We start from the raw sequence: 125,465 nt of genomic DNA, 5'->3' as shown, positions 1-125,465 counted from the left end.
TCTTAAAAATTTTAATTTGGAAAAAATGTTATTTGTAGTTCTCCAATAATTTTTCATATAAAGATTGGATCAGTAATTAATAATATGTGATTAAGGATTTGTCTCAACCCTAAATCAAATAAAGTACTTGATTCAAGCTAATGGGTTGTAGTATGTTAGAATATATGTTATAGAATTTAATATTAAATGCAATAAATTTAACTTATGTTATATTTTAGATATTATTTATTTTAGTTTATTGTATATGTAAAAGCTCATTGGATCTTAGGTTCTCTTGTATTTAAACTAGCTTTCATTTCACTTGTAAGAGAATAGTTGAGAAACCCTAATCTAATTATCTAAAGTCAATGTTTATCGAGTATTGTCGAGTATCGTGTACGAGTATATCTTAACGGGTATCAGGCACGGGGAAGGAGGTACCCCAGGTGATAACTTGTAAAAATACAAGTTATCTTTACTCTTAAGTTAGAACAATTAGGGTTTTTAATGATAAACTCTCCTCATTTTTAATAGAAACGCATGGATTTACTTAAACAATAGCAATTTCATGTAAAAGAAGTTTATCACTAAAAATCGCGGCACTAACGCACTACTTTGCAGGATTTCGACGCAAGAACTGACAATAACGCATTAGACAAGTGCCGCAGGAGACGCGCTAACACATGAGCCATGCGTCGGAGGGAATTTAACGCATAGAAGATTCATTGCTCCAGGCTGATTGTGTCACATCACCACTTACAAGCATGGACACCTGCAATAGGCGGCGTCTGAAAAGCTTCAAGAGGTTAGGCGGCCAACCAAGACATGGAGTTTAATGCTGACCAGGGCATGGACTTAAATGCAGCCTATCCTCCAAGTGGATGGGACCAATGCCTATAAATACTTGAAGACCCTCCAAAATTAAGGGTTCAGATAATTAGAAGCTCCATACTCTCTGTAAATTTGTAGACTTAGTTTTAGTTTGTACAAGATGTGCCAAGGTGTAAGACGATCGAAGGAGCTAAGAACCACCACCACCGCCGGCCAGGGAGTGGAGAAAGTTATTCTTGAGAAAGATACTCTGTTCTCGGCTCTTTAAAGTGATTGTACACAACAAGATTGAGCCAAAGAACTACAAGAGATTGTATTCTTTGGCTTGACTCAGTTTCTCTCTTAATATCGTTTTCATTTCATTTTGATTGAATATAGTTCTTTGTAAAGACTCATTGATCTTTTATAAAATTCATATATTTGATCATCACTTTTTCTATTGTTTATCTTCTGTTGAAAGCATTAGTACTTCATGCATAATTCTGTTCCAACGCCTAAACCAACATGACAACTTGGTGAAAGCTTCTTTACTTAGTTGTTCGAAAGAATAGCTAAGCTGCATTAAGTAGAACACCTAGTACAGCTAGAGATAGACTTACTGGTGTTTCTTGCATTCTAAGTTAGATGCATGCACTCTAGAGATAGGCTTGTATGTTATTCGCATTGAGAAGTGTTGAATGATGTCTAACGCATGAACAGAAAGATAAGCAACCCATCCCATTTCATCCACATTACATCAGTTGTGTGCAATTATCTTTAACCGGCGCGTCCACGAGCTTAAATTCCATTTTCACATGATCCTTCATTTTCCACTCAACTCTTTTATATTGTCTTGCACAGGCATAGCATGTTAGTGTAAATAATACATCTTTCACATTTATTTAGGAAAAACCTCCTACTGCAAGTACAACGCATAATCTGTGTTAGTGAAACTGAATCCCTGTGATCGACCCTGGACTTTCCAAGAACCTAGATTAGATTTATACTTGGGATTAATCTAGGAAAAATTGAATGCTATTATAAGGAGTTGTGTGCCTTCTGTGCATAATACTAACGCCCCAACGCGTTTCATTCATTTAAACGCATCAAGGCAGAACGCAACACTTAGACTTTATTCTTCCAATCTGTTTTACTTTATACACTCCTAAAGCATCTCACGATAGCAAGCGAACAAGTTTTTGGCACCGTTGCCGGGGATTCAGCAACAAGAACTAACCAGAAATTCCGTTTGTATTTGTTGTAGGGACACTTCAATTAAGGGAAGTATTACAAGCTACACCTAGGCTTGTGAACATGTATGAACAGGGAGAACACTTCTGAGTTCAGATACGACCTCGAGATTGAACGGACCTTCTGGCATAGGAATCGATCCAACCGTCGTCGAAGGTTGAGGCAACAGTTACTCAAACAACAAGAAAAGGAAAGAGCAATGGCGGAAGAACAACAAAATCAGCAACTAGCTCAGCAATTGGCTCACCCTGCACAGAACCCAATCCTGATGGCAAACAACAACACGCGTCCTATGAGAGAATACGCATCCCCTGTGCCATATGATTTTTCTATAGGAATCATATATCCGACGCCTGATGGAACCAGGTTTGTAATGAAATCTGTTATGCTTCAAATGCTCCAGACTGCTGGGCAATTTGGGGGTAACCATGGCGAAGATCCTCATACCCATATGAGGCATTTCCTGGAAACGTGCTATTCCTTTGTGATTCCTGGAATTATACCAGAGGCAATTAGGCTTTCCTTGTTTCCTTATTCTTTGTGAGACGATGCAAAGCAATGAGTGAGTTCATTAGAGCCTGGGGAAATCACCACATGGGAAAAGTTGGTGGAAAAGTTTATGCAGAAATACTTCCTACCTACCACCAACGCGAGGAGGTGTCGGGAAATCATGAACTTTGAACAGGAAGACACTGAGATCTTGAGCGCTACATGGGAGTGTTTCAAGGGCTTGGTCAAGAACTGCCCGAACTACGGACTACCTTTGACTATTCAGATGGAGACGTTTTATGGCGAACTAAACAGGGCATCACAAATGGCAGCAAATGCAGCAGCAGCCGGAGGACTGATCGAAAAATCCTACACTGAAGCTAAAGAATTATTAGACCGCATTGCCAAACATAACATGGAGTGAGTAGATGAAACATACGATGGAAGAAATGACAGGAGAAGAAGATCTCAGAACATTAACTCTGTTGATGCCAACGCGATAGCCACGCTCTCCGTTCAAGCGGCTACCATGACCAGCTTTCTATAGAACATAACGCTAGGTAATGCACCAAACCAGCAGAAGGTGAATCAAGTGGAGGCGTTTGGGTAACCCATGGTAACTTATATGGGATGCAGAGATTTTCACTCATATGCTAAGTGTTCTCAAAACCCTCAGTCAGTATATTTCATCAAGAATAACCCATTTTCTAATACTTATAACTTGGATGGAGAAACCATCTGAATTTTTCTTGGATAGGAGGAAATCAGCAAGAGCACCACCCAAGCGTGAGCCATCAGCAAAGGAATGGACCGCCACCTGTCTTTCAACAAACACATCAACAAACGCATCAACAACATCAACAATCCTTCAATAGAGGTGGCCACGCATCGAGTTTTGGAACTCCGCTGGAAAACCTATTGAAGGAATACATAGCCCAGAACGACGTAATGCTGAAGAGCCAGACGTCATCAATCAGAAACCTGGAAATCCAGGTGGGGCAGATTGCAAGCGAGTTGAAAAGCAGGCAGCCAGACATTCTACCTAGCAATATAGAGACACCTGGGAATAATAACGGGAAAGAGCAATGTCACGCAGTGACGTTGCGGAGTGGAAGAGCCCTTGCAGAAAGAAAGATGAATCCAAGAAACAATAGTTCTTCGAAAGAACGCATTACATGTTCAACGGATCAAGAAGAGAGAACGCTAGAAAATACAAGCCATTCAGAAACCAACACGTCTAACGTGGGAAAGCAAGAGGTGCCTCTGAACGCACTATTCCTTAAGCGTCTGATGAAGAAGAATGATGAATATCAGTTCAAGCACTTTCTCGAGCTCCTAAAGCAGCTGCACATCAACATTCCACTCATAGAAGCTTTGAAGCAGATGCCAACATACGTGAAGTTTTTGAAGGACATTTTGACGAAAAAGAGAAAAGTCAGTGAGAAAGAAGTAATAGCACTAACGCAGGAATGCAACGCGTTAGTAAGCAACAAGCTACCACAGAAGCAGAAAGACCTAGGGAGCTTCACAGTTCTTTGTTCAATTGAAGGATTAGATGTGAGTCATGCGTTGTGCGACCTAGGAGCAAGCATCAATCTCATGCCTCTTTCAGTTTTTAAGAAATTGAGGATTGATGAGGCACAACCTACTTCTATCATCCTTCAACTTGCTAACAGGATAATTAAGTACCCAGAAGGGAAGATTGAAGATGTTTTGGTGAAGGTTGACAATCTCATATTCTCAGCAGACTTCATTATTCTGGATTATGAAGCAGATAGGGAGGTTCCAATCATCCTTGGACGCCCTTTTTTGGCTACTCAGAAAGTTTTGATTGACGTGCATAAAGGTGAGCTAACCATGCGTATAGATAATGAAGAGGTGAAATTTAATGTGCTCAACACATTAAAATTCCCAGACAGTGATGATTGTTAGCTAAACAATATTGAATTGACTGAAGAAGAGACTCGAGTATGTGAAGTTCTCGCGTTGGAAGGAACCCTGAAGGAATCTGAGCCGCCAAGTCTAAGTGAGCGGCAGACAAAACCAACGCGTCCTTCACTCGAACAACCACCTGAACTCGAATTAAAACAGTTACCCGAACATTTGAAATATGCTTTTCTTAGAACTAATAATACATTGCCTGTTATCATTTCCGTTAATCTCATAAAGCCTAATGAAGATTCACTCTTGCAGATGTTGAAGAAACATAAACGCATAATAGGGTGGACGCTTGTAGATATTCGTGGAATAAGTCCATCCTATTGTATGCACAAAATTAGGCTGGAGGAAGGGAAAACGAGGTCAATCGAGCCTCAAAGAAGGCTTAACTCTATTATGAAAGAAGTGGTAAAAAAGGAGATTCTGAAATGGCTGGACGTGGGAGTTATTTATCCAATATCCGACAGCAGTTGGGTAAGTCCAGTTCAATGCGTTCCCAAGAAAGGGGAACGACCGTGATAGTAAACAGAAACAATGAACTCATTCCTTCAAGAACTGTCACAGAATTTGTATGGATTATCGGAAACTCAACGCAGCAACTAAAAAGGACCACTTTCCTCTTCCTTTCATCGATCAGATGCTTGATAGACTTGCAGGTAAAGAGTTTTATTGTTTTCTCGATGGTTATTTTTGGTTACAACCAGATTTTAATAGATCCGGAAGATCAAGAGAAGACCATGTTCACTTGTCCCTTTGGCACTTTCGCATTCAGACGCATGCCCTTTGGGCTATGCAATGCATCAGGGACATTTCAACGCTGTATGATGGCCATTTTCTCTGACTTCCTGGAGAAGACCTTGGAAGTTTTCATGGATGACTTTTCAGTCTTTGAAGACTCATTCCAGTCATGCCTGGATAACTTAGAAGCCGTCCTCGCTCGGTGCGAGGAAACAAACTTAGTACTGAATTGGGAAAAATATCACTTCATGGTGACAGAAGGAATTTGTTTTGGAGAATAAAGTGTCCAAGGTTGGCTTGGAAGTAGATGGAGCCAAGATTGATGTAATAGCAAAACTTCCACCACCAGCGAATGTCAAAATGCTAAAAAGTTTTTTAGGACATGCCGGCTTCTATAGACGGTTCATCAGAAGCTTTTCTCAGATTACGCGACCTCTGAGCTCATTATTGGAGGCGAACCAACCCTATGTTTTTATCGAAGACTGCACTGACGCGTTCGAAACCTTGAAGTATGCGTTGACAATAGCCCCAATGTTAATAGCACCGAACTAGACGCAGAGTTTCATTCTTATGTGTGACGCGAGTGATGTCGTAGTGAGAACTATTTTAGGGTAGAAGAGGGAAACTTGATACATCCCATCTTCTACGCGTCCAAATCATTAAACGACTCTCAGGAACACTATACAACTATTGAGAAAGAGATGTTGGCTGTAGTATTTGGTATTGAAAAATTTTGTTTTTACTTAGTTGGTGCATCAGTCACCATATATACCGACCACTCAGCCATCAAGTTCCTGATGGAAGAAGAACGCAAAGCCTAGACTGATAAAATGGGTTCTACTACTACAGGAATTTGACATTGACATCCAAGATAGAAAGGGAACAGAAAATCAGGTGGCTGACCACTTGTCCGGGCTTGAAAATCAAGAAATGCAAGTGTAGGAAAACGACATCAATGACGCATTCCCTGATGAGAGCCTGTTTAGAATTGAAGGCAGGGAACCTTGGTATGCTGATATAGTTAATTACTTGACCACCAAGCAGTTCCTTGAAAACTTCAATTCCCAGCAGAAAAACCGGCTAGTCCATGACAGTAAATTTTATTTCTGGGACGAACCGTTTCTATACAAACAAGGCCCAGACTCTATAATGCGTCGATGCGTCCTAGAGGAAGAGATACAACGCATCCTGGCCGAGTGTCATAATTCTCCTTATGGTGGGCATTTTGGTGGGCAAAGGACCACGGCGAAAGTCCTTCAATGCAGTTACTTTTGGCCCACCCTTTTTAAGGACGTATGAGAGTTTGTTCAAAATTGTGACCCCTGCCAACACACAGGGAATATTTCTTCAAGGGATGCAATGCCCTTGAATAATATTCTTGATGTGGAGTTGTTTGATGTCTGGAGCATAGATTTTATGGGCCCGTTCCCTCTGTCTTGTGGTCAGCAATATATCCTATTGGCTATAGACTATGTATCTAAGTGGGTAGAGGCAGTAGCCTGTACCAGAAACAACGCATCTACTGTATCTAAATTTCTTATCAGGAATATTTTCACACGCTATAGAATGCCGAAAGCTCTGATAAGCGATGAAGGTATGCATTTTATCAATCGCATCGTTTCAAAATTACTTGCAAAATATAATGTCAGGAACAAGATTGTTATCGCCTACCACCCTCAAACAAACGATCAGGCAGAAATTTCAAATCGAGAAATCAAATCAATTCTGGAAAAATTCGTCAGCACAACGTAGAAAGATTGGGCGCAAAAGCTGGATGAAGCACTCTGGGCTTACAGGATTGCATACAAAATGCCTATAGGTATGTCTCCTTACTCATTTTTATTTGGTAAAGCATGTTATCTTCCTATAGAGTTGAAGCATAGGCATTTTAGGCAGTAAAGAAGTTGAACATGAATTCGGATGCAGTGGGCGTTTAATGCAAGCTTCAGCTCAACGAGCTCGAAGAATGGCGAATGAACGCATATGAAAATAACAAGATCTACAAGGAAAAGACAAAGCGTTGGCACGACCAACGCATCAGCAAGAAGGTACTTGTTGTTGGTCAGAAAGTTTTATTGTTCAACTCACGCTTGCGTCTGTTTCCAGGGAAATTGAAAGTAGATGGTCCGGGTCCTTCATAATTAAAACGATTTTTCCCTATGGTACTGTGGAATTAATGCGAGAAGATGGCACTGATGCGTTCAAGTAAACGGCCAAAGGGTTAAGCCGTACTTTGAAGACGAAGTGGAATGCCAAAAGTCATCTCTTGCCCTACGCGAGATAAGTTGAAGCTCGTGTCGAGGCATCTCTGCGGTTGTAACGCCACATCTTCCAGGGACGCCTCTCTCAACCTTATTCTTTTACATTCTGTACTTTTAGTTATGTTTGAATTTGTTAGTTTAGTTATTTGAAGGTTTTAAGTTGATTGTTTTTCCTTTAAAAATTTGGGAATTTGATTGTTTTTTCTTTTAGAAAAGTTGTGTATAATTAAAACTGAAACATTGGACGCATTAGACACAAGTCTAATGCAGGGGGCAGTTGAAGGGACGCGTCTCGAAAACAAAAAACACTCGAGTGTTTTGGCTAAACGAGGTGACCCTTCCACTTTGCATTAATTGCAGACGTCAGGCGCCGCTTGACGTTAGCCACGATCATCCTCTCCCCCTACAAAAACCTCACTTGCATCAAACCATTTTTTTCTTCTCCTTCACTGTGCCTACGAACCTCCATTTCTTCAGAAACCCTAGAACCTCAGATCCACCAAACCTCCATTTTCCTCTCTCACTCAGCATCTCTGGTGAACAATGTCGTCCGGATCAGATTCTCAGAACCAAAGCTACAGCCTAGGCAACGATTCATCGGTAAGTTCCTGCTCCTCCTCTTCATTTTCGAGTTCACCACCACCTAGCCCTAGGAAATCAACCTCCATCCCTATCCAATCGAAAGCCTCTTACAGCGGCGTTACCTCTGCTTAGCGTCTGGCCGCCCCTACACCTCCTTCCACCTCCATGAAAGCTTTGGTCAAGAGCTCCAAGAAACCTGTAAACCCTCCGGCCAAAACTTTTTTGCCTAGGGCTAAAACCCCATAAAAACCCAAGTTTGCCCCTAAACCAAGGGTAAAGACACCAGCCAAGACCAGGACGCATCCAAACCTTATACCAAGCCTGCCCCACCACCATTTATCCCGAACATAACCTTGGTGGGTGCAACGTATGAACCCTTTCCTACCTATGCCTATACCGCACCATCTCCAGCGGTGCGTCCACCTCCCCTTTAATCCATTGAACCCTTAGCCACAATTTACCCGGTGGAGTTAGACACTCTAACCAGCCATCACCTTCACCCATCCTAATATCCTTTCCAGGGACGCCTCACACCCCTGTGGGCACCCTGCCATTCACTCCACCTATCTCAGCCTCTGATAGTCCTATGTTAGAGCATAACCTTGAAGACTTGGCAGAGTTAGCAAGACTTGAAGAATGTGAAGCTGAGCCAGAAGCTTTGGCTGAAGAAGCGTAGCCTGCACTTGAATTTTTCCATGACTCACCAATAGCCTAGCCAGAAGGGAGTCCTGAGCAGACGCATCAAGAACCCATATTCATAGATTAGGACCTCTCTCACTTCATTCATTCGTCCTAACAAAGTCCAATCCAAAATTTTGTGCCACCTCCAGTGATCTTTGAGCCAACTGGGTTAGGGTCCAGTAACGCAGTAGCATTTGAAGACCTAGTTGGAAGAGAAGAACCAGTACCCTAACGCAACATAGACTTAGAGGAGTTGAAAACATTCATCAGTAATCAACTCTGACCATTGGCCGCATCAATTGAAGATCTTCAACAACAAAATCGAGTATTAAGGGATTACTTGAGGCAACAGACAAGACGCATGCAAGACCAATTTGTCTACACAACGCAGTATATCAATCAGGTCTTGGTGGTTATGTTTGCCTTGCCTCCGTTACTAGCCCATCTCAGAAATCCCTTGCGCTTCATGGATGAGAACCCCGAAAAAGAACACAGAGATGATGCACCAGCACAGTAGAACCTTGGGGTGTTGGGTTAAAATTATTTTGTAATTTTGGTTTAATTGTCCTTTTGCATCTTTTTGCTGTGTTTATGCAATCTATGTTAAAATATGAAAAATGAATGAGAAGTTATTATCACTTTGATCCTTGTGTTTGTCCTTAACATACTTTATTTTTGTTCTTTGATTGTTTTCTAAGTCTTGTACTTAACTTAACCTCAATGATATCAACTATATGAGCTCATAAGCATAAGATAGGCGTTAGGAAAATAGACAAGGCTTGAACTTCTCTTAAAAAGATTAATTTTACTTTCTAACGCAAGCAAACTTGAAGTATTAAACTCCTTTCAATTTCTCAAAGCCTTTTAAAATTTGTCTCTCTTTTAGCAATGAGGATATAGCTCATCTCCAAATTTGGGGATGAAGGAAATTTGAGCGTAGACGCGTCAATGTATACATCATAAAGAAAAGGGAAACAAAATAAGAAGAATTTTGAACGCAACTCCTCTTTCATTACTTCAAAAGAAAGAAATTTCAAATGACATGAGCTTAATTGGAACAGGCACTTAGCCGTAGTTGGATGCCCGCATGACACCTGTGGGAGTAAGCCAAAACGAAATTAAGTATCCTAGACCAACGCGTCCCATAAAACTCCTCTATCTAGTCTGAAGAAAAAAAAACTATACTTTGAAAAAGGAATGAATATTAAATATGAGTTTAGTTGTAAAGGGTTCTCACCCGTAGTTGGATGCTCGCATGACACCCGTGGGGGCAAGCCAAAATGAAAGTGGGATACCTGGAACAACGCATGGGTAAACAAGTACACAATTGTTTTCTTTTTATCCAACATTTGTTTTTCAAAAGAAATAGCATCTAACGCATTGTTGGTTTAGAAAAGATTGAAATGTTTTGAGAAATGAAAGAAAATTGCGATGAGAAGCCTGCCGCATCGGAAACTAAATATTAGTCTTTTAAGAAAAGCGTCAATCTAAGTTATATTTTCCCATCTCTTATTTCAGCTTTGAGACTAATATGATGAGAGGTGAAATTTGCACATCCAAGGCAGAGGAGATAGCAAAGAATTATTTTAGAATGCTTGAGAACAAGCATTGTTCAAATTTTGGGGTGGTTGATAACTTGTAAAAATACAAGTTATCTTTGCTCTTAAGTTAGAACATTTAGGATTTTTAATGATAAATTCTCCTCATTTTTAATATAAACGTATGGATTTACTTAAACAATAACAATTTCATGTAAAAGAAGTTTATCACTAAAAATCGCGGCGCTAACGCACTACTTTGTAGGATTTCAACGCAAGAACTGACAATAACGCATTAGACAAGTGCCGCAGGAAACGCGCTAACACATGAGCCATGCGTCGGAGGGAATTCAGCGCATAGAAGCATTGCTCCAGGCTGATTGTGTTACATCACCACTTGTAAGCATGGGCACCTGCAACAGGCGGCGTCTGAAAAACTTCTAGCAGCAGGCAGCGTCTGAAAAGCTTCCAGAGGTCAGGCGGCTAACCAGGACATGTAGTTTAATGCTGACCAGGGTATGGACTTAAATGCAGCCCATCCTCCAAGTGGACAAGACCAACGCCTATAAATACTTGAAGACCCTCCAGAATTAAGGGTTCAGACAATTAGAAGCTCCATACTATCTGTAAATTTGTAGACTTAGTTTTAGTTTGTACAAGTTGTGCTAAGGTGTAAGACGATCGAAGGAGCTGAGAACCACCACCACCGTCGGCCAGGGAGTGGAGAAAGTAATTCTTGAGAAAGATACTCTGTCCTCGGGTCTTTAAAGTGATTGTACACAACAAGATTGAGCCAAAGAACTAAAAGAGATTGTAGTTCTTTGGCTTGACTCAGTTTCTCTCTTAATATCGTTTTCATTTCATTTTGATTGAATATAGTTCTTTGTAAAGACTCATTGATCCTTTATAAAATTTATATATTTGATCATCACTTTTGCTATTGTTTATCTTCTGTTGAAAGCATTAGTACTTCATGCATAATTTTGTTCCAACGCCTAAACCAACTTGATAACTTGATGAAAGCTTCTTTACTTAGTTGTTCAAAAGAATAGCTAAGCCACATTAAGTAGAACGCCTAGTACAACTAGAGATAGACTTACTGGTATTTCTTGCATTCTAAGTTAGACACATGCACCCTAGAGATAAGCTTGTATGTTATTCGCGTTGAGAAGTGTTGAATGATGTCTAACGCATGAACAGAAAGATAAGCAACCCATCCCATTTCATCCACATTACATCAATTGTGTGCAATTATCTTTAACCGGCGCGTCCACCTACTTAAATTCAATTTTCACATAATCCTTCATTTTCCACTCAACTCTTTTGTATTGTCTTGCACAGGCATAACATGTTAGTGTAAATAATACATCTTTCACATTTATTTAGGAAAAACCTCCTACTGTAAGTACAACGCATAGTCTGTGTTAGTGAAACTGAATCCCTGTGATCGACCCTAGACTTGCCAGGAACCTAGATTAGATTTATACTTGGGTTTAATATAGGAAAACTTGAACGTTATTATAAGGAGTTGTGTGCCTTCTGTGCATAATACTAACGCCCCAACGCGTTGCATTCATTTAAACGCATCAAGGCAGAACGTAACACTTAGACTTTATTCTTCCAATCTGTTTTACTTTATACACTCCTAAAGTATCTCACGATAGCAAGCGAACACCAGGCCCTAGGGTTGAGTATTGGTATCAGATGGCTGTGTATCGAGTATTTATCAGAACGTGTTTACATTACATCGAGTATATAGTACATGTAAATCAACCATCTATATAGTCAATGTTATCGAGTATAAAATACTTCGCATTTCAAGAAATCGATTTGAAATTCACCATGTATCGAGTGACATAGATAATTCAAAATAATAGAGTATAAAGTGATTAAGCATCGAGTATGACGTTGATATGATCGAATATATACATGTCGATTGCAGCCATATCGATTGATCATGAAGCTGGGTATTGAGTGACCTTCAAACGGGTTTTGAATTCAAAATAATCGAACATAAAGTAATCGAGCATCGAGTATGACGTTGATATGATCGAGTATACACGTGTCGATTATAGTCGTATCAAGTGACCATGAATCTGAGTATTAAGTGACCTTCAAATGGGTTATGAATTCAAAATAATTTATAAAATAATCGAGCATTGAGTATGACGTTGATATGATTTTAGTATACACTTGTCGATTACAGCCGTATCCAGTGACCATGAAGCTAGGTATCGAGTGACTATGCATCGAGGAACATGTGATGAACCATCGAGGAAAATTTTTTTGATGTAAGTAGAAGACCACTTTCCATTACTTTCTCTACAGGAGGTCATTTTTCATTTAAATTTTTTATCCTAGATATTTATAAACTTAAAATAATCTAGTTATATATTAATTATGCTTTTGCAGTTGATTTTCTTTCAGTTATATATAATCATTTCTTTAAGTTGTTTGTTGATTTCTTCCTAAATACTTGTTAGGCTTCATCACATTTTTCTTTTTGTTGATTTACTTTTCATTTAAAACTCAAGATTTGATCATGAGCCTAAAATGAAATCTACTAAAATAAAGACTATTTTATCGATGAAAATTTTAATTTCTGTGTTCATATTCAAAAATAAAATTATCCGACAACATTGTGTGAAATTGGATATGGTTATTGTTGTTGATTAAAAAAAGAAATAATAAGTTGAATATATTTGATAAAAATGCAAACAAAATTTTATAGCTTCATTTGGTAGGGTTGAATATATTTGATAAAAATGCAAACATTTTTTTACTGATAAATTATTAGTAAAGTAACAACTATGAATAAGGATTAAGGTGAACAAATTTAAAAATCCGTAGATAACAATTTAAACTTATTTATTTAAGAAGTAGAAAAGAGAGAAAATAAAAAATATGCATTTTTACTTCAAACTTTCAATTTCACCCAATCATAACATTACACATTAAAAATTATTGCAAGCTACTATCACTACTATTATTAAGCTATATCATACAATTTTGTATGCATTTAAAATTCCATCATAAGTATATTCTTGTTTAGATTAAAAGTACATTAGTTTGGAACTAAAATTATATTTTGTGTAAATTTGAAAAACCACTCATGAATAAATGTTTTAGGAGCCAATTTTCGTAATCTACAGTATAATGAACCCCCAAGAAATAGTAACCATACTAACGGTATTCACAACTACCCAACATCAATTACTGCTAATACTAGAGTTGTTACTTAACGACCATAGGAGGATAGAATAGCTGCCACATCACATTAGACATCATATTAGGCAATTAACATACTTTCGGCTAATCCATGAGTTTGGTTTAAGTTGACGTGAAAGTGCACGAATGGATATAAGATGTTTTGCCATTTTATATACTTTACTAATGACAACTAGCGGAGAGTTTTTTGTCTATTCCAATGGATATGAAATTGGAGTATTGCGAGCTTCTTCTTCTATACAACGTCTGACCAACTATTTTCATCACCTGCTTTTCCATGTTTAATTTGGACATATCTAAATTATTGCTTGTACTTTATAATATTTTTTATGTTTCACTCCGGACTATTTCATGGACATGAATGTGATTTATTTTTCTTTTTACATTAATGTGTTGGGCATGATTAATATCCTTTGAAGAGAATGGAATTGTATTTGTTGCATGCTCACGAAGTTTGATACGTCAATCAAGGTTAAAATTGGTGGAATGAGGACAATGCAACGTTCAACACATTTTATACAAATTAGTGGAACAAACAATTTTATTTAGGTTTGTGAAAATATGATATTTCATTTAAATTTTTTCCTTTTATATACGGAAAAGTAGAATCAATTGTGATATATACTAAGATAACACTGTTATAACCGACTATTATAATAATATGCACTTCGAACACATATTATTATAACACAGACTATAATAAGCTGCACTCCAAACACAGACTATTATAACACAAATTAAAATAATATGCACCTCAAACACAGACTATTATAACCCATAGACTATAACAAATACGGATTATTATAACCCACTCTTCGCTCCAAACGCCTTCTAAAAGCTTAAAAATAATAAACAACTTAAATCTTAGATCTAACATAGACATCAAATTGAAAATTAAATATAACAATAAATTTAAGAAACTTAGAAATTGAAATTTAATGAAGGAAAACTTCAAATCTCAACCATTTTAGTTGTTTTTCTATATTTTTACTTACTTTTATTTCGAAATCAACGACCAACCTAATCAATTCATAATGGCCTCATTGGTTACAAATTTAAAGGTCTTTACTTGTGAAATTTGAAACTCGTACGTTATTTCCCATGGGATTCAATACATGGACTCTGTTCATTTTAATACTACTTATTGGGAGTATATATTTGTACTCGGGGACTGTTCTGAGATGTTTCAACAACGTTGTATCAACAATGTTCAAATCAATTGTTTGTTCTAAGATTTATCAGCAAAATTGTTGTTGTGACATTTATCAACAACGTTCAGAACAGCGACCGACTAATGTAATCAACAACTCTATAAAAAAGAGAAAGGTGTTTGGAATGGAAACAAAAATAACCCACACTATAATCATCCTGGGCTAACAAGGTCAATATTAAAATTTAATTATGTGTTCAGAAAAATGAAAAAAAAATCTATTTATTATTAAAAAAATAGTAAAATGTAATTTTTTAAATATAAAATTGAAGTCACTAACGGTCTAAAATACTCCAAATCATAAGTGATGGACTGACCGATATAGTTATGGAGTTATTAATTTAAATATAAGATTTAAATAAAGGTAAAACATAACAAAAATCCAGGAATTATTATGGGGTATCTTTGACACATTTTAAAATAAAAATGGAATGAAATCAATGGATAAATACTCCATTTAAATTGTTGTAGATATAAAATCTAACCTAATAAAAAGATAATTGTTTTTTTTTTTAGTACCGATAAATGTTTATTGTTGATAGATAATGATAGACGACTATCACTGATATACAATAATATAAGAACTACTATCACCGTCTATTTGTGATAGTGATGAAGAAGAAGGTCTATTTGTGATAGTGAAGAGGAGGAGGAAGACGAGGAGGAAGAAGAAGAGGACGATGAAGAAGAAAAGGAGGAGGAAGAAGAAGAGGACGACGACGAAGAAAAGGAAGAGGAAGAGGAAGAAGAAGATGATGACAAAGAAGACTAAAAAGAAGAAGATAAAGGAGAAGACTATTTATCACTAATAGACAAAGATATAATTCTATCATTAATCATCAGCGATAGACAGTGATAAATTTATCATTGATAGATAGTGATAGAAGTTCAATCAGTATCTATAAGTGATAGACACTGATAGAGGTCTATCACTAATAGACAGTGATAAACTACTACCATTATCTATCTGTGATAGTGAATAAGAAGAAGAAGAAATCGATAAAAGAAATGAGGAAATGAAGAACTGGAAGAACTGTTCATTGATGGAGGAAGAAATTTTGTACTGATTGTGGATTAGATGAACGATTCAGGTCGCACGTTTTTTCTCGAGTTGGGCGCACATGTTCTTTCGATTCAAGTCGAGTCATGCTAAAGTGAAATCAGACGAAAGAGAAAAATCGTCAGACGAACGAGAAATCGAAGATGAGCTTTCGAAAATGTTGTGCTTCAAGGGTGTTTTGGACCTTTTAAATTGGTTGGACAGGGGTCAGGGAATTTTTTTTTCCATTTTGTTATATTTGTAAATAGGTTGACTCATTTTGCTATATATAAAAAAAATCCTAACAAAAAAAAATCTTATTTGAATTTTAATACAAATCCAACATTGGAGGACCAAAAATAAATAACTAGAAAACAAATCCCATACAAATGACAAAAAGCGATTGAATTGCAAAATATTTAAAATATAACGAAAAACTTAGATGCTGTAAGTTATTTTTAGTTATCCAATAAAAAATATTTAAACAAATTTCTTACTTAAAAAAGAGTTAATGTGCCTACAAATTATGAGTTTCAACAATATTTATTTATTTATTTATTCGAGTCTAAATGCACCGACCCACTCCAAGTGATTTATAACTAAATTGGTTCAATTATCTATTTCACTCCTATAAATTATTTACTTATTTCTAAGTACCACTAAAATTTTGATGAACAAATATTGGTTATCTCATCATTTACCAAACCACCTCTTCAAATATTTAGAAGGGAAATGTCTCGTTGTTAAATCAACAATATATAAGTGAATATTATACACTAAAATATTGTCGAACAAAAATATGAGTGAACTCATCCATCTTGTAAAGCTATCTTATTTTCTTTTGATTTGTGTTCATAGTTATCCAGCTTTTCAAAACAAACAATTATTTTCTATTTAAACTGATAAGATCGTGAATAATGATTCCAATTTGTATAAATCATCTCGTAACAAAGTTTAAAAAAAAAAGGTTATGAAAATAGAAATAGAAAGCTATCCTGAAATTTTCAAGACATTAAATCCTTTTTAACTTTCCTTTGCCCCCTCCAAAACATTCTTGGCTTCTAACACACACAATTAATGAACATTGAAGTAGAGAATATATACCATAGCTAGTCAACATTGTTCTTTGCAAAATATAAATCTTGCAGTTCGAATATTTAACATGTCATCTTAATCAAAAAAACGTAAGCCAAAAGAATGACAACCACACAAAGAAAAAATCCCCATAGAAATAAAATATATTATATATATATAAAAAAAACTAGCTGCGTAGTTATGATGTCACGCTTAAACATTAATCCATGATTAATTAATTTTCTTTGGACATATAAGATTCATCCATATGGGTTTTCATGGATAACCAATCAGAATGTGTATTTATTTTTAAGTATTGAAAATTAGGAAAGATATAGAACATTCGAAAAAAAATCTCAAAAGCTAAAACAAATAAAAAAAGGCATATATAATTTTTTTTTAAAAATTATCAAAGAGAATAACTTAATATATATTTAGGCAAATATAATATTTGTGTGAAAAACGCTGTGTGAACAAGAATATATAAATCTAATTAATTTTGCAAATAATCATATATTTTTTTTTTCTTGAAGAAAACTTTATGAAAGAGAATAATGTGAAAAACAAAACATGGAGAGCATTTTATGGAGATATTCATATACAGATACAGCCAATGGAGTTGTGTTTGAGATAATAAAATAATGCAAGTCTATAATGTTGGTGACGGCTCTACTTTTTATTGATTAAACTTTATTTTTATGTTCTTTAATCAATATACCTAATGAAAGCCATATCAACTCTACCTAGCTAGGCTTTTCAAAATAATAAATAAATAAATATAAAGTAAAAAACTCTAGCTAAGCTAGGAGGAATTCTCACTAGTGGCATGTTGAATGTGGTAATATCTATCCATTTAAATACCTCTTGAGATTAGGGTTTGATTATAAAGCTGAAGAAAGGGGAAGGTGTAGCTATCAAATCCTTAATGTAGATTGAAATTCTCATTCTTCTTGCATTTGTTTTATTTTATCTTTTTTCTAATGAATAAAGCCAAAGAGAATATATATTTTTTAATCAAACTATCGTAACGATTTTTATACCTCTGACATATATTAAAGATTTTTCACACCATTAAAAAGTGAGATCTAATAAGATAGTTCTTTAATTAAAGAATTTTCCTATTTGAATGCAAGGGAATGGAGGACTACGAATCTAAGAATCTATTGACGATGTTGAATGTAGATTGATTTAGAAATTAAATAGGATTGAGAACTTATACGAACTTGCATCTAAAAACATTGATGTTGATTCAAATATTGTAGGGTTATACAGGTTGTCCTGTGAAATTAGTCGAGATGTACGTAACAAACTGGTCTAACACCTACAAATAAAAAAAGAAATCGTTGATGTTGATTCCATTGGGAAAAAAACAAGCTCATAATAGATATTACTCATAATCACTCGCAAACAATTCTTTTCCCATACCCATATTCCTTTATGTGATTAATAATCTTTAGGGCAAGGTTAAATACATAAGGATAACTTAAATTATGATGTTGAATGCAAGTATAGGAATGATAAAAGCGTACTCTATTTACTAAACCCCATATCAATAGAAATTTAAAAATTTTAGTTGTATCCTAACATCCTTTTGACTCGATTTGGCTCTAGAACTCTACACTTTTATTCCTCCAATAACCTTGAGCAAAAAAGTCAAAATAAATGGACAATTCATACCTATAATTGATGTGAAACTTTATTAAAATTCTAACGTCTTAGCTTGATATGACTCTACAACCCAACATTTGTTTTCTCTATTAAAAGTTTAGATAATGCCAATTTATTCACGTTTATCTAAACATCACCTTCTCCAAATTTTGCTATCAGATTTCTTGTAATAACCATGTTTTAGTTTTTTGTCTTTGAAGACATGTCTGTGAAACAAAGTTGGTGACAGAGACCCCAATGTACCAAAATTTCAAACGAAATTCTCTTTTCCCCTAAACAGAAATGTTTTTCACCACTCAGCCTTAATTTGAACAAACTTATCTGAATTTAAAGTTTTTCAAAACTACTGAAAGCAAACCTGGTTTTTTCCGATCAACTTTATGGATATTGCTGAATTCTCGTTATCTGCAATGGCATGAGAACTTTGTTATCTAGAGAAGATAAATTTAGTTTTTAAAAAAACAAAACAAAAGGAAGAGAGAGAGATATGGCAAAACGATGATGAAGGCCACAAAGCAGCCACATGCTTCAGCAGTCAGCTTGAAACATGCTCTCAAGGCATGCTCTCTTTCTCTTTTGCCATATCCACCAATAATTGGCGAAAGGAAACCATATATTATATGAAGAGTACTGTCAAGTTTCTACAAAGAATGAAGCACGTAAAGTCAATAGCTTTTCAAAATTAAGTTATAATTTAATCATTCAAAACCAGACTATGAAGTAGGAGGCTACATTTCATATGTAACTCAAATTTCTAACATCAACTTCCCAAACTAGCCACTTTTATGAATCATAAACTCAAACCAAGCATAAACAGGAGAAAACTTGAACTTCCAACTCCATGCTACATGAATTCAGATTATGATCTAAACATTCCTTAAGAATTTTAAAAATTGAAAAGTGCTATTGTGGGGTATAACAAGATAACTTCATTCAAGGACAAGTATTCTTGTACAAAAACAGTTAGAATATTTACCATGTCATGACCCACATGACATTATTTCATCCATGGAACATATCAAGTTAATTTGAGATTCTGTATTTAATATTTATAGTGGACCACTCCAGACAATTTGAATGAATCCCATTCACTTATCTCACCAATCGTCCTTTCAATCCTGTTTCTTCTGTGGTTCAAACACAAAACGTGACAATAGCCTTTGACATCAACTGCACTTGTACAACACAAGAACCTTAAGATCTAACCACTTAAATAGCTCAAGGACGCATCTTATTAACATGGGTTTCGACACCGCTTCTCATCGAGATTGAACCAAAATCAAAACTGAACCTGGACTAGATTGAGCTGATCAGTAGAAGAGCTAAAAGATTATAGCTTTTGATCATGATTGGCATCACCATCACCATCACCATCACCATCATGAAGGTCTCATCATAGCCACCAGTGACTTTAAAATATAAATGCGAGGTACTTTTTCTAGTATCTTTCTTTTTTATAACCTTATATTCTTGTTGAATATAAAGGTGCTTTGCTTATGAGTAGCTAATGAAACAATAATTGAAGAAATAATTAAATCCACCTGGTTAATCATAGTCATTAGGAAAAACATTATTAATCAATCCATCTTAAAGCTATGATTAATAGGCTTAAGTGGGAAAACGTGGATTAAGGTGAGGCACTACATAAGTGAGACCCACTTAATTAGAGTTTCTAAAATGGTGTATAAATATGGGAGATGGTGGGGTTGAAGCTCCAAACACAATCCTAAGAGGGTTCTTAGTAGAGGTTTTCTCTGTTCAAAGCTATGGTGCTGAAGATAGCTGATGAATATAGGCTACAAGTTGAGTCAAACACAGAGGAAAATAGTAATTCGGTTTTAGTGAGAGAATATTGTGAAGAGAGCGATAAGGTGTCAGTGGAGAAGATGGAGAGGCAGTGTGATGTTGGACAGAAAGGGAAGCCTTCTATTTTCACTGATCTTCTGGGTGATCCTATTTGCCGCGTTCGTCACTTCCCTTTGCACGTCATGCTGGTAAATACAATATACATATGCCATCAACTAGTGAAAATGATGCATTTATTTGTATGTATTTAAAATGGTACGTCTTAAATATAATATACATTTATATAAGAAGGTTTCTCTTGGGATACTATAATTTCTCATTTGGTGTTTTTCGGGAATTGTGTGACAGGTTGCAGAGTATGGAAAAGCAAGAGAAATCATAGGAGTTATAAGAGGATGTATCAAACATGTGACAACAGGTCATTCTCATCATGTTCTAAAGCTGGCATATATTTTGGGCTTAAGGGTCTCTACAACTCACAGGTCTTTCTCTTTCTCTAATATACTTCCTTCAATCCTAACAGAAGAGTTTAATCTCTCTACCAAAAAGTTTTCTCAGTTGGCTATTTGACATGAACAATGTCTCTTTTATCATTTCAGCAAAAGTTTATCCCATCTAAACGTTCAGATGGTTAGTAACTTGAAAATGATTTTCCAAGAATGGAGAAACGATGTTCCAAGTAACATAAAATTATATTTGAAGCTCTTAAAAGTTAGAAATGAGTTTGATCCCTTCAACAGTAAAGCAGATAAAGTACTCTGTTCCCACAACATAAAATGGAGAAACAAAAAACGAGAGAAATAAATAAATAAATGGATCAGGTTCCACCATAAAGTAAAGCAAATGTCTTGGTATCTAAGAAAAATAAGAGCCAAAGCTTTTTATGTGGCCAACTATTTGGCTTGTTATTGGACACTTGTATAGAGGGGACTGCCTTACCATTCAATAAAAAATAAGACAACATGTTTGTTCTCTTTGTTCCTTCATAATACAAAAAAATATTCCTTCAGCTTTAAACACACTTTGGTCCACAAGAATTTGCTTAAGCCTGACAGGTTTGGTCCACAAGAATCTACTTTCTTTTCTTCTCTCTCTCTCTCTCTCTCTCTCTCTCTCTCAATGTTTCTTACATCACATTACCTATGCTAGTCAAAGAAGGAAATATGATAAAACCTAAAAAAGCAAAATGTTGCTAGGAATACCCAGAAATCCTAAACATTGTTAAACGCTCGTGCAATGCAGGAGGCTTGGAGTTGGCACAAAACTTGTTCAACATTTAGAGGAATGGTGCAAGCAAAAAGGTGCAGACTATGCATATATAGCAACAGACTGCGCCAATCAGCCGTGCATCAGCTTGTTTACGCAGAAGTTTTCATACACAAAATTCAGATCCCCCACAGTGCTGGTTCAGCCTGTCCACGCCCATTACAAGCCAATAGGCTCAGCGATCGCCATTGTCCGCATTCCTCCGCACATTGCTGTTAAAATTTATCGCCATCTCTTTGCAAATGCCGAGTTCTTCGCCACGGACATTGACGCCATTCTTTACAACAAGCTTAACTTGGGCACTTTCATGGCAGTTCCCAAGAAGCTGCTCCCTAAGTGGGACCCTGAAACAGGGATCCTCCCTCAGAGCTTTGCAATCTTGAGCGTGTGGAACACTAAAGAAGTTTTCAAGTTGCAGGTGAAAGGAGTGTCTAAGCTAACTTATGCGTGTTGCATGGGAAGTAGATTGCTGGATTCATGGCTACCATGGCTGAGAGTACCTTCATTTCCAGATGTATTCAGCCAGTTTGGGGTGTATTTTTTATACGGACTAACCATGAGAGGAACTAATGGTTCACGCCTCATGAAATCTCTATGCACATTCGTGCATAACATGGCCAAGGACGATGTGGGGTGTGGGGCAGTGGTAACAGAGGTAGGCCAACAGGATCCTGTAAGAGTGGCCATCCCCCATTGGAGGAGACTTTCATGGAATGAAGATCTATGGTGCATCAAGAAGCTGACAGATTTGCAAGGGGATAACTGTGAAAGATCTAAAACGTCTGATTGGATCAAATCTCCACCATCTTCAGCAGGGATATTTGTTGACCCTCGAGACATCTAAGTATCTTCCTTTCTTCTTCTTCTTTTCTTTTTCCTTTTCTTCTTTCTCAAATCAGTACAGAAAATGACAAAATCCTGCTGTGTACTGTCTTACAGTACAAAAGGAATGTTCATAAAACTCTAGCCTAGTCTTCTTTTTTTTTTTTTTTTTTTTCTCCCCAATGCTCTTCAGTAGTCAATGCCAACTGAAAGAAGTTAAGCTTACACTTTTTAAGTCGCATTTCAATCATTGGTCTTGAACAAGTTCTAGAAGTCAGTTGAGGGCTAATGTGACAGGTGGGTGGAAAATTGCAAAACATCATTGGAATTTCGGGTATTTATTAAATTTTCCACAATTAAATTAATTATACTTGTACAAGTATACAACTCTAGTTTTCAACTAAAGGTCAACATTATAAATGAAAATCCTTCATCTCAACATGGTACACACTCCTATAATTTGGAGATTTTTGTTTTTTATATCAGTAAGAAAATCCTCTCCAAGTTAGAGATAGGAAAAGGAGAAATATGATGGCTGGAGGAGGCTATTGAATAGGATTAATTCTTTTAAAGAAAAAGAAAATAATAGTAAAAGATACAGTTGGTCCATGCACTCAAGCCCCCTTCTGAACCATTCTTTCCAACTTTCTTCCCTCCCGGCTCCCCTTTTTCTCATCTGTTACTGAACTGACTCCATCTCTCTCCAATAACACTAGGAGTCATCATAGAAAGATGAATGCTGCAAATCATCTCTTCTCCTATGACCATTAGCCGTCATAAAAGAAGATGGATACTGAAAAATTTTACAGTAATTCCATGAGATTGCCACTAATATTTAATCACATAATTAGCATTTAAAGTAATATCAACTTGTAAATGGACAAAAGTCTTACTCAGTCATATCAGGTTATCTGAAATCAGGAAGGGTTTGAGAGCTTAGACACATTTTTACAGTACCTACTAAGGAAACTCCAACATTCAAAATCATGTATGAGACTTTAGTAATTCATGTTTGACGCATTTATAGTGTTTTAGCCGCAATGGATAACTATGATCGTGCAAGGTGTTGTAATGGTAAACGTGAGGCAAAGACTGTCCATTTATGTCTAAATTCAGATATCCCAAGATGAACTTCAGTTAGGTGCTTCCATTAAAATAGAAAAGTTGCTTTCATCTTGAATGGTTAAGACGAACGCGTAGTTTTGAAATTTTAAATCCACAAAATACCTATTACTAATTTGACAAAACAAATGGTGACCTAGTCAGCTTATAACACACTAATACGTACTTGTACTACAAAATAGTTATGATGATCATTAGAGCCAGTTCACATTAGGAACATTAATGGAAAAGTGGGAGATAACACTTAAATACTTATGAGTTATTTATGACTACGGATGTGTACGGGTTTTTATTATTCTCTATAGGTTTAAAGAAAACAGTTTTAAACAAGTTTCTCTATCTACCAAGATTAGAAACCCCAATTACACATACCATAAGTTACATTATTATACCCTCTTTCAGTTTTCTTCTCTTACTTTTCTTTAGATTTCCCCCTTTATTGAGAAACGACACAGAAAAATATATAAATACTGAGTTAACTTTTATCTAAGATCCTAATAACCTGATTGAGACATAAATTTCAAGCATGCACTTTTAGATAAGATCAGATCATTGTTACTTTGTTGATAAACCTACATCTTAAGAGTTTTAAATACACTAACAAGGGAAAACATTATGTGAATGAAGTAAATCCATAAAAAATAAAGAAAAAATAAAGATATTGCAGGCTAGATTGTAACGACCGGGAATTTATACATCAAGACAAGCTCTCTAGAACCCTAATTTTCGAAGTTTCTCTCTATTGAGATACATGGCATGAGAAGCCTTTATTGTGAGTCACGTTATACTGCCAAATATATATTGAATTTATTTGTAAGGATGTAGATGAGCCACCTTTTATTCGGCCTCACCCCAAAATAAAATGCCTTTGCATCTTTGTGGATGGACAGTAATGAACTTGGTGAATACAACATTAACAGAACTAGAGACAACAGTGGTACATAGGAGCATCTATTGACAAAAGGATCACTCCAAACTAATCATTAAATGAACATTGAAAACCAAACAAAACAGAGATATACGTTTCAATCTTTCTGACCACTAAAAAGAAAATGAATATACTCCTAATGGAACATACATCATACATATTATCCCAACCTCTGAGTCAGCCACCAACGCTGACCGAGTTTAATTCATTAGAAACATGATTTTTTTTTTTTTTTTTAGAAAATTGAATCTCTAACTTCAAAGGAAGAAGTACATGTCAATTAAAGTTGACCTATGTTCACTTTGACAATAACATTATTTTTTTTAATCCATTGATAGGTGATAAGAAATTCTAGTGATTTCTTTCCTCCATTATTGTTTTTGTTATTTTTCCTGTTGGGTTTGACATCCCTTTTTCAATTCTCATATTTTGGTTAGGACATCTCATCCCACCTTTTAGCTCTTGCCTTCTCAACTTGGGAAGAGAAATGTGCTTACTTCATATAGTTCCTCCCAGGAACATATTTTCAAGCGATCTCTGATAAATGATCGAACTCTTTGTTGTGTAGATGCAGAATCTATCGAATGCCTGTGATAGGTTGACATTAGACAAAAGTGGCCGAGTCAAGATGTGGTTGTTCAATTTTTTAATTTCCTACAGTTCCAAGTTAATTCTGTTTGGCATTTCTATGAATAGCTAGCTCTATGAATAAAAGGAACTGTCTTTTCCTCTTTTTCCAGATATCACAAGATGGGCCTCATTTGTCCACAAAGGTTAACGGAAAAGCTCAAGAGCAATTAAATTACATGACAGCGATGATGTTGCCCCCTTTTGTCGTCCCCAAGCTTTCTTGTTTCTAGATTTCACATTAAATAAATGCATAATTAGGACCTTAAAAACACTTCGTGCTTCAAATCAAATCTATAGTATGTTTGGAAATGATTCTAAAATGGTTAAAATCATTCTTATCATTTTAAAATCACTACGAAAATGCGTATAATCATTCAAAATCAATTTTAATAGTATAAAAACTACGTTATTGAATTGATTTTGAGTGATCAAAAGTATGTTTCAAAGTGATTCTGAAAATAATAGAAGTGATATTAACCTCATAATCACTCCCAAATATACAATTACTACTATTTCTTCGTTCAAATAAAGCTAGAAAGAATGTCTCCAAGTTCAATTAAGAAAGTGTTTCTCCTTAAATTATTTTTTAAAAAATAATAAAGAAAAGGAGACATCAGAAAACTTCCGGCGGGAAGGGATGACAGATAAATCCTCTATGGTCATGAAGGTGAAACACAAATTGTCCAGAGGGAATGGGGGAAAAAAGGCAATTCACATATAGTAAGTTAAATCATCATAAGACCCAAATATTTTGGGATAAGGTAAGTTTAATTATTTACTATATTCTCAACATTTCTCCTTGTGGACTCAGTTATTAATTTGTTAAGGTGAGAACTAACATGTAAATTATTAGTATGAAATAAGAAAACAAAATTTAGGAGAATTGAATATAAGATTTCCTTGTTTGATACTATGCTAAACCCCCACTAATCCAAAATCTTAAGCTATTTGACTAAGATAATTTAATCATTTAATACGTTCACTAAACTTCTTGAAACATATGCATGCATATCTTCTCAACATAATTAATACCACAAAAACATATTCTCCAGAACTTCATTATGAGCCCCATTACTCATCTATCAAAAGGAGCGAGCAATCTAAAGGGCATGATACTTAGAAATACTTCCCTCACCCTTCCAACTAGAAGATCCAAAGAGACCTCCCCTCCAACGATGTCTCTCACGAAGCTAGAGAGAGAGGAAAAAAAAAAAAAAAAAAACTCCGATGTTCTCAACAAGTTTATTGAAAATATACACAATAGAAGTATAAAATGTACTCGAGTACTTTCTAATGGCTCCATGTAAAGTTAATATAAAATGTAACTTAATTAAAAAACAACAAAGAAGTATCATCTATGTCTGAGATGACAGTTGCAATTTGATTTTGGATAACATACATAATCTGGAGACGCCATCTAAATCCGGAAAAGTACACAGTCACTTGTATAAACATTTTAATGAGGACCCACTCTCTTTAATTGGTATCGCAGATTAGCAATGAGTCACCAAGTAGCTAAGCTCTATTTAAAAAGCATTAATTTCTTAAGGTTCTTGCAATAGAATCGATTACCCTTCACTTCTAAGTGCCCCCACAAAGAACAATTTGAAAAGGTGGCTCAAGACCCACTAAGCTGATTAACCGAACCAAAACAGGGGGAATTGGCAAGTGGCAATTATCCAGGCAGGCAAACGAAACAAAAAATGGACCATAAGCCGGACTCATCAGAAAAAAGTGACAGAATCAGAAGCTTATTACAACCTACAGAATAGGCTTTATAGTACAGGCATCCTTCAGTAATTGACTGCTATAAACATGCAAATAATAGGAATCAGTGTGCGGTTGGTCCCCTCCACAAAACACACAAAATCCAGTTACGTATATATACTTGGGGAACAATATCTCATACCCGATCTACTGCATCATGATGTAAAAACTAATTTAAATGCCTCCTCCAGGAATGGACCAATAACAACAATAGCATAGAATCCTATAATGACTTTAGGTCTAACATTAATGCCTTACCTTACAAATGTCACTGCTTTCTGCCTTCGAACCTCAGAGAGTAGGACCACCTTTGCACAGACTCCTCCACACCAACAGTTCAATCATATCGAATTAACAGAATAGCCGACTATAAGAAATCTAAGAAACAAAATGGAACAAAATGGTATCGGAAAACTGAGTTCAAGTTATGCTGAGAAATATTTTTGTCTCAGTACCAAAAAAAAAAAAAAAAAAAAAAAAAAAAAAAAAAAAAAAAAAAGTCTTTCCAAGAGAAACAAAGCATCGGAAAATATCAACAGATCAAGTCTATACCTCAAATTAGTGGGTTTTAGTTTGCTCTTAATCAGGATAGATTCAATGATATTGAACATGGAGTTTGTTTCATTACTCATAGTAAAAAATCTTCACAAAAGTTTTATCTTTAACCGTATTTTACTGACCTACCAAATTACATGAAGTTGTGTGGGTTAAGACAATAACTCCTGCTTCACCATTAGACCATAGCAATCTCACAATATCATGATAGTGCACTCTTATTGTAACTGGAAATTCGTAATATGGTAAAACATAATTTGAAAGTTTTTGAAAACTTGGAACATTTTGTTAGAAGCAAACTTTCTGCTGCAACTGAATCTGGCAAAGCAAGTTCCAGGTTATTAGAAGATGAAACTCTGAATAAGAATCATTGACAGAAAAAATTGCATATATATGATGGTAAGTTGGCAAATAAGTTGTAATATCTTCAATACTTGATACGCAGAAGCGGACAGAAAAATAAGAGATCGATCATAAAAGCTCCAAAGCGTCATACATTAAGCTCTAAGATGACTAGAGATCTAGCAAATGGTCTTTGCATTTAATAATTGCCAGCATGCTGGCGATTAACATGCATGGTTAAATTAAAACGAACAGTTGGCAGGAGTGCTCCTTCGACGTTCAGGAAAGCATGATCCAGGCATATATAAAGCAGAACTTGTTCAACAGTCACATCTTAGATGCCTTAACAAAGTTTGAAAATTTGGAGGACTCGTTTTCCAGGAGATCCTGGGGGCTTCCTTGTTCCACCTGTCAAAAAGAAGGAAAAGATCAGTTACAAACGAGCAAAAGCTCGAAACTCAGTTAATAATTGTAAAACTCTTAGGTTTGAGAAAGAATCAGAATACTCTATTCATTCACCAAAGATATGAATATATACAAGTGTACAAAACATAGAAAAGGAAAATATCATAAAATATTTACAAGAATGGAAAACCCTAACTATAGAATTATAACAATAACATCAAATTTTAACTATATTCTGTAGATGATTAGTTATAATATAACAAAATATATATTAGAGAAGAAACAATCCAAGCCATTTTCAAGCTTTTCGGTGCAAGACATCTATTTAAATTGGAGTGCTTTCATCTTCCTACATTAGAGTCATCTTTATATATTATTTGATTCATGATTTGAGTTTGTACTTTATTATGTATCTTCTTATGTTGAGTGTTGAAATTAGGATTTTAGCCCTGAGGGCAGTCTTGTCTTTTTACTATACCCTAGAGTTTCCCTTTTTTCTATTTAAGCATGTAGTCTCTGTGTATCTTGTGTATCAAAAATTATAATAAGAAAAACTCTATATCGTGGTTTTTTCTCCCTGTCTTAGGGTTTTACACGTATACCTGTGTGTACTTTTCTTCTTCCTTCTTTTTTTACTTTTCATCATTGAGAATTGTCTCTTTAAATTAGGGGTATTAATGGGTTGAGTTGAGTTGGGTTGAAAGACTTTTTAGACACAGCGCAATTATTCGAGTTGTAAATTTCTTCAACCCAAATAACCCTTATTAAAAAATGAACCCAGCCCAACCCAACCATGATATTTGGGTTGGGTTGGTTCGGGTTAATCGAGTCATTTATTTAAAATTTTGTTCTAAAAAGAAACAAAATGTAAATATGTAAAAATTTAATTTAATTATTTTCATAGAATTAAGATTAGCTACTCAATTTCAATTTATATTGTGAAAATTTTCTTTTAAGTGCAAAGAAACTACTTTTAAGATTTGTTGAAGAATAAAATATTCAAAAAATATTGAAATAAATAAAATTAAAATCAATATATGTATAAATAATTGTGTTATAAGTAACAAAAATATATATTTTAAAGTCAATAATAAATTTGGGTTGGTTCGGGTTAGTTTGGGTTATATTAAGTGAACCCATGAACTAACCCAACCCATAAAAATTTCATTTATTTGAACCCAACCCAACCCAAATGAGTTGATAACCCAACCCAAACCGCATGGGTTGGGTTGGGTTGGTTTGATCGGTTTTTTCGAGTCATCGGGTTTTTTGAACACCTCTACTTTAAATTACTTCAACATTGGAATATGATGATGACGCTAAAGATGTGTCAACCTAGTTGAGATATCCAATACGTTTGTTGGTCCCCTCGTCTGCTAATTTGAGTGAACTATTATGTCTCTTTGTACTTCGAACATTAGCTTCTTTTCAATATATCAATTAAAAGTATTGTCACCTTTAAATAAATAAATAAATAAATAAATAAATAAATAAATATATATATATATATTCACCTTAAATGAGTTAAGATCCATTAGGTTAATTTATAAATTGTTCAAAAAACAAATTTCAAAAAATTTTGTAAAATGATTATTAATTTAGTGCACAACATGCTATTAAATATCCAGATTATTAATAGTATCAATATATATTTTTGTGTGTTAACTTGACAATAAGAGATTTATTTAAGGCTAGACAATCAAATATCCAGATTTCTTTTATTCAACAATAAACTTTATTTTTATTTTTTCTTAAAAAATGCACATGTTTCGAATTAGCCCATTATACACACATATTTTCAAAATAATAATCATAATAATAAAATTATACACATAAAATCTAAGAAAAAGAAGAAAATTTTTTCCTTTGAAAGTAAATGATAAACAATGTGGATGAAAATGAGTTGCTGCACATGGCTGGAAAACTAAATTGCATGGCTGAATTTTTGCCTTTTCTATACCTCAGTTTACCTTTGGATCGGTACCCAAAACAAGCTTCCTTTTGGCAACCAGTGATTGATAAAGTTCAAAAAGAAAAAAAAAAAAGACTAGACCAATAGGAGAAGATTTAATTTGTCTAGAGGAGGGAGAGTTGCTTTGTGCAATTCTGTACTATCAAACCTTCCTACATATTATGTCCTTGTTTGCAATTTCTGACGGTTATTCTTTCATTAGAAAATTATGCGAAACTTCTTATGGGAAGAGCATAAGGAAAGCAGAATAAACCATTTGGTGAAATGAGACCTTGTTACACGATCACAGATAGATGGAGGTCTTGGTTAGGGTAGCCTCAAAGCTAAGAATATGGCTTTACTAGCTAAATGGAGTTGGCGGTACATGGAGGAAGAAGATTCATTATGGAGACAGGTCATTAGAAGCATATATGGAAAAGACTCCTTGAATAGTTGAATTGGCACACGGTCGGGAAAAATGGTAATCGCTTGAGAAGCCCTTAGATTAGCATTTCTAGAACTTGGTTGAAAGTGGAAGTTTTGGCTCCTTTTAAACTTGGAAACGGTGCTAGAATTGCTTTTTGGACTGACTCGTGGGTTGATGTCCTTCCTTTAAACCTCCATTATCCAAGATTGTTTAAGATTGCTTTATTACCAAAGGGCTCCATAGCAGCTCATTGGGATCACTTGTTGTCTTCATGGTCTATTATTTTTCGTCGGTTGCTTTAAAGATGATGAGATAATAGATTTTCAAGATTTGCTTGCTCAAATTTCAAATCGGTGGGTTTCGGAGAATTTTGATAAAAGAACATGATCCCTAGAAGTATCCAACAATTTTTCTGTAAAATCCCTTACTGCTCACTTCTCCCATTCATCCCCATTGGACAAATGTCTCTATAAGACATTATGGAAGTCTAAAAGCCCGAGGCGAGTAAATATCCCGGTATGGATAATGATATTCAGTTTTCTAAACTGCTCCTCAATCATGCAAAGAAAGTTCCCTTTGAGTTGTTTGTCTCCTTCTATTTGCCCCTTGTGTAAGAAGGAAGGTGAAGACTTGCGGCTTTGATTGCACATATTCAGCCAACTGTTGGTGGAGATACTTTTAGAAACAATGTTCAGCAGATTTTTATGGCCCTTCCCTAAGGAAGTGCCTAGGTTAATTTGGGTCAATATGGCTAAGGTTTTACTTGCTGAATTATGGTTAGAAAGAAACCAAAGGATGTTACATGTTTATTTCTTATTAATCTAGAAATAGGAAACAAGAACATTATCAAATGAATCCTAAGTATATTTAAAATTCCAAGAAGCAACAATCAGGAACAAAAAGACATGCATATTCATTCAAAGATATACACATGCAAAATTATTATTTCAGGTCATGCCATACTCCTTCAGAGATATTAACAGGCGGGTTTGCATACCAGGATCCCATGGTCAAGAATCAGAATATCATCCATGTTTAAAACTGTGGAAATACGATGGGCAATCGTGACCACTGTCATCCCTCTGCATTCGTTGGATATGGTGTTTTGCAGCAATGCTGCTGTCTGAGTATCAACGTTTGCTGTGCACTCATCCAAACACAGCACCTGAAAAGATTTGGGTCAGTTCAGCATCCACACACACAAGCACAAAAGTAACTCCATTACATTTCTCAAATTTAAACTCAAAGAAATTATAGCACTTGAACTAAAAGTGAATGTAGTTATAGGCCATGATTTAGAGGAAAGAAAAATTCCAAAAACAAGGAAATAGGTTGATTATTTCCTTTATTGTGAAATTTTATATTGTATTTATTGTATTATATTTACTATTTTATTCTTTCCTTATTTATAATTGAGTATTTCTTCTACTTAAGAAATTCTTTTCTCCTAAGAGAAATAATAGAAAAAATAATGTTTTTCAGCATGATATCAGAGCCTTAAAGATTCTGAAACCCTAAAAACCCGAAAAAAAGACACCTTAATTTTTTTAAATCCTAAAAACAAAAAAGATTTTGAAACCCTATAAACCTTCTGTCGCCATCGCCGATCAGTCTCTGTTTGTTTGCTGCCGTGGTCGGTCACCTGAAGCCTCATTGCTGAACGTCACATCTCCACCGGACGTCTGCCAAGAGTCGCATCTCTGCCGAACGTTTGCCAAAAGTCGCATCTCTGCCGAACGTTTTCTTTTTTCTTCGAACATTTGTTGGTCGCATTTTTAGGTCGCGATTTTCTAGTCTTCGCCGTTCGACCTTGTCTGTGTTGCCGACCGCCATTTCTGCTGCTCAGCATCGCCCATCGCCGACGTTCGCCAGCTATAATTTTCTTCATTGCTAGTTTTTTTAAGCCTCTGTTTGGTGTTTCTTTTTTTCAGATCTATTGGTTTTATATTTTGGGTCTTTGTTTCTTCAACGATATGTTGGACACTACGGCACGCATCACTCGAGTTTGCGACGATTGTCTCCATTCAACTGGTCCCATTGTCCAAATAATTACCATTCGACTTATGGGGATAATTTTCTTTGTTGGTCCCTAAGTGTTCGGATGTATATTCGTGGATAAGGGAAGATTGGTTACATCACGAGAGAAAAAATTGTCCCTAGTCCAAATGACCCTTCATTCGCTGGGTGGGATGCTGAAAATTCCATGGTTATGACTTGGCTTGTCAATTCCATGGCTGAAGATATCGGTTGTAACTAGATGTGTTACTCTACTGCCAAGGATTTATGGGATAGTGTAACTCAAATGTATTCTGATTTGGGCAACCAGTCACAAGTATTTGAGTTGAATTTGAAATGGAGTGATATACGACAAGGAGCTAACTTAATTACACAATACTTTCACTCCTTAAAAAGGATTTGGCAAGACCTTGACCTCTTTGATACGTAGGAGTGGAAGTATACATAGGACTAAAAGCACTATAGGAAAACTGTTGAAGATGGTCGTATTTACAAATTTCTTGCCAGCCTCAATATTGAGTTTGATGAGGTTAGAGGTAGAATACATGGAAAAACTACTCTTTCAACTATTAATGATGTTTTTTCTGAAGTTCGCAGGAAGTTGCATAAATGTTATGATTTGCAAAAAAACCTATTGATTCAGTTGAGTGCTCTATGTTGGTGACTGAAAATACTACAATGAAGGCTTCTGATCAATCCAACAAGCCACATGAAAAACCTCGTGTCTGGTGTGACCATTGCAATAAACCTTGACATACACATGAAACTTGTTGGAAACTTCATGGAAAACTTGTGAATTGGAAAAGTTCTAAGCAAGGTGAGCACAATTCCCATCAACATACCTCTAATGCTAATGTTGTTGACTCCAACCCGTTTAATAAAGAGCAAATTGATCAAATTCTAAAGATGCTAAAGAACAAATCATCATATTGTAATCCTAGTGTTCCTTGGCACAATCAGGTACTTGTCCTCAGCTCTCACTTGCCTTAATTCATCTCCGTGGATTATATAGACTTTGGAGCCCTTGATCATATGACCAATTCCTCTTGTTAATTTGAATCATATTCTCCTGTGTATTGCAATGAAAAAAATTGCATTGCCGATGGTAGCTTCACCTCTATTGCAGGAAAAGGAACTATTCCTTTGACTAAAAAACTTATGATACGTTCTGTCCTTTATGTTCCAAAATTAGCTTGTAATTTGTTGTCTGTTAGTAAAATTTCTAAGGATGCTAATTGTCATGTTATCTTTTGTGAAACTCATTGTATCTTTCAGGATTAGGACTCGGGAGGTACGATTGGACGTGCTAGGATGATTGATGGTCTCTATTATTTTGATGAAATTTCTGTTAGTCAAAAAAAAGTCCAGGACTTGAGTAGTGTCTGTTCTCCTTCTGTTAAAGAAACTATAATGCTTTGACATTGTAGATTAAGGCATCCAAATTTCTTTTATTTAAAGTATCTGTTTCTCGATTTATTTAAAGGATTTGATTGTTCAGTTTTTCAATGTGAAAGTTGAATTTTTGCCAAACATCATCGATCCACCTATTTGCCTAAACCATGCAAGGCTTCAACGCCTTTTTCCTTAATTAATACCGATGTTTGGGGTCCGTCTAAAGTCTTAACTCATAGTGGTAAGTGTTGGTTTGTTACCTTTATAGATGACCACACTCGTTTAACTTGACTTTGTTAACAAAAAAGTCCGAAGTAAAAGAGGTTTTTGTTTGGTTTTATAATATGATTGAGACTGAATTTCAAACTAAAATTCGAATTCTTCACTCTGATAACGACACTGAATATTTCAATGAACAATTAACAAATTTTTTGCAAGATAAGGGTATTTTTCATCAAGCTACGTGTCGTGACACGTCTCAGCAGAATGACATTGCTGAGCGAAAGAATAGACACTCACTTAAAGTTGCTCGTGCCCTTATATTCTCTATGAATGTTCCAAAATATTTGTGGGGCAATGTTCTTACAACTACATATCTGATCAATCGAATGCCATCTAAGGTTTTGAATTTTAAAACTCCTCTGAATCACTTCAATGAGTTTTTTTTCCTAATAATTGACTGTTTTCTGATTTACCAATTAAATTGTTTGGGTGTACTGCTTATGCCCATACTTCTCCCCTTACTCGAACTAAGCTTGATCCTCGAACCACTAAATGCATATTTGTAGGCTATGTCCCTCATAGGAAGACTTACAAATGTTTTTATCCTTTGACCCACAGATATTTTGAGAGTATGTATGTGTCTTTTTTTGGAAAATCAACCGTTTTTAAGTCCAAATTCTCTTCAGGGGGAGACATCTAATCTTGAAAGAGAATTTTTGGGACACTTCATCTCTCCCAAACTGTTGAAAATAGGGTGTTAGCCCTAGGGACAATTTTTTCTTTTCACTGTACTCTAGGGTTTCCCATTTTTCTATTTAAGCATGTAGCCTCTGTGTATCTGGTGTATCAAATTATAATAAGAAAAACTCTATATCGTGGTTTTCCCTCCTTGTGTTAGGGTTTTCCACATATCCCTGTGTGCGCCTTCTCTTCCTTTTCTTTCTATTTTTCATCATGGTATCGGAGCAAAGAGATGAAACCCTGGCCACCATTGAGGAAAATCAAACAGGAGAATCACAAGTGCCATCTGGCACCACAACCACAGATATTGCAGTTGTCGTACAAATAGCCATACAACGATACTTCCAGACGATCTTACCTCATCTTCATTAGTCAATTGGAGCAGCCCAACCCGAAGGACAGGTAGCCGACAGGGTAAAAAATCAACAGACCCAACCGGCTGATTGGATCGGCCACCAGACGGCAGCCATAAAGGCGACAGCGCGCCAGACGGGATCACAGCTTCACGCCGACCATTCCACGAGCAGCAGTCAGCCGATCGCACAACCTCGCACCGATCCTTCCACGAGCGGCAACCATTCGATCGAAGACGCCCACCTAGTCGGAGCTTTCTGGACTGGCTTCAGCTGTTCGTTCATCCCCAATCGCTGCTCGGTTCCAGTGCAGACGTCAGCACGCAGGCTCAGGCATTCGGCTCCAGCTCTACCATCCCAGCCAGCTGCAATGCTTCAGACTCGAGCCGTCCTCTTTGCCCAGCCGCACCAGTAGATTTCCCTATTCCAACCGCGATGCCTTCCCTCCAGCTAAGAGTGAATAGTGGTTTCAGCCAAGGAATTCCCGTGGGTGGCAGATTGGAGATGAGTGAATCGTCTTTGTCATATATGGAACAGAAATTTGATTATATCCAGGAACAGCTCGCTCAACTTCAACTCCAAATTAAATAGCAGAATGAGTCAGTTCAGCAACAGATGGCTACCCTCAGAGAGGTTCGTGGGGCTACCTCTAATGGCCAATCAGAACTACCCTCCAATCTACCAACTTACTCAGGAAGCCCAGTAACCTCTTTCCCTGCTTTGTCTACAGCAAATTTATTTTCTTGTGCAATAGGAAATTCTACTAGTTGTATTGTAGGGGAGAAATTAAATGGTCATAATTATTTTTCTTGGTCCCAATCCATAAAAATGGCCCTCGAGGGTCGGCATAAATTCGGATATCTGACAAGAGAGATACCGAAACCGAGACCGGGTGACCCTAAAAAACGTATATGGAAGGGAGAAGACTCCCTACTACGATCTATTCTAGTAGGGAGTATGGAGCCTCAAATTGGCCAAGTTTACCCCCCAGGCTCAGAAATGTGTCTTTGTGGGATATCCTCTACATCAACGTGGGTATAAATGTTACCATCCTGTTTCTCGAAAATATTTTGTCTCCATGGATGTCACCTTCTTCGAAGATCACCCCCTCTTTCCCCTTAGTCCTCTTCAGAGAAAGAGTATTAGTGAAAAGACTAATTGGGGTCCGAGTCTGCTAGTCTTACTCGAACCGATTCCTAACATAAGTATCAACGAACCCATTTTGCCTACCGAACAAGTCCTATGGATCACGTACTATAGGAGGAATATCAAAAAGGAAATAGCGCCGCCTGTTACTTCTCCGGCTCCAGTCCATGAGTCAGAACGGGTGTCAGTTCCAGGTACTAGTAATCCTATACCTGATACTGATAACATTTATGTTGACAATGATGCTTGTGTTGAAAATAATGTGAGTAAAGACAGAGAAGACAATAACAGCACCGAATGTGATTGATACAAGTGATGGTAGCTGTGAAGAACCTGTTCCAGCAGAGAACATTGTTGACATTGGAGGAGATCCCCTTAGAAGATAAGACACATGAGTAGGAGGCTGAATGTAGTAGCGAGTCAGAGGAGAAGAAAGACCATGATGCCCCTCTTGACCTCCCTATTGCCTTAAGGAAAGGTACGAGATCTTGCACGAAGTATCCTTTGCAGAGTTACTTGTCTTATAGCAACTTGTCTTCCCTGTTCAAAGCCCTCACTACAAGCCTAGACACAATTACAATACCTAGCAATATACATGCAGCAATGGAGATTCCCGAATGGAGAGCTGCAGTCATGGAGGAAATGGAGGCACTTGAGAAAAACAACACGTGGGACCAGGTTACTCTTCCTAAGGGACACAAAGCAGTTGGGTGCAAGTGGGTGTTTACTGTTAAATATAGACCTGATGGAACGATTGATAGGTACAAGGCCCGATTAGTTGCCAGAGGCTTCACTCAGACCTTCGAAATAGATTATTCCGAGACTTTCTCCCTAGTAGCAAATTTAAACATAGTTCGTGTTCTTCTCTCAGTTGCGGTTAATAAAGACTAGCCTCTCCACCAATTTGATGTGAAGAATGCCTTCCTTAATGGAGAATTAGAAGAAGAAGTTTACATGAGTCCACCCTCAGGGTTCGAGAAACAGTTCAATCACCGGGTATGTAAACTGAGGAAGTCCTTGTATGGGTTGAAACAGTCTCTGAGAGCCTAGTTTGGCAAATTCACTACCTTTGTGAAGTCACAAGGGTACAGTCAGGAACACTCAGATCACACCCTCTTTACAAAGAGATCAGTATCCGGGAAAATTGCAATTTTGATTGTGTATGTAGATGACATTGTTATTTTCAGGTGATGATGCTTCAAAAATTGACAGATTGAAGAGGAAAATAGCTAAGGAATTTGATATTAAAGATCTCGAAAAATTGAGATACTTTCTTGGAATGGAAGTGGCTCGATCGAAAGAAGACATTTCGGTTTCTCAACGAAAATATACTCTGGATTTACTTAAGGAGACAGGTATGACAGACTATAAACCAGTGGACACTCCTATGGAAGCTAATGCTAAACTCAGTAACTTGAGTAACAGTGCTCCGGTTAACAAGGAAAGATATCAGCGGCTTATTGGGAAGCTAATCTATCTCTCCCATACCAGACCAAATATTGCATATGCGGTCAGTGTAGTTAGTCAATTCATATAGTCTCCTTACGAAGAACATATGAGAGCAGTGGAGCGCATCCTGAGGTATTTAAAAACCCCTCCAGACAGAGGGTTGATGTTCAAGAAGTCCGACAGACGGTGCATCAAGGCATACACGGATGCTGACTAGGCAGACTCTGTGGTAGACAAAAAGTCGACATCTGGATACTGTACCTTCGTGTGGGGTAACCTTGTGACATGGAGTAAGAAACAAGGAGTTGTTGCCACAAGTAGTGTCAAAACTGAATACAAGGCCATGAGTCTGGGGATATGTGAGAAAATTTGGCTAGAAAAGGTCCCAAGTGATTTTGATCAAGGTCATGACGATTCGATGAAACTCTACTGTGATAACAAAGCCGCGATAAGTATCGCAAATAAACCCAGTACAACATGACAGAACGAAGCATGTGGAGATTGATAGGCATTTTATCAATAAGAGATTTAACAATGGCAACATTTGTGTTCCCTATATTCCTTCCAGTCAGCAGATTGCAAATGTCTTACGAAGGGGCTTCCCAGACAATTCTTTGACTCATGTATTAGCAAGTTGGGCCTCATTGATATTTATGCCCCAACTTGAGGGGGAGTGTTGAAAATAGGGTGTTAGCCCTAGGGGAAATTTCATCTTTTCACTGTACTCTAGGATTTCCCTTTTTCCTATTTAAGCATGTAGCCTCTATGTATCTGGTGTATCAAATTATAATAAGAAAAACTCTATATCGTGGTTTTTTCTCCCTGTGTTAGGGTTTTCCACATATCCCCATGTGTGTCCTCTCTTCCTTCTCTTTCTATTTTTCATCATAAACATCAGTGGTCCTAAAATTATGAGTTCTAGTCCTTCGATGCCAAGTATGGAGAATTCTTCTTCAGGGGGAGAAACACTACAAAATGACTCTACAAGTTGAAATCCTGAACTTCAAGTTTATACTAGAAGAAACTTGACTAAAAAAGTTCGAGATCAGACAGTTGACTTGTCAAAGGACCAATCAAATACTCCCATGAATGATCCTGAAGATCCAGGTATTAGATACTCTACTCCTATTTCTCTTAGTTCTTCATCTCCTTCTAATCCTTTAACTGATGTCTCTGATCCTGATATTCCAATTTCCCATAGGAAAGGTATTTGTAAATGCACCAAATATCTCATTGAAAACTATCTTTCTTATCCTAGATTGTCTGACCGTCATAAAGCCTTCACATCCAAAATAACCAACCTATTTGTTCCAAACGGAGTGATAATGCTAAGGAATATTTCTCTCATACACTCAAGTCTTATTTAGATGCCCATGACATTCTTCATCAATCTTCTTGTGTTGATACTCCATCTCAAAATGGGGTTGCAGAACGAAAGAATCGTCATCTCCTTGAGACAGCCAAAGCTTTGATGTTTCAGATGCATGTTCCAAAATCCTTTTGGGCTGATGCTATTTCCACAGCTTGTTTCTTAATAAATCGCATGCCTTCTTCCATTCTTAAGGGTGAGATACCTTTTCGAACTTTATGCCCCAAGCAACATTTGTTTCTCATTCAACCCAGAATATTTGGTTGTACCTGCTTTGTTCGGGATGTTCGGCCTCAGCATACCAAGCTGGATCCAAAGTCCTTAAAATGTATTTTCCTTGGTTATTCCCATGTCCAAAAGGGGTATCGGTGTTATTGTCCTAGTCTAAATAAATATTTAGTCTCTCCTGATATCACGTTTTTTGAACATACCCCATTTTTTTCATCATCGTCTTTCTCTTCGAATAAGAGTCAGGGGGAGCATAAGGAATTAGAGGATGATTTCCTTGTCTACACCGTTATTTCTCTTTCCGATCCTCTTCCTGATTCATCTCTACCTGTGGCTATCTCTACTCTTCCTCCCATCGTTAAGGTCTATACTCGACGACAACCTCCTCCAGTTCCATGCCCTGTACCAGAGTCTTCTTCGTCATTGGATCCAGAAATGGGTGATGATTTTCCTATTGCACTTCGTAAAGGTAAACGTACTTGTGCTCATCCTATTTCCTTTTTTGTTTCATATAACCATTTGTCACCGTCCAAATGTTCATTCATTGCATCCTTAGATTCTGTATCCATTTCGAAAACTGTTCATGAGGCTATGTCTCATCCTGGTTGGTGTGTCGTAATGGTGGAGGAGATGACTGCCTTAGATGATAATTGTACTTGGGATTTAGTTTCTCTCCCTGCAGGAAAGAAGGCTATCGGTTGCAAATGGGTGTTTGCAGTTAAAGTCAATCCTAATGGTTCTGTTGCTCGGTTAAAAGCACGCCTCGTAGCGAAAGACTACGCACAAACTTATGGCGTTGACTATGCTGATACTTTTTCTCTTGTAGCAACAATGGCATCTGTGAGGTTGTTTATTTCATTAGCTTCAATCAATCATTGGCCTTTACATCAGCTTGATATTAAAAATGCATTTCTTCATGGTGATCTTCAAGAAGAGGTGTATATGGAGCAACCACCAGGGTTTGTTGCTCAGGGGGAAAATGGAACGATGTGTCACCTTCGTAAATCCTTGTATGGATTAAAGCAGAGCCCACGAGCTGGGTTTGGTAAATTCAGTCAGGTGATTGAAAGCTTTGGAATGCGGAAGAGCAGGTCAGATCATTCAGTCTTTTTTAAAAGATCTGAGGGTGGTGTCATCTTGTTAGTCGTATATGTGGATGATATTATGATTACTGGTGATGATGCCTTAAAGACCTTTCTTTATAGTCAATTCCATACAAAAGATTTGGACATGTTGAAATACTTCTTAGGAATTGAGGTGATAAGAAGCAAGAAAGAAATTCTATTATCACAGAGAAAATATGTCTTGACTTGTTGACTGAAACAGGAAAGCTAGGGGCTAAGCCATGTAGTACCCCAATGATGCCCAACCTACAGCTCACAAAAGATGGAGAATTGGTAAAAGATCCTGAAAGATATAGGAGGCTAGTGGGACAACTTAATTATCTTATAGTGACTCGACCCAACATAGCCTATTCAGTAAGTATTGTGAGTCAGTACATGTCATGCCCTACAGTTGATCATTGGGCTGCATTGGAAGAAGATCAACCTCAGGGTATTGTGTTTTTGTTAGTGGTAATTTGATTTCTTGGAAGAGTAAGAAGCAAAATGTGGTGTCATGTTCAAGTGCAGAATCAGAATATAGAGCAATGGCACAATCTGTGTGTGAATTGATTTGGATATATGAACTTCTTGTTGTGTTGGGATTTGAAATCACCACACTGACAAAGTTGTGGTGTGATAATCAAGCAGCACTTCATATTGCTTCTAATCCAGTTTTTCATGAAAGGACTAAACATATTGAAGTTGAATGCCATTTTGTACGTGTGAAAATTTAACAAGGGTTGGTATCTACAGGATATGTGAAGACTGGAGAACAATTAGGAGATATCTTCACGAAAGCATTGGATGGAAGACGTATAGATTATCTATGTAACAAGTTGGGCATGATTAACATATATGCTCCAACTTGAGGGGAGTGTTATAATTCTATAATTAAGATTTTCCATTCTTGTAAATATTTTGTGATATTTTCCTTTTCTATGCTTTGTATTCTTGTATATATTCATATCTTTGGTGAATGAATAAAGCATTTTGATTATTTCTCAAACCTAAGAGTTTTACGGATATGAATATTAAAATGATGCCGGCAACATCACATATCACAGAAAAAACAGAAAGAAGATTTATTTTATCACACTACTATATGATTAAAAAAAAACTGATTTTGCCTCCTCACCTTAGAGGACTTGAGAAGTGCACGTGCAAGGCAAAGAAGCTGCCGTTGCCCAACAGAAAATGATAGCCCAGATTCCTTAACATGAAAATCTAATCCTCCAGCTGCTTCAATTTCCCTCCGGATATAACATCTTTCAAGAACTTCCAAAATCTTTTGATCGTCATACCAATGGAATGGATCCAGATTTTCCCTGTGCATTAGTAAAAGATATAAAGGCAACTGAACTAAATAATTTTGAAAATTTCAGGGTTGAAGATTAAATAAACAGAAACTTCCAACAAAAATTTTCAAACTATTTCAGATAGGAATAATTGATTCCTATGTTAAATTGAAGAAATAAACATAAACAATATTTTGGAAGAAAGCATTTCATTCAAGCACCTTAATGATCCTTCAAACAAAAATGGAGTTTGAGGAACTACAGCAAAGTGCATGCGTAGATCTCTAACAGGGACTTCAGCAATATCTATCCCATCCACCAATATACGCCCGGCACATATTGGTGTAAGGCAGAATAGGGAATTGAGGATACTAGATTTTCCAGCACCCGTTCTACCAATTATGCCTACCTATTAGAAAATGAAGAGATGATGTCAATAAACATGAACAAAACTGGGGACCTGCTTTCGTGCGGCCCCTTCCAAATCTCCAGTTTCAATAAACATGAATGAAACACGATGTCATACTGTAAGAATATAAACAAGGCAGCAAGGAAGCAGTAGGAGTGAAACATAAAAGTAGATAGAAAACAGAAGCATCCATCCTTTCAACGGTCTTTATTTTTTCACACACCTGTGCTCCTCCCAAGATTGTAAAAGAAATATCACGAAGAGCTGCTGGCAAAGATGGTTTGTATCTCAAAGTAACATTTTGAAATTCAATTTTTCCTTGATATGGCCACTTTGAATCTAAGGATCGGCACCCATGCAAATCTTCTTGAGGAATGTCCATATACTAAAAAAGTGAACATAAATAAAAACATAAATAACTGAAATAATTTTCTTGAATTTGAACAAAATAGAAGTTTTTCATTCATACCTGAAGAGCTCTTTCCATAGAAACCATCTCTTTCTCTGTTTCAGTAAAACTTGTCAAAAAGTTTCCCAACAAAGAAACGATTGGAGCAGCATATGACAGTGCCAGCCCAACCTATCCAGCAAACAATGTAAGGTCTAATTAATCACTCTATGTCATAACATTGAAAATTTCCATTTCTTATTGAAAATAGAATTGTACGGTTGACAAGAAATTAGAATTGTGCAGTAAAATCACCAATGCAAATGTTTAAGCTAAATTGATAAGGAAAATTTTAATTGCTATATCAACACTTTAACACTCCCAACCACTTGTGAGTCGGAAATTATCACAAAGCCTAACAAGTGGTTATCAGTATTAATTGGGAAGAGGTGATATTACAAAGGCTTGAATGCTTTAATACCATGTTAAATCATTATTGAACTCAAAAGTTGATGGGTTCCGGAAAATGAAATCTTCTATCAATATTTTAACATAAACCAAAATGAGATATATTAAAAAAGAAAAATGAGAGATGCACAATCTTATCCGTATCTGCCCCAACCACTTAACTAGATGGGCCTCATTATTGACTCCCAAGTTGTGTATGCCCAAAGCAAGCAACGCAATCGGTCACAAGTGCAATACAACGTCCCACTTAACTAGATCAAGATGGGAACCCCCCCTCTCCCTTCAAAATTCTTATCCCTATTAATCTTAAGCCTGGAAACAACCTGCTCAGCCCTCAAGATTGAATTAGACACTTGACACTGCACTACAAGTCAATGACTCAACATCACATTGTCCATCTATCAAATTTCGGGAGCATTTAGCAGCATCTTTAATAAATAAGAAAGTCAGATCATACCAGCCCTGGAGTACCAATGTTTAGTGGGAGATTTCCAAGAGATCCAATAACAGCCATCACCGCAATAAAAGAAATTATCAAACCTGCTAATAACTGAAAGTAAAAGCTAATTACAACAATAAAAAAAGATCCCTATTACTTTCATCCACACTGGTCAAATACATAGGCTAAAATTAAAAAAAGAAAAACTGAAATCAACGATAAAGAAAATGCAAGTAAAAAATATCTAAATGTACAGAAAGGATGTGTAGTTCAGAAGCTTGGATTCCATATTTCCATATATGCCTATTACTTTATTTTAGGCATTTAATTTGATTAATTAATAACTTATTTTGTTTTGGGCTCAGAATTTCCGTGCCAGGTTGACTGTTAACCAGTTTTACGGGTTCCCTTTCTACCTGATAGTATTTACAAACTGTATTTAAGTTGTTAATTCAGTTTTTCACATCAATAATAATAGTGATAATAATAATAAAGAGTGATTTTTACATCAGTTGTTAAGGAGAAGAGGATTATACTGCAATACAAATGTTGCACATTGGCAACAACAAATTTAGTTATACACGCAATTGATTGATCGTGTGTTTGAAAAAGATATTAGGTCATAAACACAACACTTTCCTTTAAATATACCTGAAGTCGGAGGGATAGCCACAAACTTGCTGTAATTTCTGAGTAACTGGTTTGTTGATACAATATGATATGCTTTGTGAATCTTGTGAAAAAGAAATCCTGTATTCGTCAAATTCTATAAGTAGAAAAATACTAAAGCGAATAGCAATTATTTGCAAACATTACTTGATCAAAGAACAGCCATCAAGACAAAATAGCATCAATGGCCAATGAAATTATGAGGCATTGAGCACCTTATAAATTTTAACTGGAAATATCTTTATTGAATAATGAGATTGCAAATAACTTCTACCCAAAACTATTTATTTTACACATATTCAACTTTTAAGTGAATGTGACCCCTACCAATACTATATTTCATTTGTAATATGTATAAGATCCTACAAGTGGAAATCAATATTAATTGGGAGGAAATAACATTCCAGGGATTGTTTTACTTTTTTCTCTAGAGTTCAGTCTTTATGATGTAATTTGGTCCTAGCCTTGTATTGGATGCTTGAAGTTTTTTCTTCGTTTCCTCTTATGTACTTTGAGCATTAGACTCTTTCATTATATAAATGAATAGTCTCATTTCTATTTTTTTTAAAAAAAAAAACATAGGACATCTTTGGACCACCTACTCTAATACCATCTTAAATCACTGATTAACCCAAAAGTTTAAGCTGATTTAAGATGGTATTAGAGCAAATGTTCCAAGGACGTCTTATGTTCAAACTCCCTGGAATGTTATTTCCTCCCAATTAATATTGATTTCCACTCATTAGTTGAGTCTTTATATTTCAAGCCCACAAGTGAGGGGGTGTGTTAAATGATATAATATTAAATTTGTCTTCACCTATCAACTTATTTTTTGGGTCAAATGTGATTTAAGAATATCATCTAACAATTTGAATAACTATTCTTCTTAGAAACTGCTAAAAAAACATTATTTTTTTCTCTTATTAATCTTAGGAGGAAAGAGTTTCTTAAATAGAAGAAATACCCAATTACAAATAAGGAAAGAATAAAATACAGCAAATATAATACAATAAGTACAATATAAAATTTCACAATAAAGGAAATAATCAACAGAAACTTTATAACAAATACAAGACACAAAATAACACCTCACACTTGAACGCTCTAATCGTTGCAGACCCATCAAGAGTCTCAGTGAAGGAGGAATATATGGGAGACCGTGAAACACTATCAAGCCGTCTCAACTCTCGAGCTGTGGCCCTATAAAAGAACTGCAAAGTTTTTTATTATGCAAGCAGAGGTGAAATTATCTCCCTCCCTTGTACAATATCTAGAACATAAAGTGCAGAGTTCCACTAGCACTATTCTAGAAGAAATTTCGATATATGATCGTTGTTCAAATAATCATTTTGGAACTCTACAGAAGAACAATATATTTGTGTATATATATATTATCTTGAATTATCAGCAGCGTCCGGTGCAATTACGTAAAGGTATTTAGTGAAGAATGGATTCCAGACAATGCCCACCACAAACTCACATGTATACCCTGTAACAGAACACTTAATTGAAACCAATGAATGTGTATGTGGAAGAGCTAACAAAGATAAAGATGTAAAGAGTTTAAGGAACAAGACCTTGTCCTTATGTTGGAAATTTCTATCTTATGGGCCACATGTGTATCATTTAATGTGTTTTCTATTTTAAGTAAAGCAAAGGACGTCACCTAATAATGAAAAAGAGAATAGAAGCGAAATAAATGGACAAAATGTGAAGATACCGTTACTTTATTTCTGATTTGAGGGGATAAAGTAGAAGTAACTTATACTTAAGAAAGTTGGATCATACGAGTCCTGGAGTATCAGTACTCATATCAAGTATATCACGTATATCCTTGGTCTATCAACACTCATAATTAGGTATACCTATCACCTATGTTATTGATTCCTTCAATAATAATATAAGGAATGAGGCATTATCAATGATATATCACCATTCATATCGGATATGAGGGACAAACATTTAGGTACATCAAGACAGGCATTTCATCTAAAATCTGTAGAAAACCCAACACCATTTAGTACGAGAAACTGAACACAATAAAGAGAAGTAAAGAGAAGTAATATATCACGATCATCGTTCATAGCAGGTATATCGTTGGTATATCTACACTCATTATTAGGTACATCAATGATATATCAAATTGTACCAGGTATATAATCGTTTGGGCTCAGTTTTTTTCAACACGGGTTGTGCCACTAAATTTTACTATTTTTGCAAAATTGAAGGGGTTGTTACATTTGCAAATTTCTAGTAACGTTTAGCTACTTTTGCAAGTGCCTTTAAAATATAGAGATCATAAATTCCAATAAGCATTCCATTTGATTTTTCTTCCCTTCAACCATTGTACTTAACAATTACAAAAATCCGTGTCAACCAATCGATTTTGATTTCTAATTCTCTAGTCTTTTTAACCTCTCTTATGCATTTCTTAACTCGATATTGAAATTTAACAGCAATACTTATTCTCTCTCGCACTATTTTAACAGTAATACTTATTCTCTCTCACACTATTATTTCAGAAGATTCCTTCTATAATAAAAAAATTAAAATTAAAATTAATAATATAAATAAATAAAACCTAGATTTATCATATTTGCCCTCCTTGATGAATAAAATGTTTCTCTTACCAAATTTAAATGGATTATAGTATGTGGACCTAAAGAGCCTTTGAAGGTTAGCCCCTTTTGTAAGTCTCTCTTTATTAACCATCATCCTACTTTTTGTTCATTTGCAAGATTTGGAAGGCCAAATCCCCAAGAGGATTAGATTTCTCTCTTAACTAGTCAGTCAAGGTAGTTTGGACCACATGGACATTGTCCAAAGACCGTTGCCCATGGTTTTGGGTCCCCATGGTAAGAAAACGTGGGAAGATTCAATTTGACATGAAATTTTGGGGTAGTCTTCTCCAATTCCAACTCAAGTTGAAATGGTTGAGAAATAATGCAGTGAAAGCTTTGCTCGTTGAACTTTAGTTTGAAAGACATTGCTAAAAAAACATTATTTTTTCTCTTATTAATCTTAGGAGGAAAGAGTTTCTTAAATAGAAGAAATACCCAATTACAAATAAGGAAAGAATAAAATAATTACAAATAAGGAAAGAATAAAATACAGGAAATATAATACAATAAGTACAATATAAAATTTCACAATAAAGGAAATAATCAACGCTCCCCCTCAAGCTGGTTTGAAGATATCATTCATAGCCAGCTTGTCAATCAACTTGTTGAATTGTCACTTTAGAAGACCTTTGGTTAACACATCTGCGATTTGTTCTGCTGTCGGGAGAAAGGGAATGCATATTATTCATGCATCAATCTTTTTCTTTATGAAGTGTTTATCAACTTCAATATGTTTGGTTCTATCATGAAGGACTGGATTGTGGGCAATGGAAATTGCTGACTTGTTATCACAATAGATGCGTATGGGCATTGTCTGAGAGAAATTCAATTCTTTCAATAGTCTTCTTATCCATATGCCCACATAAATACCATGGGCTAATACCCTAAATTCTGCTTCAGCACTACTTCTAGCAACCACACTTTGTTTTTTACTTCGCCAAGTAACAAGATTTCCTCCAACAAAAGAGCAATACCCCGAAGTAGATCTTCTATCAGTCATGCTTCCTGCCCAATCAACATCAGTGTAAACCTCAATGTTTAGATGGTCATGCTTCGTGAATAATATACGATCTTCTATCAGTCGTGCTTCCTGCCCAATCAACATCAGTGTAAACCTCAATGTTTAGGTGGTCATGCTTCGTGAATAATATACCTTTTCCTGGAGTACCTTTCAAATATCTCAAAATTCTATAAACTGCTTCAAAGTGAACTGACCCGGGAGCATGCATGAACTAACTTACTACACTAACTGCGAAAGCAATGTCAGGACGAGAGATATATGAGTCTCCCTACAAGCCTCTGGTACTTTTCCTTTTCTTTTACTTTTTTTTCAGTTGCAGCAACCAATTTTAAATTTTGCTCAATAGGAGTTTCTGTTATCTTGCAACCAAGTAAACCTGTCTCATTCAGTAGGTCAAGAATATACTTCCTCTGGTTGACAAGAATGCCATTTTTAGATCTGGCAAACTCCATTCCTAGGAAATACTTTAAGGTTCCCAGGTCTTTGATTTGAAAATCATTAGCAAGGTTTTTCTTAAACATATTCAGTCCTGTCTCATCATTACCTGTAAGAATGATATCATCAACATACACCATCAAAGCGACCAACTTACCACTTCTAGTATGTTTATAGAACATAGTATGGTCAACTTGACTTTGACTGAATCCATAGCTTGTGACTGCCTTTCCAAACCGTTCAAACCATGCTCTGGGAGATTGTTTAAGCCCATATAATGATTTCTTTAACTTGCACACTTTGTTAATCCCGAGATCCACCTCAAAACCAGGTGACAAGTCCATAAAAACCTCTTCTTCAAGATCTCCATTGAGAAAGGCATTCTTCACCTCAAGTTGATAAAGAGGCCAACCAAAATTAACTGCCACAGACAACAAGATTCTAATGGAATTAATTTTAGCTACTGGAGCAAATGTTTCTTGATAATCAATGCCATAGGTCTGAGTGAACCCCTTAGCAACTAATCTAGCCTTGTACCTTTCAATACTACCACCAGCTTTACATTTTACAGTGAACACCCATTTGCATCCCACCGTTTGTTTATCTTTTGGTAGTTCGACTACGTCCCATGTGAAATTTTGTTTCAGTGCATTGAACTCTTCCATCACTGCTAATTTCCAATTCAAATCATTTAGGGCTTCCTGTATATTCCTTGGAACAAATAGGTTGGTTATTTTGGATGTGAAGGCTTTATGACAGTTAGACAATCTATGATAAGAAAGATAGTTTTCAATGGGATATTTGGTGCATTTATGAGTACCTTTCCTATGGGCAATTGGAATATCAAGATCAGAGATATCAGGTAAAGGATTAGAAGGAGATGAAGAACTAGGAGAAATAGGAGTAGAGTGTCTAATACCTAGATCTTCAGGATCATTCATCGGAGTATTTGATTGGTCCTGTAATAAGTCAATTGTCTGATCTCAGACTCTTTGAGTCAAGTTTCTTCTAGTATAAACCTGAAGTTAAGGATTTCGACTTGTAGAGTCATTTTGTAGTGTTTCTGTCCCTGAAGAAGAACTCTCCATACTTGGTATCGAAGGACTAGAGCTCATAATTGCAGGACCACTGATGTTTGGGAGAGATAAAGTATCCCAAAAATTATTTTCAAGGTTAGATATCTCCCCCTGAAGAAAATTTGGGCAAAAAAAAGGTTGATTTTCAAAAAAAGACATCCATACTCTCAAAATACTTGTGGGTCAAAGGATCAAAACATTTGTAAGCTTTCTTATGAGAAACATAGCCTACAAAAATGCATTTAGTGGCTCGAGGATCAAGCTTAGTTCGAGAAAGAGGAGAAGTATGGACATAAACAGTACACCCAAACAATTTAATTGGTAAATCAGAAGACAGGCGATTATTAGGAAAAAACTGATTGAAGTGATTAAGAGGAGTTTTAAAATTCAAAACCTTAGATGGCATTCGATTGATCAGATATGCAGCTGTAAGAACGGCATCACCCCACAAATATTTTGGAACATTCATAGAGAACATAAGGGTACGAGCAACTTCAAGTAAGTGTCTATTCTTTCACTCAGCAATGCCATTCTGCTGAAGCGTGTCACGACACGTAGCTTGATGATAAATGCCCTTTTCTTACAAAAAATTGGTTAATTGTTCATTGAAATATTCAGTGCCATTATCAGAGTGAAGAATTCAAATTTTAGTTTGAAATTGAGTCTCTATCATATTGTAAAACCGAACAAAAACCTCTTTTACCTCTGACTTTTTTGTTAACAAATAAAGCCAAGTTAAACGAGTGTGGTCATCTATAAAGGTAACAAACCAACGCTTACCACTATGAGTTAAGACTTTAGACGGACCCCAAACATCAATATGAATTAAGGAAAAAGGTGATGAAGCCTTGTACGGTTTAGGCAAATAGGTGGATCGATAATGTTTGGCAAAAATGCAACTTTCACATTGAAAAACTGAACAATCAAATCCTTTAAATAAATCGGAAAAAAATGCTTTAAATAAAAGAAATTTGGATGCCTTAATCTACGATGCCAAAGCATGATAGTTTCTTTGACAAAAGGAGAACAAACACTACTCAAGCCCTGAACTTTTTTTTTTTACTAGCAGAAACTTCATCAAAGTAATAGAGACCATCAATCATCCTAGCACGTCCAATCGTCCCCCCCGATTCCTGATCCTGAAAGATACAATGAGTTTCACAAAAGATAACACGACAGTTAGCATCCTTAGAGAGTTTACTAACAGACAACAAGTTACAAGCTAATTTTGGAACATGAAGGACAGAACGTAATAAAGTTTTGTAGTCAAAGGAATAGTTCCTTTTCCTGCAATAGAGGTGAAGCTGCCATCGGCAATGCGAATTTTTTCATTACAATACACGGGAGAATATGATTCAAATAAATAAGAGGAACTGGTTATATGATCAGAAGCTCCAGAGTCTATAATCCATGGAGATGAATTACTGCATGAGAATGTCTTAGGATAATTACCTATTTGAGTCAAGGAAATACATGAATTATTAGATGACAAATTGGTAGGCAGCAGTTTTAGGGTTGGATGAATTTGCTCTTGCAACTTGGTAGTAATTAATAATGGGAAATAGTAAATCTACCAAACCAAGTAAGTCGAACCAAACCAGAATTGTTGAACCAACAATGAGTAGTGAACCGAACTAGTGAACAATCCCAAATAGTGAACCAAACCAAGTAATGAGCCGAACCAGCTAAGTCGACCGAGCTGAAAAAAAAAAATCAGACCAGACCGGTTGAAACAAAACCGAACCAGTTTACACTGATTTTATATGGCTTCTACGAACACGAAACAACAGAACTCCACGATGCAAACTTATGAAGAGGAACGTTGAACAAAGAAAAGGGAGTTAGCCGATTCTGTTGAGATTAAGAGGATTCCACCGATGGTTCCATTGGAACAATCACCATTCACCGGATCAATAAAGGTGCGCGAACTCTTTTGAGGTACGCAAGCTCTTCCTAAGGTGAGGTTGAAGCTGCAACACTTAAAAACAAAATCCAAAAGACAGCGACAATGTGATGGCGTGCAACTATGGCTTGCCTCGTCGATTTGTACTTGTTCAAGCCAGATCAGAATCCCCAACTTGAGAAGACGACCTGCGATCGGAAGTAAGGTGTGCTATTTAAGACAGTAGCTAGGGTTTCAACAATGATAGGCTAGGATTTTGGCTATGGCAGCTAGGTTTTTAGGATTTTAGACATAACTATGATATTCCATCTCGGATACCATGCTAAAAAAACATTATCTTTTCTCTTATTAATCTTAGGAGGAAAGGATTTCTTAAATAGAAGAAATACCCAATTACAAATAAGAATAAAATAATTACAAATAAGGAAAGAATAAAATATAGCAAATATAATACAATAAGTACAATATAAAATTTCATAATAAAGGAAATAATCAACAGAAACCAATGAGTGTTCCAAGACAAGGAAACTCCTTGGTTTGCTCGTTTTGAGACTGCTAGGCTTGATGCTTCATTTTGATGCTCTCTTTCTAAAACCTTTTTGCAGCTTACTCATTACAAGAAATAAGTTCAAATTGATGGGCCTTCATACATGAGGATTGACAGAAGTTTGAAGACTTTGGATTCAGATTTACAGCATAATGTGCTCTTGTTTTTGTATGTTTGATCTTCTTTTTTGGATTTTGTTGTAGAAGTTTTGGTTGAAAGCTGTCTTTTTGTATCTGTATCTTTATTGGTTCACTGTAAGGACTGTTTTAGCATTGAACACTTTTCATTCAAATTAACTTGTATGATATGATGAGGACGCTAAGGACTAGTTGAGATGTTCGGGTGCACCTACTGATCCTTAGGTATTAAGCTTTATGCTCTTTGTACATATCTCTTGTACTTTGAGCATTAGTCTCATTTAATTATATTAATATTAATAAAGAGACTTATTTCCTTTTCAAAAAAAAAAAATGTTGAAAAATAATGGATGAAGTGTGTTCTTCGACACCCCTAAGTCCAGCTCAGTACTCTTTCTCTGGCAAGTGCCTTCCTTTGTTATTATTTGAAGAATCTCATTAGAGAAAAATAAGAGGAATTTCAAAGCAGCAGATGAAAGTTGAGAGGAGTGTGGCTCCTGACCACTTCCATAACAAAATTTCTTCACAGCTATCTTTTATCTTATTTATTCTTAACTGGAGCCACTCCCTATCCTGGTTTTCAACTGAGGCTACTGTTCTTTGGCTGTTTCATTTAACATGTGGCCGTATCTCATTACTTTCATTACATATAGCTATTTCTACATCCCCAAAGAAATAACATTATCTGTTTTTACTAATCTGTATACACTTCTTCTATTAAGAAAAATATATATTTAAAAAAGTTAGACAGTCAACAAAATTAATATTTGACTCCTGGTGTACATAGTAATATGAAGCTAAAATAGTATTTGATGCATACCTGAAGCTTACTGTAGATATACCAGAATGGCAGTAGCAACAACACGAAGAATACCTAAACAAATATACATATAAGCATTCAAACAATTTTAACCTAATAATAAATTTTGAATGAAAATAAAAGGTTCACAACCAGCAAGGTATAAGGAATCTAAATTAATTTGAAAGGCACCTGTACATATGACAGGACTACTGCAATTCCCAACAAACCAACAAAATTTGCCAGGAGGATATTGAGGATGAATGGAAGAGAATCGTCAATGGTATAAAGATCAGAAGACAACCTGCAATAAGAAAAAATTATGCAAGCCATGGGGAGAAGGAAGGAGTTCTATGTTTCTCATTGTCCTCAACTAACCTATTCAGGATTCGCCCACCGGGTGTTTGATAAAAAAACTGGATAGGTGCATGAATAAGCTTATTCAATAATGTGTCATGCACCTTAACTGCAGCTTGTAAGCCACCAAATGCAAATGAGAATGCTCTCAGCAAAGTAAAGAATGAATTTATGATGCAAAAGATGCAGAGAGTAACCTGCAAAAATTTTGAAGGCATCGAAAGGAAAAAAAGATAGGTCAAAGGCACACTTTAATATTAAGAGATTCAAAAAATGAAAATGTCGAGTCAGCAAACTTTCATGCTCTCCTACAATAAGATATTTCCTGAAAACATAGAAATATGACCATACATTCTAATCAACTTATATGTAAGCCGTATGTTTTTTTTCTAAAGGAAACATAAGTTTTCATTGATAGACTGAAAAGAGACTAATGCTAAAAATTACCTTATCCTTGAAGAGAATGTAGAAATGGAGAAAAACAAAAGATGAAGAAGTACAAATGAGATACAAAGAGGAGAAGAGATCAAAATGTAACACACTTAAAACCTAACAAACCAACTCCAGAAATGAAGCCATAGCCAACAGAGGACCAATTAGCAGACGAGATGAGAAGTCCAATAAGACCAAAGAGCGAGGTTGAAACCACGAATCAAACCAACTTCAAAACTGATTGAAACAGATAATCAACTTATATGTAAGCATTATTCTTAACTTCAATGAAAAGTTTGTTTCAAAAGAGAAGTTGCGGAATGCTACTCTGAATTTTTTTAAAAAATGCTCTCCCCTCTCTCCTCCCTTTCTCCCTCCCCCCACGCCCTCCTTTCCGACCACCCCACCGGAGCTCATCATGCCCTCCCTAGCCTTCCTTCCCTCTGACCGCCTCCCTCACCCTTTCCCATCTGCTCACCCTTCGGCCCCTTCCCTCCTCCCGACCTTCTTACGTACCCTGTTTCCAGCCATGGCCTTTAAATCATGCCGCATCTTTGACCACACCTTCATTATGGGGCAAGAAGGATCGGACTTCCTTTTAAAAGACTTAAAGAAAGGACAGTCCATTCTTCTATCCTTAACCTCAACTAACTGGCTATTTGAGAGTTTTCGCAGACTTATATATAGTTCCACCTTTGAATTCTTCTTACTAAAGGAAAGAATTGATCAAAGCTTCATAAGGTTGGCCAAATTTCGGGCAAAGGAGAAATGGTTTGTAGAATGTGTTGTCTGGCCAATCACAGGAGGAAGAAAGAATATCCATGTCCCGTTCGGCAATGAAAAAGCAGTGTGAAAAGATTTTAAGGAAATGATCGAAGGCTGCATCCAAAATTCCAGAGCATCCCTTGATTTCCAGGTTAGTTCTCCTTCACTTTGTCCCTCTCCTATACAGAGGCCGGTCGGTAGTAACAGCCCTGCTCTCCCTTCTTGTGGGAATTCCTCTCTCGAACCTTTAGAAGCCTCTAAACACCTACTCCCCGTAATTTCTCCCCTTTCACCCTCCCCTGCTCCACCCTTGAAGAAACAAAGTAACCACACTTTCTGGATGAAGAAGAATGGTGATGTTTTGCCTGAAAATTTTAGTAATTTATGGATTATTTCAAGATTTATGGCATCAAATGGGTGGAAGGAAATTTCCATAGAGCTAAGTAAGTGTCTAGGCACCAACGTTGTCATCAATCCTCTATTTGCAGACAAGGCTCTCATCAAACTCAGCTAAGGAGACCTCACTGAAAAAGTGCCAATTCAGGGCAAATGGATTAAGTATGGCCCCTTTCATCTTCTTTGGGAAAAATGGAACCCTTTTAGTCATGGAAGGCCCTCAGTAATGCAAGGTTATGGGGGATGGATTGCAATAAACAATCTTCCCCTAGATTATTCGTGTAGAAGCACTTTCGAGGCAATTGGGGCTTATTTTGGTGGACTAACTGTAATTACATCAGAAACTCTTAATCTTATCAACTGTTTAGAAGCTAAAATTCAAGTCAGGAAAAATTTATGTGGATTCATGCCAGCCACCATTGAAATTAAGGATGAAATTCGTGGAAGTTTTTACTTAAATTTTGGTGATATTACTTGTTGTCATCCGCCTTCAAAACTACCTTCTAAAGTTCTATTTAAAGACTTCTCCAACCCAATAGATTTAGTTCGATTACAAGAAGTCCTGAAGGATGAAGATGTCAGTTCCCAAATTGATTTAATTGATTTATCCAATTGGTCTTTCCTATTGTCAACCAAGTCCAAGCCTAAGTTCTCAAGAAGTCCAAGAGCAAGAGCAGAAAAGAAGAAAGAGTTCCACAAGCCACAGACTTCGAATTTCAATAGGGGAGAAGCAAGTCACCACCTTCGAGGTTAGTCTGTAATAATTCAGAATTTCAAAAGTCATTGTCAAAAGAGGAGTTAAATCGCCCTTTAAGCCCTGACGAGGGAAATCTGTTAAGATTGGTTGGAAGTTGAAAAGCCACCCCCCGCCTTGCAGCCGCAGTCCTCCGAGAGGATTTTTTTTAAACTAAAGGAAGTCGAAAAGTCTTCTGACTTAAATGCATCACCAGCTAAGACACCTAGTGTAAATGCTAAGGCCCTTCGTGTTCCACGGCCCGGCTTCTGCCATTAAGAAGAAAGAAAAGGGATTGCCAACCGACCTCTCCCTTTTTGAATCTGAAAAGTCACTCGCGCCAAAAAGAAAAAAGAAAGCAAAGTTATTTCTCCCTTCAACCTCTTCCTCTTTTGAGCATGCCTTAACCAAGTCCGAAACCCAAACGACCCTCAAGCCCTCTTCTTCCCCCGTCCCCTGCCTCAACACATCTCCCCTACCCCTCCCTGCTTTACCAGATCACCCGATTTCTCTGCCATTACTACCCTCAAGCAGCCATAACTCCCCCTCTTACCTTGCCCCCCGTCCTAACAGAGCAGCCTTTTCTTTTTTGCCTCTGCATCCCACAAGCCTCCTCCTCCCTTTAGCACTAAACCACCCCATAAACCCTGCAAAGCAAACCATAAGCGGCTGCATAGAACACGCCACCCCTCTTGCCTCTTCAAGACTTTTCCCAAGCATTTTATCAGAAGAAAGTATCTGAAGGAACACTCCAAAAGCCTCGGCTTCACCCTCAAATTAGTGTCCGGTCAGCTCCAAGAAGCCAGGAATCCTTCATTTCCAGAACAGCCTCTTTTTACCAGGTCAGAAAATCAAATTTCTCTCCTCCCATCCAACCCGGCGAGGCCATTCCTGAAAGGAACTCCCAATTTTCCCCCAGAAGCTCCAGCAATTATAGAGAAGGATTGCCCTCTTGATTCCTCTTTCAGTATTAGTATTGAGGAAAATGATTGGTTCAACAATTCAGGAGATCAAGAAGAGCCAAAAACAGAAGCACCCTTGCTTGTTAACCTAAATACTCTGTTTCAAACAGAGGATCCCAGCACATCTACTGAGCATAGTCACTGATTGCAACCTAATAATGGACTGAACTTCGGTTGGCACTGAACCCTGTTTTTGAAAAAGATGAAGATAGTATCCTGGAATACAAGAGGCCTCAAAGAAAGTAATAAAAGGTTGGCCCTTAAACGATTCTTAAAGAAAATTAACCCCTCAATAGTGTTAATTCAAGAATCTAAAAAAGAAAATATTGATGCAAGTTTTATTAAATCTATATGGAGTTTCAAAGATGTTGGATGGGAATTTGTTGAATCTTTTGGTGTTTCTAGCGGGTTGTTGACAATGTGGGACACAAATTCGATTTCGGTATTAGAAACCCTCAAAGGTGGTTACTCCCTTTCAATAAAATGCACCACTATTTGTAAAAAAACTTGTTGGGTCACTAATGTATATGGGCCAACCGATTACAAAGAAAGAAAATTTGTGTGGGAAGAACTACTTTCCTTGGTAGCTTATTGTGAAGAGGCATGGTGCATGGGTGGTGATTTTAATATCACAAGATGGGCACAAGAGAGATTTCCCTTGGGTCGAAGTACTAGAGGTATGAGAAAATTTAATAAGTTCATTGAGCAAGCAAAACTCATGGAAATCCGATTGAGTAATGGGAACTTTACTTGGTCAAGGGAAGGTATCGCTGTTTCAAGATCCTTACTAGACCGTTTTTTCATATCAAAAGAATGGGATGAGTTATTTGAAAATTCTAGAACCAATAGACAAGCCCGAATTTTTTCAGATCACTACCCAACTTTACTAGAAGCCGGTTCTTTCAGTTGGGGTCCCTCACCTTTCAGGTTTTGCAATAGCTGGTTACTCAACAAAGATTGCATCCAAATTATAGAGAAAGCATGGTTTGACAGTAAAGTGCATGGATGGGCTGGATTTGTACTAAATCAGAAGCTGAAAGAAGTGAAAACAGCAGTAAAAAAGTGGCATCACAGCAATAAGGAAGAACTAAAACAGAAAGAGGAGAGGCTGCTAGCAGAAATAGAAAAATGGGACACTCTTGTCGAGATTTCCCCCCTTTCAAGCAATGACTATGCAGTTTGGTCTTCATCAAAATCAGAACTCATGGCCTTATATAGGCTTGAAGAAATCAACCTATTGCAGAAAAGTAAGTTAAATTGGCTCAAGCAGGGAGATGAGAATACAAGCTTTTTCCACAGATTCTTAGTAGCAAAAAAGAGGAAAAACTTTATAAATGAGTTAGTTGATGAGCAAAGAGTGCCAACAAAGTCAAGTGCAGAAATTGAAAGCCTAATAATCAATTATTACAAGTCTTTTTCTAAAATCTCCAGGGCAGAGGCATCTTCCATTAAACTTAGACTGGCTTTGTGTGAATTTGAATCAGAATCTCCTCTTGCAAAATAATTTTTCAGCCACAGAAATCTTCCCAGCCATAAAAACCCTTGGCAAAAGCAAAGCCCCAGGCCCCGATGGCTTCACTTCAAAATTCTTGCTGAAATTTTGGTCTATTCTAAAGTCAAGCTTCCAAGATACCTTTAATGACTTCTATAAGAATGGTAAGATCAATGCTTGCATAAAGGAGAACTTCATATACTTGATTCAAAAGAATAAAGTAGCAATCAAGGTCAGTGATTACAGACCCATTAGCTTAACCTCCTTAATATACAAAGTCATTGCTAAGGTGCTAGCTGAGAGATTGAAAGGGATTATGCCCAGCATTATTGCTCCCTCCCAATGTGCATTCATAGAAGGAAGACAAATTTTGGATCCCATCCTTATAGCCAATGAAGCTGTTGAAGAGTATAGAGCAAAAAAAAAGGGATGGATCCTTAAACTTGATATGGAGAAAGCATTTGACCAAGTTGATTGGGATTTTCTAGAAAAAGTGCTACGGTCCAAGAATTTCAATCAGAAATGGATAGAATGAATCATGGGATGTGTCAAAAACTCACTTTACTCGATCTTCATTAATAAGAGACCAAGAGGAAGAGTGGTTGCTTCAATAGGGCTAAGGCAAGGCGATCCTCTCTCCCCTTTCCTTTATCTTCTAGTCAGCGAAGTATTGAGTGCTTTAATTTCCAGACTCAACCAATCTGGCATTATTGAAGGTTTTATAGTAGGTAAAGAGCAAGTTCAAGTCTCCATACTCCAATTCACGGATGATACCTTACTGTTTTGCAAATATGACAGCTTTATGCTTTTAAAGCTTAAAAATACAGTGGAGCTTTTTGAATGGTGTTCAGGGCAGAAGGTAAATTGGGATAAATCAGCCCTATATGGCATTAATGTGGATGACAGTGACCTATTTAATACAGCAGCATCTTTGAATTGTTCGGCTGACCATCTTCCTTTTTATTACCTAGGGTTGCCTCTAGGGGGTTACCCGAAAAGAGCCTCCTTTTGGCAGTCGATCCTAGACAAAGTACAAGCTAAACTTGACAAATGGAAGAGATTTAATCTATCTAGGGGAGGAAGAGCCACTCTATGCACTTCAGTCCTCTCAAACCTTCCAATTCATTACTTGGCCATCTTCCTCATGCCTGAAAAAGTAGTATCTAAAATGGAAAGGATAATACGAAGCTTCTTTTGGGAGGCAACAAGGGCAGCAAGCAAAATCACTTGGTTAAATGGGAATTGGTTCAAAAACCTATAGCTGGTGGCCTAGGCCTTGGTGGTTTCAAATCTATGAATATTGCACTCCTTGCTAAATGGGGTTGAAGATTTTTCAATGAGGAAAACTCTCTTTGAGGAAAAGTTATTAGAAGTATTCATGGTAAAGATGCATTTGATTGGCATACAGCAGGAAAAGGTGGTAGAAGCTTGAAAAGTTCATGGATTAGCATCTCAAAGACTTGGCTTGAGGTAGAATCTTTGGCCACATTCAAACTTGGTAATGGCAGCCGAATTGCTTTCTGGTTAGACACCTGGGAAGGATCTTCCCCCTTTCATCACCCTTTACCCAAGCTTATTCGGAATCACCATGCTTCCCAATGGTTCAGTTGCCGATCATTGGGACAATAACATAGCTTCTTGGTCCATCACCTTCCGAAGGTTGCTCAAAGATGAAGAAGTGTTGGCTTTCCAAGACTTATTGGAGAAAATTGTAAGTAGAAGTCCTTCTCACTCTTTTGATAAAAGAGTGTGGTCCATCTCAACCACTGACCTCTACACCGTTAAATCCCTTAAAGTACACCTAACATCATTCTCCCCTTTGGAAAAGTCCCTCTTCTCGGCTATTTGGAAAACAAAGAGTCCAAGAAGAGTCAACATTCTCATTTGGATTATGCTTTTCGGTCAGCTGAATGTAGTTGAAGTTCTTCAAATAAAACAACCAGCATCCTCCCTTTCTCCCTCAGCTTGCCCGTTCTGTCTCCAACATAGTGAGGACTCCCTTCACCTCTTCTTTACATGCTCTTATTCAGATTGGTGTTGGCAGAAACTGCTGTGTTTTTTCAACTTTTCTTGGATCTTGTGCAATGATTTCAAAAGTAATGTGTTACAACTCCTAGCCGGCCCTATTCTCCACAATTCCACCCATCTGCTATGGTATAATGCAATAAAAGCCCTCTTGATAGACCTTTAGTTTGAAGCTACTAGATGCCAAGACCGATTTGAAGCCACCCGCCGTCAAGCCTCCTCTTGGTGCATCATCTCCAATCCCTTCCTTGTCTATAGTCTTTCAGATTTCAACCTCAACTGGGGGGGCCTTCATCCCCCCCCCCATTGAACTTTTTATTTATTTCCATACGTTTTAGGCCACTGTTTTGGCTTCGTTTTTAGATTTTTATTTTCGATTGTACTGCGATTATTGTTCCCTCATCTTGTATTCTTGTTATTGTCTCACTCAGTTATGTGTTTGAATTGGAAGTGATGAGGGTGCTAAGGGAGTGTCAACCTAGTCGAGACATCCGAGTGCACCTCCTGATCCTTTTAGAAGCACTTGTATTTCCGTTTTGCTCATTGTATAACTCTCTTGTACTTTGAGCATTAGCTCTTCTCTTTATATTAATATAATGAACCGTTTCCTTTTCCAAAAAAAAATGAAAAGTTTGTTTCCTGTTTTTTTTTTAAAAAATAATAATAGTAATCAACCTTAACAAACTAACAACTATTTGAACCAACCATTAGTTGAAGGGTATAACAGTCCCTAAAACTAAATAACTGATTGTGCTGGTTGGTTTAGTAACATAAAAGCCCGAGTAGCTAATCAGATAGACTCAAGGAGCGTTTACCTACCCGTTTGGGAATTGGCTAGAATGGTAATCATATAATCTTTGGTGGTGTTTATCAAGGTGTAATGGGAATGAGTTCAATTGTAATAAAAAACACATTGGTGGTGTTTACTTTCATATGTAAAGGGAAAAAAATTGAATGATTACCATAATGACCTTTTATATTTCTAAATAATTTTGTTAATCTAATTCAAATTTAAATTTAGTTGTAGATTTACTCTTTTAAAATAATCTTAATATGTTTATTTTTAACAAACAGATTTTAGATAATTATATATATTTCTTTGAACAAAAAACAAAATTTTAATCTTATAAAATTTGTATAATGAATATTATATTCTATTTGATTGGTTTAAAAAATAACAATAATTTCGCTCTGTAATCTTGAACCAAGACGAGAAGTTCTAATAACCTATGGTTTCAATAAAAGTGTATCTGGATTTGGTGGCCAGAACACTCCACTCCACCACAGAGCTCTTCTTCCTCTAAGGTATGTTTAGTTTTTTTTTTCCTTTAATTTTATTTGTGGAATTCCAAGTGTAATTTGGTGGGGATAGTTTGGAAAACAGAGAAGGAGAGGAAAAGGGAAAGCCAGAGTAAGAGAGAGAGAGAGAAAAGCCCGAACGAGAGGAAGAGGGACAAGCTAGTACAAGAGGAAGAGGGAAAAGCCAGAACAAGAGGAAAAGGGCTAGAAAACCAGAACAGGAGGAAGAGAGAAAAGCCAGAGCAAGAGGAAGAGGGAGGAGGGAGGGGAAGCCAATTAAAGAGAACAATAATAATTATGAGAGAGAAAGGGGCAAATCGTGTAAGGGGAACACAGGAAATAAGGTGGGTCCCACTTAATCAAGTAATTGTAATCAAAGTACCACCTATTTTTGGGAAATTGGATTATTGAGTTTGGCGTAATAAAAAATGGTGGGACCCACAATTAATTCCCACCACAGATTCTGGTAAAACATTATCAATCGCAATGAGGTGGGTCCCCCAAATATGGATTCTCATTCCCTGATTACGTTTACAGGAACGTTAACACACCCTTATACCAATCGTGGTAGCAATTACAGCTTGAGATTTCTCCAATTTCAGTAATTAACAACTATTAGAATATTATCTGATCAAATCAAAATATATAATCTATGCCAACCACATAAGGTGATGTACGAGCAATAATGGAGAAATATAAGTGGATTACTAGGTAAGAGGTTGTTGAACTGTCCATCTGACTTCGTCCCGTAGTATCAACCCAAAAAGAAAGCCAAAGATCATTCCCATTGCGTGAAGCTTGCATTAAAAATGCAGAAATGCATATAATGATTGCAATGAACCAACCACAAAATGCTGCATAGTTCCTGGAATTGTTGCCACCAAATATTTCAAAAACTGAGTATTGACAATAATTAATTAATTATTAATAAAAAAGTTATCCTAAAAAACAACTTTCAGAATTGCTCACTGTTCACTGAAGTTGAATATGCTGTCATTGCTTACTTGTATACACTGAGTTGAACTCTGCCCTCTTTCCGCATCTCATCATCAACAGTCTCCGTTACACCATTTGGAGCATTCGTGTCCTCTTTCTCATCAAGGAAATATTTATGAGTTTCAGTTCTCTCAATTACTTGGCAGCCTTGCCCTTGAATACATTTGGCAGTATCAAGTTCATTCGACAGGGTAAATGCAACATAAGATGAACCCGACAAGTTGGCTGGATTTCCAATCCACTTTACCTTCCCTCTATCCATTACAATGACCATATCAGCAGAATATATTGCCTGTGGAAGATGGGAAAAAAGATCTTGATGTAATCTAGAAAGTAGATTTAGTGCGTGTTGATGTGCAATCCTGAGAATGTCTTGCGTTCTAGACATTCCAAATTAAAATTTTCAAATAGTTGTAGCAAACTTTTATAATGAAATTATACGACCTTTGTGGTTTTATGCCAGCAACACAATTGAAATTAAAACATGCCTCCAATAAGAATAATTCCTCCTGTGAGAAGTCACTAAAACATGCCTCTTTAAATTTTTATAAAGAAAGAAATAAGTATTTCACTTATCGCTTATCCTTATTCAAAATGAATTATATGAGCTGATTTTCAAGTAAACAGTGAACAATTAAGGGAACAACCTGATGATTATGGGTACTAAGTATGCGCGTTCTTTTCTGTGCCAAAGGACCCAAAATGGCATTACGCAATATCCAATCTGCAACTTGTGCATCTACAGCACTAAGAACATCATCGAGCATAAGAATATCCAATCCATGATAAAGAGCCCTGTGAGTTGCAAAGGTGTAAATGATGTTTTATAATAATAAAAAAAGAAGTCACTTTATTACAGATAAACTTTAAATTGGAGCAAACAAAGACGCCATAACCTTGCCAAGGCTAATCGAGCTCTCTGACCCCCAGATAAATTGACCCCTCTTTCTCCAATATGAGCCATGTCCCCTCCAGGCATTAATGAAATATCATCATCTAGAGCACATGCCCATAAAGTATGCCAGTATCTGCTCAAATTGAGTTCAACAAGTTTATGAATCAAAAGCTTAGAGATATATTTTTCTTCTAAGAAACTATTTCATTGATTGAATAAATAACCAAAGATATACAAAATATCCCATTCAAAGGGAATAATGTTTCCAATTTTCTATCAGAAAAGAAACACTATGACTTTTAATTGCCTGTAAGTTTTTACACCAAGAAAAAGCATTGAATATGGCTGTCTAGGATATCCTTTGTGTTCTTGGCCTTGTCCTGGAGGATTCTTTCCCATAACTTCCACCAAACTGCTGAAGAAATGCTAATTCATAAATGTTCCCTGGAGGCTGTGAAGGGGTGGATTAATGAAATCGATAAGCAGCATACGAAGCCAGCTCTGTGTTGTATCATTAGAGGAACCATGGACCAATAGAAGGCTGTAAATAATTCTGACTAATATTAATGGCGATGGGGCACTTTGATTGGTGGATTCATTATTTTTTTGCAAAGGCAGCACCATGAGGGTGATAAATTGATCCAGAGGCAGGGACCAGGGGTAACATTTCTGTAATCTGTCAACGGTGTTGACTGTTGAGGCATGTTTTAGAGACTTCCCACAGGAGGAATTTGATTCTTCTGGGGCAGGGGCATTTCCAGATCTTCTTGTATAAATATTTGGTAGTAGTGAGGGTAATAGAAGTGAGATGAGTGTATAATGACAGCGGAAAAAATGCCACTACAGTCAATCTTCCATGCCCATGTGTCACGCTGGTTAGATAACCCAATATTAGGAATGAGGTGAGAGAAAGCAGCCCACTCTGCAATCTCATCATCTTTGAGATGTTTTCTAAAATATAAGTTCCATGAGCAATGTTCCAACCATAGATGACTCTTATCACTTTATGGCCAGCAATATCAAAAAGTTGAGGAAAGTTTTGTTTGAGGGGGCCATCACCGAACCAATTGTCAAGCCAGAAGGCAGTGGATGTGCCATTGCCAATGATGCACTAGTAAGATCTTTCTGTTTCAAAATGAAACTCCAGGGGCTTTTGGAAGATGATTCACTATAATCAGATGCCTTTAAATGAAAATGGTGGGAGCCATATTTAGCTTCGATAAGTTTCCTCCAAAGGGCATCTCTTTCCTGATAAAACCACCAAAGCCATTTAGTAAGGAGTGCCCTGTTCCGTTGCCTGATGTCAATGATTATAAGTCCCCATTCCTCCAAAGGTTGTTTAAGGACATCCCATTTTAGGAGATGGGAAGTCTTGTGATAGATTTGGATTATATATTTACTATTTAAGGCCAAAATGCCAAGCTGAGGCTCCCGGCTCCCTTCCTTACAAACTCTCTGAGCTACACTCGATACAATGCAAAATGATGACTTAGAATATACCCTCCCCAGTCCTCTAAATAGCCTCCCTTGCTAACTACCCAAATCTTTCCCCTCGGACCCACAACATTCTGTCACATCCCCCCACAACAAACTATATTCCATTCACTATTCACATTTTGTTTTCGCCTCCTTTCTTTCTTTTCCTCATATACCTCTTAATAACCAGGGGCCTATCACTGCCCGCCCCCAGAAAACCACCTTGTCCTCAAGGTGGAAGTTTGGGAATTGTTTGATAATGTGCAATCCATTTTCCCATGTGGCATCCTCAGTAGACATCCTTTCCCCCTAAATCAGCACCTCAAAATCAGTAGGTGAAACCATAGTGGCTCCAATTTTGTGAATGGTCCCGATACCATAACCGGCTGTATGGGCGGTGATCCACTCTGCCAGTGAAGATGCTGTGATCCTTGGTAAAACGGAGCCCTTATGTAGTTGGCATACATGGAAGACTAGGTGGATATTGACGTTGGACGGCAGATCAAGTTTATAGGCCACGGGACCTACTTGTTCAATACTTTGGAAGGAACCAATAAATCGAGGTGCCAACTTTGGGTGCTTATGAATGAACAACGTGCTCTGCCTATACGGCTAAAGCTTGATATACACCTAGTCTGTAGTCGTGAACTCCACCCCTCCCCGTTTGGCATCTGCTAGAGATTTCATCCTCTGTCGTGTCCGTTTCAATGTGGCTGTCAAATCTTCAAGCATTTCATCACGATCCTTTAGAAGAACATCTACTGCCCCTACCATGGCCAAGCCTGCTTCATAAGACACCAATGGTGGGACCGGTCTACCATAAACTACTTCGTAGGGAGTCTTCTTCAAAGAGGTGCAATAGAATGAAATGAGCATATTTCGACAATCTGTCTACCACTACTAATATTGAGTTGTATCCCTCTGACTTAGGCAAACCATCAATGAAATCCATTGATGTGTCATCCCATATCAATTCCGACACGGGCAGCGGTTGTAGTAACTCTGCGGGGGCCAAGGACAGGTACTTTGCTTGTTGGCTAACTGAACAGTCTCCTACAAATGCACGCACAGTGGCCTTCATCCCCATCCAAAAGAACTCTTTTTTGATGCACTAGTACATCTTCACCACCCCATTATGTCCTCCTACCGGGTTATTGTGAAACTCTCGAAGCAATAGAGGTATTGTGGAAGATGTAGAAGGTAATACGATCCTCTGCTTGTATAATAATAAATCCCCCCGTAAAGAGTACTCGACTGGGACTTGTCCACCCTCGAGAATAGCTTGGTGGATTTGCTTCAACTCCTCATTCTGATCGATCTGGGTCACAAACACCTTAGTGCTAATGCCGGTTACATAACTTAAAGCGGTCAATTTTGCTACTACGGGGATTCGAGATAGTGCATCTGCAACGGTATTCTCCAATCCCTTCTTGTATTCGATTAAGAAGTCATATCCTATCAATTTAGCCACCATTACTGATAGTCCCTGACTATGATTCGTTGTCCTAAGAGAAATTTAAGGCTTTTTTGATGCGTTTGCATTGTGAACTCTCCCTAGCGGGCACAGTTGCCATTTCTGTATAACTAGGACAATGGCGATCAATTCTCGCTCATAAACAACCTTTAACCGGTGAGTGCGAGGCAAAGCGTAGCTAAACAAAGCTAAAGGGCACCCCTGCTGAATTAATACTGCACCAACCCCAATCCCAAAAGCATCTGTTTCTACCACGAACAGCTTATTGAAGTCCGGTAAGGCAAGATCGAAATCTCTATCATTACTCTTTCTAAAGTGTTGAATGCGAATTGAGCTTCATTATTCCACCAGAAACTTTCTTTCTTTAACAACTGAGTCAAGGGAAAAGTAATCAATCCATAATCTGCTACAAATTTGCGATAATAACTTGTTAGCCTAAGGAACCCTCTTAATTGTTTAACAATTGTTGGTACGAGCCACTGTATCATTGCTTCAATTTTGGACGGATCCACCGCAACCCTTTCAGCAGAGATTAAATGTCCCACATCTTCTATCGTGGACGCTACAAAAGTACACTTCTTGACATTGGCCACTAATTGATTGTCTGTTAATAGCTGCAGCACGGTGGTTAAGTGGTCAACATGCACTTGAACGGACGAACTATAAACCAAAATGTCATTGAAGAACACCAAAACAAATTTACACAAGTAAGGCCATAAGATATCATTCATTACCAATTGAAATGTTGATGGGGCATTCCGTAGGCTGAACGGCATAACCAGAAATTCCTAATATCGTTTAATGAACAACCCTTGGAGTTACTCGAATCTAGTGATAGCCGAACTTAAGGTCAATCTTTGAAAACACGGTAGCACCTGATAGTTCATCAAATAGTTCATCAACAATAGGAATTGGGAAGTTATCTGGGACTGTGGCTTGGTTAAGGGCTCAATAATCAATACAAAACCTCCAACTTCCATATTTCTTTTTGACTAAAAGAACAGGGTTAGAAAAAGGACGGGTGCTAGGTTGAATTATCCTGGCTGTCAACATTTCATGCACTAAGCCCTCAATCTCATCTTTTTGAAATTGTGGATGGCGATATGGACAAACATACACAGACTGATAGTTTGTAGAAATACAAGCTATTGTAGCCTTTTACTTAGAATTATGAGGGCTAACAAGCAGAATATGTGTTAATAATACCAATAATTCATATAGAAAAGTGAGCTTGCGTCGACCAGCACCAAAAATCCTCACTAACCCTATATCATGCGTTATTCCACATCGAAGTGTCTATTTTCGCAGATATTGCAGGAATTGACTGCAAGCATCGAGCTCAGACCGCCGCAAGAGTAACCGCATGCAAAGGTTCATAAAGACTAGTTCGCCGCATGGAATGTTGCATCCACAAAGTGACAATCGTAATGGAAGATTGATAGCCAAGTAGGTGGAATGCGTTGACACTTCAAGAGAAACAAGTTTGAACGCATACCTTGAGAGTATCAACAAGATAAGATGATGTTGACATTGCCCATACTGCGACAAAGGTATTAGTGAGTCAGAATGCAATCATCAATGTTGTCGGCATTTGAACTCTATAAATAGTACCTTGGATCTTCACTTCAAATCATCTGAGTTTCTGCCTTAAGGCAGATCCTTGTAATCACAGATAAAAGCATGAGCAGACACTCTTTGAGGATTCTTCACCTCCACAGCCCATTCCGAGTGACGACCGGAGTTTTGTCGGATATAGAGCTCGAGAGAGACTACTCCACCATCCATCCATGGCGCCACCAGCAGCCTTGACGCATTTCGAATGAAAAGCAAGAGATTGTTTTCATCTAGCCTTCCATTTCTCCTTTTATCTTTGTATTGTATTATATTTTGGCTTAAGACATTAATACAATTTGTAATCAATGCATATCTTAGTTCCTTCAACACCATCTTCATCATCTTCTTCTTCTTTATCATCATCTACATTCATCATTTAGTTAAGCATCAAAGACAGTCGCATACTCAATCGTGCAGCCTAGAGATAGGACGCATGTAGCAACCCACCGAGAGGTGTACGTTGCACGAGTACAGTGAATTAATCTTCTTCGCTTGGTGTGAGCCTGTAGCAACGCTTGTCTATGAGTTGTTGCAATGCTTGTCTATGAGCTGACTAGCCACAACTAACTGCCCGAGAAGGTAAGTAGTGGAACACACTAAAGCAAAGTACGCCTTGTTCCTAGAGATAGGCACGATCTTATGCTTGACGCAACCATGCATTATAGAGATATAGGCATGCGGCTGGTGACCGAGAGGTGTGCAATGCATTAGTGTAGCAAGCTGGGATTACTCGAGCGGCCTAACATAATGAACATTATTATGTGTTAACAGTTGCTGCATCTCTACCAATTCTCATAGTTAAACTTCCATTGCTCAATTTGTTTAGTTAGGAGTATGAGTAGTACATAATCCTTTAACTTCTGTCTTTTTACTTTTATTCATCGCCTCAAACGCATTACTTCACAAACACTATTTAACTACAAATCCCTGTGTTCGACCTCGGATCATCCCGAAAAACTTGCGTTCTCATTATACTTGGCGAGAAATCAAGAAAACTTATGATAGAAACGCATGGTCATTGCATACGAGCTTAATGCATATTTCATATTTTCTAGTCCGACGCATGACCGTCGACACATGGAGATTAACGCATAACATAAGACAAGCATATTTATTTTCCTCTCCCTTTTTCGAACCAACAACCTTCCCCTAGTTTCAGCTCAATTGCGTGATCATGATGCCTTATCAGTGGCAATCCTTCAATTGGTTGAAACACCGACTGGAACCATTGTAAAACGGCCTGGGTGTATATTAGCACACACATGACTTCTCATGCTCTATTCTTCCTCCACTTGGTCTTCCACAATGTTCAACTCAAGTAATATTCCCAGCCCCTCCTCCTTCATGCATTTCATCATGAATTTAAGCTCTGTGACTTCACTAAGCTTCTGTCCCCTTTAAGTTGGACCCTCCATTCACCAATTTGAAATTGCGTCTCCGAGGTACCCTAATCACATTCAACTCGCTCCAGTGTCATCAACCATTGAACCCCTAAAACAACATCAGCACTACCCAATGACAAAAAAAAAAAAAAAAAAAAAATCATTAATAACAGTCAAATTAGAGAGGTTAAGAATCACACTTTTGCAGATACCAGTCGTTCGAACGGACTTCCCCATTTCCGACATGATTCCATAGCTCAACATCAAAGATCGAGACAAATTGAGTGCATTTACCAGCTCGTCATCAATAAAATTTGGGATGCTCCGCTGTCAATTAGTACGACTACGTTTCTCTCCCCTACCATGCCCATTAATTTCACCATTTTGGGAGAATCCAACCCTGCCAACAAATTGAGGGACAATTCAGCTGATTCCAATTCCGTTGGGTCTATAACTAGTGTTTCTAGTGTAGCCGAAGGTACTTCCACTGGTATGGTTGTTTCCTCGTTTCCCCTTCTTCTTCGTTGTGATGGACCAACACGTTTAACTCTTTCTTTCTACACCGATGGCCTGCACTATATTTCTCATCGTAGCGATAACATGGCCTCTTATCTCTCCGACTTTGCATTTCTTTGTCTGATAATCGCCAGAATGACCCAACTGTGAACAATTTTACGCTCAGGTCGCGTAGGGTCACCATATTTGATGAAGCAGCTGAGCTTCGAGTAGGTTTAAGAGAAATGGTCCAAACTATTATTAGGCTATGAGTTGTCTGGGTTGAGTTTGAACTTGACTCGATTGATTTGGTGACCGCGCTTGGGTTGCCTCTCCCCCATTTCTTTTTTCAGGCCTCCTCTGTATCTTCAATCAATTGGGCCATCCTCATTTCCCACCAACTTGAACATCCTCATTTCAATTTGGATATCCTCTTTAAGCCCACTTACAAATTTTCTTTCCAAAGTTGCATCAATTAGGTCTTTCAAGGGCCCAGATAATTGTTTAAACCTTCATCGATAAGCTCACACCGTCCTTTCTTGCTTTAGGTTAAGGAGCTACACGCGCCGGTCTTCCTCTTTTGCCGACAAAAAACGAAACAATAATTGCTCCTTAAATTTCGCCCACGTATCCATCGGCATACGTTCTTCCTCCCATTGGTGTCGTTCTAGCGTTTCCCCCTCCAGGCACAGCACCGCTGCATCCAGCTTATCCTTCTCCCTCAGGCGATTAACCACAAAATACCGTTCCACTCTCTAGAATCATCCAAGCGGATCGTCTCCCAACTTCCCTTTGAAAATTGGTATCTCAAGTTTCCTCAATCATATATCAAAAAAAGGTACCTCTCTTTTTTCCTTTTCAGATGTATCTCCCATTCGTTCTCCTTCCTTAACCACCGGTTGTTTGCCTTTATCAGTCACGGTTCATTCGAACAACATTGGTCTTCCTTCCTCATCTAATGTACCCCCTCTCCTCAACCATGACTCGAGTGCTAATAGCATCTTCTGCTCCATAGTCTCCCTCATCGCTTCAAATCGTGCTACCATCGAATTTTTCGTCAATTGTTGCATTTTTGCAAATCGTTGGTCTATTCAAGCTTCCATACCCACTTGCAGCAAAGTAATTTATTCTTCAATTGCCGACATTCGAGCCTCCATCTTCTTTACCATCCCTCGAGGAGCGACGACTCTGATACCAGAATGATAGATCTCGGATTATATATTTACTATTTAGGCCAAAATGCCAAGGAAACCAAGGCTCCCTCCTTTACAAACTCTTTGAGCTACACTCAATACAATGCAAAATGATGATTTAGAATATACCCTCCCCGGTCCTCTTAATAGCCTCCCTTGCTCTAACTACCCAAATCTTTCCCCTCGAACCCACAACATTTTGTCACATCCCTCCACAACAAACGATTGTCCATTCACTATTCACATTTTGTTTTCGCCTCCCTTCTTTCTTTTCCTCATATCCCTCTTAATAACCGAGGGCCTACAATCTTGTTGCCCTGATTACCAGACCAAAAGGAAATTTCTAAAACATCTTTCTACGCCTTTAGGCACTTTAGAGGGAACATGGTAGAGAGATAAATAGTATATAAGATTATTCGACAAAGTGGCATTTAGGAGGGTCATTCTACCTCCCTTGGAAAGCTGATTGTGTTGACATGAGCGTAACCTTTTGTCAATTTTGTCCATAACGAGCTGCCAAAATGACAAAGATGATGGTTTAATATAAAAAGGGAGCCCCAAATACGTAGCTGGCCATTGTCCCACCTTACAATCATACTTCTTGGCAATATTCTCAACCAAAATCTCATCACAATTGATGCCCAAAAATTCAGATTTGTGCCTTTTTATATTGAGACCAGAAGCTTCCTCGAAGAGACTAATGTTGAGGGAGGCCAGTGGCACATTGTATACTCTTATGAAACTGTGATGAATCCTGCTGGGACAATCCATAATAATTATAAAGAGGAAGGGGACAAGGGATCAAGGATCATCTTGTTGAAGGCCCCTCAATGCTCTGAATTTCCTTCTAGGCTTGGCATTAATAGAGAAGTCGGTGGATGAGACGCAACCTCAAATCCATTGTCCCCATATGATGCCAAAGCCCTTTAATTTAGTTAAATCATTGACTGAGTCAAAAGTTTAAGCTCTTGAGGAAGGTAATTTTAATATTATATCAACAATCTTAGCACCTTCCTTCACTTGTGGGCTTGAGATTTGTAGAAGACCCAACAAGTGGAAAATAATATTAAATGAAGAGTAAATGACATTAAAAAGGTCCAAATATAGGAGCTCTTTTTTTTATACTATATTAAATCATAGAATGACCCAAAAGCTTAAGCTAATGGATAAAGGTAATTTTAATACTGTATCAACACTCTAACAAACTTTCACCAATTTGTCAAAGAAATCTCAGTCCACGTTGTCATAGGCTTTTTCTACATCAAGTTTAATGACCACCCTTTGTACTTTCTTTCTATGTCATTCTTCTTGCATTTGGCAATGAGAGTTTGATGTAATATCTTAATGAGTTTCTTGACGTTTCTTGGGTAATCTTGTTCAGAGTAGACAAGTTCTTTCAATGATCTTTTCCATATTGATTTTCAGAATCATCTTCTTCTTGGTCTATCTTTTTCCGTCGTTTATTAAAAAAGAGCCCCATTAGGGAAAGGTTAAAAGCTTAGAATTGAAATCAAATGAAATTTTATTGAACAAAAAAGAAGAAAAGGCAGGCTTCAAAAGAGAACAGAAGCAGACAATTTTCATCAACACTGCACAGATTCACCTTTGAGGATCATAATCCTTTCCGAATAATATGTTATCACGAATTGTTCCAGAAAGTATCCATGAGACCTACAGAGACAAAATGGAATGTAATAAGATTCCTGTTACAAAACATAGGCATAGTAGGTCAGAAAAAAACCTGGGACACATATGCAATTGATCTGTTTGCATGTAAAGAGCCATGTAGAAGCCGCATTTCTCCCAAGATTGCACTTAATAAGGATGTTTTTCCTGAACCAACCTGAATCGCATACCTTTAGAATAGATTGTGTAATGCAAGCCATGAAGTACACATTCAGCGTCATAGATTTGATAGACAAATAACTATACTGATGCAATCTAGCATCTAATAATATAAATTCAATAAATTTTCAGCCAATAGCATTTATTACTGTTCATTTATGCCTGAATATTTGGTTTTATTAGCTGTAATATAATGTAATTATTTTGTTAGGATTCTTTCCTTTGTATGTGATTAGGTCTGCCTTCTATTAAAATTAGGGCTTTGTACTCTTGTACAAATAAAAAAGTGAGGAATCATTCAACAATAACCCTAGTTTTGGCAATTGCAGCCACCAATTACTACGTGACTAGTCAACAATACGACTGGACTTTTTTCTTGCAATTCATCTCAAATCTGCTCGCCGCCTGCCACCTGCCGCCCGATCGTCTGCAACACCACTTCTGCCACTATCGACTGGAGTTTTAGGGTGCTTTTAGGGATCAACTTCTAAGTTTTGCAAGCTTCCGACCATCGTTTGTCAGGATAACTTCAACACCACTTCTGCCACTATCGGCTGGAGAAGTTTTCCTAGTCGGTGTTGATTTAACTTATTTTTGGTTGGTGATTTTTGTTAGTACGCAAAATATTTACAAGAATGGAAAACCCTAACTATAGAATTATATCACTCCCCTCAAGTTGGAGCATATATGTTAATCATGCCCAACTTGTTACATAGATAATCTATACGTCTTCCATCCAATGCTTTCGTAAAGATATCTCCTAATTGTTCTCCAGTCTTCACATATCCTGTAGATACCAACCCTTGTTCAATTTTCTCACGTACAAAATGGCAATCAACTTCAATATGTTTAGTCCTTTCATGAAATACTGGATTAGACGCAATATGAAGTGCTGCTTGATTATCACACCACAACTTTGTCAGTGTGGTGATTTCAAATCCCAACTCAACAAGAAGTTCATATATCCAAATCAATTCACACACAAATTGTGCCATTGCTCTATTATTCTGATTCTGCACTTGAACGTGACACCAATTTTGCTTCTTACTCTTCCAAAAAATCAAATTACCACCAACAAAAACACAATACCCTGAGGTTGATCTTCTGTCTTCTTTAAATCCTGTCCAATCGGCGTCTGAGAAACATTCAATATTAGTATGACCATAATCCTTATATAATAAACCACGCCCGGGAGCAACTTTCAAATAAAAAAGAATTTGTTCCAATGCAGCCCAATGATCAACTGTAGGGCATGATATGTACTGACTCACAATACTTACTGAATAGACTATGTCGGGTCGAGTCACTGTAAGGTAATTAAGTTTTCCCACTAACCTCCTATATCTTTCAGGATCTTTTAGCAATTCTCCATCTTTTGTGAGCTATAAGTTGGGCATCGTTGGGGTACTACATGGCTTAGCCCCTAGCTTTCCTATTTCAGTCAACAAGTCAAGTATATATTTTCTTTGTGATAATAGAATTCCTTTCTTGCTTCTTATTACCTCAATTCCTAAAAAGTATTTCAACATGCCCAAATCTTTTGTATGGAATTGACTATGAAGAAAGGTCTTTAGAGACTGGATACCTAAAGCATCATCACCATTAATCACAATATCATCTACATATACGACTAACAAGATGACACCACCTTCAGATCTCTTAAAAAAGATTGAATGATCTGACCTGCTCTTTCGCATTCCAAAGCCTTCAATCACCTGACTAAATTTACCAAACCAAGCTCGTGGGCTCTGCTTTAATCCATACAAGGATTTACGAAGGCGACACACCGTTCCATTCTCCCCTTGAGCAACAAACCCTGGTGGTTGCTCCATATACACCTCTTCTTGAAGATCACCATGAAGAAATGCATTTTCAATATCAAGCTGATGTAAAGGCCAATGATTGATTGAAGCTAATGAAATAAACAACCTCACAGATGTCATTTTTGTTACAGGAGAAAAAGTATCAGCATAGTCAACGCCATAAGTTTGTGCATAGTCTTTCACTACGAGACGCGCTTATAACTGAGCAACAGAACCGTTAGGATTGATTTTAACTGCAAACACCCATTTGCAACCGATAGCCTTCTTTCCTGCAGGGAGAGAAACTAAATCCCAAGTACAATTATCATCTAAGGCAGTCATCTCCTCCACCATTGCGGCACACCAACCAGGATGAAACAAAGCCTCATGAATAGTTTTCGGGATGGATACAGACTCTAAGGATGCAATGAATGAACATGTGGAAGGCGACAAATGGTTATATGAAACAAAAGAAGAAATAGGATGAGCACATGTACATTTACCCTTACGAAGAGCAATAGGAAAATCATCACTCATTTCTGGATCCAATGACGAAGACGACTTTGATACAGGGCATGGAACTGAAGGAGGTTGTCGTCGAGTATAGACCTTAATGGTGGGTGGAAGAGTAGAGATAGCCACAGGTAGAGATGAATCAGGAAGAGGATCAGAAGGAGAAATAATAGTGTAGACAAGGAAATCATCCTCTAATTCCTTATGCTCCCCCTGACTCTTATTCTAAGAGAAAGACGATGATGAAAAAAATGGGGTATGTTCAAAAAACGTGATATCAGGAGAGACGAAATATTTATTTAGACTAGGACAATAACACTGATACCCCTTTTGGACACGGGAATAACCAAGGAAAATACATTTTAAGGACTTTGGATCCAGCTTGGTATGCTGAGGCCGAACATCCCGAACAAAGCAGGTACAACCAAATATTTTGGGTGAAATGGGAAACAAATGTTGTTTGGGGCATAAAGTACGAAAAGGTATCTCACCCTTAAGAATGGAAGAGGGCATGTGATTTATTAAGAAATAAGCTGTGGAAACAGCATCAGCCCAAAAAGATTTTAGGACATGCATCTGAAACATAGGATGTCAGACATTACTTGTGTTCAACTGAAACATAGTAGTTGGATCCATTCAACTTGTGTTCAGTTACTTTTGACACCATAGGAACAATCTCAGACATTACTGGTTTCTTATCAGCCATTACCTCAAAAAAATAGACACCGGACAGCAGAGAATCAAACCCTAATTTACCGAAGAGATGTCTTTACAAGAAGTGAGTAAATCTATATATCCCAAACAAACACACCACCAAGAAGTGCCAACAATACTGAGGAAACCCACAGAAGACGAATGAAAATCGATGGCACACGCGCCTACACACGCCGGCGCATGGACGGACAGCAAGTTGGAACAAGCGGCGTGTGAGCCTCACGCGCTGGTCAGATGGCAACTGGACTTTGGGGTTTTGTAGATCGGCGGCTAGGCTCCTCGTTGGACTGGGCGGTGTCGAAAAAAACAGCTGTTTTTTTTTTCGGCGGCGGCGGCGGCTAACGACAACGAACGAACCGAAGACGGCGACTGTGAGCAAAAGTGTAAACTCACCTCTCCATAAAACTCTAAACGTATCACAAACAGGTTCTAAATTCTCAAACCCTAAGGTTCACAAAACCCTAAGTTTGTTTAGAGAGCTCTAATACCATGTAAAACTCTTAGGTTTGAGAAAGAATCAGAATGCTCTATTCATTCACCAAAGATATGAATATATACAAGTGTACGAAGTATAGAAAAGGAAAATATCACAAAATATTTACAAGAATGGAAAACCCTAACTATAGAATTATAACATTTTTCATAGGCAGACAAGAATTTGGCAAGACTTGAAAGTTATGAATGGGAATGGACAAAGAATCAAGCGCAATACAAAAAACTGGTAGAGGACAAGTCGTGTTTACAAACTCCCCATTGGCTTCAATGATGTGTTTGATAATGTTAAAAGTGGAGTAATGAAGCACAAAACCTCTCATTAATTATTGAATTATTTTTAAGCATCATGGGTTGGCCTAGTTGTCAAAAAAGGAGACATAGTCTCAATAAATGGCTAAGAGGCCAAGGGTTCAATCCATGGTGGTCACCTACCTATGAATTAATTTCCTACGAGTTTTATTTAAGCCCAAATGTTGTAGGGTCAAGCAGGTTGTCCTATGAGATTAGTCGAGGTACGCGTAAGTTGGTCCAAACACTCATGGATATAAAAAAAAAAACGGTTTTTCTAAGGTTCATAGGGAAGAGAGACGTCGGAATGTTATGCTTGGCAAGAAAAGTATAGACTCAGTTGAGACTTCTGCTATGGTGGTCAACAATCACTGCTAATAAAGCTTCTATTCCACCGAATGAACCTTAAGTATGGTATGAACATTGTAACAAACACCGCCATACTCATGAGACTTGTTGGGAAATTCATGGGAAGCCTGCGAATTGGAAGAACAATAAGCCAAGTGATAACAATCTGCTTCTCCAAGTCCCAGTAGAGCTGACTCTAATCCATTCAGTAGAGAGCAAGTTGATCAACTCCTGAAGCTCATAAAGATCAATTCAACGTCGGGTAATCCTAGTGTTTCCTTGGCTCAAACATGTAACTATCCTAGAGTTTTTTCTTGTCTTAATTCATCCTTGTGGATTATAGATTTTGGAGTTAGGGACCATATAGCTAGTACATCTCGATTATTTGACTCATACTCCCCATTGTATTGCACTAAAAAATTCTAATTGTTGATGATAGTTTCAATTCTATTGCAGGAAAATGAACTATTCGTCCGACAAAAAATTACATTACACAATAATCTTCATGTTCCAAAATTAGTCTATAATTTGTTGTATGTTCATAAATTCTCTAAAGATGCTAATTGTCACGGTCATGCTTGTCCAGCGCCTGTTGCCCGTGGCCGCATGTCCGATCCAACCCCCTTCTAGCATACTTTCATATCTTGTATTGTATTAGCTTAGTTAGCTTGCTTTCTTTACATTTTCATTGTAAGTGACCACTCGCCCTCTTGCATATGCAAGGGCGCCAGTTGGCTTTTTGTTCAGAATGCACTATATGGGGATAAGACTAACCATCACTTCCTCATACCCGGAGTAGTACTCTATAAAGCTATTGTTGTTGCTTATTGTTTTCTAGTCTACTACAATCTTTCTTTCTTTATTCACACTCACAAAAACTTCTTACGAAAACCTTTTCTCCAAACCCGTTTTCTAAAACCGTTTTCCCTAAAATGGGGGGAGGTTGCGAAAGGCACTCGGTGTGCCATCGGCAGTCCGTATTCGAGTTGGCTGACTTGTTTGTGAGCGGGAACAAGTGCTGCACAATCGTTAAGAGAAGCTTCCGAAAGAGCGATTGTGACAGTTGGTATCAGAGCCAAATCGGCTCACAGAGGGAAGATCAGTGATCATGTCGGCGACGAAGAACTTGAACAAGTCCCATGTGGACAAGTTGGTAGAGATGGAAGAGCAAATGCTCTACCTGATAGAGGTCCCAGATAATGTCCGTTTCCTAGAGACTCGGCTACAAGAAGTTGCTGAGAAAGCCGATGGAATTGATGCGGTAGTAGGCCGCCTAGACGGATTACCCGTCAGAGAATTGATGATGAGGGTAAAGACCCTTAAGACCAAAACAGCACGGTCTGGCAGCTTTGAACGAGGCGATAGCTCATCGAACTCTGTTGCCCACATAGAGGAGCGTGTCGAAGAGCTGGACGGCTCCCAAAAAGCAATACTTCAGATGGTAACCGATTTGTCTGAAGACTTTCGGTCGGCCCTTGACGTCGTCAGAGCCGAGATAGCGGATGTGAGTGCTAGGGTGAATTTCACCATCCGAGCGGTAGGGAACCAAGCCCCATCTGGGGGAGCAATGGCAGTAAGCAGAATAAAAATCCCAGAACCGAAACCCTTCTGTGGGGTGCAAGAAGCGAAAGCCCTGGAAAATTTTATCTTCGACCTTGAGCAATACTTCAAGGCGACGAACACAGTGACTGAAGAGTCGAAAGTCACACTAACAACGATGCATCTAGCTGAAGATGCAAAACTGTGGTGGAGATCACGATTTACAGACATACAGGAAGAACGATGCACTATTGATACTTGGGATAGATTGAGCCAAGAACTTCGTTCGCAGTTCTTCCCTGAAAATGTCGAGATCTTGGCTCGACGAAAACTCCGAGAGCTGAAGCAAACAGGTAACATCAGGGACTATGTAAAATAGTTTGCAGGACTCATGTTGGACATACGAGATATGTCTGAAAAAGACAAGGTCTTTTGCTTTGTTAAAGGGCTGAAACCGTGGGCGAAATCAAAACTATATGAACAGAGAGTACAGGATCTCCTCTCTGCCTATGTGGCAGCTGAACGGCTATACGACCTTAGCACTGACTCACAAGATGTGAGGAAGCAGTCAACTTCCTCAAATGGGGGAAACAGAAACAGCCGTTCCAGTCCTCCCAAACCTGGGGGAGGAGACAAGAACACAGGGGGGACCGTAAATCATCCCAACCGAGATCAGGAAACAACTGGCGGGGGCCGCCGCAACAGCATAACAGTTACAATCGCCCCCTGTCTTGTTTCATATGTAGAAGGCCACACAGGGCGGGCAAATGTCCAAATCGAACCGCGTTCAATGCTTTTCAAGCCACATTAGCCTCTACCTCCGAAGACAAGGCTGAACTGGAGGAGACGGTAATCGAGCCAGCTGCAGAAATTGAGAATCCCAGGATGGGGGCATTGAAATTCTTACCTGCGCTCTAGAAGAAAATGAGAAAGGCGACAGAGCCACTAGAGAAAGGACTCATGTATGTGGACACTTGGGTCAACCAAAGATCGGCCAAGAACACTATGGTTGACTCCGGGCCACCCATAACTTCATGGCTGAAACGGAAGCTCGCCGCCTGAACTTGACTTGGGAAAGAGATGCAGGGAAGATGAAAGCTGTGAATTCCGCAGCCCTACCGATTACGGGGATAGTGAAGAGAACTCCGGTGAAGTTAAGAGACTGGAAGGGCTTCGTTGACTTCGTGATTGTCAAGGTGGATGATTTCGACGTGGTATTGGGGATGGAATTCCTACTTGAACATAAAGTCATACCAATGCCCCTCGCCAAATGTCTAGTCATTACCGGATCTACACCCACCGTAGTCCAAGCCAGTATCAAGCAGCCAAATGGGGTGAGAATGATCTCAGCCCTCCAATTGAAGAGAGGCCTGGCCCACGACGAACCCACGTTCATGGCCATCCCGATAGAATCAGTTGAATCCACTGAAGAGGAGATCCCCCAAGACGTTCTATTTGTCTTGCAAGAGTATCGGGATGTCATGCCGAAAAGCTTGCCCAAGTCCTTACCCCCACGAAGGGGGATTGACCATGGGATTGAGTTATTACCAGGGGCAAAGCCACCTGCCAAGAATGCATATCAGATGGCTCCACCAGAATTGGCCGAACTCCGGAAACAGTTAGACGAGTTGTTAGATGCAGGATTTGATCAGCTTCTCCAGGGCCTGTTGCCCGTGGCCGCATGCCCGATCCAACCCCCTTCTAGCATACTTTCATATCTTGTATTGTATTAGCTTAGTTAGCTTGCTTTCTTTACATTTTCATTGTAAGTGACCACTCGCCCTCTTGCATATGCAAGGACGCCAGTTGGCTTTTTGTTCAGAATGCACTATATAGGGATAAGACTAACCATCACTTCCTCATACCCAGAGTAGTATTCTATAAAGCTGTTGTTCTTGCTTATTGCTTTCTAGTCTACTACAATCTTTCTTTCTTTATTCACACTCACAAAAACTTCTTACGAAAACCTTTTCTCCAAACCCGTTTTCTAAAACCGTTTTCCCTAAAACGGGGGTGGAGGTTGCGAGAGGCACTCGGTGTGCCATCGACAGTCCGTATTCGAGTTGGCTGACTTGTTCGTGAGCGGGAACAAATGCCGCACAATCGCTAAGAGAAGCTTCCGAAAGAGCGATTGTGACACTAATTGTCACATAACTTTCTTTGCAACTCACTATTTGTTTCAAGATCAAGACCCAGGAGATGATTGGACGAACTAGTCTACTTGATGGTCTTTATGATTTTGATGAATCTCCGACTAGTGATAAAAAAAATTCACAGCTTTAGTTGTCCTAATTTTTCCTTTGTTAAAGAAACAATCATGTTGTGTCATTTTAAGCTAGGACTTCCCAGTTTTTCCTTTTTGAAGTTTTTATTCCTAAATTTATTTAAAGGAATTGATTATTCAATTTTCCAATGTGAAAGTTGCATTTTTGCACTCTAATAATAGGACGGAATACTTGAATTTTTAGATGATCTTTTTAAGGATAAGGAAATTTTTCATCAATCTAAAGGACTTAGACCATCTGGGAACCGGCACCAGCCTACCCAAAACGGAACCACTGGGGATACTCATTTGAAATCTGACTCGGGATACTCCCAAAAAAACGGCATTTCTAGACGCAAAAATAGTCATTTACTTGATGTTGCCCAAGCTATTATGTTCTATATGCATGTTCCTAATTATTTGTGCAATGGTGCAATTCTCACAACTACCTACTTTATAAATTGAACGTCTTCTATAATTTTGGATTTTAGAACGCCTCTTAATGCCAAACATGGAAAATTATACTCCAGGGAAAAAAAAACACTTTGAAAGGATCCCGCAGCGCCTGAACTTCAGGTTTATACTAGAAGGGGATTCGATCAAAAGAATTAAGATCATACAAGCGACTTGTCATGAAACCAATCTAATGCCCCGACGAATGATACTGAAAAATCATGTAACCCATCTTCTATTCCCACTTTCTCATCCTTCCACATCCTTTACTTGATCTTAAGATTATGATAGCCCATAGGAAAAGTATTCATAATTGTACTAAATATCTTATTTCAGACTACCTTTCTTATCATAGATTGTCTGATGATTATAAAACCTTCACCTCTAGGATAACTAATCTATTTGTTCAAAGGAATATACAGGAGACCCTAAATGATCTGAATTGGAACATAGCAATTATGGAAGAGATGAATGCTCTAAAAGAAAATGGCTCGTGGTTGATCTACCAAAAAATAAGAAAACAATGGGATGTAAATGGGTGTTCCATATAAAGTGCGAGGCTGATGAGAGCATTGATAGATACAAAACGAGATTGGTTGTTAAAGGCTTTACATAGACCTATGGAATTGTTCTCAAGAAACATTATCCTTATTGCAAAAATTAATTCCATTAGATTGTTATTATCTATTGTTGTTAATTCAAATTGGCCACTTTATCAACATAATGTAAAAAATGCCTTCCTTAATGATTGTGACCTTGAAAAGGAGATATTTATGAATTTATCACTAGGTTTTGAAGTGAATTTGGAACTAACAAAGTGTGCAAATTAAAGAAATCTCTTTATGGCCTTAAGCAGTCTCCTAGAGCTTGGTTTGAATGTTTGGGAAAGTAGTGAAGGGAGACTAATGCTCAATTTATAAGGAATTCATAAGGATCAGCAGGTGCACCCAGGCATCTCAACTAGGTTGACACCCCCTTAGCACCCCTCATCACATCCTAACTCTAGAAAGCCTTAAAATTAAGCAATACAATGGGAAACAATACATGAACTGATAAAAAGAGAAACTGGAAAATCATTACAAAAGACAACCAAAGACGACTAAAAACAAAACAATGAGAACTTCAAAAAGCTGGAGAAAGGAAGGTATCTATAGGGGGGTCTTTTAACAGGCAAGAGAAAAAGATAGCAAAAGACTTCCTAACTACACTCAAAAACTAAATAAATAAACAATAAAAATAGTTATAAAAAGAACCCAACATCAAACATATTATGAATTTTTCATAAACTTACCTCTCCAATCACAGCAACAAAGGAACCTTTGTAAATCTCCAGAGTTAAATTATCTAATAAAATATTGGATTCTACTTCCTTGCTGCTGGACCAAGAATAACATGCATTAGACATGAAAACTGCAGTTTCTTTAACATCAGATACTGCCTGGTCATTGTTTATGGTTGGGGAAGGAGAAATATTTGCTCTATCTGGTTCAATTTTGTTCTCAATGCAACATAGAAATCTCGTCAATCGTCTAAGAGATATAACAGCCTGGACATATATTTGAAACCCAGATTAAGAGACATATAATGAGAAATCTACAAAATTAAAGTCATGGAGCATAAAAACTTACATCAATCATTCCATTAATGACCCAAGGGAATGAATTTAGAGGAGAAATCAAAGTGTTAAATAGGGCAAGACAGGTGAAAACCTGCACATTAAGGTTGGTAAAAAAAAAAAACAATAAATGCATTTTCCTGGAAAAATCAACAACTAGGGAGAGTGCAGAAAAGGAGTAAACAGGGATTCTCTTATAAAGCACTAAACATATTCAACAAACATATAGGATACCGCTAACTCAAAAGAACATAAAATAAAGATTAATAAAAAGAAGAAATGATACCGTTGCAGCATCAAGTTGATATCCCATCAATGTGAAAAGCCCAAATGTGAACAGAGAAAACAGGGTTGGTGTAGTAGCCCAAAAGAATACACACCATGCATCTAAGTACTTTCGTGTCTGGCAATATAAATTAAAATGTTTGTCATATAATATACAAGCATCGTGCATAAGTCTTGAACCCAAGTCAATAATGAAAAAATTTCCTGGTCTTACACTCAGATAGCTGACTTCTTGAGATCTTGTCTTCATCAACCAATCAGAAAAAAGCACCTCCCACCCATGTGTCTTCAAAGTGTGAATGTGAGTCAAAATTTCACCCGTCCTCCTTATTCTATTAAAAAGTAACATAAATCATCAAAAGTAAACTCTACAGAACATATAAAAGTTAAAGTTCTCTCATAAATTCATAATTCTTCACTTGGATAACTTTTCATTATCTAGCTTGATTATTATCTCATAATGTGTAGGTATAAACATATATAGTGCCAATTGCAATATGTGAAAGAAATCATCGATTTTTTTAGGCAAAGGACATCAAAGGAGGAAAGACTTGATCATATCATATTCTCTGCAACTTTTGGGTGTGAGCAGACCATTCCAATTATTCCGTCAATGATATTGATTCTCATTTGAAAATTTTTCATTTAGAGTAAAATATTTCTTCATCAAGTTTCTGATGTTGGCAGTTGACAGAAATAGTTAAGTGACTGACCCCCAACTTTTTTTTTTAGTACAACAATTGCAGAGGTGGGGGATTGAACCTCCGACCTCTTGGATCGAAGCACATGCTAATACCACTGAGCTAAGTTTACTTTGGTAAGTGATTGACCCCAATTAAGCATGTGTACAAGTGTGAGGCGCATGAGGAAGGGGAGTGGAGAATAGTAAGTCGTTACCGGTCAGTTAGAGGGGTCGGCCCATGAGAATATAGTGAATATGCTAAGATTGTTTGATAAAAAAAAGTGGGAGCCTAAATGGGATGTCAATTTTTGGATTAAAATGGGAGACTTTGTATTAAAAAGAACTTTATATGCTAGTTTCAGAAGAAAGAAACAGTAGCTTCAGTTAAGGATTTTCGGCCAATCACTCATACTTCTTCCATTTACAAAATCCTTTCTAAGGTGTTGGGTGAAAGACTGAAATTTTTATAGAAACAACAGCTTACATTGAGAAAAAATTAAAAAAAAATACATGATGAACAAAAAAAACATGCCCACAAAACCCCTCTAAAGAAAGGGTTTCCAACTACATAAGAGAGTTCCCAGAGGATAATTGTTTTTTTTTTAAAACAGAAACAAGACTTTTCATTGAATTAATGAATAAATCCAATGCTCAAAGACATAAGAGGAAACAAAAATAGAACTTCAAACTTGCCCATAAAGGCCAGAACCACAAGACTAAACAAAGATTTAAATATCCAAAGAAGTAATAAGAGCATTCCAATTTAGGCAAACATCTTGAATTGAAAAATCAGCTAAGTGTTTAGAACGAGAACACCATGTTGAAGCTTTGACTTGAGCAATCTCATAACGATCAAAACTAGGAAATGACTTATCTTGAAAGATGTGTTGATTCCTCAGACTAAATTTGTAATGCCTTCAATTACATCTCCATTTCACATTGCTCTCATTGAAGGAAGACAAATTTGGATCCCATTCTCATTGCTAATGAAGTGGAGGAATACAGGGTTAGAAAGAAACAAGGGTGGGTATTGAAGTTAAACGTTGAAAAAGCTTTTTGAGTGTGTCAATTGGGATTTCTTGGAAGAAGTCTTATTTCCTAGAAGCTTTGGTCACAAATGGTTACAGTGTATTCCTGGATGTATCCGTAATCCTATATTTTCTGTACTTATTAATGGACAGCCCCGAGGAAGAATTTTTTGAATGGTGCTCAGAACAAAAAATTAACTGAGAGAAATCTACACTTTGTGGAATTAATGTGGAGGATTCAAAGCTAATTCAGTTTTCTCACATCTCAAATGCAAGGTTGAGTTCTATCCTTTCATTTATCTTGGTCTTCCTCTTGGAGGATACCCAAAGAAGTTATCTTTTTGGCAGCCAGTGATTGAAAAAATTAGGAAAAAGGAGGCTGTATGACACTATGTAACTCGGTTTTTCTTTCCGTTGTTTGTTAAAGGATGTAGAGATGGTTGGTTTCCAAAATATATCGTTGCTCACCTTCACATTCACTACTACTTCAACAGTTGATTCTCGTAAATGGTCCCTTGAATTCAGGTTTGTTTTCAGTAAAGTCCGAGACTGGTTTTTTCTTGAGTCTTCTTCTATGGATAAATCCTTATTTTTTGAAAAGGAAACAGCCTTTATTAATCAATAAAATTAGTACAAGAGATGAGTACTTTGATAATAAAGGCAAATACAAGGAAATCAATCAAGAAACCAAAGAATCAGTATGTGCACCCGAGCATCTCAACTAGGTTGACACCCCCATAGCACCCTCATCATTTCCAACCAATAGAGAATGCCAACAATGGCTAATATAAGAGTAGTCTAATGAAACAATACAAGCTAAATGTTGCAACCGAACAAAATATAGAACTAGGCTCTAGAAATCTAAATTACATCAAGAAGCTGAGAGAAATAAGAGTACTAAAGAAAGCGAAGCTGCTGTCTCTATTTCTGTTGCTTCGATTAGTCTTCCAATTGACAAAAAGACTGCCAATTTAAACTTATGTCTTACAAGGAGTAGGCTTCAAAGCAATTAGAAAGGGAGCACCAAAGCGAGGCATTGAGCTTTGCTGCCTCAAAGCGATTAAACCAAGGAGTTTCATTCCCATTAAACACTCTTTGATTTCTTTCCAACCAGATTTCAACCAGCACTGCTTTTACCCCATTAATCCATAGTAAATTGGAGTATTTCTTCAGAATAGGACCTGAAAGTAGCTGTTGAACATTGCATCTAAAGGAAATATCAAAGGCCGAAGAAGTGTTGAAGCAATTAAGGAATTTCTTCCAGTAGTTGAAGGCAAAACAGCAGTCAAAAATCCTTATTCACAGCATTTTGGAAATCTTAGCGTCTCAAGAGGATCAATTTGGTATGGGCTTTTATGATAAGAAACATATTTCATTGATGTATGAAATTTACAGAAAGGCTCCTAGTCTATGCCCTTCTTCCATCAATTTGTTTCTTAAATTATATGGCCAGTGAAACTCTATTCATTTTTTTTAATTTTGTGTTCCTATGCTTCTTCATGTTTTTGGAAAAAGAAATATTTCATTGATAAATGAAATCAAAGGAAAACCCTAAATACCAAAAGGTGATTACATAAAAACCCCAAATATCAAAAGGTGGTTACATAAGGGAGTGCCAATTACAGACTAAAAAAAAAAAAAGCTGAAATGATTGAAAGGATGTTGTGTTTTACACAAAGAAAAAACAGTAGACAAAACCAATTCCATAAAACGATTGAAATGGAAAAAGCATCATTATTCTTATGCTTCTTCGTGTTGGTACAACCTTCTCAATCTTTTCAACACTCCGTGGATCTTCTGCAACAATTTGAAGGATGTCTTTCACGTTCTTATCAGTGCTCAATTAGCTCCAATGGCAAATTTTCTTTGGACTTTTTTTTTTTCCTTTTTTGTGATGGGAAACAAAATCTTCGTTGAAACAATGAAAAGAGGCTAATGCTAAAAAAATACAATAAACCCGAAAAAGGATAAAATGAAGGAATAGAAAGATATGAGAAAAAGGCTAATAAAGCAAAAAATGAGAACAATCCAGGTAAGACATAAGCCTTGAATAGAAAGATCCACAAAGACCTTAGAAAGAGAACAACATGAGAGGCCGTAAGACAGCCTGAATTAAACCAAAGACACCAACAACATGTAGAGGCCGTAAGACAGCCTGAATTAAGCCAAACACACCACCAAGGAAGAGATTTATCATGGAAGCTCCTCTGGATTTCTTTCAAACCAAATCTCCGAAAGGATAGCTTTGACCGCATTCGACAAAATGAATTCAGATTGAGGTTTCAAAGAAGGACCCACCAAAATCTGAATAACATTTTCCTTCCCACTTCCAAAGTCTGAGCGGCTACCTATTTTTCAAACCAAATCTGAATAGTATATTTTTTTTCAAACTAAATCAAGTTCAGCATTAACTTCCCACTTCCATAGTATGAGCGGCTACTGTTTTCTCGATGTTTCCTTCAATTTCCATCACCAATTCTTCTTCATTGTTTGCTATCAACACCGAGCGCTCTTGATTTCTACAGGGGCCCCACCCACTTGTACTTCTCCTGCAGCGATAGCACAACCCTTTTTCCCTTCTCGCCATATATTATGCATCAGATAACCTTTTGATTGGGTTGTTTTTTCACGCTCCCTTGTGCCATCTTGTTTAGGATGCTATTAGGTTGCACGTCCACCAAATCCATAGCTAACTTCACTTCCAAATCTCGATCTTTGATCAATTGGGACAGCTTCTTGATACTCTAATGTAGTAGGATTAGGGTAAATTAGGATATTATGGTTAAATCTTTAATTGATTAGGAGTGGGATTCAGTTTCCATCCCATCTTCGGTGGGTTACCTTTCCCATTGATCCATGAGGTCCCATAGGCTTAGAGCCATGAGGTCTATAGAGTTCCTAGGAAAGAGATTCGTTTTCCGCCCCCAATTAGATGGGGAATTAGTAACCTCCATTGCACCACTAGATAAGAGGTTATATCGATTACAATTAGGATTAGTTTCTTTGATTAATTAGGATTAGAATTAGTTTGCTTTCCAATTCTCTATAAATAGAGAGATTGTGTTCTTGTAATGAAAACTTTTGATTCATAATAGACTTTGATTCTTGGAGAAAGTTTTCCTTTTAATCTCTTTAAGCTACATCAATTTGGTATCAGAGCAACCACCTGGGCCAACGTTGATTGCCACTAGTGGAAGATTGGAAAACTCTTGGCAACGCCGACCGCAAGACGGAGCTTCATGAGTTGTGCTCATTGTCGAACAAGTGCACATCTATATTGGGGGAACCCTTTAAATTCTCAAAAAGAAAGAAGATAATGAATTTTTTTTTTCAAGATTGTACAAGAATGGACTATTACCAATCAAGGAAGACACCGTAAAAAAAAAATATAGTTGGTATAGGCAGGAAAGTCAAATTTACTACCAAAAGCGGTGCTAGATTTCTGACTAGTGATCATAAGAAGAATTTCAACATAATAATTTCGCCTGTGCTCGATTTTCTCAAAGAACCTATCATTATCTACATTGAAAATTTGATTATAGTGATTCTAACTGTTATAATTCTATAATTATGATTTTCCATTCTTGTAAATATTTTGTGATATGTTCCTTTTCTATGCTTTGTACACTTGTATATATTCATATCTTTGGTGAATGAATAGAGCATTTTGATTCTTTCTCAAACCTAAGAGTTTTACATGGTATCAGAGCTCTCTAAATAAACTTAGGGTTTTTGTGAACCTTATGGTTTGAGAATTTAGAACCCATTTGTGATACGTTTAGGGTTTTGTGGAGAGGTGAGTTTACACTTTTGCTCACAGTCGCCGTCTTCGATTCGTTCGCCGTCGTTCGCCGCCGCCGGAAAAAAAAAAGAAAGGAAGCTATTTTTTTCAACACTGCCCAATCCAAAGAGGAGCCCAGTCGCCGATCTACAAAACCTCAAAGTCCAGTTGCCATCTGACCAGCGCATGAGGCTCGCGCCGATTGTTCTTTTTTGTCGTTCGTCCACACGCCGGCGCGTGTAGGCGCGTGCGCCGTCCTTTTTGTTCGTTTTCTGTGGGTTTCTTCAGTGTGGTCGACTCTTCTTGGTGGTGTATTTGTTTGGGATATATAGATATTCTCACTGCTTGTAAAGACATCTCTTCGGTTGTCTGGTGTCTATTGTTTTTGAGGTAATGGCTGATAAGAAACCAGTAGTCATGTCTGAGATTGTTCCTATGGTGTCAAAAGTAACTGAACACAAGTTGAATGGATCCAACTACTATTCATGGAGATCAAATGTCCACTACTTTATTAGGAGCATGGAGATGGATGATCACATCACAGAAGAGCCACCGATTGATGCTAATAAGAAGATTTGGTGGCGGGACGATTCAACGACGCTTCTACAAATCAAGAATTCTATTGACCGTGAAATTGTTGAACTAGTAAATCACTGCGAATCAATCAAGGAACTATTAGAATATCTATATTTCCTTTATTCAGGGAAAGAGAATATTAATAGAGTGTTTGATATTTGTAAGACTCTATATCAACCTGATCAAGGAGAAAAATCTCTTACAAGCTACTTTATGGAGGTTAAAAATACATGCACGGAATTCAATGTCTTGATGCCAATTAGCACGGATCCAAAAGTTCTAATGGCTCAACGCGAAAAGTTGTTTATCATGAGTTTTTTGGTAGGTCTTGCACATAAATATGAGATGGCCAAAGATCAAGTGTTGTCAAGCTCAAATATCTCCTCGTTGGAAGAAGTTTACACTCAAATACTTCGTACTGAAAAGACACAAGCAACTACATCATCTGATTCTAGCAGTGCTTTGATTGGGCGCACAAATGATTATAAAGGTAATAAGGGGGTTGAATCAAATAGCTTTAAAGGTCATCCAAATAACCAAAGATCAAATCCAGGAGGTATTGTTTGCTATTATTGTCATAAAACTGGCCATACGAAGCGTGAATGCAGAAAATTGCTGAATAAGGGTTAAAGGATGCCATCACCCTCTGCACATGTCGCCTCTACTCCTGATAATCTTGACAAGTCAATTACGATTTCTGCAGAGGAGTTTGCTAAATTTCAGCAGCATCAAGAATCATTGATGGCATCATCTTCTACTCCCATTACGGCCATCGCAGAGACAGGTAACATTTCTCAATGCCTTCTTTCCTCCACATCAAAATGGGTCACTGACTCTGGCACTACAAACCATATGACAGGTAACCCCAGTTTATTCTCTAACCTTTGTACATCTACCTCTTTACCTAATGTCACTATAGCTGATGGAACCTCCACTCCTGTTTTAGGATCAGGAACCGTCCATCTTACTGAATCAATTTCTTTGTCATCAGTTTTAAATTTACCACATTTCTCATTTAATTTGATTTCGGTCAGTAAACTCACTCGTGATCTTCATTGTTGTGTCTCCTTTTTTCCTAGTTATTGCTTATTTCAGGATCTTATGACGAAACAGACTATTGGTAAAGGCGTGAATTTGGAGATCTTTACATCTTTGAACCACAAACACCTACGGCCATCACACGCTCAAGTGTGTCGTCTCCCTTTGAAGAGCATTGTTGTTTGGGTCATCCGTCTATCTCTGTGTTGAAGAGTCTTCGTCCACAACTTCAACATTTGTCTTCTTTAGATTGTGAGGATGTCAGTTTGCTAAATTTCATCATTTGAGTTTGTATCCTCAAGTCAATAAACGAGCTAGTGCTTCTTTTGAATTAGTCCATTCTGATGTTTGGGGCCCTTGTCCTGTTGAGTCCAAATGAGGGTTTCGGTATTTTGTTACATTTGTCGATGATTATTCTCGTGTTACGTGGTTATATTTAATGAAAAGTCGTTCTGAGTTACTTTCTCATTTTCGTAACTTCCATGCTGAAATCCAAACTCAGTTTAGTGGTGCTCTTAAAATCCTACGAAGTGATACTGCTAAAGATTATTTCTCTCATACACTCAAGTCTTATTTAAATGCCCATGGCATTCTTCATCAATCCTCTTGTGTCGATACTCCATCCCAAAATGGGGTTGCAGAACGAAAGAATCGTCATCTCCTTGAGACAGCCAGAGCTTTGATGTTTCAGATGCATGTTCCATCATTCTAGCTGTAATTATAGTGATTATAGTTCCAAAATATTTTCCATGTTCCATCATTCTAATCATTATACATGTTCCAAAATGGCATTGAAAATTTGATTATAGTGATTCTAGCTGTTATAATTCTATAATTAGGATTTTCCATTCTTGTAAATATTTTGTGATATTTTCCTTTTCTATGCTTTGTACACTTGTATATATTCATATCTTTGGTGAATGAATAGAGCATTCTGATTCTTTCTCAAACCTAAGAGTTTTACACTAGTGATTCCGATAAAGATTATAATGCAATTTGGAATGGAATAACAAGGCGATATTATCAACAAAGAGCCCGATGATCTAATCAAACCAGTTTCTCAAGAAATCGACATAAGAATTGGGAGTTAGTTGATTTAGAAAATGATTCAGAGTGTGAAAGAAATTATTATGCATCAAAGAACACCCATAAATTATCCCAACACCAATATGGAGGTCGAAACATTTTCAAGAAAACAGAAACATTGAAATAAGAACATCTATCAGAAAGACTTTTGGAAGGTAATGGATGAAATTTGGGATCTTTTGGAAAAAAAATTCAAGAAAGGCTGAAAATCACTCAGATGTGAATTTACACAAGAAAAATCCAACGAATCACAGCAACACCCTCCCTCCTAAATCACTCTCTTCTGAAGAGCACCATATCACTAAAGGTAAAGATGAGTTGTTTTTGAAGCCATTGATGACAGAACCTTTTGTGTTATTGCCTAAAACAAGGAGGATGAAAACATGTTCGTAGAAAAAAGTTGTGCAATTATTTTCAACCCATTACTTCCTGACCCAAACCAAAGATTTTAAGTTTCCCACACAAATTCACCAACGTTATAGAGGAAGAAAAGAATGAAGAAACGTGTGTTGTTGTGTGCAAAGACAAAGAAATTGAGAAGGAAAAAATCAGAGCCTCTGATCTCACTAATGTGATGAGTCTTTTTGCCCAAACCCCACATAACTTGAACCAGTTCTCTTCATTTTAGCCCCACAATACACACAACCTAACCCAGCTTTGGCTATCTTCATTTTTTTTTTCCCTTAATTGAACCATGCCCAAATGCAAAAGCAAACCTACCAATCCCAAACTTTTTATAGAATTAAAACTCATTTTCAATGTTGTTCGACTGGACAGTTTTTCCTCAAGCCACGCTATTATCAGTGTTCAATTGGTTTGGAAGATGAATTTATTTTACGTTTCTCAACGTATTTTGATGTCAAGGATGCTTATTTTCATTTTATTTTATTTTTTGTAATCTTCATTTTCTTTTTAAAACTCGAGGACAAGTTTTCTTTTTTTTTTTTTTAGGGATAGAATGATGTAGTAGGATTAGGGTAAATTAGGGTATTATGGTCAAATTTTTAATTGATTAGGAGTAGGATTTAGTTCCATGATTGATTAGAATAAGGATTAGTTTTCCTTGGTTTATTAAGATTAGGATTAGTTTCTTTGATTAATTAAGATTAGGATTAGTGTGCTTTCCAACTCTCTATAAATAGAGAGATTGTCTTCTTGTAATGGGAACTTTTGATTCATAAGAAAGACTTTGATTTGATTCTTGGAGAAAGTTCTCCTTTTATTTCTTTAGGCTACATCATACTCTCTAACCCAATAGGCTGTTGGCTAATCACTTCAACCATAATGGCTAGTTGCAGGCCGTTCAAAAAGGTATTGTCCAACACATCATTGGCAAGATCTGACAATGATACAGAGAGGGTCTCAAACTTTTTCCTATACCTGTCACAATTTGGTTATGCTCCACAGATAAGAAGCGGACACATAAGCTGTCTTCTTAGGTGGGTAAGAATCGCTTGAATAACCAAGTATTCAAGTCATCCCATTATTTAAATCTCCAACAATTATGTGCCCATCCATACCAATCGACGGCAGCATGTTCAAAACCTACCCTAACAAAGATATTGTGATCTTCTCCATGTCTAATAACTGATGGATTTCGACGTATCATTCACCCCTAAATAACCTGATTATAGAGTCTCTCCTGAAAACAAAAGCATCTCTAACTTTTTGAACTTTATTCTTTCACTGTTACTCTTTTCCTTTTGTTGTTGAGAAGGTTCTCCATTTGGAGTTCCTTCGACTCTCCAACCCCTTCGACTTCTTTCTTCTTTTAGATGACCCTTCTATAAGAGGCAAGGCCAATCAATACTTACAATTAGATGACACTTCTTTCATTTCCCCCACATCTTTCTCATTCCCTTCCATTCTTTCCTCTAGTTGTTTCTCAACCATGTTTCATGTCCTCCCAGGTTGGAACGTGCTCTAATACCGTTTGTCAAGTTTCTTGGAGCATTTTTATGCCCTTCCCAGGTTGAAACGTACTCTAATATCAGTTTGTTAAGCTTCCTCAAGCGAAAATCAACATGTAAAGTAACATACGTAGACTAGAACATACATCGTTCCTCTTCCATTGGAAATATCCAGCAATTCCTTAAGAGTTCAACACAATAATGAGATAACAAGATAGCATGAAAGATACTCTTACCTCTCCTCCCAAAAGCAACTACTCTTACACAAAATGTAGAATGCCTTCCATCTACTCTCACGAAATTATGAACATCTACCCAAGTCGTACCATGCATGATCCCCTCCTGTCCCACTACCCAATCTAGTCCTCTGCTGATTTCCCTTCTGCCCTTCTCATGTAAGTTCGCACAATTGGAGGCCCACAGATTCACAAGGAGGTTCAAGACAATATCAAGAAGTCCAACTCTTCCTACAAGGAGGCTGTTGATAAACGAAGACAAGATTCACAATGATATGAGGAAATCTCATTTGGCAGAGCATTTGCCTGCAGCTGGCACATACAAAAAATCAGAGAATAAGAAGTCATGTCCTTTCATGATTTTGCAGAAATATATGACCAATGCCTACAAGATCGATCTCCTACTTTGCACATCAACCCTATATTCAATGTTGTGAATCTATACCAATATCATGCCCCTAATGGTTTTCAGTTTCATCTTAACTCGGGGACGAGTTAATTTTGGGAAGGGTGGAATTATGATACGTTTAGTCCTTCCTTTAATTCGTCATAGTTAGAGTTTCCAGCATTTATTTAATTTAATAACTCTTTTAGTTTGAATGTTAGGATTAGTTAGTTTTGTTAGTATGGCCAGCTTCCAGTTTCCGTATATAATGGGGCTTTCTTCTGTATTTTGATCATCTTATTATTCAATATAATTCTCTCCAAACTTGGCCTACACCAGGAGAAGATTATACCTTTCATCTTTTTGCTTCATCATTTCCTCCGTAGCCCTTGCAATCAATTCAGATATCCATTTATTCACTAGTCAATATATATGAATAGCTGGTAAGCATAAATAAATAGATACACCAATGACAGATTGTAGAACGAAAAGATTAAACTAAGTTTAGATGGTATAGTACAGAAGCAAGGTTGAGCTATACCTGGAATGAGTAATATGGTTATGGCAATTCCAGAAAGAAAGGCAAACTTGACTTGAGTGTATAACAAATACAATGCGACTCCTATTTGCAAAGGCAGGCTGAAAATATTCAAATGTTATCATGACTAAAAATAAATCCTCTTCGACAATTATTTCTTAGAACAACACTAGTCCAAAAAAGAGATAAGCAGGCCAACTATCAACTTTTTATCAATTTCATACTTAAAATTAAGCCATAGGTAAACGATGACTTACAATGATAAAGCACACCATTTCAATTCAAACTAACATCACTGTTTGCTTCGGACAGATAGTAACACTCTCCAACAGATTTGTGTTTTCCGTTATGTGGGGATATTTTTTGAGGCAATAGTAGAAAATTGAAAAGGGAATATAGGGAGGTGTAGAGCTTTAACCTTATATCATCAGTTCACTGACTAGAATGAAACACTAGTGGAAGAATATTGAAGATCTTTACGAATTTATTTTTCTACATTTCTGTTGATCTAAAAAGTAAAGGCTTTTAGAATTTCCTCTACCAATTTGATATAGATTGGCGAATCTTAATTCATTTTATATGCAAACAAAAGACGAGTGTCACTACCTCCACATATCATGGAAACTGTTGCACAAGTTGACAGTTCTATCAGTATCAACAGACATAAAGGTCTGGATCTCTCCTGAAGAAAATTGTGACCGCTCTGCCAGGCTAATGGATAGACACTGTAGCAAAAGTAATTCATGCTTAACGCCAAATTTGGTGAGATATGAATATATTCAGTCACAAATTATGTTAGTTTTAGAAATGAAGACGCCATCCTGACAAGAAATATAAGCAGTGAAAAGGGCTTTACATTTCCTTGACATTGCTACCAAAATAGGATGAATAAATTGTCTGCAACTACAAGTGATGAAGGAAAATTGGTATTGAGAAATAGCATCCAACAAGAATTCACTTTAGCCTGTAAATTAGAATCTTGGTCTTATACACACACGTCATAAATCTGATCTAATTAGAATCTTGGTCTTATACACACAAGTCATAAAGCTGATCTAATTATAATCTGAGACTTTGTAGCATTGCTTATTTTAGGATGAGAGCCATAATGCTTCATAATAAAAATCCAAGAGTTGGAAAACTCAGAGACAAGTTGTTAGCTAAAATTTGAGAGTTCGTTTCAGAAGAGAACATATCATCCAATTAGATGATAAGTTGTTTCTTGTAAGAGAGAGAGAAACATATTGTGAAGCCAAAGAAAACATGAAAACAATGTTTTGGAATATTGACTAACAAAACGGATACTATTTTTGGAAATCATCTTTTGGGATTTGGGAAACAATCTTTTTAAACATAAATTTAATTCATTGATGGTTTTTTCTGTTTTAAGAAACATAAAAATAATAACTATAATAAAGACAGAGACGAAATGAACCACAAACTTTTAATTCAAAACAAGTCAAACAAAATGCATTCAATAACATGAAACCCTGTTAAGAATATAATGACCTAAAAACTACACCTTGAGTGTTTTCCAGTTATATAAAGGCAGCGTGTTTTCAACAATACGATCATCCCACTGAGTTATTGCACTGCAAATGTAGAATTCTGAATAATAGGAAGGAGAATGCTCACTTTCTGGTAGATGATGGTCATGATACTAGATCGTAACTTTAGCTTCAGTTTGGACAGATGGAAAGTGTACTGGGTATCTAGAAACGATCTGCACAATGGAATCAATAATTACTAGTTCACAACTTTTTTTTAATGAAATGTGCAAAGATCAAGATGGTTTTCATATATCATCCTCAAAATCAGACTATACGAAAGTAGGCAACTAAAAAATGAGATTTACTTCACAACTTCTAGCAATAGTTATGCTCGTTTAAAATTTCCATTAAAATCTCAAAATTTCGATCGAAATTTAGAGATTTCGATGGCCTCGAAATTTTGATGGGGGAAATTTCGTTTTTCTCCCAATTTCGACAAAATTTCAAGAATATTCCGGTTCCCCCTATTTCGAGATTTCGAGAAATTTCGACATTTCAATAAAATTTCGACTACGTTGACTCAGTTCAAGTTTTTCAATTTTATGGTTCTAATTACACACAATCTATAGTTTCACACGCCAATGTCATTTTTTGACAAGGGATTAAGCCTTTTTTATGTGCTACTTTTTCTAATTTCCAATTTTTCTCAATTTTTAACTTTATTTTTTTACCCAAAACATCCATTTCTAAAGAAAATGAATTTGAGAAAAACCACAAAAATAACACATTTATTTTTAACCTTATTCAAACTTTTTTTCATTAAATTAATGTTGTCTTACTTTATAGAAATTGTGATTAAAAAGGGTCAATTATAGTCTAATTAAGCCACCATCAAAGTTCAATTAACTAATTATAACAATTTCCATCAATTTTCATAATTTTCTCAAAATTTGCATCGATATCGATATTTCCATAAAATTGGGACCTCGACATTTCCATCGACATCGATATTACAAACCTTGGTTATACTGCAATGAATGGAAAACGAATGTACATTTTTGCAACTTGTAAGTAATTTGTAGGCAATATTCACAAGGTCCTAAAAGTACAAACTTCAAAAAGAGTAAGGAGAACTTTAAAGAACGCGATGACTTTTAGAAGTATTTTATTTGAAAAAGCATATGAACACAATATTGGACAAGAAGATACAATTATGTACCATCAATGCTCATACCAGCATTTTTGGGCAACAAATTCTTTTTAGAAGAGAAACTTTAGATTTATTCTTATTTGGTTTAGATATTATTCTTCTTATATTCTCTCATGAGCTATATTTTTGTACTTAATAGAGCTAGTTTCCTTTTGTGTTGTTTTCTATTATATTATATCTTCCTCTGATCTAGAGTTTCTATAATAGATAGAGAATAATTTTTCTCCCAAAACTTCATGGTATCCAAGCAAAGATTCAAACTCAAACCCTAGCCATCAAACTCTCGCCAAGGATTGCTGCTTCTAACGACAACTTCTCCCATGTAAGGGTCCCCTCTTTCCGTCCTATTTCCTTCTTCACCGATCATCCCTCGTCATCGTGCTAGTCTATCCATTGCTCATTCTCCAACGTCAAGGTCCCACAGATTTTTCATGGGCTCCAATTGCACAGAGCATTGGTTCGTGTTTGTAGATTTGGTTCATGGCTAACATTTTTCTCGTTCCAAATGAACAATGGGTTACAAACATGTTTTCTTTTTGTTTTTCCACCTTCCTTTGAATCTACAACCGCTTATAGTTGACCATCTGTAGTTGACCATTTGTGATCGAGCGGGGTTGTTTGTATTTTCCCTGCTTTTGTGGGTTTTGGTTCAAATTTTTTTGTGTTTATGGTTTGTTATCTTCTGGGCCTTAATTCTTTTTTAGCGGTTACTTCAACCTTGATTTTTAGTGGTCACAAATCACGAAACATAGGTTAGGAAGTGTTAGTTTTGACAACGACAATTTTCTTCAATGAAGTCGATCATTGTTCATGTATATCTACGAATGGGGCAAAGATAGACATCTCGCTGGCGATACCCCTATGCCAAACATCAAGTGCTCAAAATTTTGATCATGAAAACAGATGATCATTTAGTCATGTCTTGGCTAATACACAATCAATGACTACAAATGTTGAGAAAACTTTCAATTATGCAAAACAACTAAAGAGGTGCAGGGAGCTACTTGTGATACCTACTCTAGCTTTAAGAACTCCTCGGTCCTACTTAATATTGAAACTCAAATGTATGATTTACAACAAGGGGAACTCAATGTTACTCATAGAGGTGAGCAAAGGAATCTGAAAACTGAGCTGAATGACCAAAACAAACATCGGTCGGCTGGTTTAGTGTGAAGGGCAATCAGCAGTCGAGTCTATATTTTACAAAACCGACCAGCCGGTCAATTGGTAATAATAAAACCCAATTTTCCAATCGAACTGAGGCTTTATCTTTCTAAAAAAAAAAAAACAAACGATAATATTCAACGAAGAACAAAAGATAACAACCTAAGAGCAAGGGGTTGAGACGATACCCCCTCCTCCAAAAAAAAAAAAAAAAAACTCTAATGAATAAAAGCCTTCCAATTGTTAAAAATCACGAAAATATTGTAATTATAAAAGAATTTGGTGTAATTTGTACACCACCAAGAGATTGTGTGTTGCACAACCACCCAACAAGAATCAAAAGGAGCAAACTTATCTTAAAAAATTCTGCTATTTCTTTCTTTCCAAATGCACCATAAGAGTGAGCGAGTAGATACTACGAAAGAGCTCCCTGCTTTTGTTCCTTGGGGTCCGTTGTGTGGTGGGATAGGGGAAAGAGACGTATTTCTGGGAAGATCACTGGGTGGGGAAGAGACCTCTTTGCAATTCTTTCCCCCAGTTGTATCATTTGTCTTCTCTTAAAAATCATCCTGCGATATATTTTCTTGTTTGGACAGGGAGCTCTTGCTCCTTCCCTTTCGGGTTCTGTCGTGCTCTGTCCAATAGGGAAACAATGAACGTGGTTGCCCTCCTTTCTGTTCTTGAGAGTCATCCTTTCACCTTGAGAGGAGAGATGTGAGAGTCTAGAGCCCTAATTCTTTGGAAGGGCTTTCATGTAAATCCTTTTTTCACTGTTTGGTTAACACTACTCCTACAAGTGAGTCTGTCTTTTCGTCGTTGTGGAGGATTAAGATTCTTAGAAAGGTGAGATTATTTACTTGGCAGGTTCTCCCTGGACATATTAGCATGCTGGATAGGCTTGTTAGGAAGATGTCATTGTTGGTTGGCCCTTTTTGTTGCATTCTTTGCAGGGAGGCGAGGGAAAACTTGGACCATATTCTTTGACACTGCAAGTTTGTGAACTTTATCTAGGATTCTTTTTCCCAAATGTTTGGTTTGATGTGTGCTCGTCAACGATACGTTAGAGATATGATCGAGGAGGCCATCCTCAATCCGCCATTAGGGGAGAGAGACCGTTTTCTCTAGGTGGCTAGTGTTTGTGTTATTCTATGGGTGGGATGAGAGGACTAGAAGGGTGCTTAGGGGAGTTGAGAAGGACGCTAGAGATTCACGGTCTCTTATTCGTTTTCACGTTTCTCATTAGGCTTCAGTTTCTAAAGTTTTTTGTAATTATCCTATGAACTTGATCTTGTATACTTTTTTGTGGGCTTGTTTTTTTGTATGCCCGTGTAGTTTTCATTTTTCTCAATGGAAGTTGTTCTTATTAAAAAAAAAAAAAAAAAAGAAAAGAAATCGAACCCTCACTGTTTTCTAGCACTGAAATGAAGTTCTTACTTTTGCGAGTAGAAACCCATCGGTGAAAGAAATTTAAGTTCTCCCTACCAACTTGAAGCCACATAATTTTACTTTTTTTAGCCCAAATTCTCTATTCTTTGATAACCGTATCAAGGAGGGCAGTCTTGCAATCATCCCTATCCTTAATGCCTTCTTCGGCGAGGATACCGGCTTCTTCTAATAGATCAAAAGAAGTAATTGTCTCAATAAGCTCTTTCTTCTAAGACAAAACATTAGAAGAGCTTTATCAAGGTAGAAGGGATTAATAATAAACGAACGCTAAGTCTGAAGTTGGAGCACGTCTAAGACTGGAAAATTCATGTACAAGATACTTGTTGGAAAAATCATGGCAAACCACCAGATTGGAAACCATCGAAGATGAATATAAAAACCATGCTCATTTTGTTTCTCCTTTGTATTCCACAACTTTCAATGATCTCAAAGGAACAAATGGAGGTATTACAACAAATGATTGGTCATCTCTCATTCTCAATCGATAGCAGTCGAGAAAATTTCTCGCAATCTTGCTTATCAAGGTACTATTTCATGGTCTTCTTGTGCAGCATAGTAAGTACAAACCTTGAATCATGTATTCTGGAATGTCAAATCACATGATTGGTGATAATACCTAATTTCACCGATTCAAATCCTGACCTAGAGGTTCAACAATTCAAATAGCCAATGTATCTCTTTCTGAAATTACAAGAACAAGGTCAAAAAAATTGACAAATGATCTCATTCTCTCTAATGTGCTTTAAGTTTCCAAGTTGAACTTCAATCTGATTTCAGTTAGCAAACTTATTGGTGACTCAAACTACATCACTACTTTTTACTCAAACTCGTGTGCACTTCAAGGGGGAAAAGTGTCAAATAATCCAGACAAGAGGATTAGGTCCTTGGAAGGCAGCAGAGTCTTTACGGTTAAATCCCTTGTTAAACACTTATCATCTGCTTCCCCTTTGGACAAACAGTTAGAAAAATCTCTTTGGAAAACGCAAAACCCTCGCCAGGTTAATATCACGTTGTGGATCATGCTTTTTGGTGCCTTAAATTGCTCTGCAGTTATGTAGAAAAAACTATCTTCCCACTGCCTTTCTCCACAAATATGTCCACTGTGTATGGCTGATTCAGAGGAGCTGCAGCACTTGATTTTTTACTGTAGTTATGTGAGGAATTGCTGGTTTCAACTGTTTCATTTGTTCAATTTAAATTGGGTCTTTGGAAATGTCTTTCGTACTAATGTGTTGCAGATTTTGATGGGTCCCTCTCTAAAAAAGAATGTCAAATTGTTGTGGAATAATGCGGTGAAAGCATTACTGTCTGAAATTTGGTTTGAAAGAAATCAACGAGTATTCCATGACAAGCGGACCACTTGGATGGAGCATTTAGATATCGTCCAGCTAAATGCTTCAGCCTGGTGCACACTTTCCAAGCATTTTGCAGACTTTTCAATTCAAGACCTAAGCTTAAATTGGAGGGCTATCATATTTCCAGACTTTTAGAAATTTCTTGAACGTATTTGTAGGCTTTTGTTGACTGTTTTGGGTAGTTTCTGGTTATTCCGTTGATGAAGTTTTGTGTTTTGTGTTTTACTTTGTCCAATAGTTGTGGACTTGAGATGTATTCGTCTTTGTGACTGGTAGACATATATATAGTACGAATTTTATTTTGATAGTTGGTGATAGTTGGAGATGAAGAGGGTGCTAAGGGGGTGTCAACCTAGTTGAGATGTCCGGGTGCACTTCCTGATCCTTAAGTTCTACTGTTCTTCATTTCCAATATATATAGTACGAATTTTATTTTGATAGTTGGTGATAGTTGGAGATGAAGAGGGTGCTAAGGGGGTGTCAACCTAGTTGAGATGTCCGGGTGCACTTCCTGATCCTTAAGTTCTACTGTTCTTCATTTCCATATTGTATATTGAGCTTTTGTCTCATTTCATTATCTTAATGTAGAGACCATTTTTTTTTTCTTTTTTTCTTTTAAAAAAAAAAAAAAAAAAAAAAAACCTCCTCAATGGAATAGGTTGCTGAACAAAAAAACTCACATCTTCTTAAGGTAGCTCGGTCTCTTATGTTTTCTCATAATGTTCCAAAACATTATCAATGTAATGAATCTATTTCCTTTCAAAAAGAATAACAATGATAATAAACAAATAATCCTTGTGACGTTCACTAATAAATATTTGCTTCCTAGTTTAAAAAAAAAAATGTAACGAAACCAGAATACAAGTTTTTAACAAGAAAGAAGAAAAGAACTTTTCATTAATTAATGCGAAAAGGAAGAAAAGTGTTCAAAGATACAATCTCCTAAAGGGAGAGAAGAAAAACAAAAAGAAAACTAATTAAACTTAAAACTAGAACCTGTAAAAGCTAGAAACACTGACAAGAAATTACACGACTGTAACAAAGACAATACTTGAAGGAAGAATGAAAGGACACCAAAAAGAAACAATGGCTTTAAAACAGCAAGAAGGACAAAGCTAAAGCCTTTTTAAACAAAGAGGGTAGACCAAGCTGAACATACCATCAGAGGCAGCAAACAAAAACTTGAATAACCAACAGGAACACCAGGCAGATTCCTGGAATGAGGCAAAACCTCTCTAAATATTGAGAAAGACCAACAAGAAACACAAATGGACCAACGGAGGAGCAAAACGTTCACAAAATCAAACAATCCAAAAGGCATCACGCAGCCAATTAGAGAGAATGACTCCTATCAGAGTTTGCAGCAACCTAAACACTTATAATCAATATCCACATCCACCAGAAGCCAGATAACTCTGATTTCTAAAAACTTTCATACCAAACAGTGATACAAAAATAAAATTTTCTTCAAGCCAAAGCTGAAAACTGAAAACCATGCAGATTGGGAACAAAAAAAGCTCATGGAAGCAAACAAATCTTAATTAGTGGCTTTTTCCATCATTAAATTTTAAAAAAACATATATATATATATAGAGCATTGAGTTGGCTGTGCTCTTTCTCCTTATATAAGAGGGGCATGCTTTAATTCAAACGATTTTGATATTCTTGACACTTTCCAAAACATGGCATAATTCTTCATCTTCCTAAAATCAGTTTGGTTTCTTTTCTAGAAATAATAAATAAATGTTACAGACTAATAAAATAATGACAATTTAAATCACAAATGAGAGATCATGAAAATGACAGCATATGACAACCATAATTTTAAAGTTACTTGAAGATAGAGGTGAGGCCCAAAGATATTGCAAGAACATAGCCATTTGACGTGCTACTACCTGATTAAAAAAAGTAAAAATGCTAAATGTCATTATATCATCTTCATAGTTTATGCAATGGTGATTAAATTCTCAGAACAAAAAATTAGAACAAATCAATATTCCACGTATGACATCTATTCTTTTTTAGAAATCCCTTTCTCAAACTAGTAACTTTGTGGTGACCATGAAGATAAGCACCACAAGCCAAGGGTCTTTCAGAGTAATAAAGAGTTTGTTGTTTATAAGTGCCCCCATAGTTCTCTACCTACCTTGCTGATGAAGCAAACAGTAAAATGTGGTAACAATATATAAAGCAACACTTTGTTAGTGGAACAATAGAAAGAATACTTATAGAAGTGTACAAAACTATCTGTGTAAATATTGAATTTCAACTCAAATGAAAATGGGGAGAAGACATGGGAAAAGGAAATATAAGGAGAAATATGATGTGAACAATATTCATAAACTGATGACAAAAAAAAGATCATGGATGTAAAAACCTTGCTGGAGAAAATGAATCAGTCGATTGAGAAGCATCGGTCCAACAAAACTAATACAGTCATTAAGCACCTGGACAAGGTAAAATATATATCTAGTCAATGAATGAGATCAAGTTATGGACAAAGTAGTGGTTTTCTCCTTTGTAAAATAGGATGTTATTGCAGGTTGCTAATGCTAAAATGGTTAGGACTAAAATTTGGGGTACAAAGAATATCATTTTCCTAACGCAATGTAGTCAACTCCATTTGTTAGAATAGTTTCCATTGAGTCTCTGCACCTATCATTTCTTCAGAAAAAGGGTTTGGCTCAGGATTGCCCATTTTTAATTCCAAGGTTTCTCTAAATTTGAAAGTTATCATTTAGTAGGTTTCCATAGCAAGGCTCAATCTAATTAAGTCCGTAGTGTCTACCGATTTCACCATATCCCCCTCTTTTAAGATTAGTATCATATTATGACTTCCCCTTTTTTTTTCATTTTTATTATACTAGAACCACTGAAGTCATTAGAATACCGATTCCTCTATATGTAGGAAAGGAAGTAGGAATTAGAATCTTCAATCATGTCTACATCTCTAAGAAATGAAAACCTTGAAATATAAAATTCCTATATTTTCTCTTATTACTACTATCTGACAAATGACAAAACATGGCACTTTTAAGATATGGAAGTACCTTCAATAAACCAAGAGAGACATATGGCCAACCATATGCACAACAGATTGCCCAGAAAAATGATGGGTTTAAACAATTTCTCGAAAATTGATCTTTCCAGCAGAATAACAATTTGTTGTGGCAGAAAGAAGGATCCATCTCAGTTGGAAGATGTAACAAATCTTCAAAATTCAACTGCTTTTTGACACCATCATCCATAACTGACGTGATAGAATTGAATGTCAAGAGATTCCAACAGCTTTGTTGATCTTCCTTCTAAACCAAAACGTACGATAATCAATTAGCTATCATAATTCATATTGAAACAAAGAAGGGTATAAATCATTGGAAGATATACTTGTGAAATGGTAGACAAATTTACTGAAACAACAATATGGTTCCCGAACGAAGGGCACAAGGGAAAGAAGAAAAAGTAACTTCCTAGGGTGTCTTTAAGAAATAGTTAGTTAGAGAATTAATAAAAGGAAAGATAAGCAGAATTAGCAAATATCTTTAGTAAAGGTCGATCAATGATCATAAAACAAAGAACACCGAAATGCAACTGAGGTTCAAGAACCTATCTTCTAGCAACTTTTCTTTACAAACAATTTCAACTGGCAGGAAATGAAAAGGAATGTAAAAGATAAAAGGTCTTTCTTACATTATTCCCCGTACGACTATCCTCTAGGTCCACATCAACATATAGAAGTGAATCTTCCATTGACCTACAAACAGTCAAAATAATCCAAAGATTTCCAGAGTAGAGAATTGATGAGTAATGTGCAAAGATGAAAGAACTTATAAGCACACTCTAACCTAATAATAATGGCGGTTCTATTATCACCATATCTTTGTAAAACTTTGAAACCACAATATAAATCCCAAATTATTGTACGTGAATAAGAAAGAAAAGTGAGAATGGATTACAAAGGTCGTGGATGGGATTCTAGTGTGTAAAAAGAGCATGCAGATAAACACGTTCACATATGGAAAGCACAACGATGTAAGGTGAGCGTGATTGTGCATCAATTTCTATATTGTTTTAGTCCAAAGTTGCATGAAATTCTTCTAGTCTAACTGGAACCTGACAGACAAAAATGGATGAAGATGGGAAACTTAATAAATATATTCAAAGTCATAGACACATGGAAGGCTACTAACGATGATCTATATCACTATTTTCTTTATCAGAAGATGATCTACTTCATGTAATTAGAAGGTTGACACAAAATGAGACAATTTCTCAAACACATAGGCTTACGACTTCGGGAGAATACTATATTAGGTTATATTTTTATTCAGTGAAATAGTTGTTTTTAGGTCAATTAGTTTATTAGCTTATTAATTAGCATTCCACCTTCTTGTAAGGCTATAATAGCCTCAAACATTTGTAACAGAAGCTTGTTTAGACAGTATTCAACAAAAAGAATATTTGAGAATGTTTTATCTCAACTTGTTTCGGCTTTAGATGGATTTCCCGGTTGTTCTTTTCCATTGACGCCATCTTATTATTACTCTGTCGAAAGGGAAGCAGATTCTTGGAGAATATCTTCAAGGATTTTCGATCTTTTGGTTCAGAGAGGCCCATGACTCTCAAACAACCTTATGTTCATGTAAGAAGTTCACTATTATCCTCCTGTGAATAACATAACCATTGCCCACAAAGCATAGCAGTCTGGCAATAAAGCATTTCAATAATCCAGGACTCATGGCTGGTACTAAAACAGAGAAAGGGATTCCTATTGAAAAGTCTAAAACTTCAGAAAATATTTTGAAGTTCTTCATGAAAGGTCTACGAAATGAAAGAAGCATGGAATGAGTAATCTGATTGCTGCTAATTCAACATTAAACAGAACTGAAGAATCTGAAGGAGAAAAAAGGAGATTCCATCCTAGCAAGGAAATGCTTAACGTAGGTTCGAGCTGCCGATAATCATAGAGATGACCATTCTTTCAAACGAACAGAATACCAATGGTGGGACAACTGAAGGGGAAAAAAACAACAACAACAACAACATTGGGCTTGAATTGCTGGGTAGCGAGCAGAAGAACAATTCTTCACCCATTTCAGATGCCGCAGCTGTACGAGGCTTCAAAATTCTCGGCTTTACAACTGTTAATGGAAGTCTTTGAGCATGCAGAGGAAGGAAAATCGTAAGCGGGCTGAAGGAGGAAGACGAAGAGTTGAAGCTACCGACTCCTATTGGGTTGGGCCAAAAAAGTTGAAAAAAATAATTGGGCCGTTGAAGGATTGGGCCGAATACAACGCCCAAGCCCACATACCGACCACGCACGCATTATTATATGGCCAGGCTCTATGATTGAACAAATTCAAATATTTGCATTTGAACCAATGGGGAAAATTTTCCAGAGTAGAAAAATGTCAAATTATGTACAAAAAAATGTCAAATTATGTACAAACTATGTATAGAAATGGTAAAAATATATTGATAGATTTCTATTAATGTTTATCAGTGATAGACTTCTATCAGTTTCTATTAGTAATAGATACCGATAGACTTCTATCAGCATCTATTAAAGAATATTAGAATTTTGCTATTTTGTATAAATAGTTTCTTTTATTTTTCTATTTTTGAGAATCTCCCAAAAAGAATAAAAGAGAGAAAAAAAAAATTGATACCAGATACTAAAAAAAGAAAGGGAAAAAAACTACTTAATCTCAGTTATACCTTATTTTTTATCGTCAAAATGAGTATAGTTCAACAAGGTTTGATTCTTTCTCTCATATTACCAAAAAAAAAAAAAAAAACTTAGATTTGGCTTATTCTCCTACTTTTATTAAAATTAATATTATTTTCATTCTAAAACTAAAATATATCGTACTTTTATTAGATTTTAAAAATAATCTTTATCATCAATTTATGGTAATTTTTTTCCAAAAATAAGAAAGTTGGTGTCAACTTTTGCTCCATAAAAATATATCCACACTCTTCTTGAATGAAATGGAAAATCATCGTAGTTTTGTCGTATGAGGCAAAAATAACTTCAAACTAATAACGTGTGGATTAACTTTAATAATCATTAAAAAATACGAAGTCTAATTTTCCACGTTTAAGACAACAGGGATTAAAATAAAATAAGACTTGCCAAAATAATACTTTAACCCACTCCTAATTAATATTAGTTTTTTTGGCTTCTTTTGGTGGGTTGTCTTTTGTATCTTTATTCTTTTCATTTGTTTTTTCTCAATGAGCTTTAGTTTACAATAAAATAAAAAATATATATATATATAAATAAACAAAAAAAAAATGTTAGGGACCTTTTGGATTAAGGTTTTCTTAATACCCAGGAATTAAGGATGAATAACTATACTTGGTTGTATAGGAAATGTTATCTACTTTTCGTGGGAATAAGTAATACATATGTTTTGTGTTACATGGGAATATTATTAGATCACCCAAGTAAATGTTATTTTTGTTTAAATTGTGTGATCACTTTCAAAATTTTGTGCAATTGTAAAGCATATAACTAATCAAAAAAAATTGCCTTAATTGATTTTAAATAATTAATTTGTGCAGTTTAATTTTTATTATGCAATTATTAAAAACAACTTTAAACCGTTGCACTATATTTTATTCCAAAAATCAAATATAACCAATATCAAAGTATAAATATTAAACATAGACAAGAAGATGCTTAGGAAATGGTGGTAGGAAGGGGAAGAAGAAGTGAACCCACACTTCTCAATGGATATGTAATTCCTTCACTTGTGTGGCTAAAAGATGCTTAGGAAATGTCTTTTCCAAGATAATAAACAAAGCCCACCAACCAAACATGGGTTTTGTAAGCTCATTCCCATTCCCACCCTCTTTTCCCTCCAACCAAACAACTCATTAGTGGCTAGAAGATTATATTTAGAGGTGGAAAATGAGATACTTAGGTGTTAGGTGTTAGTGTGCATCCTATTCAATAAAAAATTGTCATGTGATAATTTTTTTTAAAATATTTCTTTTCTGAGTAAAAAAAAAAAAGGAATAGCATGGCGTTAGGTGCAACCTTGCTCAAAAGAAGATGGGAGAATATCGTCTCAAAGCCTTTGGATGTGCGGCCGAGGACCATCAAACAATCTAGTGGTTTCATGACAGGTTCACCAATAGTATAGTTAATGTAATCATGCTTTATTGAGCATAAAACACACTTTATAATTCTAAGTTAGAGGACAGATAAAAGTGTTGTTTCATTTCCAAGATATTTTATGATCATTCACTTCAAGATATTTATCTTAATTGAAATACTTTCATTCAAGCAATGTAATTATGTCATCATGACATATAGTACTGTATTGTAATTATTAAATTTTATTTTGGGATGTGATGAGGGTACTATAGGTGTGTCGATCTAATTGAGATAGCAGAATACTAATCTCTAGTATTCGTCGTCGTATTTAATTAGTCTCTTTGTAATTCGAACAATAGTCTCTTTTTATTTTATCAATGAAAAGTATTGTTTTCATTTTAAAAATAAAAGCTAATGGACAAAGAATGAGATTACTCTATTCATAAAGAGAGAAATATATTTAACACTAAAACTTAATATACCTGTTTTTCGCATGCTCTGAACTGATAACGAATGCTGATGTGCCAAACATAACATCCAACAAGACAACAAAACTGTTGTTCAGGGTTCTGAGTATCTACACAAGAAAAACTTCTTATTATTAATGTGCACTGTTTACATTATTCAATAAGTATTCATAGTCCAGCAACACATATAAAATAATTCACAGGTTATGACTAGAAAAGTTCTTGAAGAATTACAAAATTACAACAGTCCAAATTAAGAAAGAAATAAATAAAAGAATCAATGTGAAACGATTAGCATTGTTTACGCAGTCTTGCAGAAACCAGATTGCTAAAGAAAAGGAAGGTTGAATTAAATAGTCGTGAAAAAGATTGCTATCTTAGAACTCAAGAATACAGTTGTACAACCTAAGAACAGATCCTGTTCAATTAAAGTCGTCAAATAGATTGCTATCTTGAAAATTAGGGGGAAAAAACTTTATGTTAGATCCTTAAAAATTGACATGCTAGGAGGAACAGAACTCCATTCCTAGAGAGAAGATCATAAATGCAGTTCATCTGTGCACCATATCACTGTTATTTCAAACTTTTAAAGGGGTCACAAGATGAAATTAAGTTGACAGTGAAAACTAAAAAGTATATTTAGGAGAAAAAATGAGTACCTCAAAGTCTGTATATGTTGTCACGAAAATAAGAATCCCAAATATTGTCCTCACAATCCACCATAAACAAAGCATTCTGTTGTTAAATATGTGTTCAAAGTTGGAACAGTTCGCAAAGACTGTAGTGAAAATCTGCATATCCACAAAGAAACTCATAAAACAAACAATAAACAAAAAAGTTGTATGGATCATGAAAAACAACTAGTGACAAGTAACCTAAGGTTAAATAGCTTACCCAGACTGCAAGTAGTGAACCTGTTGATAACCACTCATGGTATTCAACAACATCACCAGTGAGTAATTTCCTCATAAGAAACATAATGTCAAAAAGTGATAGGCATAGTCCAATGGCTGGAAGGAAATGCAAGAAAATTTTCTCCAAAAGACTTCTCTGAAAACTCTACAAAAAGAAGTGTGGATAAACTGATAAATGCAGTGTGGAAACAAGAATGATTTGCAAGAAATCAATATGAGCATACCATCACTTACAATAGTCTTTAAGTTACATGGAAAGAATATTTCAGTGAGCCGTCATTGTTTTTCAGTGATTCGTTCCTTATCTATTGCCACAAGTGAACTTTCGACCCATGTTATGAATGTATCCAATTGCAAATTTTTAAGAAGTTTTTAGGAATGATATTGGGATAGAAGTAGGAATATTATTAAATATTAAGGGTATATTAGTGATTAGATGAGGAGAGTGGTTGGGAGGGTTTTGTTATAAACAGAGGAATTTGGGAAGGGTGAAGGGGATCATTTTGGTGGGATTCTCCACAATGGGACTTTAGGAGAGAGATGGTCTTATCAAAAGGCTATTGATATTTCAATCATTTCATTGATATTGCAATATAGTTATTTTAGTGTTTCTTGTGTTTTGAATACCTAAAAGAAGTCTAAATCATCGGGTGGCCAACAAACTATGGAAGCTAGCATGGAAAGCTCAATCTTCCCAGGGTTAGGGATATTTGTAACAACTTGATGAACTTTTTTTTCTTTTGAAAGGAAACAAAACTATTCATTGGTTAGAAAAGAGACTAATGCTCGGAATACAATGATGAATAGAAATACTAGGAGTACAAAATAAGCATTCCAAAGTGTGCAAAAATAAAGCTAATCAAAGAGGATAAAAGCACATCAAATCAAACATATATCTTGCACCAAAAGGAACACCAAGAGAGAACACCAAGAGTAAGCAAAAAGCCTTGCAACTTCACAACGCTTAGCGACGTGAGAGACCCTTTGGTTTCTTACAAACTTGATTATTCTAACTCATCAACGTAGATCTTTTTATCTGCAATTTTTTAAGTTTAGAGGTACCAGACATTCAATAATGATAAACAAAGAAAACCAATCACAAAATCTTAAAATGAAAAGGAATGTTAAAGGTATCTTAATTAGTCATTGTGATGTTAACTTCTTATCAGATTTTGACAATTGATACTATTGTGGAAATTAAGAATTTGGTCACCAATTTTCCTTTGGTTATTAGAAAATAGTAAACTAAGGACGACCTATTATAAGTGGAACATACCCTCCGTCTCCTACCACCATTTTTCAGAGTAAGTCCGAGCGATGCAGTAACAATGATGGTCAAAACATTTACTCCAAAAGCTAATATCGTAAGGATTGTTAAGACAGAACAATTAAAGGCCAAACAGTGTTAGAGACTACAAACCAGCGCCAAAATTCTAAAATGAAAGGATATATATTTATAAAACACTTAGAGAATCGATGTCCATCCCAAACCTGCAAACAGAGAAGGACAATATTAGCCACCAGAAACTTCATATCCTTGATTTCAATCAACTATATTATCTAAGTGTTGTAGTTCAAAATTAGGCACTGGAAGAAATCAAATGTCAATTAGCTAACCAGTCATGCAGATGTGTTAACTAAGTGAGATCTGTTAACTAAGTGGATGGATACGAGAAGGAAATTCTACACTTAACCACTCGGACATTGTTTTTTTATTCAATCCTTTATATATATTCTTCACACCCCTCATATCTGTGAGCTCAGACACTAATTTGGTTCATAAAACATAACATAAGTACAGTTAATATCAATAGGATATTCAAACTCAAGTCAAATTTCTCTGGTAAATGTAAAATCCCCACTAGACCCAATATCTTAACTACGATGAATGAAATATTGTCTAAATTATAAGGTTGGTCTCTAAATGCTAATTGATTTCTTAACTTTTAAGTTCATGAAATTTCAAAATTGTGGCTATTTTACTCTCTTTCAGAAATTTCTAATTGAGTTTTACTCTCACTTTTTCAGTTTCACGCCTATTAGTTTGTATTATCTAAGAATTATGTGACAAGTTTGGGTATCCAGTGGCATAGGTGTTAGAGATGATAAAGTTAACGATAAGGACCTATTAAACACAAGATTAAAAATTCATAAACAGACATGTTTAGGAGTGATTTTAAATTTGTTAAAAATCACTTTTGATCTTTTTGAATCATACCAAAATATATTTTTAATCATTTAAAATCAGTTTGGATGATATTAAAATTACATTTAAAGCGTAAAATCAGATATTAAATTAATCTGGAGTGATTAAAGGTTTGTTTCGATTTTCAACGTGACAAAAGTTTCAAAATCAGACTTATAAATTAAACCCTTTAATTTGATATACATTCTTAACAGAACAGACCGGTGACAATAACTTGAACTGGGAAAAGAAAACATATATAATGATGTTCCAAACTCATGAACAAGATTAGCTAATTCATCCATGACAAAAACAACAGTATAGAACGACAAGCAATGGGGCACGAGAATGCATGTATTGGCAATAAAATTGACAGTGAGGAAGAAAAGGGCATTGAAATTACATAGGGAGAATCGGGGCAAACATGGCGCAAGAACCAATCCGCCATTGTCGTCGTCGTAGCAGCTGAGTTCAAATTTCGCAGTGTTTTCTCACCATGACAAAGACGAAAGCAAGCGAGAGCATCGAGATGTGGGCGCTTCTGAAATCAAAATCTTTGTTCGTTTGGAATAAAACTCTGTTAGAATTGAATTGGGAAATGGGAAATGCTATGCTGACGAAAAGATTCTGAAAACTGAAAAGCCTTCAAAAAATAAAATCTATCAAAAGAAACCTTTGACCTTTACCACTTGGCACTTTACAGTTGCACTCTGCCACCCTCTTCAAAATAAATATCAAAAATAAATATTCCATTTGATATTTATTTTGATCATGAAAATTTAGTATTAATACCTTTTTCATCTATTATTTTTCATATATAAATTTAGTTAATATGGATATAGGTATTTTATCACACTTCAACTTTGGTTAAGGTTTGAAAAGTTGATTTTGAAATTATGAAATTTAAAATGTCTGTGAAACACGTTTTTAATAATTTAAATTTTCTTTAATATTTAAATTTACATTTTTAAACATATTTTTCATGGTATTAAAATTAGTTTTGAATCATTAAAAATATTTTACGAGTGATTTTAAAAATTACAAATGTGATTTTAATTGTTTTAAAATCACTCACAAATATATGCCATCAATTAAAGGTTAAGACTCCTTTTGAGTAAGGGGGGAGGAAGATCAATCTCAAATAAAAGGGGACATTGGACCACTTACCATTCGAAAAAGGAAATGAACTCATTGCTTTACTAGTCAAGATGAAAGTCATGGTCTTAGAAAATGTAATGTAAAGATGAAAACACTCGAATTGACAACATGTGAGTAGAGATCTCCAATTTTCCCGTGAGGACGGGCCCACAAGGATCTTAGGTGTAACATGTTTTAATGGATAAAAAATATAGATTACAATATCAAATATTTAATCACACACTCCAAATTTGTTGATTAGAAAAAGAATATGAGCATAATGCATCTATTTAGAACATTAGCGATGTTTTCATTAGGTAAAATGTTTGAATATGTAGCTTATATTTTGAATATTTTATTGATATGCAATCAAGGTAAAATTCAACTAATTATGGGATGTTTGGAGTAAGGAGTGGAATAATGGATAGTAAGAACTTGTGAACTTTTGGGACCCACATTATAAGGAATTAATAAAATATAAAATTGTTGTTTTTTTTAATAGTGAGACTTGAGCTAAATAAGGAGTGAATTTCGCAAGCTCCTACTTTCATACTCCTACTTCCCAACTTTTTAGGCCAAATATATCCTTAAAATATATTTCATTGGTCAAGAAGTGTGGAGTTTTAAATGGCCAACTGTTATATTAAATTAAAAAAAAATAAAAAGGATTATGGATACTTTTCATACCGTTAATCAATAGTATTTGATAAAAAAAAAATAAAGATCGATGTCTATGAAAATGTCGATGTCTCAATTTAGGAAATGTCCAATATTAAACATATATTAATGATGAATACATTTGAATCATCAAATTACTTATATTTTATTGATGCTATATTTCATCATTTTTTTTTCTTTTTTGGATATTAAGATTCGATGTTAATTATCGATTTTGTGCACTGACCTATAGAAAATGTAGACAAACACATGTCAACACGTTAATAAAAAAAAAATTAATATCATTTTTAAGCACATGTTAAAAACGAGAGTGCATTAAATTTAATAAACGGTTGGTCATGAACATTCTTCACGTTGGATTTTTCATCATATATTTTTTATTTTGTTTGGGTCAAAAGATTGAAGTTTGTCTAATTTTAGACAAAAATCTTAAATTTAGACTTTTTTTTTTCAAATATGTTTATTATTTATTAACATTTTCACTATAAATCTTGATAACATATTCATATATGGAAAATTTTCATCCATAACAAAAAATGTCAAACTATTTACAAAAATAGCAAAATATATACATATTGATAGTCATTGATGACTTCTATCAGTTTTTATCCGTGATAGATCCTGATAGACTTCTATCATCCTCTATCAAATAATATTGAATTTTGCTATTTTGTATAAATAGTTTCCCTTATTTCTCTATTTTTGAAAATTCCATTGTATATATTATATTTTCTTGCATAAATATTAATATTATAAATTTGGTTTGTTTTCAAATAAAGGAAAATGAGCTAACTTATTTACAAATATAGTCAATTTTAAGAATGAGACTCAATTTCAATGAGTCTAAAAGTACAATGTGCCCTAATTTTGTTGAGTTATCAAGTGTGTGTTTGGGAGTGATAGTTGAAGTAGTGATTTTATAAAAAGAGATTTAGGTACAACTGATTTTGTAAAAATTGATTTTTAAACAATCACAATTATGTTTAGTTCCAATCTTCTTAAAAGTGATTTTGAATTATTATGTCTGGTTCTAAAAGTGAATTTAGATTTACCAAATTATTCAAAATTGTATTTTCTATTTGAGAAATTATTATTAACTAAATAATTATGATAAATATCTATTTCTATTTATTTTATAGTTAAATTCTTATATACATGGTTGATATTTTAAATAAGATGAATTTTTATAATAGATATTGAAAGAAAATTAAAAAAATATATATAATTGTTTGTTTTATGAACAATTTAATGACAAGTAATATCTCTCTTCTTTTGTTCCAATATTTAAATTTAAAAATATGATTTCATAAACAGCTAATCAAGAATATTTTGCCTATCAATTAATTTTTTCAAAACTAATTTGAAATGATTTTAAATTTTTCTAAAGTCAATTTTAACTCGTACCAAGAGAAAATAATTTGGACCAAATCAAAATGAGTTACAACTTATCCATTAAAAGTGATTCTTACCAAAAGAAAAAGATGGTTTGGCGCGCATGCAAATGAAGATTTGAAAGCTTTTATTTTAGTGCTCTTCTAAAGTGCTGGTGGTGGAGGGCATGGAAATGCGTATTAGTGGATTCCATACGTGTATTCCATAACAAATAAAGTTCACTAAAATATCTTAGATTAAACAAAAGTACTTTTCATACGTGAACAAAAATACTTTATCTTTATCTTACCTTACTATCATCAAATGTAATAAAAGAGGAGAATTTTTTTTTTTTACCTTTAACCCATAAAAAAAAGGTCTAAAAGGTCCATTGAAGACACAAAAAAAAAAAAAAAAAAAAATTGAAGGCCCAAATTTTCCCATTTTATTTCTATTACTGATAATGATATAAGTCTTAAAAATTTATCACTAATATGCTTATTTGATACTTCATTTTATTTAAGGTTTGTGTGTAGTGATAAATTGATAGTTTGTCATTGCATGTAACTACCTTGATAATTTGAAGTTAAAAAGACAACAAAAACTTACAGTATGCTAATAGATCTTAATAGAAGTATATAAAAGTATCAATGATAGAATTATAAATGTATATATGACTATTTTTTAAAATAAAATTATATAATTAATAGACTCTAATAAAATTATATGTACAATCTGATAATCAAATGATATTAATCTTTCAAGGTCTATTAGGATTTCCTTTATTTAAAAAAAAAATGTTTGTAGATATATAAAATTTGGTTTGTGATTCAATGATATGTATCTTCGCATAACATGTTTACATTTTAGTCTCTCATCTTGTAATATCACTAATAGATAATGATAAAAGATTATCATGGATTGTATTTATCTTTTTCTACTAAGGTTTGTTTTTCTTCCTTATTACTCACTATCTTGCTTTTCCTTATAACTTCAATTACATTCCTTTTTATTCATATTTAGTCATGCTTTTGTGTCGCAATTCTTAATACTTTTTAATTTACGATAACACTTTTTTTTTTCAAGAGTAATTTATTATTACAAAAATGAAGGACAACCCTTAAAACCAGAGGTCAAATCAACAAAGTCATGCAACTAAAAAAAAACATAAATGCACATCCCAAATTGGGGAACCAACTCAAACTAAATCAACCAAGCAAAACAACAAGGCAACAAGAAAATTAAAAGGATATTATTCTTTTAGAAACTATTTAGGAAAATATTGTTGTTTTTTTTTAGATAAGTCGAGGGTAGAAAATTCGAACTTTGAGTCTGTTTAATTATCATTCTGGAGACTTTCCTCTATCAAAAGATCGTATTTCTAAATTTTCATAAGGTCCCTTTGGAATACCTTCCAAAGCTTGTTGAATAATTTTTACGGATTCTGTCATCTCAGCAAGTCTGACTAAATAACGAGCTAATGAATCTCCTTCTTTTTGTCACTGAACTTTCCAATCAAATTCAAGAGCGAGATTATGAGAGAAAGCGAGATTTTGAGAGAGCGAGAGTTTAAGAGAGTGAGATTTTGAGAGCGAGAGTGAGAGCGAAATAGTGAGATTTTGATAGAGAGCGAGAATACCGTACAAATTTCCCTTTTTTTCTTTTTTAATTATTACACATTCCACATTCCACCTTCTTCTTTCTAATCCTTTCTTTTTTAAAAAAAATTTCCATTTTATAAAAAAAAAATTAATTTTTTTATTATTTTATTTAAACTCTAAAAAGAATAAATTAAAAAAATAACAACTCATAAAAATAAAAAAAAATGTAAATTAAATATCTCATTTATATAAAAATAATTACAAAAATCAATGTGTCTCACAAGGCGGACATCGTCGATTTCGAGCTGGTTGTCGTCGTCAACTTCGAACTTGAGGTTGCTCGGGTTCTTCTTGATGTTGCTCTGGTACCTCTGCAGGCGCTTCATAATATAAATATTAATTATGCTCTCCACGACCCCGACCATGTCCATGCACGTATGAAGACGAAGGACCAGTCTTTGAGTTATAATGTCCTGAACCAAATGCTGGCATCATCATCATCGGACTAACATAATCAGTTTGACTCTGCGTCTGCGTCTGCGTCATAAGGGGCAACTCTTCCACATTATGTGCAACCTCATCAAACTCATCCTCTTCCCAAACAGGTCCTCTACGTCTAGGAGCTGGTGGAAGAACAATAGGTATATTGTACATATAATGAATTTCCTCCATATAGCTTTGGTTGTCACTACATATAGCAAGAACCTGGTTCGGATCATTCGCAACCTCATGGAGTCTACTGTTGTTCGATCTCTGTGAATTATAAAACAATTAGACAATATTTAAAATAAATTTAAATTAAAAAAATTAGATAATATTCATTCATTTACCAGATGACCCACAGCTGCTCCCGGACGAGTGACGTAGCGCCTTGTGATATTATTATACCAATGAATATATTCTGGAGTGACATCTGTGTCAAACTGTTCAAGAGAAACCCCCACTGCAATAAACCTTGCACGATAGTGCTATCGCACTACCAAATGTGCAACTTTTTCGGACCAATCTCCAGTCCTTAGGTCAATATCATGCAGTACGGGTTCAGTATTACAAGGCGATGGGACATCCTACTGAAAATCGAATTGTCTCATCACCCTGTCATGAAGATTTCATTCACCAATGTGAAAACATATGAGAGGACTCATCGTCCGCCATATGTTTTGATACAAAAATTAGGCAAAGTATGCACAATAATTTTGTACGGCTCCCAAATAACCTGAAACACAAAATATTATATTAGAGAATATTAAAGACAAATACAATAAAAATGTGAATAAAATAATCAATTAGGTTTAGTGTAATGTACCTGTTTAGGTTGAAGCAGATCAAACATGTATCTATACTGGTTGACTACATGTTTGGCTGTCCTAGTCACACAAAATTTGTCTCTCCACCTAAAATTTTAAATTGATAATTTAGAATTTAAATTAACTAGATCAGTGATATAAAAATTAATTTGAATTAAAACAACATACCGAGAACTGTAGGCTCGTCCAACTAACTGAGTGTTATTAACATGATGTAGCTGTGGAACCATTGTTGGAAATCGTTCCCAAGCCCATAGTTGCAAAAGTATGAGAGGCCCAACTATCTCTCGAACCTTAGGTCTTGTTGCTTTGCATAGTTGTCTATACAACCATGCCAAGCATGCTCCACCCCACGAATACCGCCCTACATCATGAAGGTTAGCTAACAGTGGCAAGAACATCAAGTGAACAAAATGACTTGATTTATCTGAAAACAGACTTCCACCCATCATTTGTAGTATATATGTTCGCGTATATCTTATGATGGTTTCCTCGTTTGCATCATCTGTGAACTCACGGAATTGTGTTCCTAACCATATTAAACTTAACCTCTATCCTTTAATCTTGTTGGCAGGTGGGGTCGCACCGAGGTACAGTTGACAAACTTCTAACCAGTCATCGTACATCACTCCGGTGACCGGCTCACCATCAACAGGTAACCCCAACAACACTTCTATGTCTTGTAGAGTGATAGTGCACTCTCCAACAGACATATGGAATGTATGCATCTCGGGCCTCCATCTCTCGACCAAGGCTGTGATCAGATGCCAGTCCAACTGAATAAATCCTGCCTCTCGACGTCTACAAGATATTTCTCCAGTGGTACGATCTCGCCATACAATATATGATCGATGAATGGACTGGTCGTACAAAACATCGGGATCAACAGGTCCTAGGTTTAAAGCCATGATTTGAAAAAAAAAATATACTAAAATTGACTATAATTGAATAGTAGAGAAAAGTGTGAGGGTAAAGCATAATGTAAAACTTTATTGATTACAAAAAAAAAATTGAATATACAATAGATTATTATAAAAAAATTGAATATACAATAAATTATAATAAAAAATTGAATATACAATAAAATGAATATATAATAAAAAAATTATTTATTATTCAATCCCTAACTATTTGGAGCCCGTCTTAGTAACGAAGGACACTTTCTTCGATTATGTCCTAACTGGTTACAAAATTCACATCGTTGTCGAGTGGCTGGTTCTATCCAATCCATCTCGTTGTGATAACTTGAACTTTTTGGTCTACCAGGTCTTCTCAACAACGATGGATCAGGATGTAAGACGGACATATTAGGGTATGTGATCTAGTAATCTTCATGCGGTATAGGTTGAAATTGAGGAGGACGGACATATTAGGGTATGTGATCTAGTAATCTTCATGCGGTATAGGTTGAAATTGAGGAGAATAACATTCAACATACATTGACAATTTGTAGTAGTCCTCAATTAAATCTTCGTAGTTCATGTTAAAATGTGAGCAAACGGCTATAAAATGCAAGCATGGAATGCGAATGCTTGCCACTTGTTACATGAACAGTACCACTCGATATTAAACACACCACTTCGTGTGTTACAATTTCTCTCACGTGTTTCATACTTAGTGATCTCGAACAAGCCATCATAAAATGCAAGCATGGAATGTGAATGCTTGCCAAATTTTTCTTTGTTCGTCGAGTTCTCAACGTTCGACCTCCACATTAGTCGAGTTCTCAACGTTCGACCTCTAGCCTCGAACTCCCAAAATAACAATATTTCTCTAATAAGTTTTAAAACAACAATATTTCTCTAATAATTTTTGAAAACAACAATATTAATATTAAAGATCCCCCACAGAAGACCTTAAACATCAATATCAAATGAAACCCAAAAAGGAGGCCCATGCCATAAGCCAATTCTAACAGGAACCACGAAACACAATAGGAGAAGTCGACCCCACCATCAGAAGATTCCACTCTGCCAAATAAACTAAATGTAACGACCCCAAATTTTATCCTAAATCTAGGGTCGTTGTATTCAAAATTTACCTTATTTAATCCTAAATTTATTAATAATAAAATCATACACATGGAAAAACACAATTTAATAATTAAAATATAAGCTTTTATTGATAAAGAGATTAATGATAAAATTCTAATTAACCAAAACATATGGAAGTCTTTTAAAATGTCCAAAACTCAAATAATAAAACAAAAGAGTAATCAAAGTTTAAAATCTTCGAGTTGTCAATGGTTCTTCTCAAGCATTTCCTTCAGCATTATCAGGATTCACATTTTCGTCATCAATATCTGTACAATTTGTGAGGTTATTAGTATACTGTTGGTATTGGTAAGTAGATCATACCTAATGAGCTATCAAACAATAACATGCAATATGCTTTAAATATAGAGGTCAGGTTCTTAAAACAAGCAAAACAATAGATTGCATATCACAATATCACTGCAAAAGGCTAATGGTTATACCACTAAAAGACTGTGACTAACATATACCCATGACATGATAAGTAAATAATCAAGCCCGCGAAGCTTTTGAATCGATCTAAATTGACCTACGACAATACATCAATAAATTCACAATCCATTTGCATCAACAACTATGATAATATCCATCACGCATCAACATGATCTACATAAGAGGCATCAACACACTTATAGGATACTTAGTCAACGTGGACAAACATCAACTAAATCCCTCCATTATATAGCAACATCAACTACTAAGGTGATATCAACTCCCATTCACATATCATCTCATGTTATATGCATAAGAACATCTATAGACAAAGTAATATATACCCATGACCTAACATACAAATGAACAATCTAGTTGTATCGACAATTAAAATAGTATCCATCATATACGCATGCATTGATATGACATACTTGGTACTCAAGTGGCATCAACTCGCTTTACGGACACTTGGTAAATATGGATAGACATCAACCAGATCCACCCTCAGTGGCATCTACCTAACTAAAAAGCTTCATCCTACATCTGTATGCAAATCCATGTTATATGTGTCGGGGTTGATGCCCTAAATCTTGTAGGGTCCTATAGTTTGTAATTATATTGTACAAGCATTTTATCTATCTAATAAAATATATGATATTTTATTTGACATTTGGTTGCATTAATCTACAAACCAATAAACGAACATCCAAGGTTATTTTGTAGCTTAAACATGTATGTAGAGACATACAGGTGGATCATGTTGAAGTGATAACCTAAATGATCTATAGTAGATGGATAAGACTGGATACCTTATCCGGGCGACACTACGAGTATAACTCACTTTGTAGATGTTACAATTGTTGTAAAGTGCTACAAATGATAAGATCCTAATCATTGATGTGAAGACATGTGAGTGAAGGTATTCTATACGAAGGAGTTTGTATAAGATCAAACCATGAAACATTTAGTCTCAATACATAACATCGTTAATAATAGATACTTACATTTTACTAGGATGACCATAGGTAACATGACCTGAATCTTGAGTGAGTTGTGGACTTCTACTTATGAAGGTGGTCCTTTGATTCGTATAGATGAGAGTGGCCAGATCGCCGACTCAATAAGCCTACCATTTTCGAAATTCATCTGATTGGGGAACTGGGAATACAGCTACACAAGAAGGAATTCACTTCTTCCCTCATGTCGGAGTAAGTAGATAAATTGCTCTCTTAAGGGTTGATTCCAAGTCTTGAACAATGTGGCACCACAACCTCTCCTGGCACGAGAGGGGTTTGGTCATAATTGGACTATGATTTATTGTTCATTAGAGGGATCAGTGGTATTTAAGGAGTTAAATATAACTAAGGGACAAAACGGTAATTTTGGCATAACTGTACTTACGAGCAATTTGTGAAGGGTCATCATACTATTGAGTGGTTATATCCAATAGACATAGAAATATATCTGTAGTGAGAAGAGTGTAACTGTCAGTCTTTAGTGGAGTGTCCGACAGTTAATGGATGGTGAACAATTTAATTAAAGGAATTTAATTGATTATTCACGTACCGTTGGTGCTTCAAGCTATAGGTCCATGAGGTCCCCTCTGTAGCTCAATGAGGTATTTACGAGAATCAATTTTTGGATTAATTTGAATTGTTCAAATTAATTTAGGGAATTAATTATATGTGATATAATTAATTTAATTTAATTATATATGATATAATTATTATAATGTATTTGATACATTATAATATAAAATTTATTTGAGAGGAATTAAATATTTGAATATGATTCAAACATAAACTATGTGAATTGAATTCATATAATTAAATTTAATATAAATGAGATTTATATTAAATATCGTTGTTGAGAGAATTAAATTATAGGTTATATTGTATTGGATACAATATTGAAATATATATTATATGTTATATTTGATATAAATATAGTTTAATCTATATTATATGATAAAGAAGTTATCATATAAATATATGTTAAAGTTTTTATTAAAATTAATTTTATTTATTATTTTTATTTTTAAAAATAATTTTAGGGAGTAACTCCCTCCCCTCTTTCTCTCTACATCATGCAAGAGTGGGGAAGTTAATTAAATTTTCATTCACCTTCTTCTTCCTGAAGTAGAGTTATAGAAGGCTTCTACAAAAAAAAAAAAAAAAAAAAAAGGTTTCTATGTTTCCCCAATCTCTCTTCCTCTCTCAATTATTTTTCTCCCTCACCAAAAAGCCAGAGCCCACACACTCCTGAATTCTCATCCCAGAGAATACAGGAAAACCATTTTGGTAGTGCCCATTTGGAAAAATCAACGTTTACAGTTTGTGATTTTTGGAGAAGAGGAACTGCGAAGAAATCGATCCTCAAGGGTAAGTCTCCTCTTCCCTATTCTCTTCATAATTTTTTTGAGCATGTTGTATTTTTATTTTAAATGCATAAATATTCTGTTTGTTCTTTATAATTTGAGTATTCTATAAATTTTGGGTTTTGGGTTCGATCCCATTTCTGCTCAAGGACCTTCAATGGTTCATTCAATTAGTATCAGAGTGAAGTTTTTTTGCCGAAACTTTTCCAAAATTTCGAAATTATTTTTAAAGATTTCTGGTGGGATATAAGCATTCTGAAATTTTCATTTGATGATTGTTTGAGAATGTGTTGGTTTAAAATTATTGAATTGGGATTAATACTTTGTTTAATTGCTTTGAATTTATAATTTGGTTTGTAAGGGCCCATGTTTTGGGGTATAAAATTGCTATCGAGTTTGTATTTTACTATTTTTGAGTTGTTCGTGTTGTTCCTGGTTGATTTATTGAGAAAACAATGCAGAAATTAAAAGCATTTTAAAGGAGTTCGAAACTATACAGTGGGCAATTGTACAGTAGCGTCACAACGTTATGCCCTAGCATCTCAACGATGTGACGCGGTAGATGAAAATATTCTTCATAGCATCACGATGCTCCGAGACGAAGAAGATGTTGGGTTGATGCCCTAAATCTCATAGGATTCTATAGTTTGTAATCCTTATGTGAATAAACTTGTATGTGATTAATAATATTTGATATTTTATTCACTTTGTCTATAAAATATGTGATCTTTTAGTTGCATTAACCACAAACCAATAAACTAACATCCAAGGTTATCATTGTAACTTAAACATGTATGTGGAGACATACAGGTGGATCATGTTTAAGTGATAACCTAAATCGTTTGTAGTATATGGATAAGGCTAGGTACCTTATCTTGATGACACTACGAGTATGACCCGCTTTGTAGGTATTACAAATGTTGTAAATTGTGGGTTGTGTATCCTAAATCTCACAGTTTGTAAAGTTAAACACATTCTATTATCAATAAATATGTTATTCAACATTTCTTCAATAAAGTTGTTAATGAATCTTTAAAATGCATTCGTAAAGTCTAAATCCAATAAACTAAGATCTATGGCTATTACATGAATACTTGAACTTTATGTAGAGACATAAAGATGGATCAAGTTCGAGTAAATAGCCAAAATGGTCTATAGTATACGAATAAGGTTGGGTGCCTTATTCTGGTAACACTATTAGATGCAGCCTACTTTGTAGCGGTTACAAGTTGTTGTAAAGGTGCTACAAACGAAGTGATCCTGATTCATTCATGTATTAATACGACGAGTTGGGGTATCCTATACAATGAGTTTGCATAAGATCGAACAAAGAAATAAGTCACTCTTACTTTATAACGTTGTTTACTGTTTAAGACTGACTATTTCACTTAGATGACCTAAGTAACTCGATTTTAATCCTGAGCTAACTATGAACTCCTGTTTATTCGGGATTATCCTTAGATTTTCATAGGTGAGGGTTGGCTCAATAGTGCCGACTCAATAAACCTCCCATTTCAAGGGTAAGACCGGGTAGATAATTGGGGACATAGTGTGCAAGATGGAATTCACGCCTACCCGATTTAGAGATATGAAAAAGGTTGTTCTCTTAAGTACCGAATCCATGTCTTGAACAAGGGGCCCCACCCTCTCATTGGCTCGAAAGGGATACGGTTTAGTGATTGAATCATAAACCAATTGTTCATTAGAAGATCAGTAGGAACATATGGAACAAGACGTATTATCGAAGGTAAAACAACATATTGACCCAACCGTTATTATGAATAACTTGTAAAGGTCGACTTATTGGTTATGATTAAATCATGTGGACACAAATATATCTACAGTGCGAAGAGTACAACTGTCGAGCTATAGCGGTGTGACTTGATATTTAACGAATACTGATTAATTTTGTCTAAAAAGTTTAGCCAATTAATCTTAATCCTTGGAGTTCATGATCTATAGGTCCATATGGTCCCTCTACTAGCTCATAAAGCATGAACACCTTGAATTGTTAAATTGAGTGAATTTGGAATGATATCAATTTGAATTGTTCAAATTGAATTTTAATTTGAAAATGTTCAAATTGAAATTAGGGTTTGAATTTGAATAAGTTCAAATTCGAATTAGAGTTTGTATAATTATATTTGATATAATTAATGTTTAGTTTGTTGAAATTAAATGAAATCGGAGAGTTTATAATATTTATATATTGATTTAGATATTAAATTACATAAATAGGATTTATATCTAAAATAGGTGTGTGATTAATTTAATATTTGATATCAAATTAATTAATTAATTAAATTTGTTTAATTAATTAAAAATCAAATTAATTTCCAATTTCAATTCAATTTGAGAAATTGAATTTTTAAATTTAGAATTTGGTTAATTATGAATTAATCAAATTAGTTTTAATTAATTTAGAATTAATTAAAAATAAAAATTAAATATGTTTTTAGATATGAAAAAATGGAAATTTTTTAATTTTCAAAGTGGAAACATCTCACTTCTTTGAAGTAGGAGGTGATTCCACATTAAACACACACAAATCCCACCAAATTGGTTGAAGCTACTGCTGGCTTTGAGCATTTTTTGAGTACTTGCATGTACTTGAAACATAAAACTCCTCCAATTTGCTAAGATTAGAGGAGAGTGCTAAAGAAAATTTGTTTTGAACTTCATCTTCTTCTTGCTCCAAAACCCAGAAATATACTTCACAAATTCACTCAAATTCGAGTTCCACTACTCAAATTCAAGGTTAGGAGTAGTAGAAAAGATCTCTTGGTGGTTGATTGTCGATTTGGAGGTGAATTAACGTGAAGAGCAGCTTGGATTAGGGAAATTTCATCAAAGGTATGTAAACTGAAACCATCTTGTGATTTTTTGCTAAAGCATGCTTTTAAACTCAAATTAAATGTAATTAAGTATTTATTGATTCTGTTTGCTTCTATTACATACTAGTATATCCTATCAATTGGTACCAGAGCGTGATTTAAGCACTCAATTAACGTTAATTTGAGTTTTGGTGGGTGAATTTCTGAAATTGCATGTTTA

At 36.1% G+C, this 125,465-nt stretch overlaps 3 protein-coding genes and 1 long non-coding RNA gene across 8 annotated transcripts; 2 read left to right on the top strand and 2 right to left on the bottom strand.

Moving 5' to 3' along the window:
- Window positions 1-3,477: 3,477 nt before the first annotated feature.
- Window positions 3,478-4,461, top strand: LOC120090700 (uncharacterized). Its single transcript, XM_039048419.1, has one exon. It carries the CDS (start codon window positions 3,478-3,480, stop codon window positions 4,459-4,461), a length of 984 nt encoding a protein of 327 aa, XP_038904347.1.
- Window positions 4,462-19,992: 15,531 nt separating this feature from the next.
- On the top strand, window positions 19,993-22,644 carry LOC120089978 (putative N-acetyltransferase HLS1). Of its 2 annotated transcripts, none has more exons than XM_039047434.2 (3): window positions 19,993-20,480; window positions 20,641-20,774; window positions 21,535-22,644. In XM_039047434.2, exons 1-3 carry the CDS (start codon window positions 20,253-20,255, stop codon window positions 22,400-22,402), a joined length of 1,230 nt encoding a protein of 409 aa, XP_038903362.1. In that variant the 5' UTR covers window positions 19,993-20,252; the 3' UTR covers window positions 22,403-22,644. The 2 variants fall into 2 exon arrangements, with proteins under 2 accessions (XP_038903362.1, XP_038903363.1); XM_039047435.2 differs by having other exon boundaries at window positions 20,195-20,547.
- LOC150032705 (uncharacterized) lies at window positions 21,528-25,435 on the bottom strand. Its single transcript, XR_016524531.1, has 2 exons — window positions 23,274-25,435; window positions 21,528-23,173 (listed from the first exon to the last, which is right to left on the bottom strand). It is a non-coding gene; the product is annotated as an uncharacterized LOC150032705 (long non-coding RNA).
- Window positions 25,436-27,752: 2,317 nt separating this feature from the next.
- On the bottom strand, window positions 27,753-112,178 carry ABCC13 (multidrug resistance-associated protein 11). Of its 4 annotated transcripts, none has more exons than XM_039048025.2 (36): window positions 111,879-112,178; window positions 110,741-110,781; window positions 110,567-110,654; window positions 109,271-109,435; window positions 109,036-109,167; window positions 108,392-108,486; window positions 104,495-104,558; window positions 103,855-104,109; window positions 103,182-103,251; window positions 102,639-102,699; window positions 95,775-95,862; window positions 94,746-94,864; window positions 94,143-94,240; window positions 93,954-94,020; window positions 83,094-83,211; window positions 82,881-82,997; window positions 82,608-82,688; window positions 82,271-82,525; window positions 72,461-72,562; window positions 72,323-72,390; window positions 63,087-63,218; window positions 62,838-62,985; window positions 62,199-62,482; window positions 61,903-62,059; window positions 53,112-53,287; window positions 52,926-53,037; window positions 52,755-52,808; window positions 45,283-45,405; window positions 44,177-44,275; window positions 43,544-43,636; window positions 42,700-42,810; window positions 42,454-42,615; window positions 42,043-42,230; window positions 41,662-41,851; window positions 31,505-31,672; window positions 27,753-28,132 (listed from the first exon to the last, which is right to left on the bottom strand). In XM_039048025.2, exons 1-36 carry the CDS (start codon window positions 111,921-111,923, stop codon window positions 28,052-28,054), a joined length of 4,407 nt encoding a protein of 1,468 aa, XP_038903953.1. In that variant the 5' UTR covers window positions 111,924-112,178; the 3' UTR covers window positions 27,753-28,051. The 4 variants fall into 4 exon arrangements, with proteins under 4 accessions (XP_038903953.1, XP_038903954.1, XP_038903957.1 ...); XM_039048026.2 differs by having other exon boundaries at window positions 103,855-104,106; window positions 111,879-112,176; XM_039048029.2 differs by lacking the exons at window positions 108,392-108,486; window positions 109,036-109,167; window positions 109,271-109,435; ... (1 more) ...; window positions 110,741-110,781; window positions 111,879-112,178 and adding an exon at window positions 105,287-105,424.
- Between the last annotated feature and the right edge of the window lie 13,287 nt (window positions 112,179-125,465).

The sequence above is a fragment of the Benincasa hispida genome, chromosome 11, assembly GCF_027475165.1.
Source record: "Benincasa hispida cultivar pf3 chromosome 11, pf3_genome.v1.1, whole genome shotgun sequence".
NCBI classification, from domain to species: Eukaryota; Viridiplantae; Streptophyta; class Magnoliopsida; order Cucurbitales; family Cucurbitaceae; genus Benincasa; species Benincasa hispida.
Note: the sequence above shows the minus strand (reverse complement) of the source record. Positions and strands in the feature narration are given on the sequence as shown.

What these genes read in the sequence shown, in the direction of transcription:
- LOC120089978 (XM_039047434.2), top strand. Translation starts at nt 20,253, where the DNA reads ATGGTGCTGAAGATAGCTGATGAATATAGGCTACAAGTTGAGTCAAAC. An exon ending in TCCCTTTGCACGTCATGCTG is followed by an intron (nt 20,481 to 20,640) that starts GTAAATACAATA and finishes ATTGTGTGACAG; the next exon opens with GTTGCAGAGTATGGAAAAGC. An exon ending in AGGGTCTCTACAACTCACAG is followed by an intron (nt 20,775 to 21,534) that starts GTCTTTCTCTTT and finishes CGTGCAATGCAG; the next exon opens with GAGGCTTGGAGTTGGCACAA.
- LOC120090700 (XM_039048419.1), top strand. Translation starts at nt 3,478, where the DNA reads ATGCTGAAGAGCCAGACGTCATCAATCAGAAACCTGGAAATCCAGGTG.
- ABCC13 (XM_039048025.2), bottom strand. Translation starts at nt 111,923, where the DNA reads ATGGCGGATTGGTTCTTGCGCCATGTTTGCCCCGATTCTCCCTAT. An exon ending in TCATTAATGGAATGATTGAT is followed by an intron (nt 82,526 to 82,607) that starts GTAAGTTTTTAT and finishes ATATATGTCCAG; the next exon opens with GCTGTTATATCTCTTAGACG. An exon ending in TTGTTTGAAGGATCATTAAG is followed by an intron (nt 41,852 to 42,042) that starts GTGCTTGAATGA and finishes ACTAATGCACAG; the next exon opens with GGAAAATCTGGATCCATTCC.